The 144,179-nt window shown below is 41.2% G+C and overlaps 1 protein-coding gene across 1 annotated transcript; it reads left to right on the top strand.

The window, feature by feature from the left end:
- The first annotated feature begins 28,538 nt into the window (after window positions 1-28,538).
- On the top strand, window positions 28,539-120,690 carry LOC124553537 (ankyrin-3-like). The gene is made up of 11 exons (XM_047127385.1): window positions 28,539-28,683; window positions 29,749-29,874; window positions 32,354-32,583; window positions 45,469-45,865; window positions 49,488-49,715; window positions 50,019-50,046; window positions 52,297-52,511; window positions 57,542-57,661; window positions 58,709-58,834; window positions 61,293-61,548; window positions 120,525-120,690. The coding sequence occupies exons 1-11, from the start codon at window positions 28,539-28,541 to the stop codon at window positions 120,688-120,690; spliced, it is 2,037 nt and encodes a 678-aa protein (XP_046983341.1).
- The last annotated feature ends 23,489 nt before the right edge of the window (window positions 120,691-144,179 follow it).

Below are 144,179 nucleotides of genomic sequence, written 5' to 3'. Positions count from 1 at the left end.
TTGGTGATCCCTTGATGCCTCAGAACATGTCCTACCAACCGATTCCTTCCTCTAGTCAAGTTGTGCCACAAGCTCCTCTTCTCCCCAGTTCAATACTTCATTAGTTATGTGATCTACCCATCTAATCTTCAGCATTCTTCTGTAGCACCACATGTCGAAAGCTTCTATTCTCTTCTTGTCCAAACTATTTATCATCCACGTTTCACTTCCATACATGGCTACACTCCATGCAGATACTTTCAGAAAACACTTCCTGACATTTAAATCTATACTCGATGTTAACAATTTTTTCTTCAGAGACGCTTTCCATGCCATTGCCAGTCTACATTTTATATCCTCTCTACTTCGACCATCATTAGTTATTTTGCTCCCTAAATAGCAAAACTCATTTACTACTTTAAGTGTCTCATTTCCTAATCTAATATCCTCAGCATCACCCGATTTAATTCGACTTCATTCCATTATCCTCGTTTTGCTTTTGTTGATGTTCATCTTATACCCTCCTCTCAAGACACTGTTCATTCCGTTCAACTGCTCTTCCGGGTCCATTGCTGTCTCTGACAGAAATACAATGTCATCGGCGAACCTCAAAGTTTTAATGTCTTCCCCATGGATTTTAATTCCTACTCCGAACTTTTCTTTTGTTTCCTTTACTGCTTGCTCAATATACAGATTGAATAACATCGGGGAGAGGCTACAACCCTGTCTCACTCCCTTCCCAACCACTGCTTCCCTTTCATGTCCCTCGGCTCTTATTACTGCCATCTAGTTTCTGTACAAATTGTAAATAGCTTTTCGCTCCCTGTATTTTACCCCTGCCGCCTTTAGAATTTGAAAGAGAGTATTCCAGTCAACATTGTCAAAAGCTTTCTGTAAGTCTACAAATGCTAGAAACGTAGGTTTGCCTTCCCTTAATCTGTTTGCTAAGATAAGTCGTAGGGTCAGTATTGACTCAACGTATGTTATTATAATAGTGTAATCAATCCCTGATTCTGTTGCCAAGTGGCCCACCAAAATATTCACTTTTTCGACATTTTTAAAAAATATAAAAATAACAATTCTTTTGTCCCTTCGCCCCCCCCCCCCCCCCCCCACCCCAAGAGCAACCCTACAACTTCGTAGATTTGCCTTTCTTCAGGCTATATTCTAGGATAACTTGCAGATTGAGACACGGTCGTACCCAGTGATGGGCAGGGGGGGGGGGGGGGGGGGGAGCGGCTACCCCTCCCTAGAAGATATTCGAACTCGTTCGCGCAGATACGGGAGTAATTTTTTCGTATTCGGCACGTTACTGTCGGCAGGGAAGTTTATAGAAATAATAAATTTAGCGATAAGCAATCTGCTTTGCTATGCGCAGGCATGTTATGTCGCCAAGGAACAGCGTATTCACTTGTAGGCAGTAAAGGATCATGACTATGTGAACTTTCTAACGAACAACATCGTTTCTCCTACCATATTTAAATGTAAAATGCTTTTCTGCTCCTAAACTATTAATTTTTTAGTCACAGCTGACGCTAACTGCAGATTAATAGTAGTTGACGTGCAGGTTATAACAAGCAGTAGATGGCGAGACATTTGGTCCAAGTGACTTGTAAAATAATTTTTAGAACGTTGCACAAAACTGGCCATCGCCGAAAAAACTACCGGGCACTTCAGTAAAAGCCCCATTAGGGCTGCCTGAAACCATTGCTCACTTCCATAATTTAATGAGCCCATTTTCTGGTTTGTTACTAACAAGGGAACATCCCCATCGCACCCCCCTCAGATTTAGTTATAAGTTGGCACAGTGGATAGGCCTTGAAAAACTGAACACTGATCAATCGAGAAAATAGGAAGAAGTTGTGTGGAACTATGAAAAAATAAGCAAAACATACAAACTGGGTCGTCCATGCGTAAGATATGCAATATTAAGGGGAATGTGAGGCGAGGAGCGCCGTGGTCCCGTGGTTAGTGTGAACAGCTGCGGAACGAGTGGTCCTTGGTTCAAATCTGCCCTCAACTGAAAATTTTGCTTTCTTTATTTTCGCAAAGTTATGATCAGTACGTTCGTTCATTGACGTCTCTGTTCACTGTAATAAGTTTAGTGTCTGTGTTTTGCGACCGCACCGCAAAACCGTGTGATTAGTTACGAAAGGACGTGCCTCTCCAATGGGAACCGAAAACATTTGATCGCAAGGTCATAGGTCAACCGATTCCTCGACAGGAAAACACGTCTGATATATTCTATACGACACTGGTGACAGCATGAGCGTCACATGACAGGGATATGTTGTCGACCCACCTAACTTGTACACTTGGCGAATGGGTAAAAAGATTCTTCTACCTCGCCCGATTTAGGTTTTCTTGTGGATGTAATAATCACTCCAAAAAAAGTGATGAAAGCATAAGAGTTTTTCACATAAACTGAAAATAAAAAGTTAAAATTCTCGGTCAAGGGAAGATTTGAACTGAAGACCGCTCGTTCCGCAGCTGTTCACGCTAACCACGGGACCACGGCTCTCCTCGCCTCACATTCCCCTTAATATTGCATATCTTAGGCATGGACGACCCAGTTTGTATATTTTGCTTATTTTTTCATAGTTCCACACAACTTCTTCCTGTTTTCTCGATCGATCTGTGTTCAGTTTTTCAAGGCCTATTCACTGTGCCAACTTATAACTAAATCTGAGGGGGGTGCGATGGGGATGTTCCCTTGTAGGTGGCGAAGAAAGATTATTTGACAAAAAATTATCGGCGGCTAGAGTGCTACTGGAACGCACGTTCGGATTTTTTACGAGCAAGTTGCATATTCTCTCAAAGAAAAAATACTCCTTTAGAACACGAAGACATTGTTATTCAGTGCATCTCCTTCTTTCACATCATATTAATCGATAAAGGTAGACCCAAAATCTCCCTTCAGTTGAGTTTTTACCAGGGCATAATCGAAAACAGCGCTTTGAAGCATGCTTCCAGAAGCAAACAGCGGAGCTTCAAGAAGGATGAGGAGCGGAGGAGAGGTGTTCAAAACCTGTCAACTGCCATTATTGCAAATTTACCTCATTAATCGTTTATTGAATTCTGCAACTACTGGGGCTATCATTTCTTTATTAAAATGATAAAATTTGTACGTAACTCAAATATGATAATATACCAAAGTTTATGCGTTTCTTGTCTGTAGTATTTTTGGTAGTTATTTATTTTAATTTTTTGTACTTACACAGTTCATTCCAAGCTTGGCATACCAGACCTCTGTCGTGGCAGTGTTTGTTTTTCTGATCCCACAACAGGGGATGTTGACGTACATATGGGACTTTCGATGTCCATCGCAAGAAATCGCATCCAACGATCGCACGAAGCATGGAGCTGGAAGTGGGAGGTTGAGTAGATGGGACAGACTGGGTCTGTGTGCAATGAGAGGAGGTTGAGGTTTGCTGGAAAAAGTTGTGAAGGGTGAGTGATTTGCCTTTCCAGAGGTGGGAAACCAGGAGATTGGATAGTTTTTTGAGGTGGAGGGTGGCATGCTGTTCTACACTCCTGGAAATGGAAAAAAGAACACATTGACACCGGTGTGTCAGACCCACCATACTTGCTCCGGACACTGCGAGAGGGCTGTATAAGCAATGATCACACGCACGGCACAGCGGACACACCAGGAACCGCGGTGTTGGCCGTCGAATGGCGCTAGCTGCGCAGCATTTGTGCACCGCCGCCGTCAGTGTCAGCCAGTTTGCCGTGGCATACGGAGCTCCATCGCAGTCTTTAACACTGGTAGCATGCCGCGACAGCATGGACGTGAACCGTATGTGCAGTTGACGGACTTTGAGCGAGGGCGTATAGTGGGCATGCGGGAGGCCGGGTGGACGTACCGCCGAATTGCTCAACACGTGGGGCGTGAGGTCCCACAGTACATCGATGTTGTCGCCAGTGGTCGGCGGAAGGTGCACGTGCCCGTCGACCTGGGACCGGACCGCAGCGACGCACGGATGCACGCCAAGACCGTAGGATCCTACGCAGTGCCGTAGGGGACCGCACCGCCACTTCCCAGCAAATTAGGGACACTGTTGCTCCTGGGGTATCGGCGAGGACCATTCGCAACCGTCTCCATGAAGCTGGGCTACGGTCCCGCACACCGTTAGGCCGTCTTCCGCTCACGCCCCAACATCGTGCAGCCCGCCTCCAGTGGTGTCGCGACAGGCGTGAATGGAGGGACGAATGGAGACGTGTCGTCTTCAGCGATGAGAGTCGCTTCTGCCTTGGTGCCAATGATGGTCGTATGCGTGTTTGGCGCCGTGCAGGTGAGCGCCACAATCAGGACTGCATACGACCGAGGCACACAGGGCCAACACCCGGCATCATGGTGTGGGGAGCGATCTCATACACTGGCCGTACACCACTGGTGATCGTCGAGGGGACACTGAATAGTGCACGGTACATCCAAACCGTCATCGAACCCATCGTTCTACCATTCCTAGACCGGCAAGGGAACTTGCTGTTCCAACAGGACAATGCACGTCCGCATGTATCCCGTGCCACCCAACGTGCTCTAGAAGGTGTAAGTCAACTACCCTGGCCAGCAAGATCTCCGGATCTGTCCCCCATTGAGCATGTTTGGGACTGGATGAAGCGTCGTCTCACGCGGTCTGCACGTCCAGCACGAACGCTGGTCCAACTGAGGCGCCAGGTGGAAATGGCATGGCAAGCCGTTCCACAGGACTACATCCAGCATCTCTACGATCGTCTCCATGGGAGAATAGCAGCCTGCATTGCTGCGAAAGGTGGATATACACTGTACTAGTGCCGACATTGTGCATGCTCTGTTGCCTGTGTCTATGTGCCTGTGGTTCTGTCAGTGTGATCATGTGATGTATCTGACCCCAGGAATGTGTCAATAAAGTTTCCCCTTCCTGGGACAATGAATTCACGGTGTTCTTATTTCAATTTCCAGGAGTGTAATATGCAGTTGGCCTGTAAGAGGATGGTCTGAACAGCCGGTGTGGATGTGGGAGAGGAAAGATTGAGGACTTTTATTAAGGATAGGAGTTGACAGGTGTGTTCATTGGCTGAGTTGGTGTGTGTGTGTGTGTGTGTGTGTGTGTGTGTGTGTGTGTGTGTGTGTGTGTGTGTGTGTGTGTTTTCTATAATGTTATACTAGGAAATTTGTTATCATAAATGCTTAAGTGAGAAATATTATTCCACTCAATTTTTTTTTCTCAATTAGAAACCAGGACAACTGTGTCCCAAATGATTTTCTTGGGGCAGCAGGAACTCTAATCAGCCTAATAATATTAGTGTACATGAACCTGATGAGTACCTCTGTTAATGGAAAATGCTGTTCAACAATGGTGAAGTTCCAATTAAGATATGAATTACAGTATTTTGGTAGCTGCCAATTTTGTGTCATTCAACTCTTCACAAAATGTGAGTGTGTGTCCATTTATCTCTTGCGCTATTTGAAACAAAACAAACAATTTTATGCAACAATTATATCATCTTTTGTAACTTAATTTTGATACTGGAAATAAAAGTTACCTTATAGAACTATTTCATTGGCCAATTAACTTTAAATGAACACACTGAGCAAAGTTTCACCCACATCAGGGACACAACTGAGAACTGTCAGTTATCTGTCGAAGTCATTGAGATCGGCACGGTTTTTATGTCGAACAAGAAGTGACTGACAAAATGTAATGCTGTCGCTGTTTATGTCACTGTCGACACACAATTACTATGATGGGAATTTAGGATTTGCACATATCAGGGACACAACTGAGAACTGTCAGTTATCTGTCGAAGTCATTGAGATCGGCACGGTTTTTATGTCGAACAAGAAGTGACTGACAAAATGTAATGCTGTCGCTGTTTATGTCACTGTCGACACACAATTACTATGATGGGAATTTAGGATTTGCACGTACTGATGTAAATGCATACACTGATGTGAATGTATAAGCTTATGGAATCATACAGGTAACTATTACCAGCTTATAATGTGTGGAACAGAGGAATAAAAATGAACGTTTACTTAACAGGAGTTAGAGAGAGAACTGTTTACAAGTGATCTGGTGTACAACTTGTCTCGTTCAAATCCCACGCAGAGGTCACTTGTCCGTGGGAAGAGGCTCCACAGATATAATTTGAAAACGGCTGAGGTTTAGAACAGGAAGGGCAACCCACTGACTTTTTCTACACTTTACTGTATTCAGTGGTGTGTCGTGGCGGTGGTATTCCCAATCGATTCTCGATCGTTGGGCTTCTGAGTGGTGTTTCCTTCTCCGTTGCGGGGAGCCTCCTGACGGCAAGTGCTGCCATCTCTACCCGGTGGCACGTGCGCGGGCAGTCAACTCTGGGTCCGAGCATTGCCTTTTGTGTCGGGAGGTGGGTCCCTCCGCACTGTCGTTGGCCGGGGCTGGTGTTACTTGCTGCTCCCCGGGTCGGTGGTGGGAGACGTCGTCTGATTACCAGCCTTCCTGCCCTGCCTGGCTGCGCCTTGCTGAGGCCTGGGTGACAATACTCGTGCCGGATCATCTTTCTCGCGGCGATTTCCCTGGACCGTGCCTTGCCAGGAGCTTGTGGCTGTGCTGCTCCTGGGTATGGTTTACAGGGGAGTACTTTCCTGTCCTCGGAAGTTTGGTGCTGTTTGTGTGTTTCAGCGTGCTGTGGCCGGATGAAGAAGATTATCTTCATTGTTACGATTGTATCAGAAATGTGGGCAAACCCCAGTGTTTGTGTTTCTCGGCTTTCTGTGGGGTGATATTCCTTACTTAGGGTGTTTTTCTTGGCGTTCTATTGTGCCGTTGCAGAACTTTGTTTAACCTTTTCCCTCCTTACTCTTCTGCAGAGTGCCTTTGGATCCTGTGGCCTGTAATTTCGCTTGTGCCAAGATCCGGGGTTTTGGGGGATAATTGATTAAATTATGTTTTGGAATGTATGGGATTCTGTGTGTTCTTCTGGGGTTTTTGCTGGCCTGTGCCCGTACGATTTCCCGTTTCCTCACCCGGGGGTTGTACGTAAAGTTTAAGGTGAGTGTATTTTGGGAGTTCCCGTCCAGTGGTTCGGTGTGGCCTGTGACGAATTGTTTTTTTGCACCGTGCCTGTCCTATCTCCCTGGCTTAAGGTTGGCTCCTCTGTGCCCATGTGCGAGTGTGTATGTGGGCAACGGTGATCGTTTCCTCACTCGTTTACCGTTTCTTGCCGACTTCTCTACATAGACTGCCGAATCTGTAATTCGGTCTATGCCGTGTTCTAGTTGTTTCGAGTTGGTTCACACACTTCCCTTGGTAATGACATCTGTGCACCTATGAGACTGAATTATCTTTTGAACTATTGTAAGCTGGCAGTTGTCGTCATGTGTGTTAAATTTTAACTTGTATTTGTGTTTTGGTGTAATTGTATTTTGTTAACTGAACTAATTTTATCTTGCCTACTGCTGCAATGTCAGAAAAAAAAATAACAATCATAAATTTAATCTTACCTGTGAAGCCATATTTGTGGAGACTTGTTATTTAAATTTCATTGTCTTCCCAACTTGCCCTTTGCTACTGTATTAAAAGTGTTTGTTGTTTTGACTAGTTGCAGCTGCTTGCCTTAAAGAACTAAATCTGATTTGAAAGATTGGGTATTAATGTAACTGTTCACTCCAATAAAGCCACCCTGTTAAAAGAAAAATTTTGGTGCTACCATTAGTTCCCCCCCCCTCCTCCCCCCCCCCCCCCCCCCTGTTCCCCTACCACGGCTCAAGTGGTCTCCTCCTGTAAATCTGCAGCTGTGTGTCTTTCCCAGCTTCCTTCTGAAATTTCTTTACAATTGTTCCACATATGGAAATAAATATTTGGTAAACATTGTGGCTATATTCCTATGTGATCTAACATCTTACATGTATAATTTGCTCCAATATTTTATTTTTGAAGACTATGATCTTACTGGTTGTATGCCCTGGAATGTGAATCAGTTTTAACCCACTCACTAGGTGACTTGGGAATGGCCTTGTAGAGAAGTCACTGCCACATTCGTTGCAGACTAGGGGGTCAGCAGCACTAGCTCACACTGAAGCCTTGTTATAAGAGCATAAAAGAGCAACTGGCCATTCACACATTGCCGCTTAATGTCAGTTATGTGAGTGGCTACTGCAGCTTCTTTGTGATGGAACTTCGGTCCACATATGCTCATTCCTTTTCTACATTGAGCCACAACTGCATTTATCAGCCTATGTGAACTCTCAGAACAGTCAATTTGAGTTCTCAGTATTCTCATCAGCTACATCGAGGTGGAAACACGAATGTGACATGCCATTAGTGTCACAGGAACGATTGTTCAAAACACTCTCCACCAAACTTACTTCTGACATATGTGTCACAGGATAGAAACATAGTCAGCATCAATCAATCACCTTTTTTACTGCAGATCCAGATTTCGGATAACAGTGCAACATCACTGCTCTGAATACAAATGATACAAGAGTCAGACAAACAGTGCACTGAAGAAAAGCCATCTCACAATTGTACACAATTGCACTTCTTTGACCTATACTTGAGTATTGCTCATCAGTGTGGGATCCATACCAGATCGAGTTGACGGAGGAGATAGAGAAGATCCAAAGAAGAGCGGCGCATTTCATCACAGGATTATTTGGTAAGCGTGACAGCATTACGGAGATGTTTAGCAAACTCAATTGGCAGACTCTGCAAGACAGGTGCTCTGCATTGCGATGTAGCTTGCTGTCCAGGTTTCGAGAGGGTGCGCTTCGGGATGAGTTCTCGAATATATTGCTTCCCCCCTACTTATACCTCCCGAGGAGATCACGAATGTAAAAGTAGAGAGATTTGAGCGCGCACGGAGGCTTTCCAGCAGTCGTTCTTCCCGCGAACCATACACGAGTGGAACAGAAAAGGGAGGTAATGACAGTGGCATGTAAAGTGCCCTCCGCCACACACCGTTGGGTGGCTTGCGGAGTATAAATGTAGATGTAGATGTACATAATTCCAATACCATTACTACATACTGTTATAGTGATGTAGACTCAATGTAATTATATCACACATTTCAATATAACTTTGGCATCTACGAGCATCAGTCCAACTGACATTGCTGCTATTGGCACATCTGTACAGCTAACTTGTTTGATGCACTAGACAGCCTTCTATTTTATTACCTATTGTCAAACATTGGGTAAAAACTGTAGATAAAGATACAGTGAATTCAGAAAACAATTACAATAAAATACAATTTTCTCTGTAACCACATAAATTCAACAATACTTACAAGTGTTGCAGTCCTTGGAATCACTTATTCCCATGAAATCCAACATGATCTATGTTCACTATATACTGCAACCTGTATTCAGAGAACCAACCAAAAAAAAGGATATTTTTTGTACACAAACGCAAGTTCACACACCACTGATATGAAGGACAGTACCAAAAGCTGTTATCCACACATGGGTAAAAGATACATCCAGTTTTCCTAAAAGTTTTGGTGTGTTTTAGAGAACACAAAACTTATGTTGTCCTGCAGGTCTCACCAATGAGGATGTATTCATTAATGAAAGATAAGCAAACCTATCAGATTAGCCTGCACACCACATTTGCAGTTATGGCATAAAAACAGCTGGTTGGTTGTATATTGTTATAAATCCAAATACTGATTTACTTCAGATGCTGTTGTGCTTGCTACGTTTCACCTTGTCAGGCCTGCCACTCACTTTGTATTATTTTTGAAGTGTTCTGGTGGTCCCACTGCCACGTAAGAGCTTTATAGAGGAAATGAAAGTAGCTTTCTCCATGAACAACAGAAATTAGTCTGCACCTTAAACAACAAAACTGGTAAATTCTCAACTGAGGAATATAAGAAAAGCACAAGTAAAACCTCCAAGCTACTACATAGGACAAACAGGCAAGAATCTTAAAATTACATACCTTGAATATAACTGTTAACATATATAGCCAATTTACAAAATCAGCAGTGAAAACGCATATCTGAACATAATACACAACTTTCAAAAAAATCACAATATATTTAATGGAGCAGCTTAAAATTTTTGTACACCACAGAAGGCAATGAGAAAAATTTTCAATGACAAACTGGAGAGTCACTCTTTCTCGTGCATATAACTGTACTAATTTTCATAAATATGCATTTCCACAAAGTATAAAATTTAATGGATAATTCAGCAGTTAGTAGTGCTAAAATAAATTTCATAACTGAACTATATATAGCTACATAATGTAATCCTAAAACACTAATACCTCTATGTACAAACTCTCTGTGAAACCATAGTATCATAATATCATTGTATGTTTTGTTTAGTAAAACAAACAGTGTAAGTGATGATTTGCACTTGTGACTGTGTGCAATGGAGGCAGCACAATATGTCTCAGTAGACAAACAAGAGTGCCATTTCTAATATTCGCATCATTTTGTCTAGTTTTGCATCTGTAGTATTACCTCAAATACACCTGCAATGCAAAAAATCATATGCATATATAAAAAATATTCATATAAATGAACTATAATGAGAACACATTCTCGAAACACTTTGTGCTAAGTGTGAAAAAAATAAGTACTGTAACTGGTGGAGTTTTCCACAATTTAAATCATGAATGACAGCTACAGACTTTCCTATAACACTGAATGTTAACTGTGATGACGTTTTGAATTCCAAATATCATTTCCTTTTACACACAAACATCTGAGGGTTCTGGCATTTATTTTTGCACACGCATTTCACAAATCCTTGTCCAGTCCCTGTACAATGTGACCTGCAGCTGACCTGAGAGGCAATTGTTTGGAGTTTGGAATAAATTCTTGGTATGCTATATATAAAAATCAGAATTTGCCACAACAGACAAAATGTAGTGAGCATTCCCACAAATTTTATCAGGTCCAAAACATGAACTCTGATTGTAGATCCTTTCTAGGCTAATTCCAGTTTTTTTTATTTCTTCTGACATGTACATGTCTGGCCTGTTGGGACAGTGCCAACATTAAATTAAAGTTCGATGAATAAAGTAACAATGTACACATTTTGCAGCTGTCCTCGATTCAGGTTTATTGTATTCTCTCTAGGGATAGATTGGAGTTACTGGGTCTTAAATAAGAAAGTGAAAATCCGTCACACTACCATTGCACAAGATTTATTCCACATGCTTATTCATTACAACATTAAAAAATTAAATCGTTCATGTACTAGAATGAGTGTATCCACATGCTTCATACAAAGCAAACAAAATACTAACTGCTTAGTTTATTAACAGCAGTATGGGAAAAACTCACAATAAGTGTCTACTGAAGTGTTCTTTTTCATACTAAACTCCAATATAAGTTAAAACATTTTCATTCCAAAAGCACTGAGAAACTTCTTTTAGTCAAATTGACAAATGGAGCAGTTTCCACTTATAAAAGTACAGACAAATCTAAATGAATTTACATTTTTATGATTACAAACTTCTGAAACATGATGTAAACAAAAGATATTTATATAGTTAGGAAAATAGAAATAATTTTGATATATGCCGTGAAGAAATGACAGTGTGTACAAAATAAATACACCATGATTAAATGACAGTGTCTTTGATTTTACAAAATATAGCGATGTTTAGCTTTTTCATAAACACATTTTTGAAACATAACAATTTTTCCTATTTCATGGAAAATTACGTTTGGAAAATGGAATCTTTAAGATAGCTAATTTTTATGGCCTAAAATTATGTTTAATGTATTATGGATTAAGCTATTGGGCACACCACCTGTATTTTATACAAGGGGGATTTAGTAAAAAATGCAACACTTTCTTTCTTGGCCAATTGTCGTTGAAAAAAATGCTGACTGTTTTGGAAGCCCCTGTAGTTGCACGAAGATCCGATAGGTGGTGGCACTATACATAGTCTTCAAAACGGTGTCTGTAATGAGGGGCGGTCTGAGCAGAGAGCTGACATCAAGTTACTATTGATGAAAACCAGAGGATTGCAGATGTTCACAGGCACTCGGGAAATGTCTCCGGTGACTAGCAGCGAACAGAGACACGGCGAGTCGTCGAGTGAGGCATCTGTCACCATCGCAACAATGACGCGCAAACGTCCCGTCTCCCGTGTGCCAGACAGCCACACACATCTGTGGTTCCTGCACTGTCGGAATGTGCGGACACTCATACAAGGAGATCGACTGATCACTATCAGACACGTCGCTGCACAACTGGATGTCTAGGTTGGTAGTGCTGACGTACTCCTCCACCAGTTGGGGTTCTCAGAGGAGTGTGCCCACTGGGTTTCTTGCTGTCTAACAGAAGACCATAAATAGCAACAAAGGACCCTCCATATGGAATTGCTCGTACATTACAAGGCTGATCACGAGGTTGTTTTTTAACATCATCACAGGCAATGAAATATGGGTTCACCACATTCAACTGGACACAAAACGGCAATCCACACAGTGGTGCCACACCACCTGTTCTCCAAAGAGAAAATTCAATGCAGCACCCTCCGCCAGTAAAGTTATGGTGACAGCCTTCTAGGACACTGAAGGAGTTATTCCATTTGATGTCCTACCTCATGGCACAATGACAAGCTGTGTAGTGTATTGTGCTACCCTAAGGAAGTTGAAGAAACGACTTCAGCACTTCCTTTGCCTCAAAAAATGCAAATGAACTTCTACATCTACATACATACTCCGCAACCCACCATACGGTGCGTGGCGGAGGGTACCTCGTACCACAACTAGCATCTTCGCTCCCTGCTCCACTCCCAAACAGAATGAGGGAAAAATGACTGCCCATACGCCTCTGTACGCGCACTAATCTCTCTTATATTTGTGGTCTTTCCACGAAATCTAAGTTGGCAGCAATAAAACTGTACTGCAGTCAGCCTCAAATGCTGTTTCTCTAAATTTCCTCACAAGGGAACCTCCCCATCGCAGCCCCCTCAGATTTAGTTATAAATTGGCACAGTGGATAGCCCTTGAAAAACTGAACACAGATCATTCGAGAAAACAGGAACAAGTTGTGTGGAACTATGAAAAAAATAAGCAAAATATACAAACTGAGTAGTCCATGTGCAAGATAGGCAACATCAAGTAAAGTGCGAGCTCAGGAACGCCGGGGTCTCATGGTTAGCGTGAGTAGCTGTGGAACGAGAGGTCCTCGGTTCAAGTCTTCCCTTAAGAGAAGAGTTAAATTTTTTATTTTCAGACAATTATTATCTGTCACCAGTGTCGTATAGAATATATCAGACGTGTTTTCCTGTGGAGGAATCGGTTGACCTATGACCTTGCGATCAAATGTTTTCGGTTCCCATTAGATAGGCACGTCCTTTCGTCTACTAATCGCACCGTTCTGCGGTGCGGTCGCAAAACACAGACACTAAACTTATTACAGTGAACAGAGACGTCAATGAACGAACGGACAGATCATAACTTCGCGAAAATAAAGAAAGTAAATAAATTTTTCATTCGAAGGGAAGACTTGAACCAAGGACCTCTCACTCCGGAGCTGCTCACGCTAACCACGGGACCACGGCGCTCCTGAGCTCACAATATCCTCAATGTTGCTTATGTTGCGCATGGACTACTCAGTTCGTACATTTTGCTTATTTTCTTCGTAGTTCCACACATCTTCTTCCTGTTTTCTCGACTGATCTGTGTCCAGTTTTTCAAGGCCTATCCACTGTGCCAACTTATAACAAAATCTGAGGGGTTGTGCGATGGGGAGGTTCCCTTGTAAGAGAAAGTTTCATACTTTCTGCGATATTATTCGCGCTCTCGCACCTCACTTGTGTTTATATGGACATACTTATACAGTAGACATTCAAGATGATAAAATCTATAGGTCTATTCGATTACAAAACACAAATTGTTTCGTAACAGCGTAACAAAACATTACATTTTAGATTGAATTGTTTCGAAACAGTAACATGTACCAATCTAACTTCTCTCTAGTGTGATGGCTCGCATCATATTATACAAGCCTTCCAAAAATTCACGTAAATATTATGATGAATATTGATGATACTATATAGAGCGTCTTTTGATTTCTTAATGAACACATCACCACAAGTGTTGCCGAGCATGAAGAATTCTCTTCGCAAATAATCAAACATGGGCGGCTACACCAACTTGTTACCAAATGAGACTTTTGTGTCTTCTACTCGTTTCATACTAAGCTTTTTGTGGCGACACCGAATAAGGGTACTCGATTGCTGGCACTGTTGCTTGGCGTCGCCGACAGATGTCAGTACGGTACGCTGCCGGGAAAATCATGGCGATTCTTTCACCTCCGTCTCTTGTTACAGTCTGCTCTGCAGTGCCTGTACATCGGAGCAAAAACACAGGCGAAGGACCAGTTCACAGAATAATGATAGCGTTCACTGCAATTCGCCTGTACTTACGAACAAGCTTTTACGCAAGACGAGTGAAACACAGCACTGTCGAACGAGTAATGAGCGAGCGAACACAAGCAAACGGCACATTTCTGCTTCTTTGGCACTAAATTCGCATACACAGACATCCGACAGAATGCTACCGTAGTGAAATAGTCGCGTTGAAGAACAGTGATATCCAGCTGTGTACATCAGGTGCGCTGCGAGTAATGCAGAAAGCAAAGCAGCGAAGGAAGAGAGAATTATGGGTGTCTGAATTTTTGCGGAAGCCTCAATTACGTGGCAGCAGTGCACAAGTCGCTGACTTCCAATCCCCTGCTTCATAAGGCCTGTAACGAAATTTGACGCGTATGCTGGAAGACGATTTTCGCTTGTTCGTGACGTCACGTCAGCTAGGCACGGCGAACGCCAGGTCTGTTGCAGGCATACTCATAATGGTGGTGTCTCCCTCTTTGATACAGGAAAATGTGAAACTATTGGCGGTAGCTGACCAACACGCATTGTTCTGAGGGATTTCTGCAATCAATTAATTGTGCAGTTCCTTACACTTCTTAACAAATAGTGTATTCCTGAGCTTAAATTTCCACCTGTTTTAAGGATTGACATACAAAAACAACTTCACGGTCCAGCAGCAACAGAATTCGTGCTTCTTTGCCTTATTTGTAAATCTGAGGAAGTTACGTTTGTACTGGGTTGCTTTTCCAAGAAACTGTGAACATATTGGTGCTCTTCTTTAGGTATCTTGGTTGACTATGGGGTGAGGAGCACTGAATGTTAATGAAATATCTCGCGATTGTACCCGTTGGGGGAGGGGGTTGAGGACAGAAGAAGAAACAAAAGAGAGATAGTTGTTTTATCAAATAAAATTTTTTTTATCTTATGAAGTTACTCCTTTCAGTTGCAAGAGGGGAATATTTATGTTTTCTAATGTGCATGTTTAAAAAAGTTTAAGCTCAGCAGTATTTTCGATGTATGAAGCCATTTTGTTTCCTGTTTAGAATTCCTTTCGTTGAAAACGACTGTAATCTGATCACTGGCAACAGTTGGACATTTACACATGTAAATTAGTTCACATTTCCAGTGACGATGTCAAACCTTACCTTAGGTAAGTCTTTCCGCTCCCGGGATTGGAATGACTCCTTACCCTTTCTCTTAAAACCCACATCCTTTCGTCTTTCCCTCTCCTTCCCTCTTTCCTGATGAGGCAACAGTTTGTTGCGAAAGCTTGAATTTTGTGTTTGTGTGTCTATCGACCTGCCGGCGCTTTTGTTCGGTATGTCACATCATCTTTGTTTTTAGATATATGTCTCCCACGTGGAATGTTTCCCTCTATATATATAAAGATGATGAGACTTACCAAACGAAGCGCTGGTGGGTCGATAGACACACAAACTAACACACACAAACACACAAAATTCAAGCTTTCGCAATAAACTGTTGCCTCATCAGGAAAGAGGGAAGGAGAGGGAAAAACGAAAGGATGTGGGTTTTAAGGGAGAGGGTAAGGAGTCATTCCAATCCCGGGAGCGGAAAGACTTACCTTAGGGGGGAAAAAGGACGGGTATACACTCGCGCGCACACACACACACACACACACACACACACACACACACACACACACACACATATATATACATATACAGACACAAGCACTATATTACCAACCTGTGCCAAACATCAAGCACCAATTTATGTATGCCGATGACACTGCAGTTGCAGCCCAAGGTAACAATTTTATGGATGTAGAGGAGAAATTAACCAGTACCTTGGAAGCTTTCTGCCAGTATTATGAGGCTAACCACCTAAGGCCAAATCCTTCCAAGACGCAGGTCTGTGCATTCCATTTAAAGAACAGGGAGGCAAATCGTGAATTAAATGTAATATGGAGAGGTGAATGTCTCGAGCATTGTAAAATGCTCAAATATCTTTGTGTCACATTGGATCACACACTGACCTACAAACATCATTGTAATGCCACAAGGGAAAAAATCTCAACTACAAACAACATCATCAGGAAACTTCTCAGCGGATCCTGGGGTGCAAACCCAAAAGTCCTGAAAACTTCAGCCCTTGCACTCAGTGTGTCAGCCATGGAATATGCCGCTCCAGTACGGTCTGCATCAACGCATGCGAGAAAAGTTTATGTCGTGGTGAATGAAATGGCACAGATTGTTACCGGATGCTTGAGGCCAACCCCAGTGCACAAGATGTACTTAATCATGGGGATCGCACCGCCCAACATAAGACGTGACATCGCTGCCGAAGTCGAAAAAACCAAGCAAGAAAAGGACATGCGTCACCCTTTATATGGACATGCATCCCCCTTTAGATGGACACCAGCCTGCTGACCGACGGCTTTGTTCGAGGAAGAGTTTTCTGCCATGTACCTGAGCCCTGGAAGGGTCGGCTGCAGAGAATCGTTTGAAAAGGTGGGAAATCGACCTGAGAAACCCCCATAAAGATGTAAAAGAAGAACTGGCGCCTGGTGGAGACCTACCATACACAGTCTGGAGAACCCTAAACCGTATGAGGGTAGAAGTGCCAAAGTTCAAGACAAACCTGCAGCAATGGGGTTTCCTAAGCGAGAATGAGAACACACACTGTCTGTATGGTTCTGATCCTCAACACCTGCTTATCTGTCCATATTTAGACCAGCCCTGCACAATGAGTGACTCATGGGAGGCAAATGACAAGGCCATATTGGTTGCTGATTTTTGGAAGTTTGAAGTCTAGTTCCAGACACGGAAAGCAAGCAAGCAAGCAAGCAAGCATCTAAAAATACTCAAAGAGTCATTTTGTCTAATTTTCAAACTGTAGTATAACCGCTTAGAATATCTGCAATGCGAGAGGGGCAGAAAACATGCCAATATCAAAAATATTCATGTAAATAAATGAAATTGAGAACACATTCTGAAAACGCATTGTGCTAAACATGAAAAAATAAGTACCATAACTGGTGGAGTTTTTCACAATTTAAATCATGAATGACAGCTACAGACTTTCCAAAAACACTGAATATCATGAATGCAATTAAGAACTGAGAAGAAATTTTCAATTTCAAATATCGTTTCCTTTTACACACAAACATCTGAGGTTCTGGCATTTATTTTTGCATAGGCACTTCACAAATCCTTGTCCGGTCTCTGGTACAGTGACAAGTTGCAGCTGACCTGAGAGGTAAATGTTGTGAACTGTGTACAACTGCTTCGAATTCCATCTTGGTACCCTGCATTTGAAAACAATTTGTCACAACATCCAAAATGTAGGGAGCATTCCCACAGCCTTTATCAATTCAGGATCACAAACTCCGATTGTAGATCCTTCCTCGACTAATTTCGGTTCTTCAATTTCTACTGACATATTTGTTGAACGAACAGCCCACAGGTGTGCTGCTGGTTCGTAGTGTCCATAGTGCCCATTGGACACTGAACCAGCAGGACACCCATGGACGTTCGATCATACTTCTAACGTTGGTCTTTCCGGTATTATGTAGAAATCACCCTTGAAGTTTGGTATATTAATACTGTACTCTTCTAGCATTCGTCACTGACATTTCATACCTATCTGTCCTGCTTGGTCAGTGCCAATGTTAACCAAAACTTCGATGAATAACAATGTAACAAAACACTGTGGAAGTCTTTTCACCTGTCTACGATTCACACTTATCATATTCTCTCTAGGGGTAGATCAGAGTTACTGGCTCTTAATTAACAAAGTGAAAATTCTCCTCCACATTATCATTGCACAAGGTTTGTTCCAGATGCTAATTTATTATAAGAATAAAAAATTAAATTGTTCATCATCTACAATTAAAGAGAGAGTCTCGACATGCTTCATACAAAGATACCAAAACACTAACTGTGTAGTTTATTAGCAGTATGAGAAAAAGCTTACAAGAAGTGTCTATGGAAGTGTTCTATTTGACACAAAACTCAAATGTAAGTTAAACCATGTTCATTCCAAAAGCATTGAAAATCTTCTCTTAATCAAACTGATAACTGGGGCGGTTTCTGCTTTTAAGAGTACAGACAAAGCTAAATGAACTTACAATTTTATGATTACAAACCTCTGAAACATAATATAAACAAAAAATATTTATATAGTTAGGAAAATAAATTTAATAACTTTGAAATATGCCACGAGTAAATGACTGTGTGTCAACCGTCAAATGGGGTGATTTCGGACGGTTTTGTTGTTATTTTGATTGTAACTTTCGTATATACTGTAAGATTAAATTGATTGTTATGGAAGTGGTAGGGTATATGTGTAACGAATAAAATATCCCAGATCCAGAAAGTGTATGTGTAAGTATATTTATCTGAGACTGTTAAATAAATTGTCCGACGTCACCCCATGGATTGGGGTTATTTTGGACATGTGCGTTTTTTAAATTTCTGTCCGAAGTTACAATATATAGAGGGCGAATTCGGACAGTTACTGCCCTTTTTTTTTAAAATTCTACATGCTTTTTATTTGATTTTGGTGACATTTTACACATTTTAAGGTAGCCTTTTGCATAAATAAGTGATACGGAATGATTGTTTCATAATAGTTGATCATGTTGCTAGGTGGGAGATTTTCCATCTTTGCCTTGATATTGGAGAAAAAGATCTTAACAGTCTCTTTGTTCACTTCTGCACGAGCTCATTTAATATTTTCACTTAAGCAAACGGAAAGATCTTCTGACTGTCGTTTGAGAAATAAATGCACCTATTCTTCTCCTGGCAAATTATTACGAAATTTCTTCTCTTTTCAGCCAGATTTATAGTAGTCTTTAACTAAATATCTAATATCCAATTCAGTGAAGGGAAATCCCCAATGTGCAGCCCTCAAGATGTCTTGCTTCAACATTTCTTCTTCTTCTTTATGTAGCACTGGCTGTCCTTCCATTTTTTCCGATGTGCTTCGTGCTCTTTATTTTGTAGGGTTGATTTAGGTGTGCCATACAAATCACACCACTTCTGCTCTTATACGTTCTTGGCATTGTCCCAAATCACCCAACACAGTACACAGTTTTACAAAAACCGTCGTTATTTTATAACCTTGCAAAAGAAACTCGACAAACTTGTACAGAAATTCTCTCAATGCTGTTACCTACTCAGCACGTCGACAATTACGGTTACAATAACTTCCCACTCAACACAACATTAGAAAGTTTCCACTTTACGATACTGCATGGGTTTTTAACACAGACTATTTGTCGATTATTCACCTAGGGAAACAATTGACGCAAAATAAAAGTTGTGGAAAGCGGTAAATGCAATCTTGTGCTTAAAATAACTGACACATGAACGTTAAAATAAGTAACTCTGTTTCTATGCAGTGGCAAAGAGCAAATAAGCCATACTGTCCGAATTTGCCCCGGTGTCCGAAATCACCTCGTTTGACGTGTACTTACTTGTTACAAAATAAATACATTATGATTAAATGACGGTGCACACCTAGTTTTTACAAAATAGAGATGTTTACAAAAAAGCTAAACACATTTTTGAAACATAAATTTATTCTATTATTTCATGGAAAATTGCATTTGGAAAAATATTTGTACAGTAGAATCTTTAGGGTAACTAATTTTTATGGCCCAAAAATAATGTTTTAATATACTACAGATACTTTGGAAAAGCGTTGCATTTTCATAAATACTTTATCTTTTAATCCACTAGGCACACCTGTATCTCATACAAGGGGCATTTAGTAAGTAATGCAACACATTTTTTCTTGCTCAGTTTCAGTTGGAAAAATGCTCTTTTTGCTGTGGGAAATCATGGAACATTCCCACTTTGGCCTCTACAGTTGCACGAAGATCCGACAGGTGGTGGCACTATACATAGCTTTCAAAATGGCGTCTGTGACGGAGGGGTCCTCCGAGCAGACAGCTGTCATTGAGTTACTTTTGCTGAAAACCAGAGGATTGCAGATTTTCATAGGCACTTGGAGAATGTCTGCAGATACTTGTCAGGGAACAAAGGTATGACGAGTTGTCAGGCAAGACATCTGTTGTCACTGCAGTGAGGTCACGCAAAAGTCCTACCTCCCGTGTGCAAGCCAGCCACACCCATCTGTGACTCCTGCATTGTTGGAATGTTTGGAGTTCGAGGAGATCAACAGATCACTATCAAATACCTCGCTGCACAACTGGACGTCTCTGTTGGTAGAACTGGCATTCTCATCCACCAGTTGGGGTACTCAAAGGAGTGTGTCCACTGGCTTTCTTGCTGTCTAACGGAAGACCATAAATAGCAACAAAGGACCCTTCATATGGAAGGGGACAGCCACGCACAAAACATCTCAAATCTAATGTCAATGCAGGGCGGGTGCAGTATAAGTATTTACAGTGAAGTAAAACCAGGGGCAAATATTGACACAGTTACTGCTGGTATAAACAATGAATGCTCCAAACTCACGGAAAAGGGCTGTGTAGTGCTGATCGGAGGTGCATAAACAAAAACAATGCCAACAGATTCATCAAGAACATGGTCTTAGTAATACAATAGTTACACTTCACCAATGTTACTGTAGCCACTCGACTAATCAGGCAGGTCGTACCTGAGTGGTAATGTGTCAGTACCGAAATTAGTCAAACTAATGATAAACAGATATTTTGAGCTAAATTTACAAACGTATAATTATTAGGTATTAGTGGCTACAAAAGGAACAGTTTCACTGGACATGGTGTGCACTTGAATCAGCTTGGCAAAAGGGAACTTATCACAAACATAAACCAGGCTACAGAAGAAATATTTCACAAAAAAACACCACTGTTAAGCCTATAATTGCGCTGGGTGCTCCTTTACAGGGAAACTGCTAAAACGGACCAAATCTTACAGGGTTTGGTCTGAAAATAATGACAAGCTTCCTGAAGAGGAAATTAAAACACATGAATGTAAAATACGAGATCTTAATGGCTCAGAGAGGGAAGAAAATAGATGTAAAGTACACCCACTTATCATCCTGGAAGTCAACATTTGAGCGTTAGGGACAAACTTCTAAGAGCTGGACATTTTTGTAAAATAAAAAACTGTGATTTACTGTGTGCTCAGAACACTGACTTATAGAACATCAAGTAGATTTGTTCATACCTAATGAGTACATTCTGGCAGCTATAATGTGCAGAAATGAGAGAAAAAATGGAGGGGCTGCAATATTTATCAAACAGTATATACAATTCTCTGAAACAGAGGTAAGTTCGTTCTCCTCAGAATTAAATAGTGAATTTACTTGTGTAAGACCGATAGACCAAAATATTGTAATTGTTAGCTTCTATGGATCTCCAAATGGTGATGTTAACTTATTTTTAAAAATTTGAACAGATGACGAGAAAAATCTTAAAACTCAAAACAAATGTAGCAATATGTGGTGATTTCAACATTGACTTGCTAGGCACAGAGGAACTTCTTAAACCTACTCAGATCACTAAATCTATATTATAGTACCAACAGCCCAACACGTGGAAATGCCTGTTTAGACAATATTATAGTTAATTTTTCAAGAGACCCATATAGTGTAAGCATTGCAGATGAATGTTTTTCAGATCATGATCATCTACTCCTAACATATCAGTATACATAGTCAGATAACAATTGTAAGGTTGCAAATAAGCCAAGCATGACGTGTTACGAGGTCAGAAAGAGGAATATGTTAAGTTATTCATAGACTTCCTCAGAAAGGTATACTGGGACTTTGTTTATGAATATGACACAGATCAATCATCTGTGGAAACACTATTTAATAATTTCCTTAAGACATATAGTGACTTACGGTAGTCTTGCTCGCCAATGAAAAGAAACAGTACTAAACCAAATAGAAAAGATAAAACGCTTAAATAGTACACTGATGACCTTGCTACTATCTGGGAAAAGATGCTTTCACTATACAAAACATAAAAACAATGGCAAATGTGGTGCAGAACAAAATGATACTTATTATAAAGACTACCTCAAATGTAAGAAACACTACAAAGCCAACCATAAACTTGCCAAACAAGCTGCCTATGAAAATTACATAAAAGGACCCCCAAACAAATGCCAAGCTGCTTGGGATATTTGTTGTTGTTGTGGTCTTCAGTCCTGAGACTGGTTTGATGCAGCTCTCCATGCTACTCTATCCTGTGCAAGCTTCTTCATCTCCCAGTACCTACTGCAACCTACATCCTTCTGAATCTGCTTAGTGTATTCATCTCTTGGTCTCCCTCTACGATTTTTACCCTCCACACTGCCCTCCAATACTAAATTGGTGATCCCTTGATGCCTCAGAACATGTCCTACCAACCGATCCCTTCTTCTGGTCAAGTTGTGCCACAAACGTCTCTTCTCCCCAACCCTATTCAATACTTCCTCATTAGATATGTGATCTACCCATCTAATCTTCAGCATTCTTCTGTAGCACCACATTTCGAAACCTTCTATTCTCTTCTTGTCCAAACTATTTATCGTCCATGTTTCACTTCCATACATGGCTACACTCCATACTAATACTTTCAGAAATGACTTCCTGACACTTAAATCTATACTCGATGTTAACAAATTTCTCTTCTTCAGAAACGCTTTCCTTGGAATTGCCAATCTACATTTTATATCCTCTCTACTTCGACCATCATCAGTTATTTTGCTCCCCAAATAGCAAAACTCCTTTACTACTTTAAGTGTCTCATTTCCTAATCTAATTCCCTCAGCATCACCCAACTTAATTAGACTACATTCCATTATCCTTGTTTTGCTTTTGTTGATGATCATCTTATATCCTCCTTTCAAGACACTGTCCATTCCATTCAACTGCTCTTCCAAGTCCTTTGCTGTCTCTGACAGAATTACAATGTCATCGGCAAACCTCAAAGTTTTTATTTCTTCTCCATGAATTTTAATACCCACTCCGAATTTTTCTTTTGTTTCCTTTACTGCTTGCTCAATATACAGATTGAACAACATCGGGGGGAGGCTACAACCCTGTCTTACTCCCTTCCCAACCACTGCTTCCCTTTCATGTCCCTCGACTCTTATAACTGACATCTGGTTTCTGTACAAATTGTAAATAGCCTTTCGCTCCCTGTATTTTACCCCTGCCACCTTTAGAATTTGAAAGAGAGTATTCCAGTCAACATTGTCAAAAGCTTTCTCTAAGTCTACAAATGCTAGAAACGTAGGTTTGCCTTTCCTTAATCTTTCTTCTAAGATAAGTCGTAAGGTCAGTATTGCCTCACGTGTTCCAGTGTTTCTACGGAATCCAAACTGATCTTCCCCAAGGTTGGCTTCTACTAGTTTTTCCATTTGTCTGTAAAGAATGCTGCCACAAAAGTCTTTGGTCACTTACCTAATAGCATCAAAAGTCTGACAGATAGCCATATAGCATATAAAAGGAAATTAAAAGAATTTCTTAATGACGACTCCTTCTGCTCAATAGATGAATTTTTGGATATAGTAAGTGGGTAATTCCCCACACACTCACAAAATATATATATATATATATATGCCTTTGAATATGTCTGTATATGTGTGGATGGATATATATGTGTGTGTGTGTGTGTGTGTGTGTGTGTGTGTTTTTATCTGGTTAGATAATTTGTGGATCATGTGTGGGGGTGGTGGTGCTGCTGCTGATATTGGTGAGTAGGTTTTGTGTGTTTTTGATGACCTGTAAGGTCAAGGGAACTGTTTAGTTCCAAATTTGGTGTTTTCTTGTGGTTTTTGAGGCAGCGATGATTGTTGAAGGGGTTGTAGTTTTGGGTTGTATGAATTGGTAATGATAGTTTGTTGAGCTATATAGGTCAAGGGAAATGTTCGATTCCAGTGGATATTGTTTCTAGTTAGATTTTGGGAAGGTTGTCGTCGTCTTATTTTATCGTTTGGTTTAGTGGCTTGTGTTTATTTTAGTTTGTCCCTACCCTAAAAACAACCATCCATCCCCCCCCCCCCCCCCCCCGTCCCGTTAGTTTCATTATATTATCGGAGAAATATGTGTTTGACGGTTTTTCGATCTATTTTCTTGTTTGTTGTCATGTTTACGTAATGACGTTTTAGTAGTGATATGGGAGTTGCTGTGAATGGTCGATTCCGCCATATTGGTGATGGTATTGGTCAAAGCACACAGGTGGAATCGGATGTTTCCGTTAAGCCGAGAAACTAGTTGAGCATCTTGCAGGAAGCATAAGGCAACACATCTTTTGGTTAGAGTCAGATTACAGACAGACAGCTTTGAGAGAAATTAGAACTGCATAGCATCATAAAATATGGAATAGTTTCCAGGAAAGTTAAATGTTTGGTCCGTCAAAACATTAGGGTGCTGAATAAAGAGTTACACGAGCTTCTTTTATGTTAGAAAGGTGTGTGAAATTTGGATGTGTGTTTTGTGCCACTCAACACCATGTACTCATGGTGATGGAGAAATAAGATATAAGGGATTACAGGCTAGCATCATGTATGTGTACAGTTTACCTGGAAAAAGGAGGAGTTTTAACACAAAAGCAAAAATATGGAAACAAGTAGTTTCTTTGTAGATCGCAATGTAAAAGCGTGTGCTTGTCAGTTGTTACTAGAGAATAATACACTTCTAATTATAACACTCCTCAGAGGTCTATGAGACTTTCAGTGAGTTAAGAGAAATCTACATGAATTACTGAGCTATCTGTGAAACAAGCTGAACCAGTCATTAGTTTGTGATGATTTTAATACACTTCTTGAGGGATTCCGAGAGGTAAAAAGTACTATAACCATTATTTGGGTGTTTGAATCAGATTTTCGTAGTTAATTTTGCAACTTGTGATCAGGAAGATAGTAGGATCCCGAATCAAGGCACATTTATTGACACAGCTCAGGCTGAAACAACTGATGTGCAACCAATCGTTAATTGAAGAGGGAAATTTATTTAAAGTCCATAATAGTTTAAGGTCATATTCAACAAAACTACTACATTTTAATGGCAGTCTAAAATATTTCCCGGAACACGCATGTTCCGACTAATAATGCAAACATCTTTAGCGCATTTCTGCACAGTAATGTATTATGGAATAATTGCATGCCTAAGTTAATAGCAAAGAGGTGAACTATTCATGCATCGATTATCTACTGAATGTACACCACATTTCTCATTTCTCATTTTAAGTCTTCAAAGCATTTATATACCTACTACAGTTTTACAATCACTCATTTTCACGGCTATCTGTATGGGGATGGATGAAATTATTTTTACTTTTTTTCCCCATTTACAAAAATACAGTAGCTACAATAAAAATTAATTTTTATTTTAATAGTTACTGAACCTAGTTTTCCTTTCACAGCATACACCACGTAATTCCATTCATTTCTTTTATTGGAATACTTAAGTATCTTGCAGTGGTAAATTTATGATCACCAAGCTGGTGGGTCAGAATGTTTAACATCCTATTAATTAAACCATAAAATTGTATGTATTCCTATAGTATTTCAGGCTGTTGTGATTCAGCAGCAAACGATAGTATTAATAAGATGTGCAAGTTACTGAAGCTATAAAAGTTATTTTTCCCCTTTCCTGTCTCCTAGGGGCATATTTCAAAAACATCTTCCTCTCAGCAACGGCCTTGCATACAAGTATTGGTTTACAATAACAAAAGCTGGTTTAAGTATCACAAACTCATTAGTTCCTTTGGTTTGGAATGGCTCTAGAATAAAACTATTCGATTAATCAGTGAAACTATAATTGGCTGATCCCATTACGTCTGCTGTGTATTAAAGGTGAATAAATTTCGTAACTGTCCATTACAATTACATTTGGAAATGAAAAAGATGTTCATTTGCAAAACAACACAACTTTAGAAATATTACTGTTAATCACAACACACAAAGTGCACATGCTGGAGTGGAGTAATACACACGACACCTACTCATCTGTGGCATTCCACTTCTTGAATTGCTCGAAAGCAATTTTATTTTTAATTTAAAAACTTAACATCTCCTCTTATATGACGTCTGATTACTTGGCATGTGTTCCGGTGCCCCAATATATTACACATGTTGAAGGTCTATTTGCACTTGAGAGTTTACTGCAACAGCCTCTTAAACAACAACCGTAAAATAACGAGAAATCAACTATACTGTTCTCATTATATTTGTTTTTCTTTCACGTTTGTCTCGTTTCGTTTCAATTCGCCACTTCCCGTGATGTTACACTGAACAGAAATAAACAAATAAGAAAAGCATGCTTCAGGAACTGCACGCTACAAGTTGAAACGAGATTTTGTTTTGCTGGATCAGTTACTGGTGACATAATTTTGTGTTTTACCAACACGTGTTCACCAGTAAAAGCACCAATACTGTACCTTACGAATTTAACCTCAACATTCTGCAGCTAGTTACGTCACGAGCTGTAGTAGTAAAATACTGCACGTTTTTGCTACGTGACATACTAGGCGGGGAATCTTACATTTTCCAATCTACGTTAATGCGTGAAAATTGCTCTTACTTCACATAATGCAGTTGCTTTTGTGTTCTGCCAGTTTGCTCTGCAGAAGTTCATCAGCCATATTCTTCTTCTTGCTGCTTCCCTCTCTTCTTGGCTTCGAAAGTTCAGCTAAAAGCACAGCATTGTTGACTTTTTCAAGACAAAAATACACAGTACTTGCTATTTTAAACGAACAACGTGGCTACAAATGCTACGAAGTGCAGTCTGCTGTACGCCGTGCGTATGCATGCAATGACGGCCATACTTTCGCAGGCAGTGACACTTCGTGCTGCCGCCCGCAGCTGCTGCCCTCTCGCGCCGCTCCTCTACACTACGTGCAGCCGGCCAGGTGTGGATTGTCCGTCATTAAACGCCGTGCACTTTTCTCCATTGGTCCACCGTAGCAGTAACGCAAAAGCAACAAAAAGATAAAAGCTACGGTGAGTTTTTACATTAACGGAAATTGAAGATAGTGATTGTCGACTGGATGGGCAGGCAAGGACATGAGAACTTAGTTAAGTGGTGGTCTTCTTACCCCATTACCACTAGGCCCATCGCTTGCATCTGTAGTTCATTCAACCCATAGACATTTAGACACGAATATACGTTACGGTGTCCCCCAAAAATTGGTATACTGTTAATATTCCGTAAATCATAAACGTCTCCATGTTCTTCCGAAATTTATTACTTTACTAAAAATCTGTACCTCGATCTACATCATAAACACAGACTGATATTTCCATGTCTTGCAAAAATTAATAAGATCACCAGCTTAGTTATAAGTCAATGATGCCTGAGGCAGTTGGTAAATATGTAGAATGTGTTACCACAAACATCGTTGAGTATGAAATATTTTCGCCCTAAATAATGAGGAGGTATTGGCGCTTCTAGCAATCCCATTAATAAAATATGTTCAAATAGTTGATATCGCGTAGGAGATATTTGTTATTTCTGAGATGTTCTTGTGAAACTTCCAAATGCGAAATTGGTGAAGTAATATGCGATAGGCTCTCGATCGCACTTGTTGGTTGGCGTTGCCGACAGGTGGCAGACCAACACGTTGGCTTCGTACGCAAAAACTTCAGAGCGCAAAGCAGAATGCATCTCAACTCACCATGCTGCCAACTTCTGACTTTCCAGCAAAACGGCTTATGTGTCCGCATTTATGCGACACGTTAGACCGGCAAATTTTCACAAATGGGCAGACACGAAGAGAAGTGTAGGTGGGACAGACTCTATAAGGATTCAACGTTCACCTTTTGCATTGTAAACAACACACACACACACACACAGTGATTTTTTTATATTTACTCAGCAGCTTATGATGTACATCTATGGAGTAAGTCCAAGTACAAATTTGCTTTGTCAGCTTTCCAATAAACTACATTACTCTTACTGATTCTAACTATAGTTTTGTTAAGATAACTAATAAATTTTAGTCACCTATTCTGGAAATTAACATCATAGTTACAAAATTTTAGATACTGTAAACTGAACGGATTTTATGAGGCATACGTAATTTATGTACCTAAATTACAAAACATTTAATTGCAATAATTCTGTACTATTGGTCCATTATTTTGTATATACGGTATAATCCAGCCACACAGCACATACATATTCTAGATTCTGTTTTGTTTACAATTATAAAAAAATTTAACAGCAATAATACTGTAGAAAAACTAAATCTTTAGATAAATAAATGCTGTTAAGAAGTTAAGACCTTTTACTTTCTCTTTTTCTCTATACTTGTGTATAGCAGCAGCATACGGCAAACAGGGTGTCGCGATGGTCCTGCTGTTTCACGGTGCGAACAAGGACGCACGGGACAGCATTGGGAGGATGGTTTTGCGGACAGCCGCCACATGTGGTGAAGCAGCTGTCGTGAACCTGCTGTTGCGGTTGGGGACAGACCGGTCTGCTGCCACCTACGGTAAGATGCTTCTCGAGCTAGCCCTGGCATGCAACAGGAGGGCAGTCGTAGATAGACTGAGCAGGATTTGTCCCGAGTAACATGGGGTTGTACTACCATTTGCAGATTTAGCAAGTGAAGCCCTGGTAAACTGCAAAATATATATATCATTGAATTATTCAAATATTTACCTGCTCTTCTTCCCCCTCCCCCATTCTTTGTTCTCCTCATACTGGTCTTACTTCTGCAGGTGAAACTTTCCAAACTGCTACCTTCAACATCCTTGTGCTTTCCAAACAGTAGTTTTTTTACACTTCGTTTGCTGGCAGTAGGTCACATGTTTGACTGGCACTGGATTGCAGAGCTCTATTGAAATTGTTCCAGAGTAGCATTTGTAGTATTTGAACCTCACAATGTAGTAGCTGAACCTCACCATGTTCCAAATACACGTGATCATTTTCGATGACCTTCGAGCGTGGTATACTTCGAAGTCGTTTTCCAAAGTCTTGATTCAGATTCTCTTCTGCAGTAGTTTTCAGCATTTCTTAAACACAGTCTGAAATTTATGTGTGAATTTTCATTCATGTCAGCACAGGCACCCCTGTTCTTAGCTGCCGAATTGCTGCCAGCCTATGGCAGGGCAAGGGGGGGGGGGGGGGGTTACTTATGAGACTGCAACTCATGAGTACGTCATTGGGTTACCGCAAGTGAAGAAGCGCAGATAACTTACCTATGTTAACTGGCTCTGTGTAAGGAGATATCTCATTTAGAAAGTCAGTGAGAAGGCATTCACGAGTATCAGCGTTGCAGATAAGGCAGCCACAGATGTTCTTGGTGAAAGCAAAAGCTTCGTTTCCAACACTAAGAATTTTAGCAATGGTAAATGAAGTTCCACATTGTGCAACATGGAACAAAATAATTGGAAAAATTATTGGTTTTAGATTGCTCACAAAGAGAAAAAACTTACCTAGCATACCATGTTTGTTGTGAAGGGTGACTACTTTAAATAGATTTCAGTTTAGAATCTCATTTGGTCAGGTTTCAAATTGATCAAAAAATGTACTTTCATGGCTGTCTTATTTACAGGTGGTAGAATGGAAAACACATTTAACAATATGTCTACAGTTCAGAACAAGTTGCTGAGAATTAATGTCAACTTATTTGACAACACAGCTGAAACAATTTCATCTGATACAATTATCAGTGAATACTGTGAGTACTGTGAGTACTGTGAGTACTTAATTCAGTGGTTACAGTAGTGAAGAGATTATAGGTATCCATACTTTTTGATGAGCTAAGGAGTGCCTGCAGATGCAAAATACAGGAAATTAAGATCCTGAAATTATGTAAGTTACCGATAATGTCCCAGGCTGCCTAGTTCGTTAATTTACTTTTGTAACAGTATATGTAAATAGACATGTTACAAGGAACTCTGCAGGAAGTACCACCACTGCAAAATGACTGAAAGCATGATGGAATTCATTTTTGTGAGTGTTGCTGAAAAGTAGTGAACAAATGTCACAATAATGTAGTGGCTCCATATGGGGCTACTGAGGCTTCACCAGATTTGTCCAAATCTAACCTGTATCTTTTCTTCCCCAGAACTAAATCAATAGGAAATCATCACATGTAAAAGGAATATTAGACCTCTTGGATGAAGTTATATCTGACCCCACATCAGAAGTGATCATAGTGACCTTGATACTAATCCTGATCCTGTTCTGGACATCACTGCAGAAGAAAGTGACACTGGAAGCCACCGCTTAAAATCATGTGGGGCCTAATAATTCCAGGATGTAAGTGATTATAATGAATATAATTCTAGCAGTGATGATGGTTTTCCTTTGACTTCTCTTGCCACCAATAAATGGACTAAAATTTGTTGTGATAGTACAAAGTGTCATGACTGAAATGAGTATGTTGATATAAAGGGCAAATTGAAAGATGAAGGTAACAACATGCCACCAGACTATTTCTTTTCAGTTTTTTCTGTGACAATTTCATTGGTTACATAGCATTTCACACTAACTTTAATGCCTCTCAAAAAAACAAACATTTTGTCTTTGGTTACTGGTTTAAATGGTTCGTTTTTTCTAGCAAAATGAATTCTTGTGGGTATAAAATAACCTCATAGTTACCATGGAAGTTGGTCTTGCTGTGAACAGTTGAGGGACAATTGTGCAAGCTCACTCATGTCCATAAATGGGTTTGGAGAGTTACCACCACACATACATTTGAATGACAACATGATGCCAACAAGAGAGTCTCCAAATTACAATAAGTTTTGCAAGAAAAGACGTATGCTTGACATATTCAGGAAAGCTTTCGAAGAGAGTTATGCCCCACCTAAAGTCAGCCAGTTGATGAATGCTTGGTGACATTAAAAGATAGGATTAGTAATAAATAAATGCCCAAGAAACTCATCAGATGAGGATACATGGTATGGCTTTGGGCTAATAAATTAGTGTTTGTGATTTTGAAGTTTACACTAGGGTTGGGTTGTTCTTAGGGAGGAGACCAGATAGCGAGGTCATCGATCTCATCAGATTAGGAAACGAAGTCAGCTGTGCCCTTTCAAAAGGGACCATCTGGCTATTTGCCTGGAGCCATTTAGGGAAATCACAGAAAACCAGAATCAGGATGGCCGGACACAGGATTGAACAGTCATCCTCCTGCACGCGAGTCCAGTGTACACTAGGAACATAGGTACAGCTGAGGTTCATTTAGGAGAAATAGTTTTATTTTATTTGTGGGAATGTCTGGAATGGAAACAATGTTTTTGATAACTGCTTCACAAGGGTGTCCTTTGTGGAAAAACTGAAACAACATGGGACACGCAGTTGTGACCTCAAAGGTCTGGAACAAATGAAGCATGACAAAGAACTCAGTAGAGTGGACTCTGAATAATCAGTGAGGAATGATGGAATACTCACTATAAAAAAGTGGAAGGACCATTTCTTATAAAATCCTCCAGATGATGTTTCAGTTGTGAACAGAAAGGAGGCTGATAGTAGCAAAAAGCAAATTGCTGCAAGGTCATATCATGAGAACACAGGATGTTATACAACTGAAAGAAAAGCAGGAAGGTCCTTGGTAATATTCTCTTGGTATTTTGTTGATGTATCAGTTGTGACGTACACTGGTAGGAGTTTGCAAGTCTAAAAATTTAGAAGCAATGTTGTAGCTGGTTTAGCACATACTAGATATGTGAAAGGCTTACCATGTTCATCACATAATACACCACACCGTGAGATATTCAAACCACAGGTGCCCACAGAAAAGAGAAAGTCAGAAGCAAAACATGCTACAGCACGGGATTCTAAAATGTAATGCCAACTGTGGTATGAAAAACACCTTCATTGATCCCGATGGAGTTTTAAAAGGTGATGTTTGCTTATGCTTGTCACCCGAGAAGGTTTCATTCATTCATATCCAGGGTATGTTGCAAGTTTTTCACATATTGTGAGTGTCGCTAAGACTTGCCACAGTGGCTTCAAATGAAGACACCCTTCAACATTCATTCAAATGTATAAAAAGCAATAAATTGTCATTTTCATTTCTTCAGTGTGTATTTAAGCAATTTCCACCATAAATTCAGTGGCTTAATGGTCTGTGCTTGAAAGGGTTACCAGAGATGGCAATACGGAGGCACACAGAGTAATACTGGCAGCCAGAAGCCCTGTCTTCACAGCTAGGCTGCAGCACCACATCGCAGAAGCTGCCAGTGGTGGTTTGCACGTACCAGTTGTCAAGGCTGTGACTGTGCAGCACTTCATTTGTTGGGGGTACACGGACGAGGTCCCAGAAAGGAAGGGAAATGCGGCAAAGCCACAGGCACCTGCAGAGACATGTAAGCCCCCTCTCCTTAAGGAGGCTTGTGAAGACCAGAGTCCAGGGTTTTACATTGGAGGATGGCAGAGTGTGTGGTGCTGACATCGCAGCACGTATGCTCGCAAGCCTGTCCCATTCCAAGCCGTTTAAGGGCTACTCCTTCAGAAATTGGAGTTGGAAAGAGGTAGACCACAGTCACACAATGTTTTACAGAACGTACTTCATTATTCCTCACTTTCAGCAACCGTGCGGTCCACCGACACCACATGGGCTTCCTGGTCACAAATGAGGGGAGCAAGCCCCCTAAGGTGCCAAATCATTGAGTTCATTTCCCTGATTACCTATGGCCTGGAACTTGGCAGAAAATGATTCCATTGTCTTGGCTTTACAGGAGAAGAAGAGCGTCCTGCACTTGTCACGTAAGTGGCAGCCAATATTTCGAGGAGTAGCCATTCGGTGACGTCGGAGTCACCGTCGGGGACTCCGTGTGATGCTGTGGTGGAGCACGTACTGTCACAATGTCCCATCAGTGTGGATTCCACACCAGTGTCTTCAGTTCGCTGTCTGTGTAGACTGCAGCACCTTCGAGTTTTGACGGAGAGCTGTCCACGTCAGCTTCAAGACGGTCTGCATCTCAGCAGCGTACAGCGACACTGGCGAATTGGGTCACTTGCCTGTCTGAGGATCGACAATCTTTTGTTTTATGCGAGTTTGAGGGGTAACTCACCGAAATCTCAGTCACTGCTTTCTATCAGGAATTGTTGGTTTACAAGCAGCTCAATAACGCATTTTTATTGAACCCTACATTTAAAGTACTTTAAGTTCCCTTCAAAGTACCATCCATGTGCAATGATACACTCGGCCCAATGCTTTTGTTACTGCTGAAAACAGTTCCAGAACTCATGTGGCAGGATACTGTTCAAAGCTGATACCCTGTTTTTTGATGTCATTCACACAAATGAATTACTATTCTTTCAGAGTTTGCTTCACCTGTGGAAACAAAAACATCAGAGAGAGCCTGATGGGGTGAGTACGATGCACGAGGCACAAGCACTGTGTTGTTTCCCGCCACAGACTGTTGGACCACCAGAGCTATGTGGGCTGGAGCATTGCCATGGTGGAGCAACCAGTTCACCTTTCACCAGTTCTGGCTGATTCCGTCACACTCTCTTGTAATCTACATAAGACTTCCAGATAATGGTGGGTCACTGTTTGTGCTGGAGGAACAAACTCCTTGTGGGCAATTTCACTGACATCAAAAACACAGAACAACATTGTTTTCACTTTGGACATGCTTACCCGTGTCATCGTGATATTAAGATTTTTCTGCTGGCTCCACACTTGCTTTGACTCCTCGATTCCGTATCGTACCTGTAGCACTGATTCTCATTCCCGATCACAATTATTTTAGGAAAATTTGGATAGTTTTGCACTTCTCTCATCAAGCTGTGGCAAACATTGAAGCGGTTTTCTCTTCAGGCATCAGTGAGGAAGTGAGTCACCAATTCTGCAGACATCCGTCTTATGTACAAATCTTCGATTAAAATTTGCTGGACTGTGCTCCACGACACCTTTCTTTCCTCAGAAATTTGGTCAATCGTCCAATGATGACCATCAATTGCTCATAGCAATGTTTTCATCATCTCTTGCCATCCTATTACAACCATGGCACGCAGTACGTTTCCAGTAGATACGTTACCTCAGTTGAAATGAGAAAACTACTACTAGAGAAGTGATTTCCCCGAAGTACCATCATTAAAAGGGCTTACCAAAGCATCCCAATAGTCTCTGCTGTGGTTTTCTCTAACAGACAACAAAATGTCACACTAATTCTTTTCTACTTGTTTACCACACCATTAAATGCTAGAAGGTAGAAATAGGAATGCAAGCAACAGAACACAAGAAACATACCAGTGAACTGACTGATACCACCTTACTGAGCATTGTGGGAGGCTACAAAGTATCACTACCTAGTGGTACAATATGTAATTACAAAGCATTGACACGGAACCACTTGATTCATGTTATTTTTGGGTTCCCTCAAAGTTTCATATGCCGCTATACTTTATCAGTGTGTAAACTCAGGTGAGCCAGTAATGCTGCTATACACTTGGTCATTAAATAGAAATTTAACACTAACAGAACTGTTAACAGTTTTGACTATCGACATTTATATTTAGAGTTAATAGATGGTGTTAGTGAATAAAATTCAAGTATTTAAACGAAAATTTGTTTTACTCAGATACCTTCCATCACATTAAATTATAGACAAAATGCACACTTAAGGATATATGCGAAAGGTTGTAGTTCAACATTTAATTCACATAGGAAAAATTAAGCATGGGTCTTAAACACGGGACCTGCCAAAATTAGTTTTCTGCATAAGGAAAAGTAACCCTGAACAGAGGATTTTGTAGGATGTTTGCTTCCCACATGAGATGTACTGTGAAACACCACCTTCTGACATTACTTTCAGTTCTAAAAATATGAAGTAATTCTGTGTAACCCCAAAATATCCTTCCCCACACTGGAACATACTGTCAACCTTCACACACTGCTTGCTAATCAATTGGGTTTATAGAACTCAACTGGTGTAGTTAAGGATTTTGTGATTTTCCACTGCGGCAGTATAATTCCATGGAAAATAATAAACCTCTACATTCATCTGCTGCCGTTGGATAAGCAGCTGCAGCAGCAAGTCGTATACTCTTAGCTCACTTATTTGTTACATAGTTTAATTCTTAATTTCTTTGCGTGTTTTTGGTACTTGCATTGTTTAATTCATAAATTTCGGGTGTATTATAGTATTTGAGAGTATAGCATCACGTTTTAGTACCTGAATAGAGTAAAATTGCGTAGTCTCTTTCCGCCGCCGAGCAGTGTGTCAGCAGTGCGCAAGTAGCAATATTACTGCATCTATTAGGCAATCTTGTATTTTAATAACCGTTTAAATTTTGTGTCTAATTGTTTGTGCTCTCTGTAGATTAGTTCAGACGTTTTTTGCACAACAGTTTCTAGCATTGATAGGGACTGCAACTGCTGTGTTTGGATGCAGGCTGAATTGGCATCCCTTCACTCCCAGCTTCAGGCAATGTTGGCTTCGGTCTCACAGCTTGAGGCTGTTGCCAATGGGTATCACTGTGGGAGTCCGGATGGGGGTTTGTCGGGGATGGGCAGCTCATCCCACGCATCCCCCGATCGGACTACGACTGTGGCTGCCCAGGATACTGCCCACATTGAGGCTGATCCCTCACCTGCGGTAGAGTGGGAGGTCGTCTCGAGGTGTGGCAAGGGGCGAAAGACATTCCAGAGGGCTGAACAGGCCTCCTTTCCAGTTTGACGAACCGGTTTCAGGCCCTATCTCTGGCTGATAGTGACCTTCGGCCGTACATGGCTGCTTGTCCTGTTCCAGAGGTTGCCCCTCAGTCTGCAAGATCCAGGCGGTCGCAGAGGGTGGGCTTACTGGTAGTTGGGAGCTCCAACGTCAGGCACGTAATGGGGCCCCCTTAGGGATATGGCAGCAAGAGAGGGGACGAAAACCAACGTGCACTCCGTGTGCATACCGGGGGGAGTTATTCCAGATGTGGAAAGGGTCCTTCCGGATGCCATGAAGGGTACAGGGTGCACCCATCTGCAGGTGGTTGCTCATGTCAGCACCAATGATGTGTGTCGCTATGGATCAGAGGAAATCCTCTCTGACTTCCGGCAGCTACCTGATTTGGTGAAGACTGCCAGTCTCGCTAGTGGGATGAAAGCAGAGCTCACCATCTGCAGCATCATCAACAGGACTGACTGCGGACCTTTGGTACAGAGCCGAGTGGAGGGTCTGAATCAGAGGCTGAGACTGTTCTGCGACCGTATGGGCTGCAGATTCCTTGACTTGCGCCATAGGGTGGTGGGGTTTCGGGTTCCGCTGGACAGGTCAGGAGTCCACTACACGCAACAAGCGGTTACACGGGTAGCAGGGGTTGTGTGGCGTGGGTTGGGCGGTTTTTTTAGGTTAGATGGCCTCGGGCTAGAACAGAAAGGGCAACAGCCTCAATGGGTGCAGGGCAAAGTCAGGACATGCGGGGACCAAGCAACAATCTGTATTGTAATTGTAAACTGTCGAAGCTGCATTGGTAAAGTACCGGAACTTCAAGCGCTGATAGAAAGCACCGAAGCTGAAATCGTTATAGGTACAGAAAGCTGACTGAAGCCAGAGATAAATTCTGCCGAAATTTTTACAAAGGCATAGACAGTGTTTAGAAAGGATAGACTGCATGCAACCGGTGGTGGCGTGTTTGTCGCTGTTAGTAGTAGTTTACCCTGTAGTGAAGTAGAAGTGGATAGTTCCTGTTAATTATTATGGGTGGAGGTTACACTCAACAACCAAGCTAAGTTAATAGTTGGCTCCTTTTACCGACCTCCAGACTCAGCAGCATTAGTGGCAGAACAACTGAGAGAAAATTTGGAATACATTGCACATAAATTTTCTCAGCATGTTATAGTCTTAGGTGGAGATTTCAATTTACCAGATATAAACTGGAACACTCAGATGTTTAGGACGGGTGGCAGGGACAGAGCATCGAGTGACATTATACTGAGTGCACTTTCCGAAAATTACCTCGAGCAATTAAACAGAGAACCGACTCGTGGAGATAACATCTTGGATCTACTGGTGACAAACAGACCCGAACTTTTCGACTTTGTAAGTGCAGAACAGGGAATCAGTGATCATAAGGCCGTTGCAGCATCCCTGAATATGGAAGTTAATGGGAATATAAAAAAGGGAGGAAGGTTTATCTGTTTAGCAAGAGTAATAGAAGGCAGATTTCAGGATACCTAGCAGATGAAAACGAAAATTTCTGTTCCGACACTGACAATGTTGAGTGTTTATGGAAAAAGTTCAAGGCAATCGTAGAATGCGTTTTAGACAGATATGTGCCGAGTAAAACTGTGAGGGACGGGAAAAACCCACTGTGGTTCAACAACAAAGTTAGGGAACTACTGCGAAAGCAAAGAGAACTTCACTCCAAGTTTAAACGCAGCCAAAGCCTCTCAGACAAACAGAAGCTAAATGATGTCAACGTTAGCGTAAGGAGGGCTATGCGTGAAGTGTTCAGTGAATTCGAAAGTAAAATTCTATGTACCGACTTGACAGAAAATTCTAGGAAGTTCTGGTCTGATGTAAAATCAGTAAGTGGCTCGAAACAGCATATCCAGACACTCCGGGATGATGATGGCATTGAAACAGAGGATGACGCGCGTAAAGCTGAAATACTAAACACCTTTTTCCAAAGCTGTTTCACAGAGGAAGACCGCATTGCATTTCATTCTCTAAATCTTCACACAAACGAAAAAATGGCTGCCATCTAAATAAGTGTCCAAGGAATAGAAAAGCAACCGGAATCACTCAACAGAGTGGACCTGACGTGATACCAATTCGATTCTACACAGAATACGCGAAAGAACTTTCCCCCCTTCTAACAGCCGTGTACCGCAAGTCTCTAGAGGAACCGAAGGTTCCAAATGATTGGAAAAGAGCACAGGTAGTCCCAGTCTTCAAGGGGTCGTCGAGCAGATGCACAAAACTATAGACCTATATCTATGACTTCGATCTGTTTTAGAATTTTAGAACATGTTTTTTGCTCGCATATCATGTCGTTTTTGGAAACCCAGAATCTACTCTGTAGGAATCAACAGATTCCGGAAACAGCGATCGTGTGAGACCCAACTCGCTTTATTTGTTCGTGAGACCCAGAAAATATTATATACAGGCTCCCAGGTAGATGCCATTTTCTTGACTTCCAGAAGGTGTTCGATACAGTTCCGCACTGTCGCCCAATAAAGTAAGAGCCTACGGAATATCAGACCAGCTGTGTGGCTGGATTGAAGAATTTTTAGCAAACAGAACACAGCATGTTTCTCTCAATGGACAGACGTCTACAGACAAAGTAACCTCTGGCGTGCCGCAGGTGAGTGTTATGGGACCATTGCTTTTCACAATATATATAAATGACCTAGTAGATAGTGTCGGAAGCTCCATGCGGCTTTTCGCGGATGATGCTGTAGTACAGGGCGTTTCAAAAAGAAAGAGCAGATTTCAAACATTTATTTCTCAAAAACTACAAATGATAGAAACACAATTCCAACGGTCCTTCACTCAATATGAGTACCAAATGTTACACAACAAATATCAAAACTGTACCTCAATATGAGCACCATTTGTTACACGACAAATATCAAACCGGTATCTCATTTCTTGCCACACACGACGCAACTGGTCTTTAGTTACCGAATTCACGGCCGCAACAATTCGATGTCGTACCTCTTGAAGAGTAGCGGGCATAGGTGGGACATAAACACAGTCCTTTATGTACCCCCACACATAAAAATCGCAGGGAGTAAGGTCTGGTGACCTGGGAGGCCACAGACGATGACATTGATCTTGTGCTCCTGCTCTTCCAATCCACCGTCCTGGAATGGTGTTATTTAGGTACCGTTGTACAGGTTCAGAGAAGTGTGGTGGGGCGCCATCTTGCATGAAGATGAAGTGATTTGAATCTTCCTGAAGTTGAGGAAATAGCCAGTTTTCTAACATGTCCAGGTAAATGGTTCCTGTGATAGTTTTCTCCATGAAAAAGAAAGGTCCATAAACTTTGTTTACCGAAATTGCACAAAAGACGTTAACCTTTGGTGAGTCTCTCTCATGTTGAATAACGTCCCTCGGAGTTTCACTCGCCCAAATCGTTCGGCAAAATTGTCCTCTTCCATGTCCTGTAGAATTGCAGTTGAAAATTCGAACCTTTTGTTGTGGTCGTCAGGACGCAATGCTTGCAATAACTGCAGTTTGTACGGCTTCATGTGCAGACGCTTACTCAGAACGCGCCATACCGTTGTTTTAGACATGTTTAGTTCGTGACTTGCCCGTGTCGTGGATTTTCTAGGGCTCCTTTCGTAAGCTGCACGGACACGCTCGACATTTTCATCCGATGTGCGTGGACGACCCGTGCTTTTTCGCTTGCAGATGCAACCATCTTCTACGAATCTGTGATGCCACTCATAAATTTGCTTATGACGAGGCGGCTGTTTGTTGAATTGACGGCGGAATGCACGTTGCACACCAACAATGGACTCTAACTTTGCAAATTGCAGCACACAAAATGATCGTTCCTGTGGTGTCGTCGCCATTTTCCTACAAACAAACGCCAGCGCCACTGCGGATTTGCATGGAACTTCTGCGCGGACCATTGAAAAACTTTGAACCTTTCTCTGACAAGAAACGTTTGAATTGTGTTTCTATCATTTGTAGTTTTTGAGAAATAAATGTTTGAAATCTGCTCTTTCTTTTTGAAACGCCCTGTATACAGCAAAGTTGCGGCATTAGAAAATTTTAGCGAAATGCAGGAAGATGTGCAGCGGATAGGCACTTGGTGCAGGGAGTGGCAACTGACCCTTAACATAGACAAATGTAATGTATTGCGAATACATAGAAAGAAGGATCCTTTATTGTATGATTATATGATAGCGGAACAAACACTGGTAGCAGTTATTTCTGTAAAATATCTGGGAGTATGCGTGCGGAACGATTTGAAGTGGAATGATCATATAAAATTGATTATTGGTAAAGCGGGTGCCAGGTTGAGATTCATTGGGAGAGTCCTTAGAAAATGTAGTCCATCAACAAAGGAGGTGGCTTACAAAACACTCGTTCGACCTACACTTGAGTATTTCTCATCAGTGTGGGATCCGTACCAGATCGGGTTGACGGAGGAGATAAAGGAGATCCAAAGAAGAGCAGCGCGTTTCGTCACAGGGTTATTTGGTAAGCGTGATAGCGTTACGGAGATGTTTAGCAAACTCGAGTGGCAAACTCTGCGAGAGAGGCGTTCTGCATCGCGGTGTAGCTTGCTCGCCAGGTTTCGAGAGGGTGCGTTTCTGGATGAGGTATCGAATATATTGCTTCCCCCTACTTATACCTCCCGAGGAGATCACGAATGTAAAATTAGAGAGACTCGAGCGCGCACGGAGGCTTTCAGATAGTCGTTCATCCCGCGAACCATATGCGTCTGGAACATAAAAGGGAGGTAATGACAGTGGCACGTAAAGTGCCCTCCACCACACACTGTTGGGTGGCTTGCAGAATATAAATGTAGATGTAGATGTAGACCACAGCGCCACAAAAGAACACTCCGCGGAGAACCGAATGCAGGAATCTGCAGAGAACGGAAACATGGCTGAACTGGTGAAGATCCTGGCACAGGGAATACACGTCGACAGCCAGTGTGATAATGGCTACAACGCATTGTGCAGGGGGGGGGGGGGGGGATGGCGGGGTGAAGGCTGGTGACACTGTGCATCGTGGCCGTCAACTACCTGCTAGAGTCGGGTGCCGATGCCAGTGTAAGGAACGACTGACAACGGATAGCCCTCCCCGTGGCAGCAGGATACAGCTGAGAAGGTGCTGCAACAGTGCTACCATCCGCAAGATGGCACAGTTACTGGTAGCTGCCAACAAATATGACCTCCCTCTACTGAAGGATGCTCTTGAGGACCAGTCGGTCCAGAATTTGACCGTAGAAAATGTGGCAGAGCGTGCGGTGCTGGCCTCAAGGTGATCTCCCAGGATCCTCCGGAGGACTTGAAAGTGGAGGGCTGGAGAGAGGGAGTGGCCAGCTGCCACCCACAGCTAATGGCAGAAATCTCGCAGTTGGTCGAAGCAAAAATGAGGTTAATAAGATTTTACTTTCCTCTGTCTTTATAAGTAGCACCTACAAAGTACTGAGCTTTCTCCCAAAACACTTTCCAAAGGCATGATTTGAGACAACTAGTAAGCCTCCTTCCATCCATATTTTGCTAGTGTAAACCTAACACAATTCACAATCACGACTGTCGATATGCATATTCTGTAAGGAAACACTCCACGAGCATTTTTGTGCTTTGAAGATATAATGAAACATTGATATCCTTTTGTTGTATTTTTGAATGCAATGTTGCGGACTACGGTCAGCTTTTGTCATAATTTAATGCCCATTTGGGATATAAACTTAGACTAGACTGGTAACACAGCACAATTGTGCTGAGTTTTTTATTTCTTTCTTGTAGAGAGAGTGATATTCTTAATCTGATTGCTGTGGGCACTAAGTATATATTGCATGTGCACTGTTTCCCATTTTAATGTTTTAACTGAATGTAGTGATTTAAAATGATGTAAAATTGGTCATAGAAAACCTTGTGTACAAATTCAGTATGCTGTGCTGGCAGTTAAGAGGGCTGGCTACTTCAATATGAAAAATTCTTACATGCCTCAGAATAACTCAATCCCATCCACCATGCTATATACAAACAGACTCACTGAATTACTCCATACTTCTCTATAAATTAAAGAGATATAGGATCAGCAGGAGACCTCTTATTTGACAAACAGGAAGCAAAGAGTTTTCACAACATCTAACTCTGCAAATTACTCATCAAAATGAGAAACTACCACTAGGTGTCCCCCAGAGCTCTGTTTTGGGACCAATTCTCTCCCTGTTTTATGTAAAGTCATTTACCCTTGGACATCAATGCAAAGTCAGTCCTATTTGCAGATGATACTTTAGTGCTGATTAAAAAAAAGCTCTGCAATTGAATGGTCTGAAACTAAATATTACAAAAACACAACTCACAGTTCTAAACAAAAAGTAAGCTAAGTGAGATCTATGTCCTACATAAAAACGAGAAGACAGAACCAGCAAGCACAGTGAAATTCTTCAGACAAAAACTTGAGCTGGCAGCCACACTCAGAATATTTAGTTAACAAACCAAATAGCCTTTCTTTTGCAATTGGAAAGTTACACGATGTAAGAGACACGGACAGACGAAAAATTTTTTACTATAGTTGCTTCGAATGTCATCAGAATGGCATAATTTTTTGGGGTAATTCAATTTACATGGTAAGGATATTAAAACTTCAAAGAAAAATCATTAGGAAAGAGTGTGCCGCACATCCGAGAACCTCTTGTCGCCTATTGTTTAAAAAGCAAAATATATTATCTGTACCATCACTATACATTCTTGAAATTCTGATTTTTCCTGTACATTAAACATGAACTTTTCAAAGACTTGCACTTCAAACATTTACACAACTAGGCAATAACAACATTTTATGCTCCCACCCACACCTATTAAAGCTATATTCTACAACTACTCAACACAAGAGCATGAAAATATACAATAAATTAAAGATCTGTGATATACTGAGCATGGAAATTGGTCATCTACAGAAAAATTTACATGAACTCTTAGTGGAAAGATGTTATTCAGTGGAGGAGTTTATGAATGATGAGGTGATAACTTCAACAGTGCAACTAATCACATGATCTGAATATTGTATGTTATGAGATGAAATAAATCGAATCAGTTACTTGCTATGTGTTGCTCAGGGAAGAGTGCATATTCTGGATGAACGCCCAAAATAGGTCGTCCTGGACATCTTTTGCTTGCTTTTTGCTGTGCTTCTTATTTAAATCCCTCAAAAGCTGCTCTCACACAATGTGTTGCCAAACCATTGTGAAGAAACAGTTTGAAAGTTCCACAACCATTCAAATATCACAGGAGAATGCTAGTCATCGGGCAGCAGTATTAGCACAGTTAGAGAAGGTGGCAGTCGTTGCTTTCTTCTGAGCTTTCACAAATGTTGTGTGTGACAAATATTTGTTTAAAAAGGGAAAAATATTATACCAATAATCATTGTGGTATACTTTGAGAGATGTATAGTTGACCTAAGAGATCATGATGGAATGAATATTTATGTATAAATTATGTAGTCAGGCAAAGAGTTTGACAGAGAACAAAGACCTGAGTTGAAACAAGGCCCCGGGAGTAGACAACATTCCATTGAACTACTGACGGCCTTGGGAGAGCCAGTCCTGACAAAACTCTACCATCTGGTGAGCAAGATGAATGAGACCGACAAAATACCCTCAGACTTTAAGAAGAATATAGTAATTCCAATCTCAAAGAAAGAAGGTGTTGACAGATGTGTAAATTACCGAACTATCAGTTTAATAAGTCATGGCTGCAAAATACTAACGCGAATTCCTTACAGACGAATGGAGAAACTGGTAGAAGATGACCTCGAAGAAGATCAGTTTGGATTCCGTAGAAATGTTGGAACATGTGAGGCAATGCTGACCCTACGACTTAGAAGAAAAATTAAGGAAAGGCATACCTACGTTTCTAGCATTTGTAGACTTAGAGAAAGCTTTTGACAATGTAGACTGGAATACTCTCAAATTCTGAGGGTGGCAGGGGTAAAATACAGGGAGCGAAAGGCTACTTACAATTTGTACAGAAACCAGATGACAGTTGTAAGAGTCAAGAGGCATGAAAGGGAAGCAGTGGTTGGGAAGGGAGTGAGACAGGGTTGTAGCGTACCCCAGGTGTTATTCAATCAGTATATTGAGCAACCAGCAAAGGAAACAAAAGAAAAATTCAGTGTAGGTATTAAAATCCATGGAAAAGAAATAAAAACTTTGAGGTTCGCTGATGACATTGTAATTCTGTCAGAAACAGCAAAGGACTTGGAAGAGCAGTTGAACGCGATGGACAGTGTCTTGAAAGGAGGATATAAGATGAACATCAACAAAAGCAAAACATGGATAATGGAATGTAGTTGAATTAAGTCAGGTGATGCTGAGGGAATTAAATTAGGAAAAGAGACAGGTAAACTAATATATGAGTTTCGTTATTTGGGAACTAAAATAACTGATAGTGGTCGAAGTAGGGAGGATATAAAATGTAGACTGGAAATGGCAAGAAAAGCGTTTCTGAAGAGAAATATGTTGACATCGAGCATTGATGTAAGTGTCAGGAAGTAGTTTCTGAAAATATTTGTATGGAAGTGAAACGTGGACGAGAAATAGTTTGGACAAGAAGAGAATAGAAGCTTTCGAAATGTGGTGCTACAGAAGAATGCTGAATATTAGATGGGTGGATCACATAACTAATGAGGAGGTATTGAATAGGATTGGGGAGAAGAGGAGTTTGTGGGAGAACTTGACTAGAAGAAGGGACCAGTAGGTAGAACATGTTCTGAGGCATCAAGGGATGACGAATTTTGCATCGGAGGGCAGCGTGGAAGGTAAAAATTGTAGGAGGAGACTAAGAGATGAATACACAAAGCAGATTCAGAAGGATGTAGGCTGCAGTAGGTACTGGGAGATGATGAAGCTTGCACAGGATAGAGTAGCATGGAGAGCTGCATCAAACCAGTCTTGGGTCTGAAGACCACCACCACAACAACAACATGTAGTCAGGTACAACTTGCGTGTGATATGCTGAAGTGCATTGAGAGAGAAATGGTAAATTTGTCACAACTCCTCATATCTTTTTAGTACCTGCCACGTGTGTATTTCTATGTTTCTATAGTTCTATTTATATTATATTATAATTATTATTATTATTTCTATTTTTATTATTATTTAGGTTTAAACATTTAAACATTTGTAATAACAATAAATGTGCAGTGGATGGGTAGCATGAAGGACTAGACCGACCAGCAGTTCGAGGACACGCTGCCGTAACTGGTAGCATAAAGTGCATGTCAGATTGCTGGCTTTGTTTTATGGTACCCGACAGACTGGTGAAATTTAGAGTGCCAATTTCTCAAAAAAAGGTTGAGCAGCACTTTTGTACCACAGGAGTTTCTCACATTTATATGTACTAAGTTGGTGCAAAAGTTCAACGAAATTGGTGATCTGTTGGGTTTACGCTTCCTGTGCCAGCTCGAATGCGGTATACCACCCAATGAAGTTTCTTAGAGTTCTAAAAACGTCAAGTAATTCTGTGTGACCTCACAATCTCCTTCCCGTGGCTGGAGCAAACTTTCAAATCTTAGTCCAGATTTCTCACCGATTGTGTGGCTTTCTAGCATTCAGTTGGCTTGGTTAATGATTTTGCCATCATCTACTGTGACAAATTTCTGTGAGAAATCATCTCTATGCTTGCCAGTGTCACAAAGGGGGGACACATGAAGCTGCCAAGTATGGAAACTTGGCTGAACTGTTAGAGATCCTGCAACATGGAATGGACATCAACAGCCAGTGTGGAAATGGCTACACTGCAATTCACAGAATGGCGAAGTGTGGCGACACCTCAGCTGTAAACTGGCTGCTGGAGTCAGGTGCCAATGTCACTGTGTGGAGTGACTGGCAGCAGACCACCCTCCAGGTAGCAGCAGCATACGGCAGACAGGGTGTCGTGATGGTCCTGCTGTTTCACGGTGCGGACAAAGACGCGTGGGACGGCTGTGGGCAGACTGCTTTGCAGATTGCCGCCAGATGTGGTGAAGCAGCTGTCTTAAACCTGCTGTTGTGGTTGGGGACAGACCAGTCTGCTGCCGGCTACGGTAAGATGCCTCTGGAGCTAGTCCTGGCATGCAACAGGAGGGCAGTCCTAGATATACTGAGCAGGATTTGTCCCGAGTATCACGGGGCTGTACTACCATTTGCAGACAAAGCAAGTAAAAACATAGTATACTGTGAAATACATATAATTGAATTATTGAAATATTTACCTCCTCCCCCTTCTTACTTCTCCCTGTACTGGTCACACTTCCACATGTGAAACTTCCTGAACTGCTACCTTCAACATCCTTGAGCTTTCTAAACAGAATTTTTTTACACTTAGTTTGCTGGCAGTAGGTCACATGTTTGACAGGCACAGGATTGCAGAGCTCTTATTGACACTGCTCCAGAGTAGCATTTGTAGTATTTGAACCTCACGATGTAGTAGTTGAACCTCACCATGTTCCAAATATACATGATCATTTTCGATGACTTTCCAATGTGGTATACTTTGAAGTCATTTTCCAAAGTCTTATCTCAGATTCTCTTCTGCAGTAGTTTTCAGCATTTCTTAAACACCGTCTGAAATTTATGTGTGCATTTTCATTCGTGTCAGCACTGGCATCCCTGTTCTTAGCTGTCGTATTGCTGCCAGCATATGGCAGGGCAAGGGGGGGGGGGGGGGGGTTACTTATAAGACTGCAACTCGTGAGTACGTCATTGCGTTACTGCAAGTGAAGAAGTGCAGATAACTTACCTATGTTAACTGGCTCTGTGTAAGGAGATATCTCATTTAGTAAGTCTGTGAGAAGGCATTCACAAGTATCAGTGTTGCAGATAAGGCAGCCACAGATGTTCTTGGTGAAAGCAAAAGCTTCGTTTCCAACACTAAGAATTTTAGCAATGGTAAATGAAGTTCCACATTGTGCAATATGGAACAAAATAATTGGAAAGATTATTGGTTTTAGATTGCTTAAAAAGAGAAAAAACTCACCTCACATACTGTGTTTGATGTGAAGGGTGACTACTTTAAATAGATTTCAGTTTAGAATCTCATTTAGTCAGGTTTCAAATTGATCAAAAAATGTACTTGCATGGCTGTCAGGACCACTTGCTGAGAATTAATGTCAACCCATTTGACAACACAGCTGAAACCATGTCATCTGATAAGATTATCAGTGAATACTGTGATTACTTAATTCAGTGGTTACAGTAGTGAAGAGATTAAAGGTATCCATACTTTTTGATGAGATAAGGAGTGCCTGCAGACGCAAAATACAGGAAATGGATGTCCTGAAATTATGTAAGTTACCGATAATGTCCCTGGCTGCCTAGTTCATTAATTTACATTTGTAACAGTAAATGTAAATAGACAGGTTACAAGGAACTCTGCAAAAAGTACCACTACTGCAAAATGACTAAGCATTATGTAGTTCGTTTGTGATAGTGTTGCTGCAAAGTAGTGAACAGATTTCGCAATAATAAATATAGTGGTTTCATATGGGGCTACTGTGATTCACCAGATGTGTCCAAACCTAACCTGTATCTATTCTCCCCCAGAACACAATAAATAGGAAATCATCTTATGTGAAAGGAATATTAGACCTTTTGGATGAAGTTATGTCTGAACACAAAAGTGATCAAAGCGACCTTGATACTAATCCTGATCCTATTATGGACTTCACTGCAGAAGAAAGTGACACTGGAAGACACCACATAAAATCATGCAAGGCCTAATCATTTGAGGGTGAAAGTGTTGATGCAGTGATGATGGTTTGCCTTTATCTTCTCTTGCCACTAATACATGGAGTAAAATTTGTTGTGGAAGTACAAAGCGTCATGACTAAAATGAGTGTGTTGGTATAAAAGGCAAATTGAAAGATGAAGGTAACAACATGGCACCAGACGATTTCAATTTTTTCTGTGACAATTTGATTGGTTACATAGCATTTCACACTAACTTTAATGCCTCTCAAAAAAACAAACATTTTGTCTTTGGTTACTGGTTTAAATGGTTCGTTTTTTCTAGCAAAATGAATTCTTGTGGGTATAAAATAACCTCGTAGTTACCATGGAAGTTGCTCTTGCTGTAAACTGTTGAGGGACAAATGTGCAAGTTCACTCATGTCCATGAATAGGTTTGAAGGGTTACCACCACACACACACACACACACACACACACACACACACACACACACACACACACACATTTGAATAATAACAACGTGACACCAAAAACAGAGTCTCCAAATTACAATAAGCTTTGCAATATCAGACCTATGATAGACATATTGATTAAAGCTTTCGAAGAGAGTTATGCCGCACCTAAAGTCAGCCAGTTGATGAATGCTTGGTGACATTAAAAGATAGGATTAGTAATAAATAATAAATGCCCAAGACACTCATCAGATGAGGATACATGGTATGGCTTTGGGCTAATAAATTAGTGTTTGTTTGTGATTTTGAAGTTTACACTAGGGTTGGGTTGTTCCGAGGGAGGAGACCAGACAGCGAGGTCATCTGTCTCATCGGATTAGGGAAGGAAGTCGGCTGTGACCATCCAAAAGGAACCATCTGGGCATTTGCCTGGAGCCATTTAGGGAAATCACAGAAAACCTAAATCAGGATGGCCGGGCACAGGATTGAACCATCACCCTCCTGAATGCGAGTCCAGTGTACACTAGGAACATAGGTACAGCTGAGGTTCATTTAGGAGAAATAGTTTTATTTTATTTGTGGGAATGTCTGGAATGGAAACAATGTTTTTGATAACTGCTTCACAAGGGTGTCCTTTGTGGAAAAACTGAAACAACATGGGACATGCAGTTGTGACCTCGAAGGTCTGGAACAAATGAAGCATGACAAAGAACTCAGTAGAGTGGACTCTGAATGGTCAGTGAGGGATGATTGAATACCCTCTAGAAAAATGGAAGGACAATTTCTTCTGACTATTATCAATCCTCCAGATGATGTTTCAGTTGTGAACAGAAAGGAGGCTGATAGTAGCAAAAAAGCAAATTGCCGCAAGGTCATATCATGTGAACAAAGGATGTTATACAACTGAAAGAAAAGCAGGAAGGTCCTTGGTAATATTCTCTTGGTATTTTGTTGATGTATCAGTTGTGATGTACACTGGTAGGAGTTTGCAAGTCTAAAAATTTAGAAGGAATGTTGTAGCTGGTTTAGCACATACTAGATATGTGAAAGGCTTACCATGTTCATCACATAATACACCACACCGTGAGATATTCAAACCACAGGTGCCCACAGAAAAGAGAAAGTCAGAAGCAAAACATGCTACAGCACGGGATTCTAAAATGTAATGCCAACTGTGGTATGAAAAACACCTTCATTGATCCCGATGGAGTTTTAAAAGGTGATGTTTGCTTATGCTTGTCACCCGAGAAGGTTTCATTCATTCATATCCAGGGTATGTTGCAAGTTTTTCACATATTGTGAGTGTCGCTAAGACTTGCCACAGTGGCTTCAAATGAAGACACCCTTCAACATTCATTCAAATGTATAAAAAGCAATAAATTGTCATTTTCATTTCTTCAGTGTGTATTTAAGCAATTTCCACCATAAATTCAGTGGCTTAATGGTCTGTGCTTGAAAGGGTTACCAGAGATGGCAATACGGAGGCACACAGAGTAATACTGGCAGCCAGAAGCCCTGTCTTCACAGCTAGGCTGCAGCACCACATCGCAGAAGCTGCCAGTGGTGGTTTGCACGTACCAGTTGTCAAGGCTGTGACTGTGCAGCACTTCATTTGTTGGGGGTACACGGACGAGGTCCCAGAAAGGAAGGGAAATGCGGCAAAGCCACAGGCACCTGCAGAGACGTGTAAGCCCCCTCTCCTTAAGGAGGCTTGTGAAGACCAGAGTCCAGGGTTTTACATTGGAGGATGGCAGAGTGTGTGGTGCTGACATCGCAGCACGTATGCTCGCAAGCCTGTCCCATTCCAAGCCGTTTAAGGGCTACTCCTTCAGAAATTGGAGTTGGAAAGAGGTAGACCACAGTCACACAATGTTTTACAGAACGTACTTCATTATTCCTCACTTTCAGCAACCGTGCGGTCCACCGACACCACATGGGCTTCCTGGTCACAAATGAGGGGAGCAAGCCCCCTAAGCTGCCAAATCATTGAGTTCATTTCCCTGATTACCTATGGCCTGGAACTTGGCAGAAAATGATTCCATTGTCTTGGCTTTACAGGAGAAGAGGAGCGTCCTGCACTTGTCACGTAAGTGGCAGCCAATATTTCGAGGAGTAGCCATTCGGTGACGTCGGAGTCACCGTCGGGGACTCCGTGTGATGCTGTGGTGGAGCACGTACTGTCACAATGTCCCATCAGTGTGGATTCCACACCAGTGTCTTCAGTTCGCTGTCTGTGTAGACTGCAGCACCTTCGAGTTTTGACGGAGAGCTGTCCACGTCAGCTTCAAGACGGTCTGCATCTCAGCAGCGTACAGCGACACTGGCAAATTGGGTCACTTGCCTGTCTGAGGATCGACAATCTTTTGTTTTATGCGAGTTTGAGGGGTAACTCACCGAAATCTCAGTCACTGCTTTCTATCAGGAATTGTTGGTTTACAAGCAGCTCAATAACGCATTTTTATTGAACCCTACATTTAAAGTACTTTAATTTCCCTTCAAAGTACCATCCATGTGCAATGATGCACTCGGCCCAATGCTTTTGTTACTGCTGAAAACAGTTCCAGAACTCATGTGGCAGGATACTGTTCAAAGCTGCTACCCTGTTTTTTGATGTCATTCACACAAATGAATTACTATTCTTTCAGAGTTTGCTTCACCTGTGGAAACAAAAACATCAGAGAGAGCCTGATGGGGTGAGTACGATGCACGAGGCACAAGCACTGTGTTGTTTCCCGCCACAGACTGTTGGACCACCAGAGCTATGTGGGCTGGAGCATTGCCATGGTGGAGCAACCAGTTCACCTTTCACCAGTTCTGGCTGATTCCGTCACACTCTCTTGTAATCTACATAAGACTTCCAGATAATGGTGGGTCACTGTTTGTGCTGGAGGAACAAACTCCTTGTGGGCAATTTCACTGACATCAAAAACACAGAACAACATTGTTTTCACTTTGGACATGCTTACTCGTGTCATCGTGATATTAAGATTTTTCTGCTGGCTCCACACTTGCTTTGACTCCTCGATTCCGTATCGTACCTGTAGCACTGATTCTCATTCCCGATCACAATTATTTTAGGAAAATTTGGATAGTTTTGCACTTCTCTCATCAAGCTGTGGCAAACATTGAAACGGTTTTCTCTTCAGGCAGCAGTGAGGAAGTGAGTCACCAATTCTACAGACACCCATCTTATGTACAAATCTTCGATTAAAATTTGCTGGACTGTGCTCCACGACACCTTTCTTTCCTCAGAAATTTGGTCAATCGTCCAATGATGACCATCAATTGCTCATAGCAATGTTTTCATCATCTCTTGACATCCTATTACAACCATGGCACGCAGTACGTTTCCAGTAGATATGTTACCTCAGTTGAAATGAGAAAACTACTTCTAGAGAAGTGATTTCCCTGAAGTACCATCATTAAAAGGGCTTACCAAAGCATCCCAATAGTCTCTGCTGCGGTTTTCTCTAACAGACAACAAAATTTCACACTAATTCTTTTCTACTTGTTTACCACATCATTAAATGCTAGAAGGTAGAAATAGGAATGCAAGCAACAGAACACAAGAAACATACCAGTGAACTGACTGATACCACATAACTGAGCATTGTGGGAGGCTACAAAGTAGCACTACCTAGTGGTACAATATGTAATTACAAAGCATTGACACGGAACCACTTGATTCATGTTATTTTTGGGTTCCCTCTCAAAGTTTCATATGCCGCTATACTTTATCAGTGTGTAAACTCAGGTGAGCCAGTAATGCTGCTATACACTTTGTCATTAAATAGAATTTTAACACTAACAGAACTGTTAACAGTTTTGACTATCGACATTTATATTTAGAGTTAATAGATGGTGTTAGTGAATAAAAATCAAGTATTTAAATGAAAATTTGTTTTACTCAGATACCACCCATCACATTAAATCATGGACAAAACTCTCACTTGAGGATATATGCCAAACGCCATAGTTCAACATTTAATTCACATAGTAAAAATAAAGGATGGGTCTTTAGCACGTGACCTGCCAAAATTAGTTTTCTGCATAAGGAAAAGTAACCCTGAACAGAGGATTTTGTAGGATGTTTGCTTCCCACATGAGATGTACTGTGAAACACCACCTTCTGACATTACTTTCAGTTCTAAAAATGTCAAGTAATTCTGTGTAACCCCAAAATATCCTTCCCACACTGGAACAAACTGTCAACCTTTACACATTGCTTGCTAATGAACTGGGTTTATAAAATTCAACAGGTGTAGTTAAAGATTGTGATTTTCCACTGCAGCAATATATTTCTGTGGTAATTAATAAAGCTCTTTGCTCACCACAGTGCCACAAAGCAACGCATCATGGAGAATCGAATGCAGGAAGCTGCAGAGAACGGAAACTTTGCCGAACTGGCGAAGATCCTCACACAGGGAATACACGTCGACAGCCAGTGTGAAAATGGCTACACCGCACTGTGTAGGGGGGAGGGGGTGAAGGCTGGCGACATCGTGCATCATGGCCGTAAACTACCTGCCGGGGTCGGGTGCCGATGCCACGGTAAGAAATGACTGGCAGCAGATAGCCCTCCCTGTAGTGGCAGGATATTGCCGAGGGGGTGCTGAGATGGTGCTACTGTTCTATGGGGCGAAAGAGGATCCGCAAGATGGCACAGTTACTGGTAGCTGCCGACAAATATGACCTCTCTCTACTGAAGGATGCTCTTGAGGACCAGTTGGTCCAGAATTTGACCGTAGAAAATGTGGCAGAGTGTGCGGTGCTGGCCTCGAGGTGATCTCCCAGGATCCTCCGGAGGACTTGAAAGTGGAGGGCTGGAGAGAGGGAGTGGCCAGCTGCCACCCACAGCTAATGGCAGAAATCTCGCAGTTGGTCGAAGCAAAAATGAGGTTAATAAGATTTTACTTTCCTCTGTCTTTATAAAGTTGCACCTACAAAGTACTGAGCTTTCTCTCAAAACACTTTCCAAAGGAATGATTTGAGACAACTAGTAAGCCTCCTTCCATCCATATTTTGCTAGTGTAAACCTCACACAATTCACAATCACGACTGTCGATATGCATATTCTGTAAGGAAACACTCCACGAGCATTTTTGTGCTTTGAAGATATAATGAATCATTGATATCCTTTTGTTGTATTTTTGAATGCAATGTTGCAGACTACGGTCAGTTGTTACCATAATTTAATGCACATTTGGGATATAAATGTAGACTAGACTGGTAACTTAGAGATAAAAACTCAACACAATTGTGCTTTCTTGTAGAGAGAAAGTGATATTCTTAACCTGACTGCTGTGGGCATTAAGTATATATTGCATGTGCACTGTTTCCCATTTTTATGTTTTAACTGAATGTAGTGATTTAAAATGATGTAAACTTTGTCATAGAAAACCGTGCGTACATATTCAGTATGAAGTGCTGGAATTAAATTTTGGGTGGTGTAAGCTCAAATGAGCAGCTGTCTGAACAGTTACGAGGACTGGGTATTTCAATATGAAAAAATACTTATATGTACAATCAGCCTCAGAATAACTTTATCTCATCCACCATGCATGCTGCTATATACAAACCAGAGCCACTGAATTACTCCATACTGCTCTATAAATTAGAGAGATATGGGATCAGCAGGAGACCTCTTATTTGACAAACAGGAAGCAAAGAGTTATAACAACATCTAACTCTGCAAATTACTCATCGAAATGGGGATCTATATCACTAGGTGTCCCCAGTGATCGGTTTTGGGACCGATTCTCTCCCAGCTTTATATAAATGATTTACCCTTGGACGTCAATGCAAAGCCAGTCCTATTTGCAAATGATACTTCATTGCTGACTGAAAAAATAGCTCTGCGATTAAATGGTCTGAAACTAAATATTACAAAAACACAACTCCCACAGTTTTAAACAAAACAATGTAAAACAAGTGAGATCTATATCATACATAAAAATGAGAAGATAAAACCAGCAACCACAGTGAAATTCTTAGGACTAAAATTCGACAAAAACATATGCTGGCAGCCATAATCAATATTTAGTTAACAAACCAAATAGCCTTTCTTTTGCAATTGGAATGTTACATGATGTAAGAGGCATGGACAGACGAAAAATTGTGTACCATAGTTACTTCGAATCTGTCATCAGATGTGGCATAATTTTTTGGGGTAATTCAAGTTACATGGTAAGGATATTAAAACTTCAAAGAAGAATCATTTGGAAGGTGTGTGCCGCACATGTCACCTATTGTTTGAAACAAAATATATTATCTGTACCATCACTATACATTCTTGAAATTCTAATTTCCCTGTACATTAAACCTGAACTTTTCAAAGACTCACTTCAAACATATACCCAACTAGGCAATAGTAAAATTTTTTGCTCCCACCCACACCTATTAAAGCTAAATTCTATGAGTACTCAACACATGAGCATGAAAATACACAAGAAATTAAAGATCTGTGATATACTGAGCATGGAAATTGGTCATCTACAGAAAAAATTACATGAACTCTTAGTGCAAAAATGTTATTCAGTGGAGGAGTTTATGAATGATGAGGTGATAACTTGAACAGTGGAACTAACATCTCTCTATATAAAAAAACACCTTGTTCAAAAATGTACAGCTAGAAAATTGTTTGCTAACTATACTCATTTTTAAGACTGTAAACTAAATCCCTAAAATTATATGTTGACATCTCTCCAGTACAACAGATCACATGATCCGAATATTGTATGTTACGAGATGAAATAAATCAAATCAGTTACTTGACATGTGTTGCTCAGGGAAAAGTGCATGTTGTGGATGAACACCAAAAATAGGTCTTCCTGCTGATCTTTTGCTTACTTTTTGCTGTGCTTCTTACTTAAATTTCTTAAAAGCTGCTCTCACACAATGAGCTGCCAAACCATTTGCAAGAAACAGTTTGAAAGTTTCACGACCATGTCAAATATCACAGGAGGATGCTAGTCATCGGGCAGCAGTATTAGCACAGAGGAGGTGGCAGTCGTTGCTTTCTTCTGAGCTTTCACAAATGTCTTTTAATGTTATGATAGACATTTGTTTAAAAAGGGAAAAATATTATACCAATAATCATTGTGGTATACTTTGAGAGATGTATACTTGACCTAAGAGATCATGATGGAATGAATATTTATGTATAAATTATGTAGTCAGCTGAAGAGTTTGACAGAGCACTGGAAGACCTGAGTTTAAACAAGGCCCCGGGAGTAGTCAACATTCCATTGAACTACTGACGGCCTTGGGAGAGCCAGTCCTGACAAAACTACCATCTGGTGAGCAAGATGTATGATACAGGCGAAATACCCTCAGACTTCAAGAAGAATATAATAATTCCAATCCCAAAGAAAGCAGGCGATGACAGATGTGAAAATTACCGAACTACCAGTTTAATAAGCCACGGCTGCTAAATTCTAATGCGAATTACTTACAGATGAATGGAAAAACTGGTAGAAGCAAACCTCAGGGAAGATCAGTTTGGATTCTGTAGAAATGTTGGAACATTTGAGGCAATACTGACCCTGTGACTTAGAAGAAAGATTAAGGAAAGGCAAACCTACGTTTCTAGCATTTGTAGACTTTGAGAAAGCTTTTGACAATGTAGACTGGAATACTCTTTCAAATTCTGAGGGTGGCAGGAGTAAAATACAGCGAACGAAAGGCTACTTACAATTTGTACAGAAAGCAGATGACAGTTATAAGAGTCGAGGGGCATGAAAGGGAAGCAGTGGTTGGGAAGGGAGTGAGACGGGGTTGTAGCATACCCCAAATGTTAATCAGTATATTGAGCAAGCAGCAAAGGAAACAAAAGAAAAATTCAGTTTAGGTATTAAAATCCATGGAAAAGAAATAAATACTTTGAGGATCACCAATGACATTGTAATTCTGTCAGAGACAGCGAAGGACTTGGAAGAGCAGTTGAACGGAATGGACAGTGTCTTGAAAGGAGGATACAAGATGAACATCAATAAAAGCAAAACGAGGATAATGGAATGTAGTCGAATTAAGTCAGGTGATGCTGAGGGAATTAGATTAGGAAATGAGATACTTAAAGTAGTAAGTAAAGGGGTTTTGCTATTTGGGGAGCAAAGAAACTGATGATGGTTGAAGTACAGAGGATATAAAATGTAGACTGGCAATGGCAAGGAAAGTGTTTCTGAAGAAGAGAAATTTGCTAACATCGAGTATAGATTTAAGTGTCAGGAAGTCTTTTCTGAAAGTATGGAAGTGAAACATGGACGATAACTAGTTTGGACAAGAAGAGAATAGAAGCTTTCGAAATGTGGTGCTACAGAAGAATGCTGAATATTAGATGGGTAGATCACCTAACTAATGAGGAGGTATTGAATAGGATTGGGGAGAAGAGGAGTTTGTGGGACAACTTGACTAGAAGAAGGAACCGGTAGGTAGAACATGTTCTGAGGCATCAAGGGATCACAAATTTAGCATCGGAGGGCAGCGTGGAAGGTAATAATTGTAGAAGGAGACCAAGAGATGGATACACTAAGCAGATTCAGAAGGATGTAGGTTGCAGTAGGTACTAGGAGATGAAGAAGCTTGCACAGTATAGAGTAGCATGGAGAGCTGGATCAAACCAGTCTCAGGACTGAAGACCACAACAACAACATGTAGTCAGGTACAACTTGACTGTGATATGCTGAAGTGTATTGGGAGAGAAATGGTAAATTTGTCACAACTCTTCATTATATCTTTATAGTAACTCCCACATGTGTATTTATATTATTTTTATTATTATTTCTATTTTTATTATTTAAGATTAAACATCATTTGTCATAACAATAAATGTGCAGTGGATGGGTAGCATGAAGGATTAGACTGACAAGCAGTATGAGGTCACGCTGTCGTAACTGGTTACATTAATGTAACTGTAAGATGGCTGTCTTTGTTTTATGGTACCCGACAGACTGGTGAAATTTAGAGTGCCAATTTCTCAAAAAAGGTTGAGCAACACTTTTGTACCACAGGAGTTTCACACATTTATATGTACTAAGTCGGTGCAAATGTTCAACGAAATTGGTGATCTGTCGGGTTTTCGCTTCCTGTGCCAGCTCTAATGCGGTATACCACCCAATGAAGTTTCTTAGAGTTCTAAAAACGTCAAGTAATTCTGTGTGACTTCACAATCTCCTTCCCCATGCTGGAGCAAACTTTCAAATCTTAGTACAGATTTCTCACTGTGTGGGTTTGTAGCATTCAATTGGTTTGGTTAATGATTTTGCCATCATCTACTGTGACAAATTTCTGTGAGAAATCATCTCTATGTTTGCCAGCGTCACAAAGGGGGGACACATGAAGCTGCCAAGTATGGAAACTTGGCTGAACTGTTTGTGATCCTGCAACATGGAATGGACATCAACAGCCAGTGTGAAAACGGCTACACAGCAATTCACAGGATGGCGACACCTCAGCTGTAAACTGGCTGCTGAAGTCAGGTGCCAACGTCACTGTACGGAGTGACTCGCAGCAGACTACCCTCCACGTAGCAGCAGCATACGGCAGACAGGGTGTCGTGATGGTCCTGCTGTTTCACGGTGCAGACAAAGACGCGTGGGATGGCTGTGGGCAGACGGCTTTGCAGATTGCCGCCACATATGGTGAAGCAGCTGTTGTGAACCTGCTGTTGCAGTTGGGGATGGACAGGTCTGCTCCCAGCTATGGTAAGATGCCTCTCGAGCTAGCCCTGGCATACAATAGGAAGGCAGTCCTAGATATACTGAGCAGGATTTGTCCCGAGTAACATGGGGCTGTACTACCATTTGCAGATTTTGCAAGTAAAGCCCTGGTAAACTGCTAAATATATGTCATTGAATTATTCAAATATTTACCTGCTCTTCTTCCCCCTTCCCCTTCTTTCTTCTCCTCATACTGGTCTTACTTCAGCATGTGAAACTTCCTAAACTGCTACCTTCAACATCCTTGAGCTTTCCAAACAGTAGTTTTTTTACACTTCGTTTGCTGGCAGTAGGTCACATGTTTGACAGGCACAGGATTGCAGAGCTCTTATTGACACTGCTCCAGAGTAGCATTTGTAGTATTTGAACCTCACGATGTAGAAGTTGAACCTCACCATGTTCCAAATATACATGATCATTTTCGATGACTTTCCAATGTGGCATACTTTGAAGTCATTTTCCAAAGTCTTATCTCAGATTCTCTTCTGCAGTAGTTTTCAGCATTTCTTAAACACCGTCTGAAATTTATGTGTGCATTTTCATTCGTGTCAGCACTGGCATCCCTGTTCTTAGCTGTCGTATTGCTGCCAGCATATGGCAGGGCAAGGGGGGGTTACTTATGAGACTGCAACTCCTGAGTACATCATTGGGTTACCGCAAGTGAAGAAGCACAGGTAAGTTACCTACGTTAACTGGCTCTGTGTAAGGAGAAACCTCTTATTAACTCTGTGAGAAGGCATTCACAAGTATCAGTGTTGCAGATAAGACTGCCACAGATGTTCTTGGTGAAAGCAAAAGATTTGTTTCCAACACTAAGAATTTTAGCAATGGTAAATAAAGTTCCGTGTTGTGCAACACTGAACAAAACATTTGGAAAAAATATTGGTTTTAGAATGCTCACAAAGAGAAAAAGCTTACCTAGCACACAGTGTTTGTTGTGAAGGGTGACTAAATAGATTTCAGTTTAGAATCTCATTTGGTCAGGCTTCAAGTTGATCAAAAAATGTACTTCCATGGCTGTCTTATTTACAGGTGGTAGAATGGAAAACACATTTAACAATCTGTCTACAGTTCAGAACAAGTTGCTGAGAATTAATGTCAACCTATTTGACAACACAGCTGAAACAATTTCATCTGATACAATTATCAGTGAATACTGTGAGTACTTAATTCAGCGGTTACAGTAGTGAACAGATTATAGGCATCCATACTTTTTGATGAGCTAAGGAGTGCCTGCAGATGCAAAATACAGGAAATTAAGGTCCCGAAATTATGTAAGTTACCGATAATGTCCCAGGCTGCCTAGTTTATTAATTTACTTTTGTAACAGTAAATGTAAATAGACAGGTTACAAGGAACTCTGCAAAAAGTACCACCACTGCAAAATGACTGATAAAGCATGATGGAATTCATTTTTGTAATAGTGTTGCTGAAAAGTAGTGAACAAATGTCACAATGTAGTGGCTTCATATGTGGCTACTGAGGCTTCACCAGATTTGTCCAAACCTAACCTGTATCTTTTCTTCCCCAGAACTAAACCAGTAGGAAATCATCACATGTGAAGCGAATATTAGACCTTTTGGATGAAGTTATGTCTGAACCCAAATTAGAAGTGATCAATGTGACCTTGATACTAATCCTGATTCAGTTCTAGACATCACGGCAGAAGAAAGTGACACTGGAAGACACCACATAAAATCATGTGGGGCCTAATCATTTGAGAGTGAAAGTGATGATGAATACAATTTTAGCAGTGATGATGGTTTGCCTTTATCTTCTCTAATGGACTAAAATTTGTTGTAGTACAAAGTGTGCTGACTACAATGAGTATGTTGGTATAAAGGGCAAATTGAAAGATGAAGGTAACAACATGGCACCAGACGATTTCAATTTTTTCTGTGACAATTTGATTGGTTACACAGCATTTCACACTAACTTGAATGCCTCTAAAAAATGAACCATTTAAACCAGTAACCAAAGACAAAATGTTTGTTTTTATAGCAAAAGGAATTCTTTTGAGTACAAAACAACCTAAGGTACCATGGAAGTTGGTCTTGCTCTAAACAGTTTAGGGACAAATGCGCAACTTCACTCATGTCCGTAAATAGATTTGGAGGGTTACCACCACACATTCATTTGAATAACAATGTGATGCCAAGACACAGTCTCCAAATTACAGTAAGCTTTGTACGTTAAGACCTGTGCTTGACATATTGAGTAAAAATTTTGAAGAGAGTTATGGCCCACCTAAAGTGAACCAGTTGATGAATGCATTGTGACATCAAAAGATAGGATTGGTTATAAACAATAAATGCCAAAGAAGCTCATCAGAAGGGAATATACAGTTTGGCTTTGGGCTAATAAATTAGGATTTGTTTGTGATTTTGAAGTTTACGCCAGGGTTGGGTTGTTCTGAGGGAGGAGACCAGACAGCGAGGTCATCGGTCTCATCAGATTAGGGAAGGAAGTCTGCTGTGACCTTTCAAAGGAGCTATCCGGGTATTTGCCTGGAGCGATTTTGGGAAATCACAGAAAACTGAAATTAGTTTGGCTGGACACATCCTCCAGAATGCGAGTCCAGTGTACACTAGGAACATAGGTACAGCTGACATTAATTTAGGAGAAATGGTTTGATTTTACTTGTGGGAGTGTCTGGAATGGAAACATTACATGTTTTTGGTAACTGCTTCACAAGTTTGCCTTTAGTGGAAAAACAAACAATGTGAGATACACAGTTGTGACCCAAAGGTCTGGAACAAACGAAGCGCGATAAAGAACTCAGTAGAGTGGAATTTGATTGGTCAGTGAGGAATGATGGAATACCCTCTATAAAAAATGGAAGGACCATTTCTCATAAAATCCTCCAGATGTTTCAGTTGTGAACAGAAAGGAGGCTGATGGTAGCAAAAAGCAAATTCCTGCTAGGTCATATCATGTGAACACAGGGTGTTATACAACTGAAAGAAAAGCAGGAAGGTCCTTGGTAATATTCTCTTGGTATTTTGTTGATGTATCAGTTGTGATGTACACTGGTGGGAGTTTGCAAGTCTAAAAAATTTAGAAGGTATGTTGTAGCTGGTTTAGCACATACCAGATATGTGACAGGTTTACCAGGTTCATCACGTAATACACCACATCATGACAGGTTCAAACCACAGGTGCCCACAGAAAAGAGAAGGTCAGAAGCACAACACATGCTACAGCACGGACTTCTAAAATGTTATGCCAACTGTGGTATGGAAAAACCCTTCATAGATACTGATGGAGTTTTTAAAAAGTGGTGTATGCTCGTGCTTGTTGTCTAAGAAGATTTGTTTCGTTCCTTTTCCATAATTAGTTATTTTGAGCCTATCCAGGGTATGTCTCATGATTTTCACGTATTGTTAGTGTCTCTAAGATTTGCCACAGTGGCTTCAAATGAAGACACCCTCCAACATTCATTCAAATGTAATAAAAGCAATAAATTGTCATTTTCATTTCTTCAGTGTGTATTCAATTTAATCAATTTCCACCAGAAATTCAGTAGTCTAATGCTCTGTGCTTCAAACGGCTACCAGAGATGGCAAGACGGAGGCACACAGAGTAATACTGGCAGCCAGAAGCCCTGTCTTCACAGCTAGGCTGCCGCACCACATCGCAGAAGCTGCCAGTGGTGGTTTGCACGTACCAGTTGTCAAGGCTGTGACTGTGCAGCACTTCATTTGTTGGGGGTACACGGTCGAGGTCCCAGAAAGGAAGGGAAATGTGGCAAAGCCACAGGCACCTGCAGAGACATGTAAGCCCCCTCCCCTTAAGGAGGCTTGTGAAGACCAGTCGGTCCAGGGTTTTACATTGGAGGATGGCAGAGTGTGTGGTGCTGACATCGCAGCACGGTGTGTGTGTTGCAGTTTTTTTAAGCAGGAAACAGAAGTTTCCACACACAAACACACACACACACACACACACACACACACACACACACACACACACACACACACACACACACACACACACACACACACACTTCTTTTAAAGTTGCCATAACGACTTCGAAGAGGTAACCCGCCAACAGTCAGAGAAAGAGAATACCACACTTGCACGTTCAGCTCTACACTGAAGCCGTCTGCACAGCTGTTTCATGAAGGTCTCTACTAACACCATCTAGCATGAGAACCATGCACTACGTCTATGAGTGGCAGCGCCCTCAGAGTCCAGTTTCTTTTGGGTCCCCCTTGTACATGTAGAGAGAGAGAGAGAGAGAGAGAGAGAGAGAGAGAGAGAGAGAGAGAGAGAGAGAGAGAGAGAGCGCATCAAATACAATGAGACAAAATACACAAACCGTCGTCGTCCTTTGTGGAGAGAAATATTTTTAATCTGACTCATGCGCATTAGGCACAGCTTGCATGTGCACTGTTTTTCTGTTTGGTTTACAGAATTGGGGACTCACTGTATCACAGAAGACAGGTGGGGGGGGGGGGGGCTGCAAGCTGTTAACCTTCATGAGTGTGGGTAGCCTAATGCTTATGTCCAGCTTGCGTGACAGTGGTCACTGACACACTGAGGGCGATTTCGTCCCGTGTAACTCAGGTCTGTCATACGATGCTGCAGATGAAGCAGATTAAATCCTGGTATACCATGAAGTAAGTGTTACTAAATTATTCAAATTTGTAAGCACCACTGATGTGAGGCCAGCTATGTAGGTGGGAAAACGTGATTGGCATACTAGAGTGTGACGTCGCACACAGAGTTGAACTGAGCATTTTTAATAGTTGGGGCGTATTTTATTTTGTGACTGACATCAGAAAGTGATGTGTTATTTTTTATGAGAGTCTCTGGTTTGGAGATGGGGGAGGGGAACCTTACTATTGGGATGCAGTGTTTTCTAATTTGGCAACTGGTGACCGGCACAATTTGGTGGGAAGGAGGAGATGATGACGACGACGACGACTTAGGGCACTGAACAACAAGGTTATCAGGGCCTTAGGTTAATTATATACTGACGATCGTGATGAAAACTCAATAAAATGGAAGAACAAGTTGCTTAGCTCCACAAGAACTGAAAGGTAATCATGACAAGATGAGTTTCAGAAAGGCCAGTAACAAAGCCCTGACGAGACACCAGATGACAACTAGAGGAAACAGTGGCTAAAATACCAGTAAAGACACAGTAAAAAGGGGACAGATGGCTGTGGCTGGATGACAATTATAAACACCGAGTGACCAAGCCCACCCGCAACATTAAAATCTCACATCCAATATTTGTGGAAAAATTCACCAGACAAAAAAAAAAAAAAAAAAAAATAGTCTTAAAACATGACCACCACCGTCTCCTTATTAGTTATAATAGAGGGCATGTCCAGTGGGAGATCCAGATTTATTTTATTTTATTTTATTTTATTTTATTTTATTTTATTTTATTTTATTTTATTTTATTTTATTTTATTTTATTTTATTTTATTTTATTTTATTTTATTTTATTTTATTTTATTTTATTTTATTTATTTATTTACATAGTGTCGAATGGTACTTAAGATACGTAAATAAATTGGTGAAATCAATGTGAAGTGAAGTAGAAATTAGGAAATAAACGAAAAACTTAGTTTAGTTTAGAAGAATTACACACTGGCAAACAGCGGGGAGAGCAGCAGTGGCCCCTCGCCTACATTCCAAGAGCCAATGACCGACGTTAAGAAGATTCTTCGAGAAGCTTTTCAACGTGACAGAAGAGGCAATGACTGAAGTCTTTCACCTCCAGTGAACTGAAGTAAATAAATATGCGAGACGCAGTGGGCCCGAGAGTAGTTTTTCACCTTTAGTACAGTTTAGTCGGTGCTGAAGACCGTCATGCAGGAAGATACTACATCGTACACAGAGGCACCAAGTCCGCCGCTGTAATGGAATAGCAAGCAGCAGTGTTGCCGCCAGAAGACAGAAGTTAGTAGGTATTTGAAGACTGATTTTTACGTACCCGGGTGACTCTTGAGGACGGGAAGGAGACGGCCTCACATCATCAGTCACCTGTGAGCTGGTGATGCAGATCTGACAGCCGAAGACTGGCAAGCGGGAGTCCGTTGTTCGAGTCCGGGACACTGGCCTTCCCCCGCCGCACCGCTCCGCTGGCCGACACACGACACACACAGCCGCTTAGAGAAGAGAAACACTGGGACGCCACATCCAAGGTATCACCATCCGATGCACAACTTCGTTCTCAATAACTAAACGGACCACAGCACAATGCGCGTCTCCAGTCAACTGGGCAAGACGGCAACACAAGATACACACCGCCAGGTGTAATCAGACGCCGCTGCTCATGCAGCATGAAGGCTTTGCAGATGATACAGCTGCCTCTCTCCCAGCCAGAACAATCCAGTAAGGAAACCATGATACAAATCTTTCAATAACAGTTATCTTGTGTAAAAATGCTGTTTCATTCTACCTCATGCCCGAGCCAAGGAAGAACCCACCCTGCCCACATGTTGTTAAGAGAGAAAACGTAATTTATTTAGTGTTTTTCACCCTGACATAATGCTTTAGAATCAAATGCCCTTTGCAGTAATGCTCATCCTGACAATTGACTAGCATCAAAAGAGGTCACCCAGTTATAGTTTACACCCACATTGGAGCATTAAAATCGAACATAACACAACAGAGCTTACAATGATTAAGTTTAGGTCTTAGCAGTCAGCAATTCTTTCATTTCCCAAAACTTCTCCATTCACTGTGATCTGGCTGCTCGTTCTTCTGCAGATATGACATACTTCTGTTCTGATGGTTTGAATGTCAGCCGTGTGTATTTGTTCTTCAGAAGCAGTTTCCCTTGTCTGTGTTGAATTTGGTGTGTGGTGATGTTCAGTTCATCTAGATCACTTGTGAGCTCTGCAACTTCCATGCACTAATTTTTATTTACTTGACAAACCCTATTTTCAGGGCTATATCTTATTTGGACTAATGGATCTATGCAGATATTTGTAAAAACGACAATGACATATCATTCCATATTAATGTAATACTGCCCGCCTTCTGAAGAAGATAGATTTAAATCTGCCGAAACCTAGGTAAAGATTACTTTATCCATTGCAACTGGTCGGCTGTTTTTAATCTTCTTACTTGGAACCGTTGCTGTTGCGCAGCTATGTTTAAAATACTTTGTACTACTTTAAACCAAATGTTTTTGGTTTTACTGTTCCAGAAGTAGTCAAAAAGTTGCTTCAGGATTCTAGTATTTGGTAGGCGAGATGTGGCCAAAAATTGCAATCCTCCTTTCCTGCATTGTATCAATAATGGATTCACTTTCTATATAAACTACTGAATTGGGCAAAAGTCTCCACTGCCCTTACCTTGGTGTTTCTTATTGATAATTGTTCAGAGTATTCTTGTATCAACTTTCTGCAATTTATCAGTTGTTACTCAAGTATTTAGTCTGAATAGTGTTTCACTTGCATATGTTGCTTCCAGTTTTATGACAGATGTAATGTCGAAATTTAGCATTTATAGAGACCTCGTTTTTTGTAGGTTGGCCACGCGGTTCTCTGCACTCACTGAAGTTTTAATGTTCTACTGTCTATTGATGCTCTTTCATTAACATTCCAGGTAATAATCTCATCAATATATTTAAACTTTTTTACTACTTTAATTTTTTGATCATTATGTAGTATGATATGGGATGTGTCAACTGGGAAGCTGGGCATCATTTCTGTTTTCTCAAACGAAATTTGCAATCCAACCTTTGCCCCTAATCGTTCCAGTTGTTCTATCTGAACCTTTGCTTCATCAATATTGTTTTCTAACAGCACCAAATCATCTGCAGATGCAAGGCAGTTAAGTTGAATCTTTCTTCCAATCTTAACAGATGGCGGGCATATCTTGTTCCATTCATGCACGATTTTCTCCAGCACACAACTGAACAATAACTGTCATATAAAACACACTCCATTAAAGTATTTCATATTGATACCCGTGTCCCACATCTGTGCCACACCAGAGGCTCCCTTGCATCTTACGAGGAAGCAACACGTCAATGGGCAATGTTCTATTCCAAGCCGTTGTGGTGTCACAAGGCTTAGGCCTGTCCCACCCCTCATTAAATCGACCAAGACTTACACGAATAATTGTAAGAACAGTTTTTATTATTATGTTCTTTAAGTTTGTTTTTGGGTTTTCAGAAATACTGTGGGAAGAAAGTTTATGTTGCAGATAAAGTGGAAGACGTTGCCCGACAATCACCACGAAAGTTCGATGTAGCGGCAAGTGGGCAAGGAATAAAACAAATGCTGCAAACTACCGCGAGCCACGGAAAGGCATGGGCCGTGAGGGTGTCGAGCTGCCTAGGTCGTTGTTGGACGATGTCAAAGGAATAGATATCCTGCTTTCTCTTTGTAAACAGATAAATCGAGTCTTGAAAGGTTCACGCAAAACGTATAGGCAGGTGACACATTAGGTGGGACCTGATGCCTGTAATACTTCCACAGTTATTAAAAAGTTGTTAAACGGCAAAACCAATAGTTCATCATTTATATAGATAAAAAGTAGTAAAGATATAGGAAAGAAAGAATTGCAGTGTCAGAACGAAAAGTGATACATCGCTCAGCAACGAAAAAGGACGTAAACAGCGTGCGTTACGTGGTGAAAACAAATTAACTCATAAAATAGTAAGTCTGTAATTAAGCATAAAGCCATGTAACACTGCACCATTTAAGGGCTACTCCTTCAGAAATCTGAGGTGGAAGGAGGTAAACCACAGTCACACAATGTTTTACAGAACGTTCTTCATTATTCCTCACTTTCAGCAACGGCGTGGTCCACGGACACGTGGGCTTCCTGGTCACAAATGAGGGGACAGCCTACATGGGGGACTTTACAGTGAGCAGGAAGTGGAGGGGAGAAAGCCGCCTCAGCTGCCGTATCAGTGAGTTCATTTCCCCGAATATCTACGTCCTGGAACTTGGCAGAAAATGATTCCGTTGTCTTGGCTTTACAGGAGAAGGAAAGCACTTCCCACATGGCCTGCACTTCTCGCACAAGTGGCAGCCAAAATTTCGAGGACTAGCCATTCGGTGACGTCGGAGGCCATGTCGGGGGGGCTGTGTGAGGCTGTGGTGGAGTACGCACTGTCGCAGCGTCTTGTCAGCGTGGAATCCACATCGGGCCCTTCAGTTCGAGTCTGTAGACTGCAGTACCTGTCAAGTTTTGACTGAGTGCTGTCCATGTCAGCTTCAAGACGGTCTGCACCTCAGCAGAGTACAGCACGCCACACCACAGTTACAAATACACTGAGCATTCTAAGCGACACTGGCAAATTGGGTCACTTGTGGAGTTACATGCTACTGCCCGTCTCAGGATCGACAATCTCTTGTTTTATGCGAGTTTCTGGGAGTTACTCGCCCGCTCTCTATCAGGAATTGAGAGTTTACGAGGGGGCTCAATAACTGGAATTTTTACTCTGCATTTTTATTGAACCCTACATTTACAGTACTTTAGTCCCCTTCAAAGTATCATCCATGTGCAATGATGCACTTGGCGTAATGCTTTTGCTACTGCTGAAAACAGTTCCGGAGCTCGTGTGGCAGGATACTGTTCGAAGCTGCTACCCTGTTTTTTGATCTCATTCAAATGAATGACTTGCTTTCCTTTCACAGTTTGCTTCATCCGAGGAAACAAAAAACCATCAGAGAGAGCCTGATGGGTGAGTAGGTTGGATGAGGCACAAGCACTGTTGTTCGCCACAGACCGTTGGACCCCCAGAGCTATGTGGGCTGGAGCATTGTTGTGGTCGAGCAACCAGTTCCCATTTCTCCAGAGCTCTGGCCGATTCGGTCGCATACTCTCTTGTAATTGACCTAACACTTACAGATAAAAAATGTTGGTTCACTGTTTGTGCTGGGGGAATGAACTCCTTGCGGACAATTTCACCGATATCAAAAACACAGATCAACATTGTTTTCACATCAGATTGCACTTGACGTGCTTTCTCAGATCGTGGTGATATTCGAGTTCTCCACTGGCTCCACAAATGCTTTGACTCCTTGACTCCAGATCACACCTGTAGCACTACCACCCATTCCCAATCACATTTATTTTAGAAAAATTTTTGTAGTTTTGCACTTCACTTTTCAAGCTGTGGCAAACATTGAAGCTGTTTTCTCTTCATTCAGCAGTGAGAGCGAGGAACAAGTTTTGCAGACACCCGTCTCATGTGCAAATCTTCAGTTAAAATTTGCTGGACTGTGATCCGTGACCCTTTTCTTTCCTCAGAAATTTGGTCAATGGTCCACTCATGACCATCAATTGCTCATGTGGCAATGTTTTCAGAATTTCTTGACATCCGAGAACAGCCATGGTGTATTACATTTCCAGTTGATACGTTGCCACATTTGAAATGAGAAAACCACTCAGCCATGTGATTTCCCCAAAGCACCATCATTAAAAGGGCTTACCAAAGCGTCCCAATCATCTCTGCTGGGGTTTTCTGTAACAAAAAAACAAAATTTCACCTAAACTCTTTGTTCCTTGTCAACTACATCATTAAATGCCAAAGGGAGAAAATAGGAAAGCAAACAACAGAACACAAGAAACATACCACTGAACTGACACACCAGCTTACTGAGCCCCATGGGAGAAAGCATGCACACGGAACCACTTGACTAGAGTTATTTTTGCGTTCCCTCTCAAAGTTTCAGATGCCACTGCACTGTATCAGTGTGTAAACGCATACGTGAGCCAGTAACACTGCTATATTAAATAGAATTTCAATACCAACAGAATTGTTCATAGTTTTGACAGTTGACATTTATATGTAGAATTAATAGACTGTTTTAGTGAATAAAAATCGAGTATTTAAACAAAAATTTGTTTTACTCAGATACCTTCCATCACATTGAATCATATGCAAAACTCCCGTTTAAGGATATATGCCAAAGGCCATAGTTCAACTTGAAATCAGCACATTAAAAATAAAGGATGGGTCTTAAACATGTGCCAAAAATTAGTTTTCTGCATAAGGGAGAGTAACCCTGAACAGGGGATTTTGTAGGATGTGTGCTTCTCACATCAGATGTAATGTGGAACACCACCCTCTGACATTACTTTCAATTCTAAAGTAATTCTGTGTAGCCTCAAAATTTCCTTCCCCATACTGGAACAAGTTATCAAGCCTTACTCACTGATTACTGATCAACTGGGTTTGTAGCATTCAACTGATGTAGTTAAGGATTTTGCGATTTTCTAATGCGGCAATACATTTCTGGGAAAAATAATACCGTAAGGGAGCAAGACCTGGAGAATGGAGATATGGCCGAACTCTGAGATCTTGGCCTGGAGAACCATCTTTAACACCCAGTGTTAACAGGGCTGCACTGCACTGCAAATAACATTATCCAGAACACAATTTGGATTTCTGAAGGGTTCTGATATCGAGACCGCTATTTACACCTACAGTGAAAATATACTTAATTCGTTAAATAACAAGTTACAAGCAGCAGGTATTTTCTGTGATTCAAAGGCATTCGATTGTGTCAACCACAACATCCTTTAAAATAAATTAGAATTCTATGGTGTCACGGGCAGTGGTGCAAAACGGTTCAAGTCATACATCGCTAACAGGAAACAAAGGGTGTCAGTGCAAGGGACTAGTGAATTAAGTCATTAGTCATCATCAGAATGGGAAGAAATTACATGTGGTATCCCATAAGGATCCGTCTTAGGGCCATTGCTTTTTCTTGTGTACATTAATGATCTCTCATCAGTTACACTGCCAGAAGAAGAGTTAGTTTTGTTTGCAGATGACAAGTATTTCAATAAATAGTATGTCGAGTGTAGTTCTAGAAAGATCTGCTAATGATATTTTCATGGATATTAATAAATGGTTTAAAGCCAACTCACATTAAACTTCGATAAGACTCACTATATGCAATTTAGAACCTGTAAGAAGTTTCCACCCAGCATATGCATAAAGTACGAAGAACAGCAGATAGAAGAGGTTGACAGTCTTAAATTTCTGGGATTACAACTTGATAATAAATTCAGTTGGGAGGAGCACACCACAGAACTGCAGAAACACCTTAACAAATCTGTATTTACAATTTGAGTGTTAGCAGACATAGGCAACAAAAATGAAAAAGCTTGCACACTTTGCCTACTTTCATTCCATGTCATATGGTATATTTTGGGGCAACTACAAGTCAAACAAAAGTTTTCAGAGTCCAAAAGCGTGTAATACATATTATTTGTGGAGTAAATTCACGAACGTCCTGTAGAAACCTCCTCAAAGAGGTGGTTATACTAACTACTGCCTCTCAGTATATTTACTTATTAATGAAATTTGTCGTAAATAATATATCTTTTTCCAACAAACAGCTCAGTTCATACATACAATACCCAGAACAAAAATGATCTGCACAAGTACTTAAAAGCACTTTAGTTCAAAAAGTGGTCCACTACTCAGGAACACTCATCTTCAATAATTTGCCAGCAAACAAAAAATTTAGTTACAAATAAAGATCGGTTTAAAAGGAGCCTGAAAGACTTACTAGTAGGGAACTCCTAGTCCATTGACGAATTTTTTAATAGAAACAAATGATGTATATATTCATACTATTAGTATTGTTATTTCAGCTTAAAAAAATTGACATGTTCCACATCCATGAGGATCTCCTCAGCACGGATCTATGGACTGAAAAACTAATCTAATCTAATCTAATCTGGGCAGCAAAGTGCTGCAGGAGTCAGGTGCCAATGCCAACATACTGAATAACTGGCAGAAAGCGGTCCTCCGTGTAGTGGCAGGATATAGCAGACAGGGCGCTGCAAGGCTGCCGTCTCTGCTCTGAAGAGAGGACTGCTAAAGGTGGGCAGTTCCGTAGATTGCTGATACTGCGGTATGCCGCAAAGTGGCCGTAATGGAAGTGACGTTCTGGATGGAGGGGTGGACCAGTCCACTGCTGCTGTGGTAGGACGCCTGTCCATCTTGTCACGGCCTACAACAGGACGGCAGTAATTGACACTCTGAGGAGCATCTGTCCCGTCAGACAGGTTTGTCGTATCGTGCTGCAGATAAAGCAAGTAAAACACTGGGATGCCACGAATTGAGTGTCACCAAATTATTTAAACACTTACCAGTTCCTCTTCCTTCCCTCCTTTCTCCTGTTCACACTGTCTTCATCCCACAGTTAAGACTTTCTAAATTGCTGCCTTCAACTTTGTTCACCAATTCCTCGAGCTTTCCAAACGACACTTTGTCGTTTCAACTCTCGAGTAGCAATCTTTAATGGTTGAACCTTGATACGTTTCAAACACACACAATCACTTTACCTGACCTTTCAGTGTGGTATACTTTGGGGCCATTTTAAAACAATCTCACACTGTGGGTTAAGAAGTATTGTGCTCTCATTTAAATATATGGTTGGAAGAGTTCACCTACAGGAATTTTGAAACGAACTCTGTTGTCCAGGACCGCGTACCACAAAGGGTGTAGATTCACCCCGAGATGGGGAAACTCACAGGCGTCCATTGTCTATTGAGGCCTAAGCGCTGTAGTGTTCTAGTGAGACAGGCGATAACTTAAGTCATAGGGAAACCCAGTAGAAGGCTTCTGTGGCCAAGGAGACTTAGCAGCGTTAAATGTGGTGGACCTAAGATCAGACATAAAGGGAGACATTTAAGAAAACTAAGTCTGTGGTAATGCAGGGAATCGAGACACAGTAATTTTAATCTGCCATCCTCTATAAAATTTCATGGTGATCCCAATAAAACTTGAATATTGATCATATCTATAATAGTTTAGGATTTACTGTTAAAGTCAAATTAACAAGTTTTGTAACAAAGACCTGAACGCTAAAATCTGAATGTTTTGGTTGGTCTTCACAATCAACATTTCATACAGAAGTGTATCATCATTAAAACGACAAACGTGAATATCAACTCTGTGGCTTTATTTGTTTAAAAGACACAGCAAGTTTAAATTATCAGTATTTTCAGTTAAGCATCAGATCATTTCCTCCACACAAAACATACTTAATGATGACAGCACGATACCTTATTGAATCGTTAGGTAATAGAATATTTGTTGTACAGCTAAGTGCATAACAGTTACCTTTCCTTATTCATCAGATAGCACATTGGTGCAAGGCTACTGGTCATGACATTCAAAGTTAAGAAGGAAATTTTATTGGTTTTATGTAAAAGAATTTAATATTTATTATGAAATAATAAACTATTTAGAACATGAAAGTGGTCAAGCTTTGATTATTTAAATATATTAAAATGTAAAGTAATGTAGAATAAGCTTTAGCCTTTCAGATGGATGGCTTCAGGAAAGGGAACTGCCCTAGACAGTCTAGCGAGTACGTTTGGCGTGCCGGAAATGCGGCCGGAGACGGGCAATAACATTTTGTGTAGCTAACGTGTATTTCCCAATGAGATTGTGAATAATCTAACTGTGTTAAATGGATACAAATGCACTCTAGTGTAACAGTAACTCAAAATATGACCACTTTTGCCATTAGTTTGCTTTCTGAACAAACATTATTCTAATCTAATAGCAACTGCATGACCTACATTTACGGATCATTAATTTAGTTCCCAATAATATTAGTACTGTTATTATATGTTATATTAACATGGTATTTTGCAAACTTGCCGTAAGCCAGACAATTTAACCAAAGGGTCACAAGTGTAATTTATAATGTGTAATGTGACACGTGTGGTTCAAACCCTAGGCGAGTTCAAGCTAAGACATTTCTAAGAAGAAGAACCCCTGTGAGCCCAAACACCTTTGGGATGTTAGCTCACAACACCACATTCTCTTCCTGGAAGTGTCTAGTACTTCTTTTAACACAGCTTGAGATTTAAGTGTGCACCTTCACTTGGCTTGAATAACGGAATGCACCTGAATATTTTCATTTATCAATTTCCATAAAGACACTTCGTACTTACCAATTTCTGCAGATTGCTCACTTCCTGGCAATAGCCTTGATGGTTTGTTTCTGCACAGGTAGTCCTATTCTTAGATATTGAATTAGTGTTGTACAACAGCACTTGGCAGTGCAAGGGTGTTACTCGAGACTGTAACAGGTGAGTATGTGGTCAGGTCTCTGCCCGTGAAGAAGCACATTACTGATTAGCGGCATTAATTGGCTTTGATAGTATGGTTGTCTCATTTAGAGCTGGTCTAATGGGAAACATATTTAATCTAAGGTTCACAACACTGCATGTAACAATTTCTTCTTGTATTGTATTAATGAACAGATGATTACTTAAGTCAATGGTTACATTGGTGAAGAGGTTATAGGCATTCATACTTTGGCCTAACACTTTTCGAAGAGCTAAGGAGTGCCTGCAGATTCAACATGGAGGACATGAATGTACTGAAATTATATAAGGTTACAAATATTGTCCCAGGCTGCCTAGTTTGTTAATCTACAGGGTGATTATAATAGAAGTTAAATTTTCACAATGCTGTAGAAATAACACCACTGGTCAGAATGACATCAAATTGCAACAGAATATTATCAGAGAAGGGAGAAAACTTATGGCAGAAGAAAAAATAGTGTGAAAGTTCACCAAATATGGCGCTGTGTGTGTCAATAGTAAATGAAAACACCTGTCATGCACACTGTCCATTGAAGTTGGTATAAACACACCAGGTACATGGCTTTTCCTCCTTTCCCATCTCCGACATTCGCCACGACTCACTCGATGCAGGATCGCGCTCTGTTTGTAAAGCTGTATTACAAGAATGGTGACTGTGCACGTGTCGCTCTGCAGATGTTCTGGACACTTAAAGGTTTGAAAAAAGGCATTGGTCCAATGGGTGCCGCAGGTCTGGAGAAAACAATTTGGAAATTCGAAAAGACAGGTTCTTTTAGCATGCAACCTGATGGAGGGAGGAAACAAATTGATTTGATGTCAGCAGGAGGAGTGGCCATAGCAATGCAGGAAGAGACCACTGGTGGTGTGCAAATGTGTAGTGCACGGAGAATTGCCCAAACATTGGACGTACGCGTGAGCACGGTGCTTAAAATCCTACAAACCATCCTTATTTGCTATCCATTCAAAATTACCCATGTGCACAAGTTGCTTCCTGTTGACCAGCCAGAAAGAGAGACCTTTGCTTTAGAATTTCTTGCACACAGGGAAGTGGACAATGATTGCCAATGAAAGATTTTGTGGACAGAAAGCCCATCTGAAAGGATACGTCAATACACAGACTTTTCGAATATGGGCAACGGAAAATCCACACGCAAATCAACCAGTACCACTTCATCCTGAAAAAGTCAGTGTGTGCTGCAGGTTTATGGCATCATTTATCATAGGACCATATTTTTTCAAAGTGACCCAACCATATCATTCCAGCTCTCCAACAGGGTGTATGTGTGGATGGGATTATTTTTATGCAAGATGGCACACCTCCGCACATTGCAAATCCAGTTAAGCAGCTGCTGAAGCGTCATTCCAGAAATGCTACAATTACCAGCCGCCATTTCCCCACAGCCTCGCTGTCCCAATCACCTGACCTTACTCCGAGTGTCTTCTGGCTGTGCGGCTATCTGAAAGATTGTGTGTTCAGTGTTCCAACTGCAAACTTAGCTGCATCGAAGGCATGCATTGCATTACATGTTCTGAATGTGACCCTGGAAACACTTCTATTAGTTGTGGAACATGCTGTTTCTCAATTTCAGCTTGTTGCAGAAAACTGGACAGCATACTGAACATGTTTTGCACCCGTCACACACAAATTAATAATTCAATTCGATTTTGATTTATGCTTTTTATGCGGTTTTTGGCAAAATAAAAAATGTTTCCCATATGTTGTGATATGACTTGCCATGGTAGATGGGCTTACATAACTAACATTATCACACCTGTACACCATTGCACACTGATTAGTACAGTTTTGTCAGACGTACACCTTAGGCATTGTCGTATGATTCATTTGTCATTTGTAGTCAACCACTATTAAATTATGATGCTTACAGCGCTATCTATTGCTGCATATTTTAACTATTTATTTTTCTTCTGCCACACGTTTTCCCCTTCTCCGATAATATTCTGTTGCAATTTGATGTCATTCTGACTAGTGGTGTTGGTTCTACAGCAATTTGGAAGTAACTATAATCACCATGTACTTTAGTAACAGTAAATGTAAATATACAGCTTGTAAGGAACTCTGCAAGAATTACCACCACTGCAAAATAGCAGACAAAGCATGGTGTCATGGGATATTGTAATTGTACTGTAAACTTGAACAGACTGCACAAAACAAATCCAATTGATCACAATTTACATCATGGGATGGATAATGCCCAACCATTAACATATCAGTTACCGGAAGTCAGAAGTATCATGAGAAATACGATAGATTATAGACAAGTTATTTGTGAAGTTCTTTTAGTTGTAAAATGTAAATCAGTTTGCCAACTTGCTCAACATGCTCAACATGCTAAATGTACTTTTGTAATTAACAAGATGAAGAGTGGAAGCTAATACTAGAAGCAACTTGTTAAATTCAACAGAGCTGTTATAATGGTACGATTCTAAGGATTGTACATCAAAGTGCAGATCTCAATGTCTCATAGCTTGTGAGGCTAAGAGATAAGCAGGGTCTGGCTCTCTTACAAAGCTTTTTGTACGAGACAACAAAGGTAGTGGACGAATGTGTCAATTTAAATTTTCAGTGCATTGTAAACACACAATCCTGTATGCCTCCAACACCACGTTATGCCCACAGGGACACCTGTAACTTAACAGTCTGCAACAGAGATATGAAGTAAGGAAGCACCAGGCAGCAGTTTTGATACAAATGGTGGTGGGAGCAACCTACATAGTATACAGTCACTGCAGAAACTCCTAAAGAAACAGACTACTGCATAACTGGTGCAGAATGTAGCATACGGCTATACGAGGTGCATTCAAGTTCTAAGACCTCCGATTTTTTTTCTAATTAACTACTCACCCGAAATCTATGAAACTGGCGTTACTTCTCAACGTAATCGCCCTGCAGGCGTTCACATTTTTCACAATGCTGACGCCATGATTCCGTGGCAGTTGCGAAGGCTTCTTTAGGAGTCTGTTTTGACCACTGGAAAATCGCTAAGGCAATAGCAGCACGGCTGGTGAATGTGCGGCCACGGACAGTGTCTTTTATTGTTGGAAAAAGCCAAAAGTTACTAGGAGCCAGGTCAGGTGAGTAGGGAGCATGAGGAATCACTTCAAAGTTGTCATTACGAAGAAACTTGCGTAACGTTAGCTCGAGGTGCGGGTACGTTGTGTCGGTGAAACAGCACACGCGCAGTCCTTCCCGGACGTTTTTCTTGCAGTGCAGGAAGGAATTTGTTCTTCAAAACGTTTTCGTAGGATGCACCTGTTACCGTAGTGCCCTTTGGAACGCAATGGGTAAGGATTATGCCCTCGCTGTCACAGAACGTGGACACCGCCATTTGTTCAGCACTGGCAGTTACCCGAAATTTTTTTGGTGGCTGTGAATCTGTGTGCTTCCATTGAGCTGACTGGCGCTTTGTTTCTGGATTGAAAAATGGCATCCACGTCTCAGCCATTGTCACAACCGACGAAAAGAAAGTCCCATTCGTGCTGTCGTTGCGCGTCAACATTGCTTGGCAACATGCCACACGGGCAGCCGTGTGGTCGTCCGTCAGCATTCGTGGCACCCACCTGGATGACACTTCGCATTTTCAGGTCGTCGTGCAGGATTGTGTGCACAGAACGCACAGAAATCCCAACTCTGGAGGCGATCTGTTCAACAGTCATTCGGCAATCCCCAAAACAATTCTCTCCACTTTCTCGATCGTGTCGTCAGACCGGCTTGTGTGAGCCTGAGGTTGTTTCGGTTTGTTGTCACACGATGTTCTGCCTTCATTACACTGTCGCACCCAAAAACGCACTTTCAACACATCCGTTACTCCGTCACCACATGTCTCCTTCAACTGTCGATGAATTTCGATTGGTTTCACACCACGCAAATTCAGAAAACGAATGATTGCACGCTGTTCAAGTAAGGAAAACGTCGCCATTTTAAGTATTTAAAACAGTTCTCATTCTCGCCGCTGGTGGTAAAATTCCATCTGCCGTACGGTGCTGCCATCTCTGGGATATATTGACAATGAACGCGGCCTCATTTTAAAACAATGCGCATGTTTCTCTCTCTTTCCAGTCTGGAGGAAAAAAAAAAAAAAATCTGAGGCCTTAGAACTTTAATGCACCTCGTAGATATGGAGATACTAAACTACACAAAAAGAGTGACTGCCTTCAAGCTAACCTCTGTGCCTCTGAAAACATCGGTCACATGAAACTGAACTCCCACTTTTCTCACACGTCATAGTGAAAGCCACGGACTGAGGCAGTCAGATAGATGTAATATTCCTCAGTTTCAAGAAAGAAAGAAACTGACTTTACCACATCTACACTTATCAAAGAATGATCATATGGGGAATTAAGTAGGATTTGCTACTTGAAAGATTATTTTTTTGGAAAGGAGGATGCAGCTAGTTATCTCGACGGAGAGTCGTCATCATGTGAAGTAACTTAGGGTGTGCCTCGGGGAAGTGTGTTGGGACGAGTTGGCCAATTCCAACAGTGACTCACTGGTGTTACAGCCATAAGGTACCAAGTTCTTTTGCTTTCTGTGACTGGCACAATTTGACATTTCTGCATATGTAAAGCAAGCTGCCAACCTCTGCACCATTTGTAAGGTGCCTCTTACGTGAGGAAGACATTTTTACCAGTTGTAATAAATTATTGTCTCTTATTGACATATTCACGATAGTTAGGAAGTGCTGTAGGCCACAGCTGGCCACGAGTCGGAGAGCATTTCCCACGCTGGCTGGCTAGGTGACAAAGCGACCGTATGTCACACGTAGTGTGGTGGGGCTCGGCACTGGACTGTAGCAACAAGTGTCAGCCTGGGAAATATACATGACTGGAAGTACCACCATCTTGGCACCAGAGTCACCAATTTTGTTTATTTATATTTAATAATTAAAGTCATTTATGACAACATGACTACTAGGAGGAGCCACTGGATGTTTGAAACTATTTATCATAATTTTGCCTCGTTAAAATTCACACCCATTCATTAACAAATGCATATACTAGTAAGTACAAACTTGATCGGAAATCCACAAACTGTGACGAAACTAGTAAGAGATACGGACTGCGCGCCAAAGTCGGCAGTCTGTGTTATGCATAGAAACAGGAACACATGCGGTGAAGGGACGAAGACGGACAGCGAACAAGGAGAATGGCTAAAAGACACAGACCTGATGCAGTTCCAAATCCTCACATACAGAGGCAAAACAAGAGGAGAAGAAATGCACTAAAAAAGGAAAGGAAACAAGGAAAAGAGAACAGAAATCGAAGTGAAACAAGTAGGTAATCGTGACTGGTGGACCTCTTCTCTAAAACCTGGGTGAGCCGGTCACCCAGAAGCACATTAAAATCCTCTCCCTAAAATCCGAGGCAACAAATTGGACAGGACACAAAACCGTAAGACCTTAACCAGAGTCATCGCATCATCTTCCTGTCTTGTCTGATGGTAGCAATATTCTCGGTTATGAGTAGTTTGTGACCTGAGTGTTTCATTATTGATCTAATAGGAATAAAAGTGATATTATGGCATTCTGAATGTTAATTTCGAGTAAATAGATACTCGAAAGTTGATTGACCGCAATTTCAGATCATTAGCTTCCACTGACAAAGACATATGTGCCAATGAAGAATCTGGACGGGACAACATTTATGAGAGCTACACCACACACAACTACGAGGAAATCCGACGACACGACCCACCTAAGGCGGATCAAGGAAGGTTCGACTTACACTCGCAAATTCCAGGTGGAAATGCTGACCAGTTATACTGTACATCACATGTACCACTCTCTACGGACTTGCAGCTAAGCTGAGTAATAACAGTATCAGTTTAGAAGCGAAGGGATCTTGCGCACTTCAAAATCTTATCAAGGTCTGAGTGAAAATTTATGTAGCTTCTTTCAGATAGTACTTCATTACAAAAATGGTTCAAATGGCTCTGAGCACTATGGTACTCAACATCTTAGGTCATAAGTCCCCTAGAACTTAGAACAAGTTAAACCTAACTAACCTAAGGACATCACACACACCCATGCCCGAGGCAGGATTCGAACCTGCGACCGTAGCAGTCCCGCGGTTCCGGACTGCAGCGCCAGAACCGCTAGACTACCGCGGCTGGCGACTTCATTACAGATACCTGCATTATCTACAAACAGTCTGATGTTGCTGTTAATATTGTCTCCAAGAACATTAACGTACAGGGTGTCTCACTCAAACCTCCCAGATTTCAAGGACCCAGGAGAGAGAAACCACAGTAGATACGACAATGAAAACTGCACCACATTGTAAAGCATCTCAAAGAATTTACATTCGAGTCAGAAGTGCCAAGTATCGTCGCCAGAGTGCAGCACAGTCGCACGACGTGAAAATGGCGACTCCACAGTAGTGCGCAGAAGCAGTAGCATGGTTTGCAGAAACAAAATCTGCCGATTACCGAGCAAAGAAATTATCGTCGTGTGTATGTATGTGATCCACCTGATGTGAAAACAATTAAGGAATGGTATAGGAAGTTTCTGGCAACAGGAAGTTTTCTGAAACATTCTGGCAGTGCACGTTACAGAGTTTCAAAAGAGACAGTGGCGGACATCAGGCAAACGTTTCTCAGAAGCCCACGCAAGTCAATTCATCAATCATCTAGGCAACTTTATGTATCTGCATTATGCAGTTCACCAGCGTCTTCGTATGTGTGCTTACAGAGTGCTAGTTCTGCATCATCTGATGCCCAATGACAAACCACACTGACAACAATTTCCTGTGGATATGGTGCAGCATATTGATATGGATGCCGGCTTCCTGCAAAGATGTTTATTCTCAGAAGACACAACCTTTCATCTACCAGGAAGGGTTAATAGGCATAATGTTCGGATCTGGGGCTCGAAAAATCCACACGTCATTGAACGTGTTCGTAATAGCCCCAAACTAAATGTCTGGTGCGGGCTAATGCATGACAGGATTGTTGGACCGTTCTTTGCACAACAAACAGTTAATGGGTCAGTGTATCTGGACATGTTGGAGCAGTTTGTGTACCCTCAGATACAAGACTTGCAACCCAATATCATTTTTCAACAAGATCGAGCTCCACTGCATTGGTCAACAGATGTTCGCAATTTCCTGGATAGGCTATTTCCCAATCATTGGATCGGATGTGAAGGACCCATTGCCTGGCCACCATGTTCACCCAACATTACGCCACCTGACAACTTCATGTGGGGATTTGTGAAGGTTCATGTGTATGCGACCAAATTGAACGATATTCCTACGTTGCGACGTCTTATCACTATACAATTGCAACAATAACAGAGGGAATGTTACACAGAACTTGGCAAGAAATTGTATATAGACTATATTCTTCGCACTACAAATTGTTCACATGTAGAGGTGTACTGATAAATACATAAATACATACTTTGAGATGCTCTACAATGTGGTGTCTTTTTCCATTGTTGTATCTACTGTGGTTTTTTCCCCTAGGTCTTTGAAATCAGGGAGCTTCAAGTGGGACACCCTGTATATTAATGTTCTTAGAGACAGTATCAACAGGAACATCAGACTGTAGGTGATTCAGGTATCTGTAGTTAAGTACTATCTGAAGGAAGCTGTATAAATTTTCACTCCGACCTTGATAAGATTTTGAAGTGGTGCAAAGATTGGCAACTTGCTTTACATATGCAGAAATGTCAAATTGTGCACTTCACAAAATGCAAAAGAACTTGGTATCCTATGGCTATAATACCAATAAGTCACTGTTGGAATTGGCAAACTCTTACAAATAACTGTGTTAAACACTTTGCAGGGATATGAAATGGAATGGTCACATAGGTTCAGTTGTGGGTAAATCAAATGATAGACTTCAGTTTGTTGGTAAAATACTATGGAAGTACTTATGTGATTCCTCCTAGAACATTGCTCAAGTGTGTGGGACCTGTATGAAATAGGACTAACACAGGATACTGAACATATACAGAAAAGGGCATAACGAATGGTCGTAGGTTTGACTGATGGGAGAGTGTTACAGAAATACTGAAAGAACTAAACTGGCAGAAACCTTTAAGGCAGATGTAAACTAAGCAATGAAAACATACAGAAAATGTGTTTAGAACCAACTTTGGCACTTGCAATATCAACCGAGGGAGGGGATGGGGGGTACTTTTTGCCTGTATATGGGAAATATTATAATCTCATCTGGTACTTTGTATTTTAAAATTTTGAAAAAATAATTTTTAATGATTTCTTTTATCAGATTTGGTAACTTTTTAAATTTCCAGTAAACTTAATACAAAAATTTTAGTCTTGGTAGTGAATTTGACTTACTGCAACAAATGTCAATCATTTTCACATCGCAACAAATGTCAATTATTTTCACATCCAGGGCTCTTCCTACACATACCCAATTTTGAAAGGTATATTGTTGATAGAAATCAACGGAAAATGAATTTATCTGTATTTGCTTTTTTTAATTTATGTGTTGGTCTTAAAAGACTTATCCACTTTTTTGAAAGCATCATGGAAAAAACATTTGTGTTACAATTCTATGAAATTGTTTAATGTTCTGAACCCTGTTTATATATGCATAACTATTTAAAAATATGCCGTTATTAAATGTTGAACACATTTAAAGAAATTTGCTTTTCTAAGTACTTTTGGCGGTGGACACAGACTGATCTGTTGCGTAGCACAAGGTCTAGATTAGGTAGCAGGCTGATAACCTAGCTTCAAGTTGGCAAAGCTGACAAATATGAATGCAAGATATAGGGTGACGTAACAGGAGTGACCCGTAACACATACTAATGTTTTCCTGTATGCCATCTTAAATGCACCGGAAAAACCAGGACGGAATATAACAATATCAGAAGGAAAGTTGCTACTCACCATATAGCGGAGATGCCGAGTCGCGTTAGGCACAACAGAAAGATTCTCTGCTCTCTTACACCAATACCTTCAACCTATTACCCGGAACCTATCCTCCTATATAAAAGATACCAACCATTTCCTCGACCGACTCCCCACAGTTCCTGTCCCTTTACCACATGGTGCCCTGCTCACCACTGTTGATGCCACCTCCCTGTACACTAACATTCCTGACGCCCACGGCCTTACTGCTTTCAAACACTACCTTTCCAGATGCCCTATTGATTCCAAACCGACAACCTCCTTCCTAGTCGCAATGACCAACTATATCCTCACCCACAATTACTTCTCCTTTGAAGGCATTACCTACAAAACAAATCCGGGGTACAGCTGTGGGCACACGAATGACACCATCCTATGCCAACCTATTCAGGGGCAATCTAGAGAAATCCTTCCTAAAAACCCTGAATCCTAAACCCCTCACCTGGTTCAGATTAATGGAGGACATCTTCGCTATCTGGGTTGAAGGTGGGGACACCCAATCCACATCCCTCCAGAACCTCAACTTCTCCCCCATTTGCTTCACCTGGTCCTACTCAACCCAACAAGCCTCCTTCCTACATATTTTTCTGTTTTTGTTTGTTATGGTTTTAGGGCACAAAACTGCTACGGTCATTAGCGACCGGTCTGACTTAGGAAAGGGTAAAAAAAACGAACCTGGAAGCCAGCAGCTATGGGAGCTAAACTCAAAATTGGGGAAACAAAACAGAAGGAAAGCTTAAAAAACCACTATAGAAGGGGTGTTGTTTGTCCCCAAAAAGAGCTTCAAACGACTGACATCTCACTGGCACTAATAAACTCGAGAACGCGATCGGCTGAGCGCGTGTCATCTGCTAAAATGGAAGATATATCTGGCAACAGCTGTAGATGGGCACGTAACAGAGTAAAATAGGGGCAATTGAGTAAAAGGTGTCTCACCGTCCACAGTTGAGAGCAGTGGGGACAGAGTGGGGGAGGATCACTGCTTAAAAGTTGTCGATGGCCAAAAAGTCAGTGCCCTATCTGGAGTCTAGTTAAAATTACCTCCTTCCGACGACGAGTTCAGGAGGAAAGGGTCCAAGCACAAGGAAGAGCTTTCACGTCCCGCAACTTATCATTGGGAAGTGTCTACCAATGTGCGTGTGTCTATTGCTGACAAAGGCCTTAATGGCTGAAAGATAGAACTGTGTGAATCTTTGTTGTGCCTATCACACCTCAGCATCTCCGCTATATAGAGAGTACTAACTTTCCTTCTCTACTATTGTAATATTAAATGCACTTTTTGTTATAAAAACAAACTGTAAAGTAAATTCAGGGAAGCTGTATCAGATAATGGACACATCTGTGACAAGTACTCCAGTACATATTACCAGTGCTCTCATACGTTTCACATAAACTATGAAAAATGCTACAGGGTTCCAAAGCAGTTTGTTGCAGTGTAGATTGACCTAAGGTTGTACTTATAAGATCTACAGGTACAATGGACAAATGAATGAAATAAAGAATGAAAAGAAAATTGGTCCATTCTCACCACGTCAACTGGCAAGAAACTGTCCAGTGATCCTTCCTTCGTGGCAACAGATGGGCTGATGATTAATATTCACAGGCATCAACTTCTTGGAACTGGTTCGTACTGCAAGTAACTGTTGATAAACCTATTTGAATCATCAACAGCATAACAGCAAATAAACTGAACATTTAAACACAGACTAAGGTGATAAGATTATATACACTGGAATTCATGCTAATTTACACTAATTTATGTAGCTGCTGTAACTATGAATTGGTAGTAGACATGTATTTATCACATTTTTATTTTTTTTTACTTTTATTTTACTGAGCACAAACAACTGGATACACTTCTAAGACACCAAATATCATCAAGCCAAATACAGGCATAGCATTTTCTACACATCTGCATCCATCATATCACACTAACAGCAGTCCTACAACGTTGAATACATTCTAGTAGTATGTATTTAAGTCCACATCCAGCACAATTGTAAATACAAGATGACGACGGGGCAGCTCCACAAGAGATAAAGAAAACTCAACTCAATAACTTGCAATGCCACACTACATTCAACTTTTCTCTGCTTGGCACTGTGGACAAAAAGAGGAACTGCTGACATCAACAACAATAGATATCACTGGATCTGTTTAGTTCATTTTCAGTGTGAGGCCAATGTTCTTTTCCTTCAACGATTGGTATGAAAACGGACACATGTGCAACGTTTTTATGAGATGCAGTGGCTGGTTAATCCCATTGGAGGCCCAGGGCAGTAGAACTAAATGATGTCCCCAGTCGGCTTAGAAATTTATTTATTTGTAGTGTCTGCTTTGCAAAAAAAGAAAAAGAAAGAAAAAGTAAGATTCTTGACGAAAAAAGTAAAAGGAAGAGACCTATATATGTGCATCAATCTAAAAAAGGCATTTGACAATGTGGTTTGGGACAAGATGGCGGCTATAATGAGGGAAAAGAGAGAGGACTGGAAAACCAGAAGACTTGTAAACTCATTATATCTTAATCAAAAAGTTTCAGTTAAAGTGAGAGGAGAAAGTACAAACTGGATCAGACTAGGAAGAGGAGTAAGACAAGGATGCTGTCCATCACCTACTCTTTTCAACCTCTACTTGGAAAATATGATTGACCAATGCTCATTAGATGACAAAGGTGTAGAAATTGGAGGAAGAAGAGTAGGGTGTTTGAGGTTTGCTGATGACATGGTCCTTCTAGCCACAGGGGAAAAAGAATTACAGGATTTGGTGGACACCATTGAAACTAACAGAAAAAAATATGGAATGAAAATTAACACAAATAAAACAGAAGTATTGGACTAGGAGTAAATAAGGAAATAAAAATTACGCTGAATGGAGAAATACTAGAACAGGTGCAAAATTTTAAGTATCTTGAAGCAGGATAGATGCCGACTGGAAGTGCACCACAGAAATTAAAACAAGGATGGCAATGGCAAAAGAGGCGTTTTATAAGAAATGGAGAATTTTGTGCAGTGGTCTGGACAGAGAACTCAGGAAGAGACACACAAAATGTCTTGTGTGGAGTGTTGTTCTATATGGCGCTGAAACATGGACTATGAGGAAAAAAGACAGAGAGAGGCTGGAGGCTTTTGAGATCTGGACATGGTGGAGGATGGAAAGAATAAGTTGGATGGACAGAGTAAAAAATGAAGAGGTATTGAGAAAAGTGGGAGAGAAAAAGACAGTTACTAGATGTAATAAAGAGAAGAAAAAGAAATTGGATTGGGCATACATTAAGAAAGAATGACTGACTGATCAAAATAGTTTTAGAAGGTTATGTAGAAGGGAAAAGGAAGCGAGAAAGGAAGAGATTCCAGATACTGGATGACATGGACAGTAGAACATACAGCAGCCTTAAGAAGGAAGCAATGGATCGCAGAAAATGGAGAGGCAAAGGACCTGCTAATATAGCAGATAACTGATGATGATTTATAATGTGTGTAGTCTCTGCTGTAATGAAGGCCAATTCACACTGGCCATCAGGTCATGTCATGCCAAAACATTCTGCAGTACATTTCAAATGACGGAGTCCATGCTGGCCGTCATGCCACCATCAAGGTTTCTCAGGAAGAAAGTTATGATGGAAGACAATGTCCATTTATCGTGTGGTCACAAAGCTTATTTCCTCGCAATACACAGTCATGCGCAGATTTCCAAACTGTTTCATCGTGCTTTTTATGTTTGACAGCAGTTGTTATTCTGTCTTTGCTATTAGTTATTTTTGTTATAAATTGTTTCATTTCATTATTTCTTTTGTTAAAATTTATAATTCTATAATTGCTCTCTACTACATTTATAAAGTGAACTTTTATACATACTGCTAACTTATTTAATATTTTACAATGCAATGGATGGCCATATGTCTCCAACTTTGAGTGGACAAGGTACTGTGGTAGAACCAGATTACCAGTGTTAAGTGGAATTTATTTGGATATTGTCAGGCATTTATAATGTCTGATGATGAAATGGTCTGAAACCTTCAGACATTGCATCTACATCTATACTCTGCAAACCACCGTGAGGTGTATGGCAGAGAGTACATCCCATTGTACTAGGTATTAGGGCTTCTTCCTGTTCCATTCATGTATAGAATGCGAGAATAGTGACTGACTGCAAGCCTCTGCGTGTGCAGTAATTATTCTAACCTTATTTCACAATCCCTATGGGAGCAATACGTAGGGGGGTGTTAGTATCTCTCTGGTTCTTGAGATAGACATAAATTACCTTCATGACTGTCAGTTCAATTCCTTCAGTCTCTGTGACACTCTCCCCGAGATCAAACAAACCTGTGACCATTTGTGCTCGTCTTCTCTGTATACATTCAATATCCTCTGTTAGTCCTATCTGGTATGGCACCCACACACTTTAGCAGTATTCTAGGATGGGTCGGATGAGTAATTTGTAAGGAATCTCCTTTGTAGACTGACTGCTCTTCCCCAGTATTCTACCAATAACTGAAGTCTACCACCTGCTTTACCCAAGACTGATCCTATGTGATCATTCCATTTCATATCCCTATGAAATGTAACACCCAGGTATTTGTATCAGTTGGCTGATTCCAACAGTGACCCACTGATATTACAGACTTAAGATACTACATTTTTTGTTTTGTGAAGTGCACAATTTTACATTTCTGAACATATACAGCAAACTGCCAATCTTTGCACCACTTTGCAATTTTCTCAAGATCTGACTGAATATTTTTGTAGCTACTTTCAGATACTGTAGATAACTGCATCATCTGCAAAAAGCCTGATTTTATTATTAACACTATCCGTTCAGCGACACCACAGTGGTGACTTGTGCATAGTATCAAGCAGTGGCCGGCGACAGTGGTTTAGTATATTTTGCATTCTGTTGGTGTTTTGTTTAGGTAAAAAAAGTTTCACACAACAAGTTTCACACGTCAACAAGTTTTTATTAAGTACTTGTGCCCTTTCATCATGGCAGACGAAAGAGACGATATGATTATTTATTACGAATGCGCGGAGCAAGACTTGGATGTTGCCACTACATTGTGTACATCTTATGATCCGGTTGACACTTTCCCGTTACATAAAGGAACACCAACTAATAGGCCTACATATTTCCAAAACGAATAAACAAAAATGAAGAAACTGCCATGTACAATCCAAAAACAATAAACAACAAACTTAATATACAAGTCTTGTGGAGTTGTGTTATATCTTTGAGACTGTTTTGCTGCATATCATATGAAAGAGAATACCAAGTACCAAAGTGCGAGAGTACAAGCTGTGGCAGGAGATTAGAGCGGCAGTTTCCTGCCACAGAGCACGTGGCTGGCGATTGCTATGCTGCCATGGCGAGCGGCTACCGTGTACACGGCATTGGAAGAACCTGTGTGGATGCTTGACAGGGGCACATATGGCCATGTTTGCACCCTTGGAAAAATTTATATGCCACAGAAAAATTGATAAGTACAGAACTGAGTGACACGGAGGTAGAAGTTGGCACTCGTGGACAGAAAAATATGTAAAACTAAATTATCTAGATGCACCACAAAAATATATAGTAGTTTAATAGTTACTATTGCCTTACAAACTGTAAATTTATGAAATTTCAAAAGCTAATATCTCAGCAATGCTTTGGCCTATTAATATGAACAAAGTGTTTACGGATGCAGCTAGTAGAGCTGCATTGAGCAGTCTTAGCCGATTTAGCGTATTTGTACCATTTTTGAATAAGAGGCTGGAATGTGGGATTTCACAGAGAGAAATTGTGTTTTTGGTAATAAATTTAAAGAGACGAAACTAGCGGCAGCATTCTAAAGTTTGAAGAATTAGATGAGTAAGTATGTATTTTTAATTGTTTATTTACGTTTGGTATCAAAAATCTGGGAAAAGCAATATCATACCACAAGAACATTATTTGTGAAAAAAACGGTGGCAGATACAAAAACTGGACTTTAAATTGTTATTCCCCATAAAATTTCCATATTTTTCAATATATCATATTTTTGTGTGTTTGGTTTTAGAATATTTGTAATTTTTGTCTAACATTGTTTTGAGTTTTGCAGTCGTTTTGAGGGTGGATAGGGCGGCCATCTTTGAGGACAGTTGGTTCTGAGCGACACTAAGATCCAGACGTGCCACGCATCTGGGGGTAATATTAAGTTTGTAGCCATGTTCGCAGACAAGTATGTACGCAGTGACGTTCGAAAACGATCAAGCTGAGCACAATATCTTGCAAATGATTAACAGACTTGCGTGTCGTGATCACTACATATGAATTTTATAGTGAACTGTCGTAGCCTCAGTTATTAACAGCTGCCCTTACGTAAAAGCCCCCTCAGACTGCATTTTAAGTGTTTAGTGAATATACTGAAGAAAAATAAACTACTTGTTCAAATTATAAATCAACATAAGTGGCTCAGTATTTTAAATTTCACCACAATACCTGCCTGCATTGTTTTTTTATATTTTATCTCGGCTTAAAAATTGAATTTACAACAGGTGTGAGCTGGCACCTTATGATGAGAAACGTAGCCAAACATTGAGACCAGCCACATCTCTGGGTCGCTCAATTAAGCTGAGTGTAACAAATATATATATATTTTCATGCTATACCACGTGGGGGCTCGAGCCAAACTATTCAAACAGCAATGTGTAGCACCCAGTACTTTTGTATTTATTTATGTATGTTTATCTTCGAAATTTCATTAAAGTAGGGGAACTTGATTGTTAACTTATGAGAACTAAGGATGAAATTATTGAAACATAACAATTTATAATCTTCCGATAATGTTAAGAACGGCCAGCGACAAGCCAAGTAATCCAAACTAGTGCTGCCCGTGCCAAGCGAATAAATTTGTATGAGACGTGCAGACAGCAAAGTGTTAATATTGTCTGCAAGGTCATTAATATACAACATTAACAGCAAGTCTGCCAACACACTTCCCTGGGGAATACTCTAAAGTTACTTCTACATCTGATGATGACTCTCCATCCAAGATCACATGCTGTGTCCTCTCTCTCAAAATGTCACCAATCCAGTCACAAATGTCACGTGAGGACCCCATATTACCATACTTTTGACAATAAGCATAGGTGTGATACTGAGTCAAATGCTTTCCAGAAGTCAAAAGACACTACTGTTACCTGACTAACTTGATCCAAAACTTTCAGTATGTCATGTGAGAAAGTGCAAGTTGGGTTTCACAAGATTGACTTTTCAGGATCCCTGTGGGCTGTCACTGAGGTCACTGAATTCATGGTACCTCATTATGTTTGAGCTCAGAATATGTTCTAAGATTCTACAACAAATCTATGTCAAGGATACTGGATGGTAGTTTTGTAGATCACTTCTAGCCTCCTTGTACATGGGAGTGACCTGTCATTTTATGTAATAACTGGGCACAGTGTTTTGTTTGAGGGATATACAGTAGATTACAGGGGCTAGCTGAGCCACAAATTCTGTATAGAATCAGAGGGATTCTATAGGGCCTTAAAGCTTTCCTCAATTTTAACAATTTCGGTTTTTTCTCAACACCACTAATACTCATTTAATTCGTCTTTTCAGTGGTACAAGGATTATATTTGAGCTATTCTCCTGGATTTTCCTTTATAACAGAACATTTGAAATTGGAGTTAAGGATTTCAGATTTTACTTTGTTACCCTTAGTTTCAGTTCCTGCCTTATTTCCTAGGGTCTGGGTGTGTAACAGCCTTTACATAGGACCAGAATTTATTTGGCTTCCGTGACTTATCATCTGACAACATTCTGCTATGGCAGTGACCTAAGGCATCATATATTGCTCGCGATAGCCAGAGGTGTTTCAATCAGCATCTCTCTATCTATAGCCTTACATTTCTTTTTACACCTAATCTGTTTCTTTAGAAGTTTCTATACAGTGGCTATATACCAAGGAGATTCCCTCTGATTATAAACTGTTCAAATGGGTATGTACTGTAACGGGACATCCTCCTCTAGCATTACTTTTCCTCAACAGTAATTTTAGATACCAGTATTATTTTTCGAATTTATTTTTCAAAATTATCTCAGTTGCTTTTCTAAAAACTTTCATATAATTGTATACACAGTATGTTCTATTTCAAGCTAAAATTTATGAAAAGGAATTACTTTATGAAACATTTTAGTTTATGTTATAATCAATAAGTACTATTTCTGAATGTACAGTAAAATTTTTTTTTTTTAGAAACATTTGAAATTACGAATTATTGGCACACTTGAAATTTCCGTTATTAATCACGCAATCCTCTACTGTTTACTATATTTATTTCTGGATCCATTTATGAAATAATAATAAAAATTAAAACTAGTAGAAATTCATTTGTTGAGAAAAATTGTAAACCCTTTGGAATATTGTTATTTGCACAGAGTGTGGGAGTCTGAAGCTAGCCTCTGATTTGATCAGACGTATTTTTGTGTGAATAATGTAATTTCGGCTTTGTTAATGTGAAAAATCAAAATGTTATACTAAAATGTGAGAAAATATATTTATGTAAAAAAATGCTGCATGTTATGACTCTTTCAGCTTCAAGAATCAGACCACTAGACAAGAATTGGAGCCAACTCAATGTAACAAGCTAAGTAAACTAAAACGTTTATAGTAATCTTAGCTCCTCTCAAATTCTCGTAAGAGACGTGTTATGTGGACTACATATGAAGTAGGGAGGAGGAGGTAGATTACAGTACCTATGATAAGACAGAGACAAATGATGTATCACACTGTAGGTGATGCAGAGCAATGACTCACATAAGACCAGTTTCATTACAAATTTAAAGGATTCTTGAGCCATCCACCTATCAGAAATGTCCACAATCTTATAGGTTTGTACATAGATGTCTACAATATATTTTTATTTCTTGCAGCACCGGCTCATTATTAAGCGCCTCAAATTTCTACCAAATGCTCCAGCACTATAGCCAGAGCATTGGCAGTGTAAAGCATAAATTTCATTTCAACAATTTGGAACATTTTGTCCATTTTTTTTTCATGGTTGAGTAACACTGCACAATTCTTTTATAATGATGCCTATACACTTAAACAACGATTGACAAACTTCTCCACAAATCTATAATCCAGCGTCACAAGCTAGTTCACCTAGCATACCATTTTAAATATGGTGGAAAGTAGTAGGCATAAATAAACTTTCATAAAGTGACGTATAAAGCGAATTGGATAAGTTTATTGTAACAAGCATTGACTAAGTTTCAGTACTACTACAGGTATCTTCTTTAGAAGAAATAAGGTCATAACTACATCTACATACATACTCTGCAATCCACCATATGGTGCGTGGCGGAGTGTACCTCGTACCACAACTAGCATCTTCTCTCCCTGTTCCACTCCCAGACAGAACGAGGGAAATATGACTGCATATATGCCTCTGTACGAGCCCTAATCTCTCTCTCTCATCTTTGTGGTCTTTCCGCTAAATGTAAGTTGGCGGCAATAAAATTTTACTGCAGTTAGCCTCAAATGCTGGTTCTCTAAATTTCCTCAGTAGCGATTCAGGAAAAGAACGCCTCCTTTCCTCCAGAGACTCCCACCCGAGTTCCTGAAGTATTTCTGTAACACTCACGCGATGATCAAACCTACCAGTAACAAATTTAGCAGCCAGCCTCTGAATTGCTTCTATGTCCTCCCTCAATCCGACATGATAGGGATCCCAAACGCTCGAGCACTACTCAAGAGTAGGTCGTATTAGTGTTTTATAAGCGGTCTCCTTTACAGATGAACCACGTCTTCCCAAAATTCTGCCAATGAACCGAAGACGACTATCCGCCTTCCCCACAACTGCCATTACATGCTTGTCCCACTCCACATCACTCTGCAATGTTATGCCCAAATATTTAATTGACATGACTGTGTCAAGCAGTACACTACTAATGGAGTATTCAAGCATTACGGGATTCTTTTCCCTATTCATCTGCATTAATTTGCAATTATCTATATTTAGAGTTAGCTGCCATTTTTACACCAATCACAAATCCTGTCCGAGTCATCTTGTATCCTCCTACAGTCACTCAACGACGACACCTTCCCGTACACCACAGCATCATCAGCAAACAGCAGCACATTGCTAAGCACCCTATCCAAAAGATCATTTATGTAGATAGGAAACAACAGCAGACCTACCACACTTGCCTTGGACACTCCAGATGATATCCTCACCTCCGATGAACACTCACCGTTGAGGACAATGTACTGGGTTCTAATACTTAACAAGTCTTCGACCCACTCACATACTTGGGAACCAATCCCATATGCTTGTACCTTAGAAGTCTGCAGTGGGGCACAGAGTCAAATGCTTTCTGGAAGTCAAGGAATATGGCATCCGTCCGATACCCTTCATCCACGGTTCACAAGATATCATGTGAAAAAAGGGCGAGTTGCGTTTCGCAGGAGCGATTCTTTCTGATGCATGGACAGCAACTTCTCTGTCTCAAAGAAATTCATTATATTCGAACTGAGAATATGTTCGAGAATCCTGCAACAAACTGATGCTAAGGATAACTCATTACATTAACATTATAAGCACACATTATGAGCTTAAAAGCTCAACTAATTTTTTTAAAGTTAACAGCATTGTCCGTAACAGTTCTTTCAATCACTAAAATCTCAAGTGTGGTTTTAAATTTAGTGAGCTCTTAATCCAGTCTGAATTTCCTTGCTCTAGTACTTTATGCCCATAGTTATATACGCCAGAAAGATAAAATCGCATATCTGGAAAAAGCAAGCTTGCTGCAGATCAAAGTTTGCCATAGATGGATCTTTCATACCTTCCAAAGCACTTCGAATTATTTTCATATTTTCTTTTATGACTGACAATTTTAATGAGCTCTCCAGCAAATATCAATCATTTCTAACTGTCTTGTTTTTTCCTAGAAGTAATTCCAATCTATATGTAGAAGAGAAAAGAACAGACAAATTCTCTTCTTTCTTGGCTCTACAATTTCCTTCCATCTCTCTCGGACCTTTGCCAATACTCTCCAGTTTCTACAGCACATCTTCCTAAGATCTTCGATTACTCCATCTTCCCATCTGGCTCCTGGTCGACCACGTCCTCTCTGGCCTCCTGGCTTTCCTTGTAATATTCTTTTTGGTACTTCTGTATCATTCATGTGAGCCACATGTCCCGCCCACCTCACTCTGGATGATTTCACTATCCTTCAGATGGGTTGGTCTTTGTATATTGTATACAACTCATGGTTGTATCTCCTCCTCCATCTTCCTCTTTCACAGATTGGCCCAATAATTCGTCTAAGTACCTTTCTCTCAAATGCATCCAGTGTTTCAATATCTTAAGTTGTTAATGTCCAGGCTTCAGAGGCATATGTAAGCACTGGTTGTATAAGTAATTTAGTGGTACAAGTCAGGAGCCTTGAGGATAGAAGTCTTGTTAGGGCAAAATAGGCTCTGTTGGCCAGTATTAATCTCTGCTTAATTTCAAAAGAGGTATCATTTAGGTATTTAACTGTTGAGCCGAGATACTTGAAATGTTCAACTCTCTCAAATGTATAATTGTCCATTGTTATTGCATTTGGTGTATTTTCTCTATGTGCTTTTCCAGTTGCCATATATTTTGTTTTTGTTCATTTAATAATTAACCCCATGTTCCTACTGGCTTGTTCAAGAGCTGTAAATGTCTCTTCCATTGCTTTTTCGGGTTCTTGCTATTACATCTATGTCATGTGTGTAGGCCAGTATCTGCACCGATTTACAGAAGATCGTTCCTATGTTCAGAAGGTTTGCGTTTCTCGTCACCTTCTCCAGGGCGGCATTAAAGAGAAGGCATGCCAATGAATCCCCTTGCTGCACTCCATTTTTAATACTCAATGTGTTGGACATCATTCCTCCTATTCTTACACTATCTTGTGTTTTGCTCACTGTCATTCTCACCAGCCTTACCAACTTTCTACAGATTCCCAGTTCATCTAGAGCTTAATGTAACAACTGTTTATGCTATCATAAGCTGCTTTGAAATCTATGGAGAGATTATGCGTGTCAACTCCATATTCATTTGTTTTTTCCAGGATGTCTTAAGGTGAATATTTGATCTATGGTTGAATTCCCATGAAGGAATCCGCATTGGTATGGCCCCGTCTCCCTCTGTATGATTGGGAGTATTCTGTTGAATAGTATATTGGAGAGTATTTTATACCCCAAATTAAGTAGTGTGATCCCCACACTCCATCTTATCTCCTTTCTTATATATGGGACATATGATACCCTCTTTCCATTGTTGGGGCATTCTCTGTAGTTCCAAAACAGGTAACACTAAAGGTACACGTGAGATTCCACAAACTATGAAGATTCAAGGAATGATTAGCACAAGGACTGAACACAGCTTTTGGACCAACTTTCCGAATTGTTTTACTTCTCCACGTACTCTGACAATCGTGGGATTGTCATAACATTGATCCCTACACAACGCAATATACAGCCCATCTTTTCCGAAGTGCTGTTGAATATATTATTTTGACATATCCTCTGCAGTCTTATGTGACAAACAAAAAGCCAAGCAGGATTCTTGAGCTTCCACAAGGTTGTCTTCTGTACTGACTTATTTTTACTTACAGTAAATCTGTGGAGATGGTATAGATATCAAAAACATTTCATGTAGAATAACTGTATCCAGCTAGTTATCTACATTTACATACATACTCCACAATAAACTGTACGACGTACGGCACAGGTTACACTGTGCCACTACTAGTTATTTCCTATTTCCATTCCTGTTCCCCATCAGCCAGTTTCTGTTGAAAAAGTGCATAAATGGTTGTGGGACACCATGGAATTGCAGCACATATATTTTCATAAAGTTCCAATAGCTGGCAGCACTATGTGCAGCCTTAAATGGCATCTGCAATGGATGTGCATTCCCAGCAAAGAGCTGTCATCGAGTTTCTTTTGGCAGAAAACCAAAGCACCGCACGCACTCAAGTGCTTCCAGAATGTCTGCAGAAACCTGGCAACGAACAAAACCGTGTGAGCCATCGAGCAAGATCTGTCATCATTGCAATGATATTGCAAAAACCTGTCCGATCTGTGTGCAGGCTGGCCACACACAGTGAAGAAATGAATTTAGCATGTTCATTGCTACAAAAATGCAGACGAACTTCTCCTCCTCCGTGACAACATGAGGCCTCTCAAGCCCACACACCTGATAGGAACTGACAAAACTTCACTGGACTGTTCTTCCTCATCCACCCCAGAGCCCACATCTCGCACCCTGTGACTTCCTTCTGTTTGGCCCAATTAAGGATGCACTCTGTGGAAACCAGTATGCGGATGATTACGAGGTTAATGATGCACCGAGATGTTGGCTCCAACATCAACCAGTGGATTGGTGCCTTGTAGGCATAATACAGGCCCTCTCAGTAACGTAGCATGAGGTTGTCACAGAGTATGGAGATTATGTTGAATAATAGTGTTTTGCAGCCAAAGGAGTGGGGAATAATAAGGTGTACTAGAATTTTGAATAAAACCAACATGCTCTCAGAAAAAAAAATTCTGCATAACTCACTGAACCCATCCTGTAAACAGAGGTATGGAAAAATCTTTTACAAGTCACCACAAGAGTCCCAATTTGTCTTATCTCTGTGGTTCTTAGATGAAACATAGGTTGGCAGAGGCATAATAGCTTCTCATGTTACAGTTTTCAAGTTTCAAGCAATGTTTCACAAAAATTCTAAAAAATTGTTAACAGTCCCACTGACAATTGCTATGGACTGATACTGGGGCTCTAACTCAACACTGTTTGAAACTACCTGGCAGATTAAAACTGTGTGCCCGACCGAGACACGAACTCGGAACCTTTGCCTTTCACGGGCAAGTGCTCTGCGAAGTGAAATTCTCATTCTGGAAACATCCCCCAGGCTGTGGCTAAGCCGTGTCTCCGCTATATCCTTTCTTTCAGGAGTGCTAGTTCCGCAAGATTCGCAGAAGAGCTTCTGTAAAGTTTGGAAGGTAGGAGACGATATACTGGCAAAAGTAAAGCTGTGAGGACCGGGCGTGAGTCGTGCTTCGGTAGCTCTGTTGGTAGAGCACCTGCCCGCAAAAGGCAAAGGTCCCCGAGTTCGTGTCTCGGTCGGGCACACAGTTTTAATCTGCCAGGAAGTTTCATATCAGCGCACACTCCGCTGCAGAGTGAAAATCTCATTCTCAATACTGTTTGTTATTTACTCAACATATTTGGACTTGGTTGGAACTTTATTAAAAATACCTGGTACCCTGCCCCCCTCCCCCCACCCTCCCCAAGGAGCAGAGGCCACCCCCCCTCCCTCCACTTGCACATCATCTTCCCCAGGTCAGCCACTGATATGGTGCACGAGACAAGGCACGATCCTCAGTGATGCGTGTTCTAAAATGGTGGCAATGCATCTTGTAGTTTGGACTGTCATGGAGGGGAAAACCTGACAGCCACTTTTGAGTAATACCTAACTTCCTTTGTTGCCATGTTAAAATTTGCCCATTTACTAAAACACAGTTTACAAAGATTCATCACAGTATCATTCAAACGCAGTTGAAATTGTGACAATACTGAAACACTGTATTATTTAACTAGTTGCTGAGAGCAAGTCAACATTATACACCTTTTTTTGGTCATCAGTCTGCTGACTGGTTTGATGCGGCCCGCCACTAATTCCTTTCCTGTGCTAACCTCATCATCTCAGAGCAGCACTTGCAACCTACGTCCTCAATTATTTGCTTGACGTATTCCAATCTCTGTCTTCCTCTACAGTTTTTGCCCTCTACAGCTCCCTCTAGTACCATGGAAGTCATTCCCTCATGTCTTAGCGGATGTCCTATCATCCTGTCCCTTCTCCTTATCAGTGTTTTCCACATATTCCTTTCCTCTCCGATTCTGTGTAGAACCTCCTCATTCCTTACCTTATCTGTCCACCTAATTTTCAACATTCGTCTATAGCACCACATCTCAAATGCTTCGATTCTCTTCTGTTCCGGTTTTCCCACAGTCCATGTTTCACTACCATACAATGCTGTACTCCAGACATACATCCTCAGAAATTTCTTCCTGAGATTAAGGCCGGTATTTGATATTAGTAGACTTCTCTTGGCCAGAAATACCTTTTTTGCTATAGCGAGTCTGCTTTTGATGTCCTTGCTCCGTCCGTCATTGGTTATTTTACTGCCTAGGTAGCAGAATTCCATAACTTCATTGACTTCGTGACCATCAATCCTGATGTTAAGTTTCTCGCTGTTCTCATTTCTACTACTTCTCATTACCTTTGTCTTTCTCCGATTTACTCTCAGACCATACTGTGTACTCATTAGACTGTTCATTCCGTTCAGCAGATCATTTAATTCTTCTTCACTTTCACTCAGGATAGCAATGTCATCAGCGAATCGTATCATTGATATCCTTTCACCTTGTATTTTAATTCCACTCCTCAACCTTTCTTTTATTTCCATCATTGCTTCCTCGATGTACAGATTGAAGAGTAGGGGCGAAAGGCTACAGCCTTGTCTTACACCCTTCTTAATACGAGCACTTCGTTCCTGATCGTCCACTCTTATCATTCCCTCTTGGTTGTTGTACATATTGTATATGACCCGTCTCTCCCTATAGCTTACCCCTACTTTTTTCAGAATCTCGAACAGCTTGCACCATTTTATATTGTCTAACGCTTTTTCCAGGTCGACAAATCCTATGAAAGGGTCTTTATTTTTCTTTAGCCTTGCTTTCATTATTAGCCGGAACGTCAGGATTGCCTCTCTCGTCCCTTTACTTTTCCTAAAGCCAAACTGATCGTCACCTAGTGCATTCTCAATTTTCTTTTCCATTCTTATGTATATTATTCTTGTAAGCAGCTTCGATGCATGAGCTGTTAAGCTGATTGTGTGATAATTCTCGCACTTGTCAGCTCTTGCCGTCTTCGGAATTGTGTGGATAATGCTTTTCCGAAAGTCATATGGTATGTCGCCAGACTCATATTCTACACACCAACGTGAATAGTCATTTTGTTGCCACTTCCCCAATGATTCTAGAAATTGAGATGGAATGTTATCTATCCCTTCTACCTTATTTGACCGTAAGTCCTCCAAAGCTCTTTTAAATTCCGATTCTAATACTGGGTCCCCTATCTCTTCTAAATCAACTCCTGTTTCTTCTTCTATCACATCAGACAAATCTTCACCCTCATATAGGCTTTCAATGTATTCTTTCCACCTATCTGCTCTCTCCTCTGCATTTGACAGTGTAATTCCCGTTGCACTCTTAATGTTCCCACCGTTGCTTTTAATGTCACCAAAGGTTGTTTTGGCTTTCCTGTATGCTGAGTCTGTCCTTCCGACAATCATATCTTTTTTCGATGTCTTCACGTTTTTTCCTGCAGCCATTTCTTCTTAGCTTCCCTGAACTTTCTATTTATTTCATTCCTCAGCGACTTGTATTTCTGTATTCCTGATTTTCCCGGAACATGTTTGTACTTCCTCCTTTCATCAATCAAATGAAGTATTTCTTCTGTTACCCATGGTTTCTTCGCAGCTACCTTCTTTGTACCTATGTTTTCCTTCCCAACTTCTGTGATGGCCCCATTTAGAGATGTCCATTCCTCTTCAACTGTACTGCCTACTGCATTATTCCCTATTGCTGTATCTATAGCGTTAGAGAACTTCAAACGTATCTCGTCATTCCTTAGTACTTCCGTATCGCACTTCTTTGCGTATTGATTCTTCCTGACTAATGTCTTTAACTTCAGCCTACTCTTCATCACTACTATATTGTGAGCTGAGTCTATATTTGCCCCTGGGTACACCTTACAATCCAGTATCTGATTTCGGAATCTGTCTGACCATGATGTAATCTAATTGAAATCTTCCTGTATCTCCCGGCCTTTTCCAAGTATACCTCCTCCTCTTGTGATTCTTGAACAGAGTATTCGCTATTACTAGCTGAAACTTGTTACAGAACTCAATTAGTCTTTCTCCTCTTTCATTCCTCGTCCCTAGCCCATATTCTCCTGTAACCTTTTCTTCTACTCCTTCCCCTAAAACTGCATTCCAGTCACCCATGACTATTGGATTTTCATCCCCCTTTACATATTGCATTACCCTTTCAATATCCTCATACACTTTCTCTATCTGTTCATCTTCAGCTTGCGACATCGGCATGTACACCTGAACTATCGTTGTCGGTGTTGGTCTGCTGTCGATTCTGATTAGAACAACCCGGTCACTGAACTGTTCACAGTAACACACCCTCTGCCCTACCTTCCTATTCATAACAAATCCTACATCTGTTATACCATTTTCTGCTGCTGTTGATATTACCCGATACTCTTCCTTCCACTTCACTTCACTGACCCCTACTATATCTAGATTGAGGCTTTGCATTTCCCTTCTCAGGTTTTCTAGTTTCCCTACCACGTTCAAGCTTCTGACATTCCACACCCCGACTCTTAGAACGTTATCCTTTCGTAGATTATTCAATCTTTTTCTCATGGTAACCTCCCCCTTGGCAGTCCCCTCCCGGAGACCCGAATGGGGGACTATTCCGGAATCTTTTGCCAATGGAGAGATCATCATGACACTTCTTCAATTACAGGCCACATGTCCTGTGGATACACGTTACGTGTCTTTAATGCAGTGGTTTCCATTGCCTTCTGCATCCTCATGTCGTTGATCATTGCTGATTCTTCCGCCTTTAGGGGCAATTTCCCACCCCTAGGACAAGAGAGTGCCCTGAACCTCTATCTGCTCCTCCGCCCTCTTTGACAAGGCCATTGGCAGAATGAGGCTGACTTCTTATGCCGGATAGGCACTTGGTGCAGGGAGTGGCAACTGACCCTTAACATAGACAAATGTAATGTATTGCGAATACATAGAAAGAAGGATCCTTTATTGTATGATTATATGATAGCGGAACAAACACTGGTAGCAGTTACTTCTGTAAAATATCTGGGAGTATGCATGTGGAACGATTTGAAGTGGAATGATCACATAAAATTAATTGTTGGTAAGGCGGGTACCAGGTTGAGATTCATTGGGAGAGTGCTTAGAAAATGTAGTCCATCAACAAAGGAGGTGGCTTACAAAACACTCTTTCGATGATGATGACGATGATGATTAGTGTTTTAGGGCGCACAACAGCGAGGTTAGCAGCGCCCGTTCCCAAAAGTTCAATTCACAGCCGAATCGTGAGAGAAGTGGTATTGTTCAAATTGCAAGATTGGACACAGCACATCAAAACAGGGAGATAAAACTAAAAATAAAATAGCAGTACAAACAGGGAAAAATAAGTAACGGTGGCTGAGTGACCACTTACAAATAATGGGTGACCAAACCACTGGACAGCACATTAAGACTTCAAACCCAATATTTTGGGAAGAAGGCCAGACATCACACAAAAACGTACACACTCTCGACCTATACTTTAGTATTGTTCATCAGTGTGGGATCCGTACCAGATCGGCTTGACGGAGGAGATAGAGAAGATCCAAAGAAGAGCAGCGCGTTTCGTCACAGGGTTATTTGGTAACCGTGATAGCGTTACGGAGATGTTTAATAAACTCAAGTGGCAGACTCTGCAAGAGAGGCGCTCTGCATCGCGGTGTAGCTTGCTCGCCAGGTTTCGAGAGGGTGCGTTTCTGGATGAGGTATCGAATATATTGCTTCCCCCTACTTATACCTCCCGAGGAGATCACGAATGTAAAATTAGAGAGATTAGAGCGCGCACGGAGGCTTTCAGACAGTCGTTCTTCCCGCGAACCATACGCTACGAACAGGGAAGGGAGCTAATGACAGTGGCACGTAAAGCGCCCTCCGCCACACACCGTTGGGTGGCTTGCGGAGTATAAATGTAGATGTAGATGTAGGCCACACTGTTGGGTGGCTTGCGGAGTATAAATGTAGATTTAGATGTAGAAGTCTTCGGCCGCCAATGCTGATTATCAAAATTTAAGCAGTGGCGGGGATCGAACCTGGGACCGAAGACGTTTTGATTATTAATCAAAGACGCTACCCCTAGACCACGGGTACACCAAGAAGAAATGCAGATGATAGACGGGTATTCACTGGACAAATATATTATACTAGAACTGACATGCGATTACATTTTCACGCAATTTGGGTGCATAGATCCTAAGAAATCAGTACCCAGAACAACCACCTCTGGCCATAATAACGGCCGTGGTACTCCTGGGCATTTAGTCAAACAGAGCTTAGATGGCATGTACAGGTACAGCTGCCCATGAAGCTTGAACACGATACCACAACAGTAGTGACTGGCGTATTGTGACGAGCCAGTTACTCGGCCACCATTAACCAGACATTTTCAATTGGTGAGAGATCTGGAGAATGTACTGGCCAGGGCAGCAGTCAAACATTTTCTGTATCCACAAAGGCCCGTACAGGACCTGCACCATGCGGTCATGAATTATCCTGCTCAAATGGAGGGTTTCGCAGGGATCGAATTAAGGGTAGAGCCACAGGTCGTAACACGTCTGAAATGTAACGTCCACAGTTCAAAGTGCCGTCAGTGCGAACAAGATCGAGACGTGTAACCAATGGCACCACATACTATCATGGCGGGTGATACGCCAGTATTGGATGACAAATACACACTTCCACTGTGCGTTCACCACAATGTCACCAAACACAGATGGGACCATCTTGATGCTGTAAACAGAACCTGGATTCATCCAAAAACATGACTTTTGCCATTCGTGAACCCAGGTTCGTCGTCTAGTACATCGCAGGCGCTCCTGTCTATGATGCAGCGTCAAGGGTAACCTCAGCCACGGTCTCCAAGCTGATACTCTATGCTGCTGCAAACGTCGTCGAACTGTTCGTGCAGATGGCTATTGTCTTGCAAACGTCCCCATCTGTTTACTCAGAGATCGAGACGTGGATGCACGATGCGTTACAGCCGTGCGGATAAGATGCCCGTCATCTTGGCTGCTAGTGATACGAGACCATTGGGATCCAGCACAGTGTTCCATATTACCCTCCTGAACCCACCAATACCATATTCTGCTAACATGCATTAGATTCCGACCAACGCGAGAAGCTATGTCTCAATACGATAAACCGCAATCGCGATAGGCTACAATCCGACCTTTATCAAAGTCGGAAACGTGATGGTACGCATTTCTCCTCCTTACACGAGGCATCACAACAACGTTTCACCAGGCAACGCCGGTCAACTGCTGTTTGTGTGTGAGAAATCGGTTGGAAACTTTCCTCGTGTCAGCACGTTGTAGGTGTAGCCACTGGCTCCAACCTTGTGTGAATGCTCTGAAAAGCTAAACATTTGCATATCACAGCATCTTCTTCCTGTCAAATTTCGCATCTGTAGCACGTTATCTTCGTGGTGTAGCAATTTTAATGGGTAGTAGTGTACATAAAGTGCATTCTAGATATAAAAATAAATTCTCTAATTTTTCACTTCTGGCATGGCAAACCCCACAACAATTATCGTGCCACCAGCTAGCAATGTCCTTTAAAAAATAAAATTCAGTAGTTACTTAAGTACTACAAAAAGATAAGGAAGTTTCACAGCTTAACTATACAGCAAACTGCTCTTCTCTTTGCAGCCCATTTGTTGAAATCTCATTTTCATGTCCCAAGCCTTTCAGGAGATATGACACATGAATGTTTTATTTTAGCACAATCTGAAATGAGTCCCTTTCGTATAATTTTTTTTAAGGTCTGAAACTGATCTCCTCCCAAGTTTAAAGAATAATACATCAGCTGCATTTTGTATGCAGAATGTATGGCGTAACATGAACCAAACGCGAAATTCCCTATTTTTCATTCCAAACTATTCAATTTTTCTTGCAGTTGTTTAGTTAATACTGAAATATCACAATAACTGGTGTTTAACAAGTCCCATCTTGCAGGCTGTGGCATCAGATGCCACACAGGATTCCTTATTAGGCAGCAGAGGTAGCATTCGAGGAACCGTACCAGGGAAATAGTTCCAGCCATCAAGGAGAATGTGCGCAGCTCCCTGCAGGGAACCAGCTAGCCGATGACAGAACTGTCACACGAGCCGACAATTAAGCCTACTGCGAATCTTACTCGTGTTTCACAGTGAGGGTCGGGCAGTTAGAGCACTGAAAAAGGTGGCCGGGACTCTGAAAATGATCAGCTCTACAGGGACACAGAAGTGGGACAAGAAGGTAGAAGCTGCCGGCAGAGGTCGGTGTAGTTCAGACTGAGAAGGTCAGCATGGACTGCCACCAATGAAGACTTGTGTCTGTAGGATACCAGAGAACTGGTTCATTATGTCATCAAAGAGGCCAAACATCTGTCACGGTACTGCCTGGTGACTCGGCCCGTAAGATCTATCAACACAAGTTACGTCGCTCACCTGTCGACCAGGCCCTTTAAATACAGAGCTGCCTACAGCTGTCGAGACAGTTCAGATTGCGGACTGGAGCCTCAATTATGGGAATTAAATGCACAACTCAGGTGTTAATGCGAATAATCTCAATCACGGTGCCAGACTAAACTGTAGTATAGTCGCAGATTAGAGTGTTGCATTACTGACTGAAGCCGATGAAGTGACTGAATTATTAGTCGAATGGCAGAGCCATTGACAGCATAGCACACAAATTATGCTTTCATTACAATGAGTCTCAATGTTTATGAACATATAAAGGGCTGCTTAGTAATGTAATTACACTCATATTTGTGGTACTGCACTATAAATTTGTCTTTGCATCGACTGCTGCAGAGTAAATGCAGGAAAGTAGACAAAACATGGGTATAAGTTACACAGTGGAAAGATCCTTGCAATTTTTTTGCAGTTAATAAGTCAATCAAAATATTAGTTAGATGATTAGTCTGTTTAATATACGTTCCCTGAATTTATCCAATAGTTTTAGTTTTCAGTATGAAAAGTGTGTTAAATGTGGCAAAATGCCTTTAAATATGGCACAAATGTCAATACTAGGCTATGCCATGTCAGTCTTATCGCAACCTTTATTTTGCATTCACACTCACCAAGTGCACAACTGCCGACAAAATTATCACCTTTCAAACCAAGGTAGACCTTAGATTACACTACAGATAAGCGTATCACCCCAACTGAGTTTTTGGGGGAGGGGGGGCACATTGTTTCGCTATCATTTTCTTGTCCAATTATGATGTGCTCTCCACAAAATTTGTTTTATGCTTTACATTTAAGTTTTTAACTGGGTAAACAAGCAGCTACATGCCAATGCTATGTGCAAACACCATCATCCTATAAGTGATTTTTCAGAATCCAGTTCATTTGTATGTAACATTTCAATAAACAGAGCTCAATCAGGAATTGTTAATACAGCTAGACAATGCTCACATCTCCAAATTGTAAATTTATTCCTCTTACATCTAATCACCCTTTCCCCTTTTAGGCAACAAATTAAAAAATAAAATAAAAAGGACCCCACTTTCACTTTAACAGAATACTCTACTTTGGTCATTTACCAATTCAAAATAATTATTTTCTTTCAAACACTGTACCATATTTTTGAAAACTAGTTATAAAATAAATTTGTTGTTCACACACATTTTCACAGTCCCTCTCTCCCTGGAATGGACGTCCTTCTGCTTGGTCTTACATTAGTAAATGGATTTAATCATTTCATTTTACTTATTTTTAGTTTTTTTCTGTGCCTTATGCTCTGTAATTCTATGACCATTCCTATAAAGGATAATCTAATTTATAAAAATGATTATCTGATTATTTGTCTTTTATGCATACCTATAACAATCATCTGATGGCAATGAATCTATGGTGATTGTGTGCATGCTTGCGAAGGTTCCTATGGGGGGTAACGACCATTTACCAACCGTTCGGGTGAGGGTGAAAAGGGGACGACACAGAAGTTTATCTCAGGAATATCTTTATTTGTATAATTATTTGCATAGAAACACTATGAGGTAATATGCCCTAAGGATGGGAGAGCGGGTGAAAACACAAAAAATATTAGTAATGCCTTTTTCTGTCATAAGTCTTTTGACTGGTTTGATGCAGCACACCATGAATTTCTCTCTTGTGCTGATATCTTCATCTCAGAGCAGTACATGTAACCTATGGCCTCTATTTTCTGGATGTCTACCATCTTTGTTTATAAATAATTCTTCTACCAATCACAATTTTCTTTTATTTTTGCGCGATGCATTTCAGCAAATGATTCCCATTTTCAAGTGTGTTGTGTGTGTTATGCCATTTCTATGTGGCGATGTCCATGTTAAAAATGGGAATCATTTCCCAAAACACGTAGTGTGAAAAATAAAGAAAATCTTGACTGGTAGCAGAAGAATTATTTTTATAAACAGACTTATTTTCACAGTTACACGCTTTCAGAACCATTTATAATGGATCAAATAAAATATATCATCTTTGTCTTCCTCTCCAGTTTTACCCTCTACAGTGCCGTTTAGCATAGAATTTATTCTGTGATGCCTTAACACAGATGTCCTACCGTCCTGTCCCTTCGTCTTGTCAGTGTTTTCCATGTATTCCTGTACTCGCTAATTCTGTGAAGAACCTAATTCCTTATCTTAACAGTCCACCTAATTTTCAACATTCTTCTGTAGCACCACACCTCAGATGACCTCAGATGCTTCAGTACTCTTTCCCAGTTTTCCCCACAGTCCATGTCTATCATACAATGCTGTGCTCCAAACTTATATTCTCAGAAATTTCTTCAAGTTAAGGCCTCTGATACTGGTGGACTTCTCTTGGCCAGAAATGCCCTTTTTGCCAGTGCTAGTCTGCTTTTTATGTCCTCCCTCCTGCATCCGTCATGGGTAGCAAAGTTCCTTAACTTTGTCTACTCCGTGATCACCAATCCTGACAAGTTTTGTGTTCTCGTTTCTACCGTTTCTCATTACTTTCGTCTTTCTTCAATTTACTCTCGATTCATAGTCTGTACTCAGACTATTGATTTCATTCAGCAAATTCTGTAATTCTTCACTTTCAAATGGTTCAAATGGCTCTGAGCACTATGGGACTTAACATCCGAGGCCATCAGTCCCCTAGAACTTAGAACTACTTCTAACCTAAGAACAATGCACGCATCTATTCCGAGGCAAGATTCGAACCTGCAGTCGCGCAGTTCCAGACCAAAGCGCGTAGAACCGCTTGGCCACAGCAGCTGGCCTCTTCCCTTTCACTGAGTATTATAATGTCATCAGCAAATCTTATCACTGGCATACTTTCACCTTTAATTTTAATTCTACTCTATAACATTTCTAAATGATTAATGGAAAATCTCATATAAGATGTGAAACAAATACTAACAAAGAGATAGAGGGGCTGGCCAGTACTTACCTCAGCTCAGTACAGCCGATAGATACACATAAAACAGAACTGAAAATTTACATTCCTAGCTTTCGGAACTTTTTTCCTTCATCAGGGAGGAGAGAGGGGAAAAAAGGGAAGAAGGGAAAGTGGATTCAGTTACTCACAACCCAGGTTATGAAGCAACAGGGAAAGGTAAACAGGGAGGGTAGCAAGGATGGAGGCATGGTTGTCAGAGGGAAGCCAAAGATATTCTACTGTAAGTACTGTGCCAGCTTCAAACCAAAGAGGATGCATACAGAAGTAAAGAGGTATATAGTATAAAGATAAACACAACTATGTAGGATGAAAAGATGCGTGAATGGCTAAAGAGGAAAGGGAAAGAGGAGAAGACTGAAGAGTGAATGGGAGTGAGGTGGTTTAACGTAGGTTCAGTCCAGGGGGATGGCGGGATGAAAGGATGTGTTGGAGTGCAAGTTCCCATCTCCGCAGTTCAGAGGGACTGGTGTTGGGTGGGAGAAGCCAAATGGCACATACGGTGTAGCAGGTTCCTAGGTCCCTAGAATTATGCTGGAGGGCATACTCCGCTACTGGGTATTGGGCATCTCCTAGGCGGACAGTTCGTCTGTGTCCGTTCATGCGCTCAGCCAGTTTGGTTGTTGTCATGCCGATGTAAAAGGCTGTGCAGTGCAGGCATGTCAGTTGATCAAAGGGATCCTCCTCCCCTCCCCCAAAACCATCCCTTGCAGACATTTCAGGAATTCCTCACATCCAGTGTTGCCTCCCAGTCCTTCTTGAAGAACATCCCGACAACCCCCAAGATCACCCCAGCTGAATCCCGTGCCATTAAGGAGCTGAAAATAGACCGCTCTATTGTCATCCTCCCGGCGGATAAAGGCTCCACAACTGTCGTACTTGACCGTGTGGAGTATGTGGCAGAAGGACTGCGTCAACTCTCTGACACCTCAACCTACAAAGCTGTCACCCAGGATCCCATTCCCTCCATCCAGACTGAGCTGCAAAAAATCCTAAAAATCCAAGGTCCCTCACAAGGCCTCACAACGGCTTCCATAGACTTACTCACTCCACCTGAGCCACGTACCCCTACCTTCTACCTATTACCCAAAATCCACAAAGAGAACCATCCTGGCCGTCCCATTGTAGCAGGCTTCAAATCCCCAACCGAACGTATCTCAGCTCTGGTAGATCAGCACCTACAACCTATCACCCGCAGACTCCCATCCTACATCAAAGACACAAACCACTTCCTAGAACGCCTCAAATCCATTCCCACTCCTCTCCCACCTGAAACCTTTCTTGTGACCATAGATGCTACATCCCTTTACACAAACATCCCACGTACCCATGGTCTCTCTGCCCTTGAGCACTACCTCTCCCAACGCCCACCCGAAGATCTTCCAAAAACCTCGTTCCTTATCACACTTACCAACTTCATCCTCACCCATAATTACTTCACTTTTGAAGGCCAGACCTACAAACAAATCAGGGGAACGGCCATGGGAACCAGGATGGCTCCCTCCTATGCCAACCTCTTCATGGGCCGCATGGAGGAGGCTTTCCTGAAGACCCAACAGCTGCTTCCCCTGGCCTGGTATAGGTTTATAGATGACATCTTTGTGGTCTGGACTCATGGTGAAGAAACACTCCTTAATTTCCTCCATAACCTCAACTCCTTTTCGAATCTGAATTTCACCTGGTCCTTCTCCAAAACCCAAGCCACCTTCCTGGATGTTGACCTTCATCTTGTTGAAGCTCACATCCACACCTCTGTCCATATCAAACCCACAAACAAACAACAGTACCTTCACTTTGATAGCTGCCATCCTTTCCACATCAAACGCTCCCTTCCCTACAGCCTAGGTATTCGTGGCAAACGTATCTGCTCCAGTGACGAATCCCTCAACAACTACACCAATAACCTGACCAGTGCTTTCCTCTCCCGCAACTATCCTGCAGACCTTGTCCACAAACAGATATCCCGAGCAATACATTCCTCCCCGTCCAACAACAATGTTCCTACCCCCAGACCACACAGAAGCATCCCCCTTGTCACCCAATATTATCCTGGCCTCGAAAACATCAACAAATTACTCCGCCAGGGATATGACTTTCTCAAGTCAACCCCTGAAATGAGATCATCCCTTGACAAAATTCTCCCCACACCACCCAGAGTTGCCTTTCGTCGCCCCCCTAACCTCCGTAACATCCTTGTTAAACCCTACAATATTCCCAGACTACCTTCTCTACCCAGCGGTTCCTACCCCTGTAACCGACCCCGCTGCAAAACCTGCCCCATGCATCCCCCCACAACCACCTACTCCAGCCCCGCTACTGGTAAAACATACACAATTCAAGGCAGGGCTACGTGTGAAACCACACATGTCATTTATCAACTGACATGCCTGCACTGCACAGCCTTTTACATCGGCATGACAACAACCAAACTGGCTGAGCGCATGAACGGACACAGACGAACTGTCCGCCTAGGAGATGCCCAATACCCAGTAGCGGAGCATGCCCTCCAGCATAATTCTAGGGACCTAGGAACCTGCTACACCGTATGTGCCATTTGGCTTCTCCCACCCAACACCAGTCCCTCTGAACTGCGGAGATGGGAACTTGCACTCCAACACATCCTTTCATCCCGCCATCCCCCTGGACTGAACCTACGTTAAACCACCTCACTCCCATTCACTCTTCAGTCTTCTCCTCTTTCCCTTTCCTCTTTAGCCATTCACGCATCTTTTCATCCTACATAGTTGTGTTTATCTTTATACTATATACCTCTTTACTTCTGTATGCATCCTCTTTGGTTTGAAGCTGGCACAGTACTTACAGTAGAATATCTTTGGCTTCCCTCTGACAACCATGCCTCCATCCTTGCTACCCTCCCTGTTTACCTTTCCCTGTTGCTTCATAACCTGGGTTGTGAGTAACTGAATCCACTTTCCCTTCTTCCCTTTTTTCCCCTCTCTCCTCCCTGATGAAGGAAAAAAGTTCCGAAAGCTAGGAATGTAAATTTTCAGTTCTGTTTTATGTGTATCTATCGGCTGTACTGAGCTGAGGTAAGTACTGGCCAGCCCCTCTATCTCTTTGTTAGTATTTGTTTCACATCTATAACATTTCTTTTATTTATGTCATTGTCTGTTCGATGTATAGCTTGAACAGTTGGGGGGGGGGGGGGGGGGCGAAAAACTATATCCCTGTCTTACACCCTTTTTAATCTGAGCACTTTGGTCTTTGATCAACTTGCACCACTTGACACCGTTTAACACTTTTTCCAGGTCGATAAATCCTGTGAACGTGTATTTCTCTTTGGTCTTTCTTCCATTACCATCCATAACATCAGAACTGCCTCCCTGGTGTCTCTACCTTTCCTAAAGCTAAACACATTGATCGCCATCCAACACAACCTCAATTTTGTTTTCCATTCTTTTTTATATTATTTTTGTCAGCAACATGGATGCATGAGCTGTCAGGCTGATTGTGCAGTAGTTCTCTCACTTATCTGCTCTTGCAATCTTCAGAACTGGGCAATTGCTTTTCTGAAACTTAGATGGGATATTCCAAGACTCATACATTCAACACACCAACACTAACCGTCGTTTTGTTGCCACATCCCAACGATTTTAGAAATTCTGATGGAATGTTAGCTAACCCTTCTGTCTTATTCAATCTTAAGTCTTGCAAATTTCATGTTAGTATCAAATAAATAATTTTTGCAGTCTTAAGACTCGTTGCTGTCAGTCACCCTAATGTTTCACCCATAGAGTTGGCATCGTGGTAGTGGGCACAGGTGCAAAGATGGTGATGTATCAGCATCTATCTTTGGAACACCAGAATGGGCTTCTACCTGGATAACTTGTGTCAGTAACACACCTGTAGCAAACCTATGGCTGAGGGCTTTGGGGCAAAAATAAATGACAAGTGTGCAATGGAACCAGGCTCATTGGCAAAATCTGATGCCAAATGTCACGAAAGTGACAATTTTGCATGGCAAGTCAAAAGGAGAACACGCCATTTGATTTCAGAAGTCTGGAGTTTCCTCTTCGCTCTGTATTCTCAATAACCTTCAAATGAGAAGTGAATCTCTAAGTCTGTGTATTATATCTGTAACATCCATGCTTTTCACACGGTCAATCTTACGTGGTATGCCCATAAGTGGGTCAGTCCAAAAACTTGTCTTGTAGAAGACAAAAAATACTGCACATCCCGAAGCACACAAACTTCTCAAATTTAATGTAATGAACAAGAAATAACTATCTTTAATGTATTTTTTTTTTACATGCAAATATGCTTGCTCTGTATGTTGTACCTACTTCAAAAGGTAAAGAGGCATCCCAATGCTTGCTTGGCACAGCTAATGTTGAATAAAACCTGCCGCCAGCCACAGTCACAGGGTAGGACATCAAACGGGCCGACTGAGCGGGAGAGGCACCACAGGACATTTTAATTTCCACTGCCTATACTTTTACAAGTAAATTCAGAAAACTTGGTCAGCATGACCGGGAAGGATTCAGGATTCACACTCATAGCAGCAGAAGTTCGAAAACAAAATAATTTTTTTACATGTGAAATTTCATCTTTTTTTCACTTACTATTGGCTGCATTTGTTGCTATAGGTACACGTTTCTTCATAAGTAAGAGACTGTTCAATGAATTTTGCACAGCATACAAACTATACTTACAAGTGTCTGAAACTCTACAATCTACTTAATTTATGAAAAACTGAATGACCTGTTACATTTTAAACTTTACGTTTCGAAAAAAATCAAATTTTGTAGTTAATTATCTCAATTTTTACCACAGTTTCTAATAGATTTGGAAAATTCTAGAGTTTCTTACACCTGTAAGTATGGTTTGTATGCTGTGCAAAATTCATCAAAGAATCTCTTACTTGTGAAGAAAAATGTACCTATAGCAACGAATGCAGCCAACAGAAAGCGAAAAAAAAATGATGAAATTTCACAAGTAAAAACATTTATTTTGTTATGTTTTTGAACTTTCACTGCTATGAGTGTGAATCCCAAATCCTTCCTGGTCATGCTGACAAAGTTTTACGAATTTGTAAAAGTATAGACAGTGGAAATTAAAATGTCCTGCCACACCTCTCCTGCTGCAAGTCCTACCCCCCTTAAATCACAACCGTTTTCAGTCTTATACCTATCTTTAGCTGATTATACCTTGTACGTACAAGTTCTATTGTCAAATGTAATAAACATATTGGATGCTGTGAGGTCACATCTCATCTACAGTTATTAACATTTTACGTGGCATTAATCCTAGGAAACCTGAGTTTGGTAGTGCAAATGAATAATCTGGTAAGAAAAATGCAATTACAATTTGGGTACTACATCTAATGATGAACAGTGAAGACCATAACTAATTGTGTGAAAACATGCAATTGTGTATATAATCATATTAACAAAAGCTTAAGCCCAAAATCAGCTCAGATTTAAATAAACCACCTTGAACTGTGATTTGTGGGAGATTTTATTGAACATTACCCTTTACTTGTAATTTGCTGTAAGATACCCAACAACACTTATTTTGTTACTGGGTAGCACACAATTACAGCATGTGAAGCCACTGGACTACAATATTTTCTTCATCCTCAATGAGAACAGCAGAAAGACCAATACTTTAGGGAATTTTGGCACTTTATACTGCATTGTCACACTTGGTACACCACAATATTTGGCTGTGGTAGCCATTATGTTGCCTGCCTGGATGGGTTCTATAGCTTTTGCCATTTGTTCGGGCCTGTAATTTCTACTTACTCCCATACCTGGAACGAGATGCTCCAGTGACTGACAGCCACCTGCTCCAGTGACTGACAACACGCGAAATATTGGAACCCAAATCCACAGGGAGTAATTCTTAACATAACTGTTGTTACTGTTATGTTTTGAACTCTATTTGTAAAGAAACCATGGAACTAGGGATATATGAAAGATTGGAACACGACATAATTATGCACTGATCTTTTACACCTTGCCCTAAAATGAGGAGATGGGACTGATCTTATTTTTAAGTTGCTTTACTTCGAACAACACCTTTTACCACAGGTCTGTCCAGTATAACACTATTATGTACTAAACATAGCTTGCAATGTTACATATAGTCAATTCAAGGAAAGTCTTAGCTTAACATTTGGGGAATACTGAAGAGTGGGATACAGCTCGTCAGCTCTGACCAATAACGTCATAGGTAAGCCACCGATGATATGTGATCATTTAAAAGCACAAATGAATGTCCAGAAACAAAGAAATGTAGCACAGAGACCAGTTTGGAAAGCACGATTTATCGAAGTTTATTATATAAAGGAAATTAATAGGACTGACATGAGAATTAGGGAGTTTCAGGTGGGTACGATCCAAAAGCAGAACTCTAAAAATGACCACAAAAGAGAATAGAAACAAAAATATCAGGAAAACTTATTACACTACATGAAAATTATAACAAACTGAACATTAATATCCTGTTCAACTGATAAAGAAGATACCAGTGTAACCCATGAAGGAAAAAGCAAGCACCCAAACACTGGTATTACCAATGACAAAAAGGGGTTAACGGAAACGTCCGATTCCCCATCTGCTTTGACCAATGACGTCACAAATATGACGGAAACAAAAACAAACACACACACTTTCCACAAGAAGCCTAATGACACTAACGGGACAAGCGCGGTAAATGGGGTGTTTTGGGTGGGGGGGCAAACTAAATATAAACAAATTTAGATGCCTTGCATAGCTACAACGTGTAAGTGAAGACAGCCATGCATAAATACCCACCCACCTCTCCAGGGGTCGTAACCGCTGCAACCCATAGAAAATAAAGATGCTTCAGCAGCTCATTAGTGTTTTGTCTTTTTAAAAAAAATCTCACGGGATAGAACGAACAGATCAGACAAGAAAATAAAATAAGATAAAACAGAACTGGAGACAGCCACACTCAAACCAAACTCCGCGCCGTCATGATGTCACACACGACAACACCCTTACGTCACGGGTCAAAGCCGACGCGTTGGATTGGACGCTTCTGTCGACACCATTACGTAAACATGACAACACAAAAGTAGACCAAAAACCATCTAACACATATTCCTCCAAAAATGTAAGTAAACTAATGGGACAAATGGGGGAAATTGGGGGGTTTTTGGGTGGGAACGAACTAAAGATAAACATACACCACTAAACTGAACGACAAAAACGATAAAATAAAATGACCACAACCTTCCCAAAATCAATAAAAACAATATCCACTGGAATCTAACGCTTCCCTTGACCTATATAGATCAACAGAAACTACCGATACCGAGGACATGAGAAATAACAGTTTGTTTTTAGTGTTGAAACTGAATTACTGAATCTGTTCTGTCACAAGTTTGCTGGTATCGCTGTGAACAAAGCAGTAGGGATTTTAGTTCTTTCGAAGGTCGTCGACCACTTTTCTCGGATACAGTGCACATAACAAATTTCTGGCTAGTCTAGGACAAAAGTTCAAATTCAGGCCTAAAGAACATGTTATTTGTTGCAGTTCAGTCACTGATCACCAAAAACCACCTGTCCCATTTCTGACCAACCTCACAGAGGTCACTTCCAACACTGCTCCACATTACACATTAACAGCATTTGATAAAGTATCTGCCATTTGCACGTATCACCTATATCCGAGTGGTACATGATGTGGGAAAACTTAGCGGCAACTTACAGACATCAACTATCAACTAACTTCGATCACACTATACTGAAACGAGCAACATACCTAATACTGGTAGCGTGTACTTCAGATGATTATACTAGATCCTGGTCAGTTTTTAGTACAGTAACTGGCCATACCACAACAGTATATTTCGAAATAAATAGATAAGGATACCATTTCAATCAATCAACTTCTTCAAATAAAATAAGTACTTCGGAAATACGGAAGAGTCCGATCCCGCCCGTCTGCTTTGACCCATAACGTCACATATATGGCGGAAACAACCACAAACCACGATTCCAATATGGCGCATATGAAGTCGTTACGTACACATTAGGACGAAAATACATCGAAAAACAAACACACACACACTTTCCACAAAAAGTGGAATGACACTAACAGGACAAGCGCGGGAAATTGGGTGTTTTGGGTGGGGCAAACTAAATATAAACAACTTTAGACACCCACCCCATACAAAACCACACAAAAGACGAAAAAACCGACATCACAAAACACCCCAAATAACACTAAACACAATATCATCTGGAATCGGACTCTTCCCTTGACCTATTTAGCTCAACAGCAGTTCCCGATCCCATAAATTAGGATCAAACACTTCCCTTGGCCTATATAGCCACACATTGGGAGCGGACACTTCCCTTGACCTGCGCACTGTTAATTTTATCCGTCATATCCATTCCTGAACAAAAACGACAACCGATTAATTTTACTAAAATTACCACACGACGTACAGCGAACAACACTAGATTAACCTTCACACAAAATCGTTAACTCACTGAAACGAATTCCACTACAGACACAGCCGACACTAACAGTTCTGGATAACGAGCAAAAGCAAACTCAGCTCATTACACCACACAAACGAAAACCCTGAACATACCACCAGAGAGCACAACAAACCACAAAACGACGACATCTACAAAGACGTCACACTCACAAACCAAACTCCGCGCCGTCATGACGTCACACACAACACCCTTACGTCACAGGGTAAAGTCGACTCGTGGGATCGGACGCTTCTGTCGACCCCTTCACTGGTCAAAGTTGATGGGTTGTATCCCAGTCTTCAGTTGAATCATCAATAGTTTATTTTCCCACCAGAACAAAAGTGTGTTCCAGATCTGGTAACACAATGTTGCCATATAATAAGAAACTTGTGTATCCATACCATAGAGAATATTTTTACTTTCTTTAGAATTAACCAGAACTGAGACTAGTGTCAAAGGGCGTTTCTTAATATCTTAACACTTCATCATCTCTCCAAGCTCAATATTTCCCTCATTATGGACAGATGGTGATCCACTTTACAGGGTAGCAAATGTGATGTTGGCTGAGTGCAGTTCACAAAACGGAAACCAAACTCACTCGCAACAGTTGAGGTGTCAGCTGACAGTGTGTGTAGTATGACTACATCATGAAGGTGTGTGTGTGTGTGTGTGTGTGTGTGTGTGTGTGTGTGTGTGTGTGTGTGTGGACTGATAGTGAGTCATGACTCAACAGTGAAGCACCAGCCTTTTACTTCTAATATTTTTCTTACATTGCAATACCATGACATGTACGAATAAAACAATGAATGTTCACAATGTTTGATTATGACTATCTTTTTAACGGTGTACCATTTCTCATTACGCACATGACAAGTGGGCTCATCTGTTACGAAATGAGAGTCTAGGGGAGGAAACGAGTAAGAATGAGGCACACACACTAGCTGAAGTTGATGCAGCCAGTTACCAGAAAGTGAGGAATGTACTAGAGACCAAAGTATGTCTCTTGTGGAGGGCTCTCGAAGACAGGACCAAACTAATTACAGTGTACATGGAGGCGTTTAACAGTCATTATTCCGACACGCGCAACTGGAATGGGAAGAAGACCTAATAATCAGTAGGATGGGAAGTACTTTCTGCCTTGCACTCGCTGTTTGTAGAGTATCCCTGCGTATACTAGCGACACCAATAGCTCTTGCTTCGAGGTGAGTGTCAATGCTGAAATACTACGCGGTTTCAAAGAGTTTCTTCTGGCAAAGACGACACGCCGTGGTATTTCAACAGTTAAATGATCAGAAACCGGAGGGCTTTTCACGAGAATAGTCCCTTTCCTCTATCAAAATACGGAAAGAATTTTGAACAGAAAGCAACTGGAAACAGGACTGCCTAAATGTGAGAAACATTGTTGCCTACTATCACAGTCAGACGGAGAAAGCTGCAACGTAACAAGGCGACATTGCACGTCCTGATATGATACGGATATCCAGTTACTGAATCATTTCATCAGAGTGGTGCCAGTGCTGGTAAAAATGTATAAACGAGACACTAAATTTGTAAACCAACGATTTTCGGCACTTTCCGAGTTTAGAGGGACACCCATGAAATCTTTGATGTTTTACCGATTATCGTCAATTTCACTATGCTGATCACGAATATGACTTATCAGTTTTGAAACAGTAAAACAACACTCATTTAATCAAAATTTAACGACACACAGATTTACCATACGAAATTCGGTCAAATCAGGGAAAATTCTAGTCATTGCGAGTTAGTAGAACAAACGCACAGAACAAACACCGAACTGACACTTGACAACACTGTTATTTGACTTCAGTGTAAACTGAATGAGGCGAATTTACCAGAGTGCTTTGATTTAGCTTGAACGTTGTTTGCAAATAACATTCGTGGTCCGCTCAAAAAAATTCTCTCTCCATATATTAAAAAGTTTATGGGGATGAAAATGAATAACATCTTCGAGATCAACATTGCCTAACTGATCAAAATATGAGAAAAAATATTTTCGAAAATTGTCCCCCTAAACTCGTTAAGTGCCCGATTTTCTCCCTGCTGTACAGTCACGTAAATATTAAGATCGGAATATGGAATATGCAATGAACTATTTAATACGTTTGGGGAAATTGCAGATTTGCTCAGAGTATATGGGACCTAGTTACTAATTTACTCGACTGAGTTAAGATGGCAATACTATATGCGTGAATCGTATTAAACATTGCGTTGGCTTACTGTTAATTTCTCTCTCCCATTCCACATTCCTCGTGGTTGTTATTTTTGATGGGATATTGGGAACACGATTGAAGAATTAAAGAGATAATGAACGAAAAGGGATTCATACTCACCGTACCGACCGGCGTGAAAGCATCCAGTGGCTCTTCCTTCTCCATGACAACACACGGACTGATGATTATATGAGCGTCAACCTCCTTGAATCTGTTCGTGTTCACAGGAACTGTTGATATACGACGAGGCACTTTAATCTATACAGTAAGCAAACTCAATATTTTAACACACATTAAATAGTGTGATATGACCAATCACTCAAGATCCCACCAATCTATGTAACTGCCGTAACGTACGTACCACAATTTTGTGTTGAATTTTATCGGACAAAACCTAACTCACACGCTTGCAAGACGTAGAATAGTGGCAAGCCGATCGTTCACAAGCGTAGCACTGTTTACAAGCCTGCGTCTGTTGTGAGCAACTTGTACGATATCTACAACATTAAATCCACACTCGGCCCAGCCGCAAACACACGCGAACAACAAGTTAGCTGCCCATGGAAATGAATAAATAGAACACACGTCTGGTGCCTCGAAGACAATTGTTCTCCCACAAGAACTTTCGATCTCAACATTAATTACCAACGTCTGACACGAGATGTACTATAACCTGTACAGAAATCATTGCATCTGTTTCGTTCGCTTTGGCTACAGTCTAATAAATACCGCCACGACACTCTAGCGAAAGTTGTTTTCCGTTTGACAGTTGGAGCGACACCAGCGCTCCAAGCGTCGAAAAAGCGGACAATGACATGCATCCAACAGATAACGTTCGCTTTTACTTATTTCCTTCTTATTTAAGGAAATAATTCTCATAATTTTGGGTTCTGTGCGTTAGCAAATTACCAAGCGACATGAATTATCGTGATATACATGTTAAACAGTCGATTCACGCTGATTCAATGACATAAGCTACAACTTATTCCTAAAGTGATACTCCTTTGAAACCAAGAGAAATAAACAAATGCTTCATGCATGTGTGTGTTATTATTCCTTGACACATATAATTTTATCGAGTCTAAAGATTGACCCATTCGTACACTTCACCCGTCTTTCTAACGCGCCAATAATTTAATAAATGCAATTATTTTTGCTTCAAGAGCAAACGTGTCGAAGGTTCTTCCGTTTTGTGACTCAAATTTAGCAGCAATTGCGGAATTCGTTTCTCCTGTGTTGGGAAACAGTTTTATTGCTTTTGATGATTTATTATCACGTCTGTGTCGTTTTCTCTTAAGCTACAGCTGTGGTGGCTTACTTCGAAAATAAATTTTTAAGGTACTACATTCCATATTGGTGCTTTTGACGATGTAATCTTGATTTTCCTTTCCGCTGGCATTTGAAATACATTGTGTAACTTTTTGCCATGATGCACGAGAGACAGCCTGGTGTTCAATGAAGTGTTTTGATACTGGCAATGCATTTTGTGGTTTGAGATTCGTCTGAGCAGTTGCTAGTGGGCCCGCACAGTGTTGCCGTTCTAGTGACAAATTCGCTAGAACCAGTGGATTTTATGAACTTTTAGCGGGCAAAATTGTGGCTTTAGCGGAAAAAAAATTTGCGACTTCTAGCGACATTTTAGGCAGTCAAGACTAAGTTACCTTTTAAACTTTTTGCATATGAGTCGGTCTTAAAACTCAGTCACTTTCGGCTATGGAACGCCGCTACATCCCCAGTGTTGTGCTAATTTTCTCTTCCTAATAAATATCAACATTCCTTTACTCCCCTAATTCCCCTTGTGGGGATCGAAAATAAAAGATTACTCTATGGAGAAAAACTCAACACATGCTTATTGTACCGCAAAATACTTTTACACCACCAGTATCCGCTAGAGGCTTTAATGAACTCTTCGTTTATATTCGCATGTTGTTGTTGTTGTTGTGGTCTTCAGTCCCGAGACTGGTTTGATGCAGCTCTCCATGCTACTCTATCCTGTGCAAGCTTCTTCATCTCCCAGTACCTACTGCAACCTACATCCTTCCGAATCTGCTTAGTGTATTCATCTCTTGGTCTCCCTCTACAATTTTTACCCACCACGCTGGATAATGTAGCCAATTGCGATTCAAAACGCTTTCTTGCTATCATGAACTTTCTTACGACTTGCTAATTTTAACAATATCCTTGCAAACTTTTACACGGCTATCTTAATTATGTACAAAAAGATCCACGTATTTCCTTAATCTAGTACAAAAATGAAAAGCTGTGTTTACTTTTCTTTTTTAATGAAACTGAAGTATGAAACCAAATACTAGTATATTAATAGGAACAGATTGGAAAAGTTGTCAACTGACAAGCTTATTTGTATCTGAAAAACGGTCAGCTATTTAAACAGTAGTTACATAATGAAAAGGTGATAAAGAGATTTTTGCCAGTCTCGTTAAGTGTCAAAGCTCTGATGCCAAACGAGTGAATAGAAAATGTAAATATTTTCTCGCAAGCCTAAAGGTGTAAGTACGTTAAAATGGGCATTTTTTTAAATTCCTATAATAATTATTCACATTCCTCATAGCATTCTTTGGAAATCGAAAAAATGATAGTTTTGAAACCTGCTGCAATTTATAGTGCGATAATAAGTCCGAAATACGACCGCATTTTTATTTTGAATGTGCTTTTGTACATCATTTACAAAACGCACAATCGTTTCGCCGCGTTTATACAGAACAGCCGCTTTGCGGCACTGCAGTAGGGAGTCTGCAGAAAAACTGTAGGAGGGTCGTGACTCAACAATGAGTGAGAACAAGACTACTGTATTGGAACTGGACTGTTTGGTATGTCATATTCATTTTAGGAGTATCGATGTGTTGCGGTGTCGTAGGTTCTTGCAGTTGTTTACAAATTATCGGTTTTTATTGTGTAACGATAGTAGGTGTGTGGAATTAACGCAGTTACAAAAAAAAAAAAAAAAAATCATGGAAGTGCTGCCTGAAAGAAAGGTCTACAGCCAGGGGTATAGAAAAGAGTGGCAAAACTGGATGGAGTTCGAACATTGGTTGAAGCCTGTGCCAGGTAACTCAACTAAAGCCTATTGTAGCTATTGTCAGTCCGAAATGTATGCAAAAATTAACGATTTGAAAAAGCATTTGGAAACGAAAAAACATAGAGCAAAATATGAACTAATCTTTGAGAGTCAAAAAGCAAACCCCGTAAAACTGTTGTTTGATGGCTTTGCTGCGTTCAGTCTGCCAAAGAATTCTGTTGCCGACGGCAGCAAGAACCGACCAAGACTACACAGATCTCAAAATAAGAGATCACCTTAATCCCGTCCCCTACCTCGGATATCTTTTTGAGTCACACGTGCAGAAGCTTCCAGTAAATCATGATGTTAGTATTGCAGGAATAAAAAAACGGTGTATTGATTTTAACGTAAAGTTAGGAGAAGAAATCCAAAAAAGACTTCCAGCCAACTTAAAAAGCTTTAGAAAAAAATGACACTCTTGAGTGAGCAAGAAACTTTGCAACAATCAAAAGACACGTCATTAACTAATCTTGTAAAGGAAATGGGATACCCTGACGGAAAAATTGACAAAATCTTGCAGCAGTGGCAAACTATTCTCTTCGTTGATTGGAATCCGCTAAACGGGGACACTATTAGCTTTTGGGCTAAAGTAGCTGAATATAAAAATGCGATTGGAATAAACTCCTTCAAGGATTTAAGTGATTTCGCTGCTGCTGTTCTATCTTTATCACATTCAAACACGGAAGTAGAAAGGGTGTTTAGCTCCATGAATATTATGAAAAATAGGCTTCGGAACAGACTTTCTGAACAAACTGTAAATTCTCTTCTTCTCATCAGAAACCAACTCAAGAGTAAAAACATGAGTTGCTCGACTTATGATCTCCCAGAAGATCTTATTAACCAAGTCGACAAAGGAAGACCAAGAGAAACTGGAGAGGCTTCAACTTCTTCAGTTAACGCAATTGATGATCCTGGAGACTTCTTACATGATTTTGAAATTTAGGTAAAAGCATTCAGCTAATAATTACAATTTCTTTCATGAAAGTGCAGCGTAACATATACATCGTGAGATGTTGCACCGAAAGTCGAATCGAAGTTACTCATCATTGCGAGCAACTTCTGCCATGGGACCAGCCGTGAAATCGCAAAAAATTAGCTATTCCATATATTTTTTGAGTGGCACTGGTCTTTTTGTGTGAAACAGCCGATTTTTTCCGCGATTTCAGTATTTGTCTCATAATTAAAGTTGGAGTTATGAGTAGCTGCATTATTTGGGCTTTCACTGTAACACGTTTAAAACGTCACAGTGTATGTATTTTATTTTATCAATAATCTCATGTACATAGTTATAACTACAGAATTTTAATAGCTGAAAGCATACTTTTCATTTTGTCTTTTCAGATCAGAAGCTCGAGACACGAATAATTTCAATTGAGTGGAACATTTAATGGCTTCGTTTACAAATTTAATTTTTTTCATATTTTTCTAACTGTGCATATGTTTAGACTAATATTGTTGTTGAAAATAATAAACTTTCAGTACCATTTATCGATAAATTAAAGTGATTTGTAGTGTTTCATACCAAGTTTCTAAAATATCGCTGGAATAAAAGCAAAATAGGGCCAGTAAAACTATATTGTAGGCGTTGTAGTACATTATTGCCTGGCAATACCCAAGAGCCGAAAATAAATATAATAATCTCCCCCACCCCCACCCCCCGCTGACAAATCTTTGCCCTTAAGAAAGTTTAGCGACGTCTAGCGGATTTTTATTGACCGTTATTTTACATGTCTAGCGGATTTTTTAACTCCAGCTAGCTACTTTACATATTATGCAACGGCAACTCAGGGTCCACACACATGCGCAGAGCTGAGTAGCTTTAACAAGTATCGCCTTATGCCGCTCCTGGCTACTCCAAGTCTGGCTGTTGGCTGTATGAGCAATAGCAGCAAGCAGCCAGATTGCACATTTACACATGCGTAGAGCCGTCAAAGTTGTAGTACTGGTAGGAGGGGAAGTCATCAATTGAATTCACTCATGTTTCGCAATTTTGCTGTTCTCTCTTCGTTTACAGCTCTGACGTCTAATGGAAATACAACGGATTTCTGAAGCAGGAAGCTATCAAATGAATTAAAATATATTCACACAATCACGGAAGATTAAAATAAGTCAATCGTTTCGGTTATTTCATTTTACTTCCACGTTATTAAAAATCAAGTATAAATAATCTTGCAGAACAATGACGTTATTTTTGTCGGTTTGCTAAAGAAATTTGACTTACATCAATCTTTTGTACTGAAGCAGGCAATTTATTGGAAATGAAGCGTTTCATTGGACACTACTGGTTTTTGTTTGCCCAATTTCAAGCACATATTTTCACTTTCTGGTACATATGGCATTATGCCATAATAAGAAACCAATCATGAGATATTACAGCATTCCGAAAGTCACACTGTAAAGCCTAATATCAGGTATTTTAATGTGCATGTGGACATTAAACAGTGTACTTTAAGTTGAATTATGCAGTGCAGTAGGGTTTACGAAATTTCGAGGCTTTAGGAGTATTCATTGAGGTCCTGTTTCTTTCATGACAGAACGTAAGATATCTTAATGCTAAATATGTATAAACATATGCAGATGTTCACTTGAAGCAACTAAATAGGAAATTTGGTCATTGACACTGAATATACACTACTGGCCATTAAGATTGCTACACCACGAAAGTGACGTGCTACAGACGCGAAATTTAACCGACAGGTAGAAGATGCTGTGATATGCAAAGGATTAGCTGTTGAGAGCATTCACACAAGGTTGGCGCCGGTGGCGACACCTACAACGTGCTCACATGAGGAAAGTTTCCAACCGATTTCTCATACACAAACAGCAGTTGACCGGCGTTGCCTGGTGAAACGTTGTTGTGATGCCTCGTGTAACGAGGAGAAATGCGTACCATCACGTTTCCGACTTTGATAAAGGTCGGATTGTAGCCTATCGCGATTGCGGTTTATCGTATCGCGACATTGCTGCTCGCGTCGGTCGAGATCCAATGACTGTTGGCACAATATGGAACCGGTAGGTTCAGGACGGTAATATGGAACGCCGTGCTGGATCCCAACGGCCTCGTATCACTAGCAGTCGAGATGACAGGCATCTTATCCGCACGGCTGTAACGGATCGTGCAGCCACGTATCTATCCCTGAGTCAACAGATGGTGACGTTTGCAAGACAACAACCATCTGCACGAACAGTTCGACGACGTCTGCAGCAGCATGGACTATCAGCTCGGAGACCGTGGCTGCGTTTACCCTTGACGCCGCATCACAGACAGGAGCGCCTGTGATGGTGTACTCGACGACGGACCTGGGTGCATGAATGGCAAAACGTCATTTTTGTCGGATGAATCCAGGTTCTGTTTACAGCATGACGTTCGTCGCATCCGTGTTTGGCGACATTGCGGTGAACGCACATTGGAAGCGTGTATACGTCATCGCCATACTGGCGTATCACCCGGCGTGATGGTATGGGGCGCCATTAGTTACACGTCTCGGTCACCTCTTGTTCGCATTAACGGCACTTTGAACAGTGGACGTTACATTTCAGATGTTACGACCCGTGGCTCTACCCTTCATTCGATCCCTGCAGAACCCTACATTTCAGCAGGATAATGCATGACCGCATGTTGCAGGTCCTGTACGGGCCTTTCTGGATACAGAAAATGTTCGACTGCTGCCCTGGCCAGCACATTCTCCAGATCTCTCACCAACTGAAAACGTCTGGTCAATGGTGGCCAAGCAACTGGCTCGTCACAATATGCTAGTCACTACTCTTGATGAACTGTGGTATCGTGTTGAAGTTGCATGGGCAGCTGTACCTGTACACGCCATCCAAGCTCTGTTTGACTTAATGCCCAGGCTTATCGAGACCGTTATTACGGCCAGAGGTGGTTGTTCTGGGTACTGATTTCTCAGTATCTATGCACCCAAACTGCGCGAAAATGTAATCACATATCAGTTATAGTATAATATATTTGTCCAATGAATACCTGTGTATCATCTGCATTTCTTCTTGGTGTAGCAATTGTAATGGCCAGTAGTGTAATATTTTATTTCAAATGTAGAGGCAGATTTAGCACAATTTTACAGATCTGCCTTCCGTGAAACATTACGTTTCTCGCTCACAAGACATGTTTCAGCAGTTGTCTGGAACCTCCTCTAGGCCTCATCTTGTAGTTCGCATCTGTAGCACAGTAGTGGCCTTACCGCCTAACGTGCAAGTGGGCCCGGGTTCAATCCCCGGCAGGGAATAATTTTCATCACCATTGACACACAAGTCAACTAAGAAGACTTGCAATACGGTGGCCGAAACCCGATACGTCGTCTCTACTAAAGCTATACAAACCAGACTCCAAGGAAGAGCTGGTTGACGTCGGTGGAATACCCTACAAAATGCGCTACCTGAAACAGATAGTACTGGATAGAAGCCACGCCTCACCCACCATAGCAGTTAGAGAAATGAGGACAGCAAGAATAGTGCATTACAAGGTAAACAAAGCAGAAGCAACATAGAGACGAATCTTCCAGGCCACGATTGGCCACAAGTCTCGGAAAGAGCTATACCACCAGAAGCTAGAGACACATGGTGCAAAGTCATCCACAAGACAATACCAACCAACAAGAGATTGGCACGCATCGGCATGCGGGAGTCGCCGAACTGCGAAGCGTGTAACCAGATAGACTCTCTGTTGGACAAACCAAGAGATATGGCAGACATGCAGAAGAATGAAACATCCTGGCAGATTAAAACTGTGTGCCCGACCGAGACTCGAACTCGGGACCTTTGCCTTTCGCGGGCAAGTGCTCTTCCAACTGAGCTACCGAAGCACGACTCACGCCCGGTACTCACAGCTTTACTTCTGCCAGTACCTCGTCTCCTACCTTCCAAACTTTACAGAAGCTCTCCTGCGAACCGTAATGTTTATCAAGCTTCTCTTTTGTCTCCTGAGGCGTTTTGCCTTTCATAAAGTAATGTATAATCACCACACGAAACTCTTTTTCATCCATTTTTTGACAATCACTCGACTTCCTTGATTCACCCGAGTGCCAAACACAAAGAAATAGACCAATATGGCTGAAACCTGGTGTCCGCAAAGAACAACAAGAAAAGAGAAGCGCAACTCCCGTGTTAAAAGAGAGCAACACTGACCGATAGCAGCGCCTCTAGTGGAATGGAGATGAACTAAAAAAAGGATAAACACTGCGGGTTGCATCCCTCCTAGCTTATGTACACTGTTTTTTTTTTTTCTTTTAATTTTCTTACCTCAGTTTTCTTGGCATGCTATGTAATTATTTGGGTAGCATCATAATAAAATAATTTAAACACAGTTATAGCACACTGCAATACAGCAGTGACAACCTATTATTCAGGAATATTTGTGGTCCAATTTAGCTGCAACAATTTTATTTAGCTTCAGCTATTTAAGTTATAAGCTTGTTTCGACTTAGTCAGCTTCAAGTGTTGCGTCTAGTTTTTATGACGCACAAAACATCCTGGAGCTCTTATATGTTGATAGAAATCAATGTAAGTGTGTCAGTTTTCAAGTCTATTCTTGACGTTTGCGTCTGACAGTCGCTGCTTCTATGATCTTTTCTTGAGCAGCAACTGTCAGGCCCAAACATCAAGAATAGACTTGCACACTGACACACTTATATTGATTTCTATCGACATATAAGAGCTCCAGGACGTTTTGTGCGTCACAAAAACTAGACGCAACACTTGAAGTTGACAGTAAGTCGAAACAAGCTTGTAGTCTAAATAACTGTCACAAGCTAAATAAAAATTGTTGCATATAAATTGGAGCACAAATATTCCTGAATAATGTCATACTTTGACATCTTATAAGCTGTGGGGTCAATGGAAGAGAAAAACTATTATTAAGAGAATAATCGACAGTTAAAGAGGTTCAATTAAGAAATCTTTGTCACAGTGTTAGTGAATGAAAAACTCTAAAATTTGTTACAACTATGTTTCAGGACTGTAATTTCTGAGTAATTGCCCAGGAAACGTGCACTACTGACCATTAATTTCTTAAAAAAGTTCCTACATCTTACAACTGTAAACGCTTCAACACAAAAAAAGAAGACATCAATATTAAGTACCAAAAATAGGAAAGGTGGATAAAAACAGTGAAATGAAAACAAAACTTACTTTTTATTTGTTAAGCACGAAATAAAAATTTCACTATGAGCAACAGTTTCACCTGATTCACTACTGATATTAACAATTTCACGTGGAACACCTGCCACATGTTTTGGAAACTCACCCCTGTTTAGCCTATGCCTAGTTTTATTCATAAAATCTTCCTAAAAAAAATGATCTTCACAAACAAAATAAGTAGCACAATTCACACCAGGTCACAGTTTACAAACACTTTTCCGCTTCAGAAGCAATCCTTGAAGTAGTTTTGGAAACCTGTTGAAATGCTTGTTCCTAACTTTCTCCGCTGAACCGACGTAATATCCAGATGAACAGCCAGTGAATTTACAGGAGTATTTCTACGTCAATTTGTTGTGTTGAATATTCTGAAAAACATAAAATTCTTCATCAAATAAAACTACTACTGACATATCAAAGTTATTTAAGTAAGCAAACAGAAATCACACAGCTTCATTCAAGACAGAAGAGATTATTTACTGAAAATTAAATGTCTTACCTTAGGATTAATTGCGGACATTTTTTCTGCAGGAAATCTCTTCAGTTCCACAGTGAACTTTATGGAATTTAAAGTAATAAACCTGTTTGTAATGAAGATGAGTATTATGTAAATATGAAACATATAAAAAGACGACTGTAACCGTGGACTTCAGTACACAGCAAGACGATATAATATCAATAACCGCCATTGTACAGTTCTCATTGGTCAATTGCAGCTTCGTTTGACCCATAGCGCCTATAGTGGTCTGGAAGGAACTACCTAGCTTGTTGCCTCTTCTCCTATATAGCCTTCACCCCCGTGTCTACACTGACGCCGTCAGCACAACTGTTTCATGAAGGTCTCTACTAACACCATCTGGCGTGAGAACCCTGCACTACGTCTACGAGTGGCAGCGCCCTCTGAGTCCGGTTTCTTTTGGGTCCCCGCTCGTAAATCAGTCATTATTTTCATTTTCCGACGCAAATTTTGCCGTACTGGCCCACAGATATGGAGTACGTCATTTTTCACGTAGGCGCCATTACAGAGAAAGCCATAATTAAATTGCTTCATGCAATTACAATTAACAAACCAGTGTCCTACTGATAAATAAATATACATACACACGAATCATGAGGTTTCAACCCCTGACAACAAAAGAGATCATGACTGTATGTCATTTGTGCTCAGGTGCGCGATAACGTATCTGCACGATAACGTAACTTCAGTAAATTATAATCGATTATCTAGCAAAAGTGTTCGATGTAATAAATTTGTGTTAACATTTTAACAGTTTAAAAGATTGTAAGATTTGGAACAAAAATAATTAACCGTTATCTGTTTGAAAGACAATTACACACAGTACGTTACAGATAGACTACACACAGATTATCCATTCACATTTATACACACACACACACACACACACACACACACACACACACACACACACACACACACACACACACACACACACAGAATATACAGGGTGTTACAAAAAGGTAAGGCCAAACTTTCAGGAAACATTTCTCACACACAAATAAAGAAAAGCTGTTATATGGACATCTGTCCGGAAACGCTTAATTTCCATGTTAGAGCTCATTTTAGTTTCGTCAGTATGTACGGTACTTCCTCGATTCATGTGTGGGATGACGAGAATCCGCACGCAATTGTGCAATCACGTCATCAACACAGATTTTCTGTGAACGTTTGGGCAGGCATTGTTGGTGATGTCTTTATTGGGCCCCATGTTCTTCCACCTACGCTCAATGGAGCACGTTATCACGATTTCATACGGGATACTCTACCTGTGCTGCTAGAATATGTGCCTTTACGAGTACGACACAACATGTGGTTCATGCACGATGGAGCTCCTGCACATTTCAGTCGAAGTGTTCGTACGCTTCCCAACAACAGATTCGGTGACCGATGGATTGGTAGAGGCGGACCAATTCCGTGGCCTCCACGCTCTCCTGACCTCAACCCTCTTGACTTTCATTTATGGGGGCATTTGAAAGCTCTCGTCTACGCAACCCCGGTACCAAATGTAGAGACTCTTCGTGCTGGTATTGTGGACGGCTGTGATACAATACGCCATTCTCCAGGGCTGCATCAGCGCATCAGGGATTCCGTGCGACGGAGGGTGGATGCACGTATCCTCGCTAACGGAGGACATTTTGAACATTTCCTGTAACAAAGTGTTTGAAGTCACGCTGGTACGTTCTGTTGCTGTGTGTTTCCATTCCATGATTAATGTGATTTGAAGAGAAGTAATAAAATGAGCTCTAACATGGAAAGTAAGCGTTTCCGGACACATGTCCACATAACCTTTCTGTTTTTCTTTGTGTGTGAGGAAGGTTTCCTGAAAGTTTGGCCGTACCTTTTTGTAACACCCTGTATACCGTATATTTACCCTACACTAGCCAGCCAAGCCAGAAGATTGCGCTGTATTAACCGACCACGAACGACATCTGTGCAAATAATGTCCTCAATGCGTTGCAAGTCTCAACCGCTGGTTAGAACAGTGTTTGTGTAGTTGTGAGTGCGTTACGTCGAGGCGAAGTGAATTCGAACGTGGGGAAATTATTGTTTGTGCTTGAATGCTGCGTGTTTCCGTAACCGAAGGTACGAAAGTATTCGGTATTTCAAAGGGGCACCGTATCGAAGAAGGAAAATTGTATTGTGTGTACGTAAAAAACATTATTTAGATCTGATGTTGTGAACTTGATAACTCGACCGGTTTCGTATTTTTTATAACTTGATGTGTGCTTGTAATGTTCGGAATAAAGTTCCTGAATTTACTGCCCTCCAGGAAGCGTGTGGCGCGCAAATTATTCTCGGGACTGAGACCTGGCCGTACCCTGAGATAGGAAGTTCTGAAATATTTAGTGAGGGTTGAAACGTGTATCGGAAAGACAGATTAGACACCGTAGGAGGTGGTGTCTTCACTGCAGTTGACAAAAATATTGTGTCTACTGAGGTCGAAGTAGAGTGTGATTCTGAAGTTATCTGGACACGTTTAACAGGGCTACGAGAAAGACAACACTAGCGGTACAAGAAAGATCGGGAGAATGAGGACAGGCAATTGTTGGGTATTATTATCGGCCACCAGGTTCCACCGTCATAGTTCTAGAATCATTCATAGGGAGTCTACATTCTGTATCGCGGAAGTACCCGGATCATGCTATATCAGTCGGAGGCGGCTTCAACCTACCTAGTATAGACTGGGATGTCTATGGATTTATTACAGGTGGTACAGACAAACCGTCGTGTAAATTACTTTTGAACACATTATCCGAAAACTGTCTTGAGCATCTAAATCGACAGCCAACGCGTAATGGAAATATTTTAGATCTGGTAGCCACGAACAGACCAGACCTCATCGACGGTGTCAGTGTTGAGACAGGCATTAATGATAACGATTTTCTCATTACGACTATGGTTACGAAAGTTAAAAAGTCGGTCAGGAAGGCTAGGAGAGTATTCTTACTAGAAAGAGCAGATAAGCAGTTGTTAGCACCCCACTTAGTAAATGAACCGACTTCATTTGCTTCCAGTACGATGGACGTGGAAGAATTATGGGCAAATTTTAAACACATTGTAAATCACGCATTCGACAAGTATGTGTCGAAAAAGTGGGCTACAGACGGAAAAGACCCACCGTGGTTTAACAGCGCGATTCGCAGAATGCTCAGGAAGCAAAGGCAGTTGCACTCGCGGTACAAGAAAGATCGGGAGAATGAGGACAGGAAGAAGTTAGTAGAGATTCGTGTTGCTGTAAAAAGAGAGATGCGCGAAGCATTCAACCACTACCACCGTCATACCTTAGCAAAAGATCTTGCTGAAAACCCAAGCAAATTCTGGTCTAACGTAAAATCGGTAAGCGGGTCGAACGCTTCCATCCGGTCACTCACTGATCAGTCTGGCCTGGCAACGGAAGACAGCAAAACGAAAGCTGAAATTTTAAATTTAGCATTTGAGAAATCTTTCACGCAGGAGGATCGTACAAACATACCGCCGTCTGAGTCTCGTACAGATTCCCGTATGGAGGACATAGTGATAGACATCCCTGGGGTTGTGAAGCAGCTGAATGGGTTGAAAATAAATAAATCGCCAGGTCCTGATGGGATTCCAATTCGGTTTCACAGAGAGTACTCTACTGCACTGGCTCCTTACTTAGCTAGCATTTATTGCGAATCTCTTGCCCAACGTAAAGTCCCGAGCGACTGGAAAAAAGCGCACGTGACGCCTGTATATAAGAAGGGTAGAAGGACGGATCTTCAAAATTACAGACCAATATCCTTAACATCGGTTTGTTGCAGGATTCTCGGACATATTCTCAGTTCAAATAGAATGAATTTCCTTGAGACAGAGAAGTTGCTGTCCATGAATCGCTCTTGCGAAACGCAACTCGCTCTTTTTTCACACGATATCTTGCGAACCGTGGATGAAGGGTATCAGACGGATGCGATATTCCTTGACTTCCGGAAAGCGTTTGACTCGGTGCCCCACTGCAGACTCCTAGCTAAGGTACGAGCATATGGGATTGGTTCCCAAGTATGTGAGTGGCTCGAAGACTTCTTAAGTAATAGAACCCAGTACGTTGTCCTCGATGGTGAGTGTTCATCGGAGGTGAGGGTATCATCTGGAGTGCCCCAGGGAAGTGTGGTAGGTCTGCTGTTGTTTTCTATCTACATAAATGATCTTTTGGATAGGGCTGTTTGCTGATGATGCTGTGGTGTACGGGAAGGTGTCGTCGTTGAGTGACTGTAGGAGGATACAAGATGACTTGGACAGGATTTGTGATTGGTGTAAAGAATGGCAGCTGACTCTAAATATAGATAAATGTAAATTAATGCAGATAAATAGGAAAAAGAATCCTGTAATGTTTGAATACTCCATTAGTAGTGTACCGCTTGACACAGTCACGTCAATTAAATATTTGGGCGTAACACTGCAGAGCGATATGAAGTGGGACAAGCATGTAATGGCAGTTGTGGGGAAGGCAGATAGTCGTCTTCGGTTGATTGGTAGAACTTTGGGAAGATGTGGTTCATCTGTAAAGGAGACCGCTTATAAAACACTAATACGACCTATTCTTGAGTACTGCTCGAGCATTTGGGATCCCTATCAGGTCGGATTGAGGGAGGACATAGAAGCAATTCAGAGACGGGTTGCTAGATTTGTTACTGGTAGGTTTGATCGTCACGCGAGTGTTACGGAAATGCGTCAGGAACTCGGGTGGGAGTCTCTAGAGGAAAGGAGGCGTTCTTTTCGTGAATCGCTACAGAAGAAATTTAGAGAACCAGCATTTGAGGCTGACTGCAGTACAATTTTGCTGCCGCCAACTTACATTTCGCGGAAAGACCACAAAGATAAGATAAGTGAGATTAGGACTCGTATAGAGCCATATAGGCAGTCATTTTTCCCTCGTTCTGTTTGGGAGTGGAACAGGGAGAGAAGACGCCAGTTGTGGTGCGAGGTACCCTCCGCCACGCACCGTATGGTGGATTGCGGAGTATGTATGTAGATGTAGATGTAGTAATACTGAACAATAAGTACCCAAAACGTTTCTATAGAAATTCCCTGTAAATTTACGTGCGTAAAAGAAAATTCTAAACGTTAGGTGATACGCAAATATAACACTGCACTGCAAGAATAAGACTGTCTGCTACCGGCTTAGTCGAGCCATTACAGATGGTAAAACCAGACCTTTGTGTAAATTTTACCTGATAGTTTTGTAACTTTTAACAGCATACAGTTAACGGTTATATTCAATTTTTCGTCAGGCCCTCTGAATACATCTACATGTATATCTACATATCTGCAAATCACATTTAAGTGCCTGGCAGAGGATACATCGAACCACCTTCACAATAATTCTCTATTTCTCCAATCTCGTATAGCGCGCGGAAAGAACGAACACCCATATCTTTCGGTGCGAGCTGTGGCTTCCCTTATATTATTGTGGAGATCGTTTCGCCCTATGTAGGTCGGCGTCAACAAAATATTTTCGCATTCGGAAGACAAAAGTTGGCGACTGAAATTTCGTGAGAAGATTCCGCCGCAAAGAAAAAGGGCTTTCTTTTAATTATGTCCACCACCATCCCCACTTCACGTCAGTGACATCTCTCGGCATTTCTCGACAATACAGGGCGTGCTGCTCTGCGTTAAACTTTCTCGATGTAATCCCATGTGGTAAGGATCCCACACCGCGCAGCAGTACTCCAAAACAGGACGGACAAGCGTAGTGTAGGCCGTCTCCTTAGTAGACCTATCTCCTAAGTGTTCTGCCAATAAAACGTAGTCTTTGGTTCACGTTCCCCACAGAATTTTCTATGTGTTCTCTTCAGTTTCGTAATTGCAATTCCTAGATATTTACGGCCTTTAGGTTTATGAAGCCTGGAGATACTGACAGGTTTCAGATAGATTATATAATGGTAAGACAGAGATTTAGGAACCAGGTTTTAAATTGTAAGACATTTCTAGGGGCAGATGTGGACTCTGACCACGATCTATTGGTTATGAACTGTAGATTAAAACTGAAGAAACTGCAAAAAGGTGGGAATTTAAGGAGATGGGACCTGGATAAACTGAAACCACCAGAGGTTGTACAGAGTTTCATGGAGAGCATAAGGGAACAATTGACAAGAATGGGGGAAAGAAATACAGTAGAAGAAGAATGGCTAGCTTTGGGGGATTAAGTAGTGAAGGCAGCAGAGGATCAAGTAGGTAAAGAGACGAGGGCAAGTAGAAATCCTTGGGTGACAGAAGAAATATTGAATTTAATTGATGAAAGGAGAAAATATAAAAAAATGCAGTAAATGAAGCAGGCAAAAAGGAATACAAACGTCTCAAAAATGAGATCGACAGGAACTGCAAAATGGTTAAGCAGGCATGGCTAGAGGACACATGTAAGGATGTAGAGGGTTATCTCACTAGGGGTAAGATAGATAATGCCTACAGGAAAATTAAAGAGACCTTTGGAGAAAAGAGAACCACTTGTATGAATATCAAGTGCTCAGACCGAAACCCAGTTCTAAGTAAAGAAGGGAAAGCAGAAAGATGGAAGGAGTATATAGAGGGTCTATACAAGGGCGATGTACTTCACGGCAATATTATGGAAATGGAAGAGGATATAGATGAAGATGAAATGGGAGATATGATACTGCATGAAGAGTTTGACAGAGCACTGAAAGACCTAAGTCGGATCAAGGCCCCGAGAGTAGACAACATTCCATTAGAACTACTGACAGCCTTGGGAGAGCCAGTCCTGACAAAACTCTACCATCTGGTAAGCAAAGTGTATGAGACAGGCGAAATACCGTAAGACTTCAAGAAGAATATAACAATTCCAATCCCAAAGAAAGCAGGTGTTGATAGATGTGAAAATTACCGAACTATCAGTTTAATAAGTCACAGCTGGAAAATGCTAACGCGAGTTCTTTACAGACGAATGGAAAAACTGGTAGAAGCTAACCTCGGGGAAGATCAGTTTGGATTCCGTAGAAATATTGGAACACGTGAGGCAATACTGACCCTACGACTTCTTAGAAGCCAGATTAAGAAAAGGCAAACCTCCGTTTCTAGCATTAGTAGACTTAGAGAAAGCTTTTGACACTTTCTTTCAAATTCTGGAGGTATCTGGGGTAAAATACAAGGAGCGAAAGGCTGTTTCCAATGTGTTCAGGAACCAGATGGCAGTTATAAGAGTCGAGGGGCATGAAAGGGAAGCAGTGCTTGGAAAGGGGGTTGTAGCCTCTCCCCGATGTTATTCAATCTGTATATTGAGCAAGCAGTAAAGGAAACAAAAGAAAAATTCGGAGTAGGTATTAAAATCCATGGAGAAGAAATAAAAACTTTGAGGTTCGCCGATGACATTGTAATTCTGTCAGAGACAGCAAAGGACTTGGAAGAGCAGTTGAACGGAATGGACAGTGTCTTGAAAGGAGGATATAAGATGAACATCAACAAAAGCAAAACGAGGATAATGGAATGTAGCCGGATTAAGTCGGGTGATACTGAGGGAATTAGATTAGGAAATGAGACACTTAAAGTAGTAAAGGAGTTTTGCTATTTGGGGAGTAAAATAACTGACGATGGTCGAAGTAGAGAGGACATAAAATGTAGAGTGGCTATGGCAAGGAAAGCGTTTCTGAAGAAGAGAAATTTGTGAACATCGAATATAGATTTAAGCGTCAGGAAGCCGTTCTGAAAGTATTTGTATGGAGTGTAGCCATTTATGGAAGTGAAACATGGACGATAAATAGTTTGGACAAGAAGAGAATAGAAGCTTTCGAAACATGGTGCTACAGACGAATGTTGAAGATTAGATGGGTAGATCACATAACTAATGAGGAAGTATTGAATAGAATTGGGGAGAAGAGAAATTTGTGGCACAATTTGACTAGGAGAAGGGATCGGTTAGTAGGGCATGTTCTGAACCATCGAGGAATCACCAATTTAGTATTGGAAGACAGCGCAGAGGGTAAAAATCGTAGAGGTAAACCAAGAGATGAATACACTAAACAGATACAGAAGGATGTAGGTTGCAGTAGGTACTGGGAGATGAAGAAGTTTGCACAGGATAGGGTAGCATGGAGAGCTGCATTAAACCAGTCTCTGGACTGAAGATCACAACAACAGGTATTTAGTTGAATTTACGGCCTTTGGATTTGATTTATTTATCGTCTAACCTAAGTTTAACAGATTCCTATTAGTAACACTCATGTGAATGACCTCACACATTTCATTATTTCAGCTGCCAATTTTCACACCGTACAGATATCTTTTCTAAATCTTTTTGCAGTTTGTGTTGATCTTCTGATGACTTTACTAGATGATAAACGACAGCATCATCTTCAAACAACCTAAGACGCCTGCTCAGTTACTCCCATAAATGGTTTATACAGATAAGGATCAGTAGAGGGCCTGTAACACTACCTTAGGAACCACTGATGTGTAACTCGATGGCTTTCCAGCAGTTACTACTTTTCTGATCGGAAATCACTAATCTAGTCGCATAGCTGACACGATATTCCATAAACATGCAACTTGACCCGCTTGTGAGGTACAGTGTCAAAAGCCTTCTGGAAATCTGCAAATACAGAATCAATTTGAAATCCCTCGTCAGTAGCACTCAACACCAAGAAACTACTTCGCTTGTAAGGGCTGAATTTGGACCGAATTGTCAACGTAATCAGTTTTTGTGCAACGTTTACAAAATTCGTTTTTCTTTCGTTACGTTTAACTTTAAAATGATTACGAAATCGCCGACTATGCTCATGGTGTAATAGCCCAGTCAGTCGACACCAAGAAAAGGTCAAATATCTCGAATAGTTCGTGTAGTCGGAATTTTTGCACAGCGATAGGAGGCAGTGCTACGAACGCCTCCAGCGAAAACGTACCCCAGTACAAAGTGTAACTACGTAAGTTTCATACAGAAAGGTTGTCTTCATTCTTTTCTGTAGGACACATAGCGAGCGAGAGACTACAAGAATGTCGCGCGTCGTTTACGAAGGCCAGCTGTAACATTGCGAGCCTAAGCCAAAAATTAAGGAGTATTCTGAAAATGAAAATAAATATTCAAAAGGGGGTGTAAAAGTTTTAGGCCGCAGCAAAGTGCTTTTTAAGAAGATGAAACGAATTGGAATTGGAAGAGCATATTATTACATTTGAAGATGCGTTCGGTGTATTCATGCCGGAAGTAAGAAAACGTGCGTTCAAAATTGAAGAACGAAACGAACTGCCCAATAATTTCAGTGCAGAAGAAGCTTTTTTATGTGTATCTGTTGTGTATATTCAACTTATGGAAGAACGGTACGAAATTATGCACCAACCCAATGGAAAACAATTCGCTGACTTTTTTTTCCAGCTGTCCCGCATTCGTTTGTCTGCACCTTGTAATATTAGTAATTTTCGCCTCACTAACATTAATATACGCTCAATAGTAAACGCCTGATGGCCTAAAGTTAGCGAACAATTGTAAAGTAAAAGAAATGAACCATCGCATAGCAGCGACAGAATCTATTACTCTTTATCTTTGCCGTTCTTGCGCGGTGCCTATAAATCCCTATGTACCTGTATCGATTAATGATACAAAAAAGAATTCTGTTGTTTCAAAACAAATGAAGCATTGGGCGCCTCACCTTATACTGTTTGTATTCCATGAAAGGTGAACGCGGACTTGCTGCGTAACGCATCGGTATTTTATATTTTATGTGAAAATATTCAGTAATTATGCTAAATGTTATTTTTACAATCAGAAAACATGTAGTTTCTTGTAACTGATTACGAACAGGTAGCATCAAGAGGACATTTTGACTGTTACGTATAAAGTATTTAACCACAATGGTCATCCATTGTAATTCAATATGAAAAGGTGCGTAGCATTAAAAAACGTGTGTTAAAGATAAGTGTGCTTATTTTAGTAAATTTACCTTGATGATTTCCATCTCCTCACTTACTTGAATGTTAATTGTTTTGTGTTAGTTCATCACCAGAAATTACGATCACGGTGATGGGCCGAATGCAGCATGAGGCAGAAGGAACACTATCGTTTTCCTATTATTTCTGAATCAGCTTTTATTTTTAATTGTGTAGTGCTACATTTCTTTTAATGTCTATAAATCTTCTGGTCTCTTACAGTTGTTGTTCCGGGTGTGACTACATCGCGACTATAAAAATGCACAGAAATGATAATGTTTCTTCCGAACGAACTCAAATAAATCGATCTGCTGCTCTTGTTCGAAATAATCCAACCAGGTATTTAATGCTCAACATTGTTGTTGTTGTGGTCCAGAGACTGGTTTGATGCAGCTCTCCATGCTACTCTATACTGTGCAAGCTTCTTCACGTCCCAGTACCTGCTGCAACCTACATCCCTCTGAATCTGTTAGTGTATTCATCTCTTGGTCTCCCTCTACGATTTCTACCCTCCACGCTGCCCTCCAGTACTAAATTGGTGATCCCTTGATGCCTCAGAACATGTCCTACCAACCGATTCCTTCCTCTAGTCAAGTTGTGCCACAAGCTCCTCTTCTCCCCAGTTCAATACTTCATTAGTTATGTGATCTACCCATCTAATCTTCAGCATTCTTCTGTAGCACCACATGTCGAAAGCTTCTATTCTCTTCTTGTCCAAACTATTTATCATCCACGTTTCACTTCCATACATGGCTACACTCCATGCAGATACTTTCAGAAAACACTTCCTGACATTTAAATCTATACTCGATGTTAACAATTTTTTCTTCAGAGACGCTTTCCATGCCATTGCCAGTCTACATTTTATATCCTCTCTACTTCGACCATCATTAGTTATTTTGCTCCCTAAATAGCAAAACTCATTTACTACTTTAAGTGTCTCATTTCCTAATCTAATATCCTCAGCATCACCCGATTTAATTCGACTTCATTCCATTATCCTCGTTTTGCTTTTGTTGATGTTCATCTTATACCCTCCTCTCAAGACACTGTTCATTCCGTTCAACTGCTCTTCCGGGTCCATTGCTGTCTCTGACAGAAATACAATGTCATCGGCGAACCTCAAAGTTTTAATGTCTTCCCCATGGATTTTAATTCCTACTCCGAACTTTTCTTTTGTTTCCTTTACTGCTTGCTCAATATACAGATTGAATAACATCGGGGAGAGGCTACAACCCTGTCTCACTCCCTTCCCAACCACTGCTTCCCTTTCATGTCCCTCGGCTCTTATTACTGCCATCTAGTTTCTGTACAAATTGTAAATAGCTTTTCGCTCCCTGTATTTTACCCCTGCCGCCTTTAGAATTTGAAAGAGAGTATTCCAGTCAACATTGTCAAAAGCTTTCTGTAAGTCTACAAATGCTAGAAACGTAGGTTTGCCTTCCCTTAATCTGTTTGCTAAGATAAGTCGTAGGGTCAGTATTGACTCAACGTATGTTATTATAATAGTGTAATCAATCCCTGATTCTGTTGCCAAGTGGCCCACCAAAATATTCACTTTTTCGACATTTTTAAAAAATATAAAAATAACAATTCTTTTGTCCCTTCGCCCCCCCCCCCCCCCCCCACCCCAAGAGCAACCCTACAACTTTGTAGATTTGCCTTTCTTCAGGCTATATTCTAGGATAACTTGCAGATTGAGACACGGTCGTACCCAGTGATGGGCAGGGGGGGGGGGGGGGGGGGGGGGGGAGCGGCTACCCCTCCCTAGAAGATATTCGAACTCGTTCGCGCAGATACGGGAGTAATTTTTTCGTATTCGGCACGTTACTGTCGGCAGGGAAGTTTATAGAAATAATAAATTTAGCGATAAGCAATCTGCTTTGCTATGCGCAGGCATGTTATGTCGCCAAGGAACAGCGTATTCACTTGTAGGCAGTAAAGGATCGTGACTATGTGAACTTTCTAACGAACAACATCGTTTCTCCTACCATATTTAAATGTAAAATGCTTTTCTGCTCCTAAACTATTAATTTTTTAGTCACAGCTGACGCTAACTGCAGATTAATAGTAGTTGACGTGCAAGTTATAACAAGCAGTAGATGGCGAGACATTTGGTCCAAGTGACTTGTAAAATAATTTTTAGAACGTTGCACAAAACTGGCCATCGCCGAAAAAACTACCGGGCACTTCAGTAAAAGCCCCATTAGGGCTGCCTGAAACCATTGCTCACTTCCATAATTTAATGAGCCCATTTTCTGGTTTGTTACTAACAAGGGAACATCCCCATCGCACCCCCCTCAGATTTAGTTATAAGTTGGCACAGTGGATAGGCCTTGAAAAACTGAACACTGATCAATCGAGAAAATAGGAAGAAGTTGTGTGGAACTATGAAAAAATAAGCAAAATATACAAACTGGGTCGTCCATGCGTAAGATATGCAATATTAAGGGGAATGTGAGGCGAGGAGCGCCGTGGTCCCGTGGTTAGTGTGAACAGCTGCGGAACGAGTGGTCCTTGGTTCAAATCTGCCCTCAACTGAAAATTTTGCTTTCTTTATTTTCGCAAAGTTATGATCAGTACGTTCGTTCATTGACGTCTCTGTTCACTGTAATAAGTTTAGTGTCTGTGTTTTGCGACCGCACCGCAAAACCGTGTGATTAGTTACGAAAGGACGTGCCTCTCCAATGGGAACCGAAAACATTTGATCGCAAGGTCATAGGTCAACCGATTCCTCGACAGGAAAACACGTCTGATATATTCTATACGACACTGGTGACAGCATGAGCGTCACATGACAGGGATATGTTGTCGACCCACCTAACTTGTACACTTGGCGAATGGGTAAAAAGATTCTTCTACCTCGCCCGATTTAGGTTTTCTTGTGGATGTAATAATCACTCCAAAAAAAGTGATGAAAGCATAAGAGTTTTTCACATAAACTGAAAATAAAAAGTTAAAATTCTCGGTCAAGGGAAGATTTGAACTGAAGACCGCTCGTTCCGCAGCTGTTCACGCTAACCACGGGACCACGGCTCTCCTCGCCTCACATTCCCCTTAATATTGCATATCTTAGGCATGGACGACCCAGTTTGTATATTTTGCTTATTTTTTCATAGTTCCACACAACTTCTTCCTGTTTTCTCGATCGATCTGTGTTCAGTTTTTCAAGGCCTATTCACTGTGCCAACTTATAACTAAATCTGAGGGGGGTGCGATGGGGATGTTCCCTTGTAGGTGGCGAAGAAAGATTATTTGACAAAAAATTATCGGCGGCTAGAGTGCTACTGGAACGCACGTTCGGATTTTTTACGAGCAAGTTGCATATTCTCTCAAAGAAAAAATACTCCTTTAGAACACGAAGACATTGTTATTCAGTGCATCTCCTTCTTTCACATCATATTAATCGATAAAGGTAGACCCAAAATCTCCCTTCAGTTGAGTTTTTACCAGGGCATAATCGAAAACAGCGCTTTGAAGCATGCTTCCAGAAGCAAACAGCGGAGCTTCAAGAAGGATGAGGAGCGGAGGAGAGGTGTTCAAAACCTGTCAACTGCCATTATTGCAAATTTACCTCATTAATCGTTTATTGAATTCTGTAACTACTGGGGCTATCATTTCTTTATTAAAATGATAAAATTTGTACGTAACTCAAATATGATAATATACCAAAGTTTATGCGTTTCTTGTCTGTAGTATTTTTGGTAGTTATTTATTTTAATTTTTTGTACTTACACAGTTCATTCCAAGCTTGGCATACCAGACCTCTGTCGTGGCAGTGTTTGTTTTTCTGATCCCACAACAGGGGATGTTGACGTACATATGGGACTTTCGATGTCCATCGCAAGAAATCGCATCCAACGATCGCACGAAGCATGGAGCTGGAAGTGGGAGGTTGAGTAGATGGGACAGACTGGGTCTGTGTGCAATGAGAGGAGGTTGAGGTTTGCTGGAAAAAGTTGTGAAGGGTGAGTGATTTGCCTTTCCAGAGGTGGGAAACCAGGAGATTGGATAGTTTTTTGAGGTGGAGGGTGGCATGCTGTTCTACACTCCTGGAAATGGAAAAAAGAACACATTGACACCGGTGTGTCAGACCCACCATACTTGCTCCGGACACTGCGAGAGGGCTGTATAAGCAATGATCACACGCACGGCACAGCGGACACACCAGGAACCGCGGTGTTGGCCGTCGAATGGCGCTAGCTGCGCAGCATTTGTGCACCGCCGCCGTCAGTGTCAGCCAGTTTGCCGTGGCATACGGAGCTCCATCGCAGTCTTTAACACTGGTAGCATGCCGCGACAGCGTGGACGTGAACCGTATGTGCAGTTGACGGACTTTGAGCGAGGGCGTATAGTGGGCATGCGGGAGGCCGGGTGGACGTACCGCCGAATTGCTCAACACGTGGGGCGTGAGGTCCCACAGTACATCGATGTTGTCGCCAGTGGTCGGCGGAAGGTGCACGTGCCCGTCGACCTGGGACCGGACCGCAGCGACGCACGGATGCACGCCAAGACCGTAGGATCCTACGCAGTGCCGTAGGGGACCGCACCGCCACTTCCCAGCAAATTAGGGACACTGTTGCTCCTGGGGTATCGGCGAGGACCATTCGCAACCGTCTCCATGAAGCTGGGCTACGGTCCCGCACACCGTTAGGCCGTCTTCCGCTCACGCCCCAACATCGTGCAGCCCGCCTCCAGTGGTGTCGCGACAGGCGTGAATGGAGGGACGAATGGAGACGTGTCGTCTTCAGCGATGAGAGTCGCTTCTGCCTTGGTGCCAATGATGGTCGTATGCGTGTTTGGCGCCGTGCAGGTGAGCGCCACAATCAGGACTGCATACGACCGAGGCACACAGGGCCAACACCCGGCATCATGGTGTGGGGAGCGATCTCATACACTGGCCGTACACCACTGGTGATCGTCGAGGGGACACTGAATAGTGCACGGTACATCCAAACCGTCATCGAACCCATCGTTCTACCATTCCTAGACCGGCAAGGGAACTTGCTGTTCCAACAGGACAATGCACGTCCGCATGTATCCCGTGCCACCCAACGTGCTCTAGAAGGTGTAAGTCAACTACCCTGGCCAGCAAGATCTCCGGATCTGTCCCCCATTGAGCATGTTTGGGACTGGATGAAGCGTCGTCTCACGCGGTCTGCACGTCCAGCATGAACGCTGGTCCAACTGAGGCGCCAGGTGGAAATGGCATGGCAAGCCGTTCCACAGGACTACATCCAGCATCTCTACGATCGTCTCCATGGGAGAATAGCAGCCTGCATTGCTGCGAAAGGTGGATATACACTGTACTAGTGCCGACATTGTGCATGCTCTGTTGCCTGTGTCTATGTGCCTGTGGTTCTGTCAGTGTGATCATGTGATGTATCTGACCCCAGGAATGTGTCAATAAAGTTTCCCCTTCCTGGGACAATGAATTCACGGTGTTCTTATTTCAATTTCCAGGAGTGTAATATGCAGTTGGCCTGTAAGAGGATGGTCTGAACAGCCGGTGTGGATGTGGGAGAGGAAAGATTGAGGACTTTTATTAAGGATAGGAGTTGACAGGTGTGTTCATTGGCTGAGTTGGTGTGTGTGTGTGTGTGTGTGTGTGTGTGTGTGTGTGTGTGTGTGTGTGTGTGTGTGTGTGTGTGTGTGTGTGTTTTCTATAATGTTATACTAGGAAATTTGTTATCATAAATGCTTAAGTGAGAAATATTATTCCACTCAATTTTTTTTTCTCAATTAGAAACCAGGACAACTGTGTCCCAAATGATTTTCTTGGGGCAGCAGGAACTCTAATCAGCCTAATAATATTAGTGTACATGAACCTGATGAGTACCTCTGTTAATGGAAAATGCTGTTCAACAATGGTGAAGTTCCAATTAAGATATGAATTACAGTATTTTGGTAGCTGCCAATTTTGTGTCATTCAACTCTTCACAAAATGTGAGTGTGTGTCCATTTATCTCTTGCGCTATTTGAAACAAAACAAACAATTTTATGCAACAATTATATCATCTTTTGTAACTTAATTTTGATACTGGAAATAAAAGTTACCTTATAGAACTATTTCATTGGCCAATTAACTTTAAATGAACACACTGAGCAAAGTTTCACCCACATCAGGGACACAACTGAGAACTGTCAGTTATCTGTCGAAGTCATTGAGATCGGCACGGTTTTTATGTCGAACAAGAAGTGACTGACAAAATGTAATGCTGTCGCTGTTTATGTCACTGTCGACACACAATTACTATGATGGGAATTTAGGATTTGCACATATCAGGGACACAACTGAGAACTGTCAGTTATCTGTCGAAGTCATTGAGATCGGCACGGTTTTTATGTCGAACAAGAAGTGACTGACAAAATGTAATGCTGTCGCTGTTTATGTCACTGTCGACACACAATTACTATGATGGGAATTTAGGATTTGCACGTACTGATGTAAATGCATACACTGATGTGAATGTATAAGCTTATGGAATCATACAGGTAACTATTACCAGCTTATAATGTGTGGAACAGAGGAATAAAAATGAACGTTTACTTAACAGGAGTTAGAGAGAGAACTGTTTACAAGTGATCTGGTGTACAACTTGTCTCGTTCAAATCCCACGCAGAGGTCACTTGTCCGTGGGAAGAGGCTCCACAGATATAATTTGAAAACGGCTGAGGTTTAGAACAGGAAGGGCAACCCACTGACTTTTTCTACACTTTACTGTATTCAGTGGTGTGTCGTGGCGGTGGTATTCCCAATCGATTCTCGATCGTCGGGCTTCTGAGTGGTGTTTCCTTCTCCGTTGCGGGGAGCCTCCTGACGGCAAGTGCTGCCATCTCTACCCGGTGGCACGTGCGCGGGCAGTCAACTCTGGGTCCGAGCATTGCCTTTTGTGTCGGGAGGTGGGTCCCTCCGCACTGTCGTTGGCCGGGGCTGGTGTTACTTGCTGCTCCCCGGGTCGGTGGTGGGAGACGTCGTCTGATTACCAGCCTTCCTGCCCTGCCTGGCTGCGCCTTGCTGAGGCCTGGGTGACAATACTCGTGCCGGATCATCTTTCTCGCGGCGATTTCCCTGGACCGTGCCTTGCCAGGAGCTTGTGGCTGTGCTGCTCCTGGGTATGGTTTACAGGGGAGTACTTTCCTGTCCTCGGAAGTTTGGTGCTGTTTGTGTGTTTCAGCGTGCTGTGGCCGGATGAAGAAGATTATCTTCATTGTTACGATTGTATCAGAAATGTGGGCAAACCCCAGTGTTTGTGTTTCTCGGCTTTCTGTGGGGTGATATTCCTTACTTAGGGTGTTTTTCTTGGCGTTCTATTGTGCCGTTGCAGAACTTTGTTTAACCTTTTCCCTCCTTACTCTTCTGCAGAGTGCCTTTGGATCCTGTGGCCTGTAATTTCGCTTGTGCCAAGATCCGGGGTTTTGGGGGATAATTGATTAAATTATGTTTTGGAATGTATGGGATTCTGTGTGTTCTTCTGGGGTTTTTGCTGGCCTGTGCCCGTACGATTTCCCGTTTCCTCACCCGGGGGTTGTACGTAAAGTTTAAGGTGAGTGTATTTTGGGAGTTCCCGTCCAGTGGTTCGGTGTGGCCTGTGACGAATTGTTTTTTTGCACCGTGCCTGTCCTATCTCCCTGGCTTAAGGTTGGCTCCTCTGTGCCCATGTGCGAGTGTGTATGTGGGCAACGGTGATCGTTTCCTCACTCGTTTACCGTTTCTTGCCGACTTCTCTACATAGACTGCCGAATCTGTAATTCGGTCTATGCCGTGTTCTAGTTGTTTCGAGTTGGTTCACACACTTCCCTTGGTAATGACATCTGTGCACCTATGAGACTGAATTATCTTTTGAACTATTGTAAGCTGGCAGTTGTCGTCATGTGTG

The sequence above is a fragment of the Schistocerca americana genome, chromosome 11, assembly GCF_021461395.2.
Source record: "Schistocerca americana isolate TAMUIC-IGC-003095 chromosome 11, iqSchAmer2.1, whole genome shotgun sequence".
Classification (NCBI taxonomy): Eukaryota; Metazoa; Arthropoda; class Insecta; order Orthoptera; family Acrididae; genus Schistocerca; species Schistocerca americana.
The sequence above is the reverse complement of the archived record's forward strand: the minus strand, read 5'-3'. Positions and strand labels throughout refer to the sequence as shown.

Bases quoted from the DNA above. Each gene is read 5' to 3' on its own strand.
- LOC124553537 (XM_047127385.1), top strand. From the start codon at position 28,539: ATGGTCCTGCTGTTTCACGGTGCGAACAAGGACGCACGGGACAGCATT. The intron at 29,875-32,353 runs GTGAGTACTGTG...CTGTCTTCACAG, and splicing joins TACAATTATCAGTGAATACT to CTAGGCTGCAGCACCACATC. The intron at 45,866-49,487 runs GTAAGATGCCTC...CTGTCTTCACAG, and splicing joins CCAGTCTGCTGCCGGCTACG to CTAGGCTGCAGCACCACATC.